This window comes from Tiliqua scincoides, chromosome 2, assembly GCF_035046505.1.
Source record: "Tiliqua scincoides isolate rTilSci1 chromosome 2, rTilSci1.hap2, whole genome shotgun sequence".
Classification (NCBI taxonomy): Eukaryota; Metazoa; Chordata; class Lepidosauria; order Squamata; family Scincidae; genus Tiliqua; species Tiliqua scincoides.
Window position 1 is genome coordinate 31682148 of NC_089822.1, and position 143310 is coordinate 31825457.

At 43.7% G+C, this 143310-nt stretch overlaps 5 protein-coding genes and 2 pseudogenes across 5 annotated transcripts in view; 5 read left to right on the plus strand and 2 right to left on the minus strand.

Moving 5' to 3' along the window:
- Positions 1-14825: 14825 nt before the first annotated feature.
- FAM169A (family with sequence similarity 169 member A) lies at positions 14826-27294 on the plus strand. The gene is made up of 12 exons (XM_066615775.1): positions 14826-14960; positions 15925-16024; positions 16326-16411; positions 17082-17253; positions 19383-19562; positions 20721-20849; positions 20954-21066; positions 22994-23048; positions 23779-23911; positions 25128-25281; positions 25654-25869; positions 26794-27294. The coding sequence occupies exons 1-12, from the start codon at positions 14826-14828 to the stop codon at positions 27292-27294; spliced, it is 1974 nt and encodes a 657-aa protein (XP_066471872.1).
- Positions 16689-16804, plus strand: LOC136642883 (5S ribosomal RNA; annotated as a pseudogene).
- A 4536-nt stretch (positions 27295-31830) lies between the features above and the next one.
- NSA2 (NSA2 ribosome biogenesis factor) lies at positions 31831-40069 on the minus strand. Its single transcript, XM_066615776.1, has 6 exons — positions 39949-40069; positions 39156-39343; positions 38050-38200; positions 35168-35347; positions 34438-34630; positions 31831-32098 (listed from the first exon to the last, which is right to left on the minus strand). The coding sequence occupies exons 1-6, from the start codon at positions 39949-39951 to the stop codon at positions 32031-32033; spliced, it is 783 nt and encodes a 260-aa protein (XP_066471873.1). The 5' UTR covers positions 39952-40069; the 3' UTR covers positions 31831-32030.
- A 146-nt stretch (positions 40070-40215) lies between these two features.
- On the plus strand, positions 40216-66491 carry GFM2 (GTP dependent ribosome recycling factor mitochondrial 2). Its single transcript, XM_066613900.1, has 20 exons — positions 40216-40291; positions 41914-42001; positions 43020-43065; positions 47123-47220; positions 48537-48662; positions 49178-49266; positions 49910-49998; positions 51118-51178; positions 51315-51500; positions 53041-53121; positions 54355-54503; positions 54907-55047; positions 55141-55240; positions 56226-56415; positions 57284-57360; positions 59172-59310; positions 62427-62612; positions 63721-63836; positions 64178-64360; positions 65372-66491. Exons 1-20 carry the CDS (start codon positions 40247-40249, stop codon positions 65498-65500), a joined length of 2319 nt encoding a protein of 772 aa, XP_066469997.1. The 5' UTR covers positions 40216-40246; the 3' UTR covers positions 65501-66491.
- HEXB (hexosaminidase subunit beta) lies at positions 66143-84521 on the minus strand. Its single transcript, XM_066613901.1, has 10 exons — positions 84438-84521; positions 82444-82545; positions 78636-78765; positions 77372-77552; positions 75338-75424; positions 72394-72466; positions 71166-71340; positions 69450-69540; positions 67649-67753; positions 66143-66367 (listed from the first exon to the last, which is right to left on the minus strand). The coding sequence occupies exons 2-10, from the start codon at positions 82537-82539 to the stop codon at positions 66304-66306; spliced, it is 1002 nt and encodes a 333-aa protein (XP_066469998.1). The 5' UTR covers positions 82540-82545; positions 84438-84521; the 3' UTR covers positions 66143-66303.
- A 17800-nt stretch (positions 84522-102321) lies between these two features.
- On the plus strand, positions 102322-102441 carry LOC136642937 (5S ribosomal RNA; annotated as a pseudogene).
- Positions 102442-127581: 25140 nt separating this feature from the next.
- Positions 127582-143310, plus strand: part of ENC1 (ectodermal-neural cortex 1) — a 17097-nt gene continuing 1368 nt past the window's right edge. Inside the window, exons 1-3 of the mRNA XM_066614619.1 lie at positions 127582-127680; positions 134596-136398; positions 141140-143310. The exon at positions 141140-143310 is cut by the window's right edge and continues 1368 nt beyond it. Coding sequence (XP_066470716.1) covers positions 134608-136377 — 1770 coding nt within the window. The 5' untranslated portion in view covers positions 127582-127680; positions 134596-134607 and the 3' untranslated portion in view covers positions 136378-136398; positions 141140-143310. The remainder of the gene's footprint in view (positions 127681-134595; positions 136399-141139) is intronic.

Below are 143310 nucleotides of genomic sequence, written 5' to 3' on the forward strand. Positions count from 1 at the left end.
ATGGTACCCATTGTGTGAAACAGGACACTGGACTAGATAGGCCTTTGGTGTGATGCAGAGGGACTGCCTTTATGTTCTTATGATAAAAAAGTACTACTTTACACACCGCATAATTATTCTGTGAAGTTTGTTGCCATAATACCTGGCTTTTGTGCCATAGCTTGAAAAGATTAATTTATGTAGGATATACTTATCCATGATTACTTCCCTTGATGGCTATATGCTTCTCCATATTCATCACCCCTAAATATCTGGTGCAGAGAGGGTCCAGGGGTACTGTCTTCATCTTCTGCTTGTAGACTTCCACAAAGCATTTGGTTGGTCACTGTAGGAAACAGGTTGCTTGTCTAGATGGGTCTTTGACCGGCTTCCTGTTCTTGCACTAAAAGATTCTGGGATATTACCCAGTATGAAATTAATCTGTGGAACTCCTTGCCACATGATGTGGTGATGTGCCCTGATCCATCAGGGCTGTTCTTATGGTTCATTTTCAGTTTGCCTGAGTATGCAGGAAAGGCCTGCTAGAGGTGCAGATTGGGAGTGTACTCCAGAAAGCTCTTGTACCCCCTGCTGGTTTTGCATTGTAAGGGAAGATCAGTATTGGTGGACAAGCTGGTTGCTAGTCTTGTCCTGACCAGCTTTTGGGAATCCTGAAGTTCTTCAGAACTCTGAGAAGCATTTATCGGTGATCTTAACAGGTCTGTCAGAATAATGCTGTCAGAGTTGTATAATACCTCCATTAACCTTGGTAAATGCTAACATTAGAAGTGAGTTTAAAAACTACACCTTTTACACATAAATTGTTTGGCTATATCAAACCGCCAGGCGCTGTGATTATTTGCTGCACCATGTACTCCCTTTTGTGTTCTGAGATCTGTCTATATCCAACTCCATTGTGTGGAGAACAAAAACTGCTTAAAAAGGGTTGTGTAGCAGGGGTAACCTAGTGTTGCCAGGCATGGCTGCCAGGATAGCAAGAATTCCATAAGCCAGTGTTTTTCAAACTGTGGGTTGGGACTCACTAGATGACTAGGGTCGTGAGCCAATTTCAGATGGGTCCTGATTCATTTCAGTGTGTACTTTATATTTAATAGACTCGATGCTACCATGGTATATGACTGCACTGGGGGAAATGTTACAGATCTGTACTTTAAACAGGCTACTTTGTATATGCTTTTAACACTGAAAGTCAATGGGGCTTACTCCTGGGTAAACGTGGATAGGATTTCAGCCTTAGAGATGTTTGGGGAATTTTTCTTAAACAGATCAGCAACTGCTTGGGAGGGTTGGAAGGGTTCTTTTTTATTAAATTAATTTTTTAACTTATAGTCATTGTTAACTATTAATTTACTTGATTGAGTTGATTTTGTCACATAGGGGTGTTAAAACGTTTTCCTGCTTGATGATGTCACTTTCAGCCATGACATTACGTCTGGATTAATGACATCACTTCTGGTGGGTCCCAACAGATTGTCCTTCTAAAAAGTGAGTCCTGGTGCTAAAAAGTTTGAGAACCACTGTAAACTGTTGATCATTTGTTTGCACCTTGTAACAACTGGATGGTAATTAGTGCTTTGTGCAAAATTTGCATAGATTGTATGAAGGTGGATGGTTGGTTTGCTTGCAAAAGTGAGTCCTAAATTTGCTTACTGTTAGAGTGGTCACCAGGTTACTTTCTATTACGACAGAATGGTTTGCAAAAGGAAAAAAACTGAGGCTGAGGTAAAAAAGATTGAATATTTTACTTTCAATTCTCAGATTTTTATTTTATAGCATCTGGTTGAGGACCAGAAGTTCTAACAGCTTTGAACATATAAACATAACCTAATTCATGTCTCTTGGTTTGAGATAACTAACTGCTGAAACAGCTCAAGAAAGCCATTCCATCTCTCTAGAAGTTCAGGTAAAGATAGTTAAACTGTCACTGATGATTGACAGGTAGTTACTGTTGCATCATAGAACAATCCTGCCCATGGATTGTTGTGTCAGTCTATGCAGCCAATGTTGCCCTTATTCCAAACACTTGGAAGTTAATCCACCCTGAGCCATTGGGACTTCCTTCCTTGTGGGCTGAAGATTGCGACTCCTGATTAACTGTATTTTCATATCTGCTTCATTTTGGGTAACTGTTTGGGTCCCATATTTTTACTCTAGTAACTACAGTATATAGCCAACTGACTTTCTTCTTGATAGACCTTTTGAGTACTGTTGGTAGTCCCCTTGTTAGTAGTGTGGACAGGGGGCTGCTTCAGGTGAAGATGGACAAAACGGAGTCCTGTTTTTCAGAGCAGTGAGATAGATTTGGAAGTGTTACACTAGTGTTACGGCCAGGCACCTACTGGATGGTGCCCATAGACAGCAAAAGGTCTTTCTCTCCATACTCTCATGGACTGGGGAGCTGCATTTACCCTTACTCCAGATGACCTTAATCCAGGCCACAAAGTCTGTTTGGATGCTCTGCTTCTCCATGTGGGAGAGAGGTGGGCCTATTTAATCACTCCTTGTACTATATGTGGCAGTCTTGGGCAAGGTTTCCTACTGAAGGCAAAGGTTTTTCTCCTGGGCAGTACATATCTTTATTTCCTGCATCACCAAGGTTACTTTCCTGCCCTTGGCTGACTGAGAGGCCATAACAAAGAGTGGGGGACTAGCCCAGACCTGGAGATGTTTAAGATCATGTTGGTTCTGGTCAAGAGAAGCATTTGTAAGTTTGGGCAAAAGGTATCTCTGTGTGGCAGCCCAAACTTGTCACTTGTGGCTCTTCCTGCTGCTGGTAGTGATAAGCATGTCCTGTAGGGAAGGTATGGTATGTTGGTAATTGTTGGCCTCTTGCTCCAGTTTCGGTCTCCAGTTCTCTCCGTGCCACTTAACATATTGGCTTGTTTAGTTTTGAGGTAAACTTGGTGATCAAAGCCAAAGCTTGGTGATCTTGGAGCTCATCTGAGAAGACAGGAAGATGTCTGGAGGTCCAGGGGAGAAGTCTGTTGTCATTAGGTTTGAAACTCTGAAGTCTGTCTTCTTATATGACCTGACCTTTTTAATTGAGAAAGGGGTTCAGAACTTGGAATCATAAAGTGATTGTTCCAATGGAGAGTTTTTCCAAAGCCAAGTAACTATTCTAAAGAGCTGTGTGCATTTGTGATATCTGATCTATCTCACAGGCTCAGTCCCTCAAATGGAGCACAATGTGAATAAAATTTAATTCCCATGAAAATCATGCTTGACTTTTTTTGTGGAGGGGGGGCTGGATGGGCAGACGGTGCCCATTAGAGAATATGTTTGAACTACTTGGAATCCAAATATCTTTCATCAGTTTGAAAATTGATATAAATATTCTCAAGCAAGGAATTATGAACTTTGGGGGGGATATCATCTTTCCATTAATAATTTTTAAAAAAAATTGGTTACAGAGCTGAAAACACGTACACTAGCATGCCTAAAATTAGCTAACTGTAATTGTATTAATGTCTAGCAGAATACTTAATTGAAACATGGGGCAACGTGAGCTAGTGATCTTTATAAGGGCTCATGCCATTTTTCATTATCTTGACAAATGTGGTGAGTATTGTCCAGAGCAATCCCAGTGGGCTAGTTGCCTTGGCTTAGACTTTGACTTGACAGAAGATTGCTGTTCTGCTTGCACAGCAAGACATGTTGATCTTTGTTCTGACCTTTTGTGTTTTCTGCTTTATTGTATTCCAAGGGTGGGCTACCTGGAGTTGAACAGCTGCCTGACTTTTGCTGGGACAGTTTTGTGTGGTCTGCCAAAGCTTACTCAAGTCTCAGGGAGTTGTTGCTCTTGGTAACAAATTGCCAGCTCCCATAGTGGCAGGCAGAAGTTGGTCAAAATGCTACAGTTGGTGCTAACAGATCAGAAATGATGACGCTTGTAAAATGCTCTCATGATTCTTTGGTTTTTACGCTGAGATTTTTGACTGTGCATAGGGCACATATCTGAATGCTTTTCAGGGCTAGTTTAGTGGGCTTGTTTTCAATTTTGGGCACTGATATAAGGATATGCATGTACCCCAGCTCTCATTTTGGCATTGGTGACCTGTGAATTGCAACAGAAGGCCAAACTAGATGAGAGATCAGGGGAAATGCATTGTTTGTTTTGCTTTTTGTTTTTTAAATAAGTTAAAAGCAGCTGCGTGGGTTGGCATCCTTCAGTCTCGGAAGACCACGGTGTCACGCTCTGAATGGTGGCTCTGGAACAGAGCGTCCTCTCCAGTGTGCAAAGCCTGGGTAAAGTAGGTATGGAGAAGCCCTGAAATTATATCAGGGCCACGTGCTGGGGGGGGAGGGGGAAGGAGAGTTAATCCTCTTTCTCTTTGCCTTTTTCCTGATTTAAATTCTATTCTCTCCCCCCCCCCCCCCAAAGGCTGGTACTTCCCCTGCAGGGAAAAACACACTGGTACATACCCATATAATTTTCTCTTCAGGGCAACAGCAGTATGGGAGGGTATTTGGCTGCTTTTAACTTAAACCCCCACCTGCAGGAAGTCCAGCTGTAGATCTCCTGAAATGTGATCTAGTTTGGCCCTGTATTATTCCACTGCTTTGATTCATGGTCTGTTTCCTTTGTGGTAGTTGCCCCTTAAACTGTATGTTTTTGTTTGTTTTCTTTCAGAGAGACAATTATTTTGATTTTGTTTCATATTTGTAGCACTTGTAGCAGTTTGGAGACTTTTTTTTCCCCAGGTAAACATTAAGTAGAATACGTTTAGCTCTTAAACGTGAAATCTTCATGAGTGCTATGAGCATGTCAAGACTATGCTGTTTTTCATGTATGTAGAAATGACCTTACAACTGTTCTTTGAAGAAGTAATTCCTTATTATTTGTAACTTTTGACTGTTGATGACAAAGTGGAGAAGAAATGGGTATTTGTTAATTTTACTTGTATTCAAATTGAAAGTGATGATTTGTGTCTCTTACTAATCCAGACCAGTTTAAGCTGCTTTAGAGAGCTTACGATTAATGAGGTGGGTACATTAATCTGAGTTGCTTGGTGGATACTGACAACCTATTTTTAAGTTGGACAAATAAGACTTTAGTCACAGTGTAGTGCTGGATGTAGTAAGGACTAGGGGAGATCTTATTTTATTTCTGTGCTTTTTTAACACCTGCATGAACTGTGGAGAGGCTCTTTTGGAGTACTATAACGTGAACAAAACATGCTGAAAACACAGGCCAACACACATTTTGCTTCCTTGAACGTTACACCAATTCCTGGGCATATTTGGGGTGCCGATTCCAAAAATGGTATCCGTTTTGCCCTATCACGTCTAGTTTTGAAGATATAGTACAGCCTTATTAGTGAATGGTTCAAGCAGCTTCCTCATGAGGAAGCCATGGTGTAGCTTCCTCATGAGGAAGCTGCTTGAACCATTCACTAATGAGGCTATACTATATCTTCAAAACTAGTTGTGATAGGGTAAAACGGATGCCATTTTTGGAATTGGCTCCCCAAATTCTTATCAAACCACCATAAAGTTTGGGAAAAACTTTTCTGACCTCAGTTTTGTAGGCCTGTATAATCCAGATCTATTGGTTTCTCTTTTCAATCTGATGCAGTATCATCCTTGAAGTCAGTAACAGGCAGGGTGAGGATAAATTAACCAAAATTTGGAGGTGCATGGTGGTGACTCATTGATGGAGTTGTGTGGATTATTTTAAAAATATTTGTATTTTTATTAAAAGTGTGTTTAATGTTTATATACTGCTTTTCCCACAAAAAGGAGTTCATAAAGTAGTTTACATAGCAAAATAAATCAGTAAATGGCTCCTTGTCGCCAAAGGGCTCGCAGTCTAAAAAGAGATGCAGAAGAGACACCAGGAGTAGCCACTGGAAAAGATGCCATGCTGGGGTGAAGAGGGACAGTTGCTCTTCCCTTGCTAAATATAAGAGGACACCACTTTGAAAGGTGCCTCTTTGCTCAGATGGTTTGCTCATTTTGTGAGTTTGGAATTCCAGACCTGTGCTGGGAGGGTCCACAGAGGATCTCCCGGACCCAATCGGATGTCACATCTGGCAGGCATTCTGGGTACAGGGAGGTAGCACGTGTCCTCCCCTCCACCTCAGAACACAGGTCGGACCACGGATTTCATTATCTGGTTTTTGACATCTGCAGGGGGTTCTGGAAATGGAACCCTCACGGATGCTGAGGGATGACCTGTGTGCCGGAGGAGGTGGGTTTCTACCTGGATGGGCTCATAAATGGAAATGTGTGGTAAACATAACACATTGGCCATGAGTTCCAGTTTCCGTTTTGGAAAAGACAAAACTCCATGTGGGAAAGTAAATAATATTGGCCTGTTTATATTTTATAGACAACAAAAACCTGACTTTCTTCCCTGCCCCCACGTGCCATCCTCTTTCTAGTCCCTGTTGAATGTTGTGAATTGCCCTGGGGAGTTTTTCAAGTTCCTGGTCAGTGTAGTGTATTCTATAATTTACTGGAATCTCCCATTCAAATGCTAAGTAAGTTTGTTGTTAAGGCAAAACTATGTAGTTATCCAGCCTGCTCCCAATTAGTGTGAAGAATGCAAAGCTCTTATTGGCATCAGATGCTCCGGTTTTTACAAGCCCATCCATTTGTACAGTATTAACTGTGCTTTGCCAGCAAGGGGTTGAACAGTCTTAATCAGAGCTGGCAGCTTTTCATTGTTAAAGGATGCAGCTGTAGTGTCTGAGGAATCCTATTTTAGATCCTGTTTGGAACTTTCTGCTGGAGTTGGATGCACCAAGGTGAACCTCATGCATTGTAGGTTGTTTGCCTCCTAGGTGTCACAACCCAACTGTGAAGAAAAAGCTTCCTGCTCCTGGAATCCTGTAACTATGTGAGTGAGAAGGTTCAATGTATAGCTCCAGGATTTTTTACAATCTCTTTGCAGCTTGTGGGGAGGGTGGGTTTCTCCTTCTAGGTGCTCTTGGATGCTCCAGTGGTGGCCCATGGGGCTTTTTGTTGCTTCGCCAGCTGCATCTCTTTCTGGGAAACAAGGGCTTTCACACTGTTGTGCATGCTCTGCTTTGAACTTGACTACTGTTGCTTTATGTGGCACTGCCACTGAATACAACTATATGTGGTCTGCGACATAATTGCACATAGCATTTTGCACCAATATTACAAGAGCCAAGCTAGTTGCCATTTTAATTTTCAGAGTGGAATCAAGACAAGCTTTAATCTCTAAAGTCTTACATAGCCTGGGTCAGGAATATGAAGAGGCATAATTAGGTCTGACACCCAGGATCCATAAATTTTTGACACCCCCCCCAGTAAATGACAAAATTATTATTATACTTTATTTTTACCCCGCCTTTCTCCCCAAAGGGACTCAAGGCGGCTTACAAAACAAGAAAATTATCTTCAGTAATAGTCATGACATGAAATGAATAATAGTAATAGTCAGAAAATGAACATTTCCTCACAAGCAGGGGATGAAAGTCAGTGCCACCCTCTGCATGTAGTGCTTGGTGACATACTGCCCCTGCACCTGGAGGTTTGATGTAGCCATCATGGTTAATAATCATGTAGTAATTACTTACTTAATTAATTAACTAATAATAATATTAATTAATTATTAATAATATTATTAATAATTAATAATAATTAGTAACTACATAATTAGTAATCATGTAATAATCATGTATAATTATAATAAAAGTACCTGAGAACTGATGACACACTGATATACTGATGAGCTGACCCTCAGTGGCAGGGAGCAGTTGCCCTCAAGTGGAGTGTGGGAGGTGAAGGGCCAGAGAGAGACCAGGAATCCAGAGGGAAAGAATCCAGGGAAGGAATCCAGAGGGAGGAGTTCTATGAAAGACTAGAACTATTCAATTGTAAAAATCTCTACAGGGGTTTAGAACAGCCTGTCTATGTAAACCGCCTTGGATTAAAGTCTGAGGAGAAATCTGACGACCAAAGAAAGGCGGTATATAAAGACCGGTATAAATAAATAAATAAATAATCAATGATAGACCTGTAGTTCACCACGAATGTTTAGAATCTACTTTTAAAGTCATCCAAGCCAGTGAGCAACACCACCCAACATTCTTACCAGTGGCATCACTAGGGTTGGTGTCAAACCCCCCCCCCGCCAACTATTTATTTAACTATATAACAGTACAGGTCATCCAACAAATCAGTAACCAACAAAAGACTTGCAGCCAACTTGATGACATTTCACACAACTGAATAGGAATTCTAGTATTAGCTCTGATACATGGAAATGAGAGCTGACTCATACCTTCTTGCAGCAGTTCCCAGACTGTGAGTCGTGGCTCCCTGGGCAGCCACAGAATCCTCACCATCCTATACAATATATAGGAATGTAGCTCTAGTGGGGAATCACAGGCAATGGCCCAGTAGGTCAAGGGAGCTGCCAGCTGAAAAAGTTGTGGTTGCTTGTTAGTTCCTTATGGTTTTTGGTGCCTATTGGTTCCATGCCGTGTCATAACACCTCATTTTTTCTTGGAACGATCAGTCTCGTTGGTCAGTTTAAAGTAGAGTTAAGAAAATTCACTTTTTGTAACATAAGGCAGTTGTGTTTTCTTTTTTCTGGTTATTTGGTATAACGTTTGATAGATAATTCAACATTGTTTCATCACATTCTGCATTAAATTATCTATCAAATGATATATAACATGATGGCATTTGTTTTGCCAAATCCCAATCCACTGGGCCTTGTAAGCCAGTCCAATCAATCAGAGTTGCCAATAAGCCAAGTTACAGTCCAAAGTCAGGTTCCAGGTAGGTCAGTCCAATCTGTCAGGGTATCCAAATCAAAGTCCAAAGCCAAAGTCCAGTCACAATCCACAGTCTGATTCCCAATTCAATAAGCCAAGTTAGTCTCTCCAACCTGCACTCCTTCTATTACCCACCAAACCCTTTCTGCCTCAGGTGCTCCCTATATACCTGAGGGATCTCCTTATTTGGTCTGTCATCTTCCCTCTTCATGTGCTTTGGAAAGGGATGGGATAAGCAAGTACCAGTGTGGAGCAAGAGCATCTTGACATTCCCCCTTCCTGGAAACAGTCCTCTGCACCTGCTCTTTGTCCAGAAAAAATGATTGTTTGCATCTTGGCTGCTAATGATTTTCTCTTCCCCACCCCCAGTAGTTGCTCTGGCTATGTTCACTGTCAAGGGAAGATGAGCTGCTGCTTGCTCTTTTGCCTGGCTAGGGAGATGGTGCACAAAGCATAGCCACATCCAGTCAGTGTACTGCAAAAGCAAATCAAAGTGGTTACGGCCACACTGAGTGGGCAGAAGCTTCCCTCCCTGTAGAATTTTAAGTTGGATCAAAAGAGGAGCAAGTGACGTTGTGCAAAATAGATAATCTACAAGGAGCATTGTTGAAAATGTACCTGGAATGTAGTACAGGTCTGTAGTTGGTTATCCAGCAATAAATGCGATAGTAATGGAAAGTCTGAAGTACCATACAATGTAGTAACGATGTGCTTCAGTTTGGATTTGCACATTAAGCATGATGTGTAGTTTGGGCTTTCAGTACCAGAACTGAGTGTTACCTTATGCTTAATTCTGGGTGTCTTTTTTTAAGTCACAAAGGCTATGGGATATCTCTTGCTCACTAAAAAATCTTATTCAGGCACCTCCCTGGCGTATGAGACTTCAGCAGGTATTGCCCACACATTTTTTTAGTATAATTTGACAGCCACATGGGCTGGAAACCTGTCTCTTAACAAAAACGGAAAGTGTCAGGAAGCTGAATTGTGCCCATGATCACTATCTGCATTCTTTCTGAGCTCCTGCAGAATTGTGGCACGTATCTTTTTTCCCCCTAACCAAATTTGTATAGCTTTTTGTTTTATAAATGGGAGATAGTTGACCATACCACAAAAATATTGACAGCGTTCAGAAAATGTCTTTCATATATTTTGACCTGCATTTCAGTTCTATGGGAGAAGCCACGACAATGCAGCATTCTGTTAGTGAAGGACGTGCGATTTATAGCATAGTCACTTTGCACGGTCACGGGGAGGATGAAGTGTCTGTGGCTGTTATGGAGGAGAGCAGACACAACCTCTGGATCTTGGGATGAAGGGGTTTTCAATGCTATTAGGCAAGCATCTTTTCCTGTAGTACAAGAGAATGACAGTACATGCTCATTGCAGGCACAGAAAGCAGTGGAGTGCTTCTCCTCATTAAAAACAGTTACTTGGAATTCTTCTTCACCCGTCCCCTTTCCCTTTTAATTTCCGTTTTGCATGAATGCTCATGTCAGCTGGGGTTGCTTAAGGCTACATTGAATTTGCTCAGTCAGCCAGAATATTCACTGCCCAATCGGGTGGTATCTTGTCAGCAGAGCAGAATCCTGGACTACATGACAAGGATTTGGCCTGACAGTTCTACTGTCATGCAATGCTCTGCCTTAAAGTGCTAGGAAGGGGGGGAAGAAAGCCATGATAGAAGATGCAAGGGGCTTGCCAGTATAAGCAACTGTCTCTGTCTTGCTCAGCTACCTATGTCTATCTGCCCATATTATTGTAGAGAATATGCTAATCCATTTAAACATAAGCCAATTTGTAAAGGTTTATTTCGTATCTTAAGTAAGATCGACTTGAAGCCAGACTCATATCTGTTCAGAATTTCCCAGGTGGCTACTCCTGAGACATTAGTTCTTGCCAAAAGGGGACACAAACTACTTTTGAGTCATTAAATGTTTTTATGGTTTTGCTTTCTGAAGCCTTCAGTAAGTTTACGTGGTATAAAAGGTTTATTGGTATAAAAGGTGAAAAGGATTACTTATTGTAGTTTAATAGATTTTCTTGCATTTGCTTAGAGGAGGAGGATCAGAACCAGAAATATTCTTGATTATATTTGGAATGGACCAGTTCTGGAGGAGGAGGAAGATGGAACCCCGTTTCTAGAAAGGCATTTGGGGGGGGAAGGGGTTGCCGTCTTTGTTATGGCTTTTTTGGGGGGTGAAAACTGTTGGTCCAACAGGATCCTGTAAGGAAAATTGGATGTACTTTATTTGAGAGTTGCAAAGGCCTGAAATGGAAGAATTTACATTTTTGAAATTCTTGCTGGCTGTGTTAAAATGAAACCTAAAGAAAGAAATAGTAGAGATGCAAGACTTGGTTATTCTAGACTTTCTGGATCTGTGGAAGAAACAGCAACTGAGGAACAACAACTGAAAGTCTTGTTCCTGAAGTGCAAGCTCATTACTTCTGGTTCATTATGTACGCACAAACAAAGGTGGTTACCGCCCGTTCCTCCCCTTCTTCCTGAGTGTTTTAGTAATTGGCATGTAATTGGCAATAAAGCCGGAGTGCAGTTAAGCAGCTGTTTCTGGATATTTTCTGCTTTGATTCTGCTCTGTTTGAAAAATGCCAGGAATGATGACCTAGAGGCTTTTGGTTGTGGCTAGTGGCATGTGCATCTCATTGTTGTAAGCTTGATGGAAACTTGCATTGTGATAAGCTGTTTAACTTTTTTAAAAAATCAGGTTGTTTCTTGTGTGGCTCATTTGCATTAGCAAATGGTTCAGTTCTATTTACTCCCCCTTCCTCAGCTGCACTACTGCCTTAGTGATTGTGACACCTGTTGTGTCCTGGAGTGCTGTGCAGGTTTAGATCCTGAAAATGGCCCCAAGATATCTGATGCAGTTAATACTGCTTCAGATGAGCAGGCCTGGAACTGCCGGTTGTATGGATGGAGTCCCTCTTGGAAACTAGATGGAAGCCTCCCTAACCTTCTTAACCATTGGAGGAACAAAGGGACTAAGGGCACAATCCATAGCACCTGCTCGGGACTTGCACCAGCCGATGAGTGTCGTGAAAGTGCTGTAAAGCACTTTTGTGCCACTCTCGTTGGAGATAAGCTGATGCTCAGATGTGTGCTGGCCTCCCTGTGCCAATGCAGGGCCTGGCCAGCTGGTGTCGGGGTCTGGGGGAGAGGCAGGAGAGAGGCGTTTTGGGGTGAGGGAGGGTAGGTGGCGGGTGAGGCAGTGGGCGGGCAGGGAACAGGAGGCTGGGCCAGGATCTGGCACTTATGCTGGATCCTAGCCCCATTCCCAGGCAGCCTGGGCCTTGGATTTGCACCACCAATTTAGGAGGTGTGGATCTAAGTAGCCCCATTGGGCTGCTGCAGTGTTACCTGGGGTAAGGGGAATTCTTTCCCCTTGCCCCGGCCTGGCCTGTAGTCGGCCCCAAACTTGTACTGAATACAGTGCAGGCCCGCCAGTCTGCCTGTTCCAGCACAAGTTAGGATTGCGCTGCCCATGTGATCAATAAATAGCAGGAAACCGAATCTGCCTCTGAAGCCTTTTATAATCAGTAGCTCCCAATAATACAGGGATGGCCAGCCTTTCAGCTTTAGGGCTCTTGGACCTTTAACGATTGTGTAGAAGAGGAAATGTCAGCAGATGCAGCTTGTCACATGACAATACTTAGTAAGTAATAAGTAAGTAATACAAATGATTTGCTCCTATGTTTCTGTTTTAATTGTCTATAAGGAAATAGTCTTGTATTTACATTTTTGGCTACTTTATTTGTTGCTTTCATTGGTGCAAAGGCTGTGGTTGCATCTTCTACCCGAGGGGATAGCAAGCTCAATGTGCATTGCTTGCTTCAATAGGCAGTGCACAGTGAGAGCCTACTGATGTTGTCTGTTGTTCAAAATGCAGTGCTGATTTGTAAGGTAGAGCTACACTTTGATAGCACATGGAATCTGTGTAGGTACAGCATGGTGACAGTTGTCAGTTGGAAGAACTAACTTCCCTGATTCAGTTTGCCAGGTGAGGGAGACAGGTGTCTAGTAAATCATCGTTGCTCAATGTGCATTGCTTGCTTCAATAGGCAGTGCACAGTGAGAGCCTACTGATGTTGTCTGTTGTTCAAAATGCAGTGCTGATTTGTAAGGTAGAGCTACACTTTGATAGCACATGGAATCTGTGTAGGTACAGCATGGTGACAGTTGTCAGTTGGAAGAACTAACTTCCCTGATTCAGTTTGCCAGGTGAGGGAGACAGGTGTCTAGTAAATCATCGTTGTTGTCTGTCACTCCTGGCAAACAGAGTGAGCTTTGTGGAGCTGCTTCTTGTTCATAATATGGGCAGCTGCACACATGCAATGATGGCCATTTGTGAGAACTGCAGAGCTGTTTCTTTGCAAAAATAAATAATAAAGTTAATTTGTTCCAAGCAGTTTAAGGACTGCAAGATTTGAGCTACAGCAGGGGTGGCTCCAGATCAAATTTAGTTTTAAGACTGTGTTAGAACTGGTAATGTTGCTAGTACTGACTGTTGTTAGTACTGACCGCTTTTTGGTGAAACTTGAGTCCAGATGTGTGTAAGGCAGTAGACATCGTGAGGCTTGTATGAATGCCTGTGGAATTGGGACAGAAACCAAACTGTATCTAATTGCTGGCATTAGTGCTGATTTGTGAAATATCTACCTGGATCTAATTATGCAACTGTCAACTGAAACTGAATAGTGTGCTGGCAGTGCAAAAAACCAAACCAGGTGATATAGCAGTAAGCTGATAGGTAGAGGTGTGTGAAAATGTTTTGTTTTGTTTTTAAACTTGGAAGGAAACCCATTTTCAGTAAGGCAGTGATCCTATCTTGCTCACTGGAAACAAACACCTCTATTGATTTTTCTAATCTGACATGCACAACATTTTTTAATTCTGCAGTTTTTTGGTTATTAATCATGTACCACTGTTTTCTTTATAGCCCTGATGTTTAGCACTTTGGGATAGGAAGTGCCTTTCTTTCCTTCCTTTGCCAGCAGAACTCAGCACATTCTGACTGAACAAGCTTCTCCTTGGCATGCACGGAACCTTAAAAAAATGCCCTACCCATTAGAGGTGGCCCAATATCTTTTGGTACCTGAGGTAGGGTGCCAAATGCTGCCCCTCTCGGTCACTGTCTTCTCCCTTGCCCTGTGGACACCTCTCTTTTTCACGGTTTAGCTTGACGGCAGCATTCAAAGAGTTTACTGTAGCCTCCACCTTGGGGCATTGTATTCAAAAATAACACAAACAGAGTGGGCAGAAGAGTGGGAGATGCCCAAGGCTCCCTTCACCTCTGTTTTTCTCTTTTTTCAAATCCAGAAAGTGTGGGGGCCTGTGGACTAGGGCAGGGCCTAGGAGAGGGGGTAAAGATGGTAATTTGTACTCAGGCCCAGGGTCCAAAAGGGGGCCCTCGGGGCAAAGGAGGGGTCCCAGAAATTTCCTGGGATCTTATGTTTTCCTTATCTACTCAGACTACTCAGCCTGCACGGGATGCTGGGGACACTACTGATGCCACATGGGTTGGTAGACTTGGGCTCCAAAGACTTTTCCAGCTGTCTCTACCCTCTCCCTACCCTGTTTCGCCCCTCCTTGCCCCATTCTGCTTGTCCGTCACCACCCTCCCCCGCTCTTTTTCACCCCTCCCTCTTTGCAAAGGGGCCCAAAAGAAACTTTGTACCCCCTGATAAAATTCCTCTCAGAGACCCTGGACTAGGGCATCCCTGCCCTCCTCCAAGCCATCACTTGAGGGAACTGCCCCAGTCTGCCTTGTGCCTCAGTCTGCCTTGTGGAGTGGACTGGCCCTGCCAACCATGTGATAAGACATTGCTCTCATTCTGTAAGAGGGACTTTTCAGAGCTGGAGTCTCCAGGGGTAGTAAGTGTAGGGGTACAGGCATATATGTGCAGTGTATGAGCGCATGTAAGGAGTGACAATTGGAAACTGCTCCTGCTATTCTGCCATGTTTGATAGTACCTGAAACCCATGGACTTTTAAAACAATGCTGATTATTTAGTGTGCCTACATGCAGTAATTTTGTGTGTGTGATATGTTTGAAGGGGATGGCATTCCCTGTGGACCTGCTGGATAACTACAGTCATGAAGATCTGGAGAGTTCTGCCGAAGATTATCTGTCTGACCTTCGGTGTGGTGATCCAGAAAACCCAGAGTTCCTGTCTCTCGTTAATAATGTCAAAGTAAGAGTCAAGCTCATTCAGTGACCTTGTATTATCTTTCTGTTAACAGTGGACCATTATAAAATTAGATGGCACTTAGAAGTCCATTTTCCCAAACCTTGCCCTCCTCTCCCATATATGACTTGCCAGATGATGGTGAGGATATGTGGTCTGGGATTGTGTGTACTGTGTTCCTGAGGACATTGAAGGCTCCGTTGTCTCCTCTTTACCAAGAGACCACATCACAGGCAAATAAAATGGACACTACCACCCACCGACCCACCCCAAAAGTCCCTGGTTTCTTGATACCATTGCTTTTAATGTCCAACTTTTTGCTGTTTGTCTTTCACCACAGATGGCCTGTAGATCACTTTTTAAACCTTTGGCTAACTTTTCAAAATGTTTCAAATGCTACTCAATAAATGACAGAAAAGGCAAGTGATGAACAATGGCTTTTATCCTAAACATCTGTAAATCACTGCTTTGTCATTGGAAGCGCCCTCTGCTTTTGCAAGTACCCCTTCTACTCTTGCAATGCACCTGCAACAACAGAGCTGTGCTTTGCAAAAGTTTAGGATACAAGCCAATCATGGTGGTGGTATAACAACATTGGGTAAGTGTAAATACTGGTACCACTGCAGAATAAATTAAATGGGCTTGTAGGAGCAAAACCAAATTGTATGCAGCTGCCTAATGCAGTTGATTAATTGTATGCAGTTCGACTCTTAGCAATAAGCACTCATTAAATTACAGGGCTAAAACTTCTCACTGCTTGATTCTGACTGTGAGTCCTTGGTAAATGGATACATAGCACAAACCACGAAAGGGCCAGGGGTTGGCTGCTTTTCTGTTTTGACTGTTTAGTGCTGAGAAGGGAACAACTGAAATGATTGTTTCCTCTGCAGCATATTTGAATGCAAAACATAACCAAAAAAAACAACAAAACTCAATTGAAACATGACTACCTTTTTTCCTTCCCTTCCAGATCCCAATCCGTTTATCAACAGTCGGCTTTGTTCCCCTTTATGGTGGTGAAGAGAGACACAAAGTTCTTGCTTTATTTGCACCAGAGGATTCACTCACAGGTCTTGCTTCAAAACTCTGCTTTCCTTACTGTAGTTTTCTGCTCTTGCTGTGCCTAATGTTTATTTGGCCTTTGTCCGGAGATCTAAAGCACCCAGCTTCAGTTGTCTCTCTAGCTATCCTAGCTCTCAAGCCAACTCTAGGAGGAAGGTTGGCAAGAAGGCCCCCCCCCCCATTTCTCTGTCAGTGTTTACACAGAAAATACATGTAAAAATGTGCACTCATATAACCAAGTATGCTTGACATAATTAAGGTTAACAACATTAATACACACTAACGTTATACTCTCCTTTTTCATTCAAGCTGTTGCCCTCTTCCTTGCTGATCAGTGGTGGACTATTGATGATATTTTGAGAACATCTGTTCCTTCAAGAGAAGGACTTTGGCGCGTAAGTTATATTATTTGAATTAAGCTCTCTGACTCAACAGGTTATTTAATTCAGGTAGAGTATTCCATGTATTCAGAATGTAGAATTTATACTTATTTGAATGTGTTGTCTAGACACATGTAGTGCTTTGACAACTCTGATTATGGTGTGCTGTAAATTTCTTGCATTTGAGTGCCTCATGGTGTTGGCTCTGACTGTAAACTTGTTTAAACTGCAAATTTCATTTGGCTTAATTGACCTGGCTTTATCACAGGGAGCCTTGGGATTGAGTTTTATGGGAAATGGCAGCACCCTGCACATGCCCGATCTCATCTGATCTTGGAAGTTAAGCAGGGTCAGTCCTGGTTAGTACTTGGATGGGAGACCGCCTGAGAATACCGGGTGCTGTAGGCTTATACCATAGTCTTTCGAGACTGAAGGTGGCCAACCATTCATCTCTCCCAAAACTACAACATGATTTCTTGCAAGAACTTAATAATAGTTAAACCACTTCATATTAGAACCACCTGTTCTAAGTGTAGGTATGTCCAATGGAGTTTTCATCCAGTGCTTGATTTTATGGTACTCAAGCTACATTTTCTCAAAAATATCCTCTAAGTACTTGGCCATTTTGGAATGAAGTGTTTTCCCTATTACCAGCATCTGTCATACTCTTCTTTGTATTACATAGGTGAAGACGACTGGGGAGAGAGTGGCTCTCTATGTGCTAAATAGAATAATTTATCGCAAACAAGAAATTGAGAAGAATGAGTTCCCGTTCCTTTGTCATGGTAGCCATGATCATGCTAAGATTCTGTGGAAGAAAGGAGAGGCAATTGGCTTTTATTCTGTTAAGCTTCCAGGTAAGGCTGTCCTTTCAAAACACTTACAAAAGACATTTAATGTGAGATGGGGAGCAAAATGAGTCTTTTCACTACTAGAACTCCTTTCTCTGTAATTCTTCTGCATATTTAAGGGGGCAAGAGTGGCAGCAGGTGAATGCTTTTCTAGGACACAGTGGTGAAACAGTAACATGTCGGACATTTCTCATTGGTCATCAATGAGAATTTCTCATTCTCATTGATGTATAGAATACATCAGTGATGGCCAGACTTGCTTTATGTAACAGCCACATATGATAAACTTTAGATGTGTTAGAGCCACATTATGTAAGAAGCATTTAAATTCTTAAATGTATTTACTCACCATGAACTTTAAACTTGTGTTTTAATCCAATGGACTCTCAGTTTATACCTGGTAAATAATTATGAAGCTTGAATATATATTTACCATTCATATTGTGATGCAAAAAGGAGCTCACCTAACGTATTTCAGTGAGCCACAAATTATATGTCAAAGAGCTGCATGAGGCTTGGGTTGAGACATCCCTGCAGTATACTTTGCCTCTTTAGGTTCCCTAGTTACAGCCACTATCTTTGCCTTTCGCTCAGATAGTTTCTTGCCTGCCCTTTCAGGCCACTAGAGACGAATTAGTAGTTCAGTTCAGGTGGGGTATGTCTGTCTGTGATGATTGTTTCTTCAGGCATATCATGAACCTCTTTTCAGTCTTCACCTCCTCCTGGGTGATACACTTAATTAGGGGTCTTCTACCTGAAAAGTCTGTACCTAAGCTAAAGAGGTATCCATTTTCCTCCAGTATTGCTGATACACTTGGAGAGGAACTCAGTCCTTGGCAAGTATGTTGTAGTGCAGGTAGATGTGCCAGCTGCCATCTCGGTTGCTTCCCTGCCACTACTGTTCACATTTATACTGCAAAAGAACAAAGGGAAGGATAAATAAAAATTCAATTAATGGGTAACCAAGAGGTCTGGTGCAGACCTATGATTCAGCTTCCTTTCTCTTTTCCATTGTAAACCAATGGTGCAGTTTTCTATTGTTTTAAAAATGAAATATCTCTTTAAAGATTTATTCTAACACACTGGCCAAACAAGTGTGTAAAGAATGCTTGCAGGAACATCGTAGAGTCATGGTAGTTGTTTTCATTGAACTGAATGGATTAATTTCTAGGGAAACTGGTTGCCAAGTGCAACACATTGTATGGTGTTGACGACTGTTGGAAACTTGATATTTGGCCAGATGGGCGTCTGACTTGCCAGGTCCTGAGGGAAGCAACAAGCAGATGGCACTAGTTGCAGTGGTGTGGTTTTTTATTTTCTATACATTTTTAATAAATATTTTGGACCTGTGAATTGCAAACCAGAGTTTCTATTTTGTATGCCGTTTTAGGAAATTGTGTCCATTTTTGGGTTGTGATGCTCCTTCATGGCTAGAGGAGATTCTTAGAAAATTACCTGCCTCCCTCGCCCCATATATACAAGAGCCTGGAAATTAAGATGCAGGAGGAGGACATTTTGGACAAAATGCACTTCTGGTTTACCTTTCCTAACAGCAACCCAAACTTGTCATCTGAGATTCTGCTTTCACCCCTCTCTTTTCTGTAGTAGGAAAAAGCTAACCGTAGGCACTGTCAAGGCTGGATTAAAGAAATATTTTAAATACAATTTGAATCTGAAAGACAGAAGTAAAGCAATGAAGAAGGTTCATGTTGGGGTTGGCCACTTGCTGAGGTCCCATGACTATCAGAGGGTCCACCTAACCAGGTTGACTCCTTGGTGCTGAGGGTTCAGTCAAGGAAATGATGCTCATTGCACTCAATGGGGAGGGGGTGCCATCAGAGGTCCAGGGCAGGACATTGCCTTGGAATCCCCAACAACATGGCACAAGCAGTGATTCAAAGCGAAGTCTGTCTCTAAGCCGGTTTGAAAAGACAGTTTAAAAATAAAAGTATTTCTTCATAATACTTAAAGTATTATAAAGTATGCATAAGAGACGGGAAATTGATGGGAAATGTGAAGGGTGGAGTGAAAAGATTGCATGTTTCTTTATTTGATTTTTGACAACTGTTTTGGGTGCATCAAGAGGAAGGAGGAGATCCTAGAGCTACTAATCAGTCCCGATGTTATGATTTCAGGGAGCATGTGTAGTGCCTTTCTGACACAGAGCTACCAACTTCCAGTCCTGGACACCATGTTTGTGAGAAAGAAACACCGGGGGAAGGATTTTGGGCTGCTGATGTTAGAAGACTTTGTGGACTCTTTTACAGAAGACACACTTGGCCTGCGGTTCCCACTGACTTCTTTTATGCATGCTGGTAAGCCCTTCAGTTTAATGGCTTCATTGAAAATTACCTTTTTAAATTTTAGAACATCTTTTTGTTTATTAATGGTAAGCTCTGCATGGTGTGGTAGGGAAAGCCCTTCTCTGAAACCCTGGAGAGCCACTGCTGGTCACTGTAGGCATCACTGAGCTGACTGGATCAATGGTCAGACTCTGGTATAAAGCAGCTTCCTAGGTAACCCTCTAAGTAGTGTGCAGCTGTCAACTCCACACCTCCCCCACCCTCTCTTGTCTTCTGCAGTTACTTCTGTGATTTCCACTCTTTGGAGCCTTGGTAGCAAGATGGCTTTCTGAGGAGTTGGAATGTTTGGTGTATATAATCATAGTTTTTGTCTTTTGTACAACTTTTCTGCTTACGTCTGAATTTTCAAAATGGGGTAAGAATGAGATGTGTTAAGGTTAACTATACACACTTATGGGGTAGCATGATGGGGTACATAGATGGTTCTCCCCATAGCCATCAGTAAAACATTCCTTTTGCTTTACTTATTTTAGCTTTGATTGTATCACTATGTGTACATGTAGCCAGCCACAAGGAATTTGGATATTCAGTTCACTACAAAGCAGCTATATATGGAGAAAAATGGACACATCCTGCTGCTTTTTGGATTGTGACTCCTGTATGTGTCTGTCTTTTTTTGAACAGGCTAAATGACTGCTTTTCTCAGACTTGTCATATTCTAATTGCTTTTCTGTCACGCTGGTTTTATTTACAAGGTGACATATAAATTTTAATAATTATTAAATAATAGTATAAATAAATAAATTTCATTGCTAATCTCTTCTTGCTGAAAAGTTGTGTTTAATGGTACTGCTACATACTGCTTGGCTCTTTACATGAGCAAACCCTAGGTTGGTTGTGTCTGTGTTTAGCCAAGGCTGCTTTTAAGTGCACATGATATAACTAACCATGATGATTTACTATGGGAAAATGTTTTGCATACTATGAAAAGCTCCCAAGTTCTCTCATGCAGCAGGTAATTATGTAATTCATGTCTCTGCAGCTGCCCCTCAGCATAAGCACTACCTTAGGAAGTGGCTTTTCAGATGGGTACCATTTTCTAGCTGAAAATAAATATCCTAAAAATGTGTTGGGCATGTACAGATCCTATTCTGTTTGTATTTTTACCAGCTTGCCGGAAGTACTTTGCTAGGTACCCAGGGGATCATGATCTTCTGTGGGAAGTTGAAGGAGTGGGCCATTGGCACCAGAGAACACCAGTTGCCCGCATACTTCAGAGGGAAAATATCGTATCGCTAGGTATGGTGGCTTTGGAAAAACTGCTGGAAAACCTGCTGTTGTTACTATTACTTATTTGAAAGAGAAAGTATTTAAATGGGTGTGCATTTTTCTGAGAACAGAAGGTCCACAAAGAGGAAGCAGCGGTCCCCAGACTGAGGAGAGTTTTTTGAAGAGCACCATGGACCACAGCACATCAAAAGATCAAACACCTGAGCCCAGTGAAACACAGCTGAGTGTAGGTACACACAGTGCCTTCTCTGTATTGTTCAGAATTTTGTCTGCAATTTTAAAAAGCCTATTACACCTGTATCCCACTTTCTTCCATTATGAAACCCAAGTGGCATAAATGGGGCAGTTATCTGTCCAGATGCTGACCTGCTCTAGAGATGCTTTGATTTAGCATCTCAGACCATGCCACACCACCACTTTTTAAAGTGCTACCTGGCTCTAATTTTATTTCATTTCTGAGAATTTTTACCAAAATGGAAAAATAGGGAACTATAAAGTGATTTTGTTGAGTTTCTTCCCTGCCCCAAACTCCTTCTGGTGATTATTTGTTAATGATGTATAGTGTTGAAAACTGGTTCTCAAAGAATATGCTGCCACTGTTTGAGATGTGCACATGTGTCTTGGATGGCACAGGTCCAATCTAATTCACTCAGAGGTGCTTGCGAGAGAAGCAGAGTACCATGGGTACTGAAGTCTTTCCCTCAGACAGCAGATTGAGAGTGTTGTATATATGAGAGACAGTGCAAATTATCTCCATTGATTGCTCATAAATGAAGCAATTGGCTGTTGCAGCTTGTACTCTTGCAGTGGAGTTTTGACCTGTCTGTGGTATGTAGCAAATGCAGGGGAGGGTAGCAATATTGATCATTTCAAGTCATGCAGCGCTCCACAGATGGTAGGGAAAAGCACGGCTTCCTCCTTCCCATAGCCTAAAGTGAGAGGATTGTTCCTACAGGGCTTTTATGTTATTGTGTACCCAGCTTTGCTCGTGAGTATCATATGCTGTTACCACAAATAATGTAGCCACTGTACTATTTAAGTTCATCCTGATGACTTTACCCTTAACGCGACTCCCTGACCTATAAGCAAATGTCCTCTTCAGAAGAGGGGAGCTTTCATACAGGAAATTCTTTAAGGGTAGCAAGAGTCTGTATAGAAGAAAAGGACACTTGCTCCTTCTCTTTCCAGTTGCTGTAGGCATCTTCTACTTTCTAATTTGTCCCTTTCCTTCAGTTTGCAACAGTGGCGTAGCTAAGGGGGTGCAGGGGGTAGCAGTTGCACCAGGTATCAAACTTTAAGGGGGCAACAAGTTGAGCATGGCACTAGTGACCAAAACTGGGAAAATCTTGGTATATATGATTAATACCATCATGTTATATATCATTGGAAAGGTAATTTAATGTAGAATGCAATGAAACAAACCCCGCTGGAATATCTGCATTCCATCAAAAGTGATGGCTAGTTAACCAGACAATGAAAACACAATTGCCTTGTAGAACAAAAAGTGGATTTTCTTAACTCAAAACCGACCTATGAGACTGATTGTTGTTCAAGAGGTGCCCCTGTTATATTTAGCAAGAGAAGAATAACCATCCCTGTTCACCCCAATACAGTGTCCTGAATCTATCAGGGGCACACTTTTTATTTATTTACTTAATTTGATTTTGTCGGGGGCTACAAATTTTCTTTGACCTCAGATAGCAGGCAGATGCCTTTTCACTTTGAAAAAGCCCAGATGTGACGTCACTTCCAGGGCAACATTTTGAACTTGGCACCGGGCTACACAATCATTAGCTACATCACTAATTTGCACCTCCACCTTCCAGCCTTGGCATCTCTCATTTTGCACTCCTTTATATGGAGGGTCCATTATAACCTACAGCTGTGGGGCACTTCTTAGGCATTCTATGAAGAAGGGTGAGACAGTAGCTCTGGTGTATTCTGAGTTTTAATTGAGATCCAAGATGTTTCACATAAGCAGTGAAGGACGTTTAACTTTACAGCAGCAAATTCACATGGATGACTGAGTAATAATTACAAAGGGAAAACATTCCCAGTGAGAGTAATGAACTAGAACAGAGATATAGCTCCAAAGCTCTAATCTTCAGTTACGTATGTTTTGCTTGTCAACCCTTGGTGTTCTCTTCTTCTAGGTTGAGTCTCGTAGAAACAAAGATGGCTTAGATGTATGTGAAGGGACTTCTGAAGGTAAACAGTCCAACCCCTCTCATTTTCCAACAACCTACTTTATCACCTTTTAACCTTTTTGTGCTTCACTTCAATTATGAGTGCCTCTGCACAGAGATGATACAATGCCAAACTAAGAATTTTCAAGACTGTGGACTACGGGCAAGAAGGGGTTCTCTCAAACCTATTTTCTTCAGGCGAGCAATAAGAAACTTGGTATGCTGCCTGCTATTCTGATCTCTGTATTCTTAGTTTTGAGGAATACAGAATGCCCAAGTGATAGCTTTATCGTAGGACCATCTGCCTCTTGCTTTCTCTTCTGGCTTTTTTAGCTCTTGTTGCATTTGTTTCAGAGAATTCACACATGCTTTTTAACACTGGAGCCTGCACATTTTCATGATGTCTTCTCTATGAACACACTTGTTGTTGTTAACAATATTTATATATTGTCTTTGAACAAAAAAGTTCACAAAGCGGTTTACAGAAAAAATAAAAATGACCGAACAGTCTAAAGAAGTTCGATTCAACAAAACCGAACAGGATACTATGATTTCTTGATGCCAGCACCAAATTTTTAGATGCTCACACAAACTTTTAAAAATATTTATTACAAAATAATTACAAAAATAATTTGTAGGCACTGATGATGCAGTTTTGGGGGCAGTCAGGTAAGCAGACTTTGTTTCAAGCTCTGATACTATTTGAATACAAATATTTTGCTTATGTTCCCGCTCCCCCCCCCATCCTTTAGAACTTAATGCTACACTGGTTCCTACAAGAACACGAAGCAATCATCTGAAACGTCCCAAATTGGGGAAAAGGATCCAAGAACCTGAAATTCCGGAAGGTGAAGATGTCAGCATTTCTCAAACATCCGAAAACCGGTATGCTGCTGATGTATTTCAGTACTATCAGAAATGTGGAGAACTTGAAAATGTGCTAGGTTTCATGCTGGTCCTTGACTTGAGGACTCATTTGTACAAGGGAATGGCTTATGCACTTGCACAGTTGTCAACTGTGCATCAAAATCATCATCATACATTATGGAACTGGGCTTTCAACCTCAGTGACATCCGGTAAAAAATTAATGCAGGGCTGTCAATAAACCTCTTTCTTGTTTTCATTTTTGTGTTTTTAAACTTCTTAAATAATTTTTTGTGGATTAGTTTATTCAGGCAACTGACTGTACAAATATATTTAATTAACCAAAATGAAATATATGCCATTTTGCAGACATTGCAGTGGCTGTGAACGTAATAAATGCTCCTGCTGAGTGGTAGAAGAAAAAGTCTAAGACCTCCTCTTTCAGTAATGTCACAGCTAGCTGTGATGGATATTGGTGATTTAGAAATATATAAAATAGACTGCGAGGGGAACCGAGTCCAATTGGGTCTATTAGACTGGGGAAAGGGGGTCAACCCTTCTCTCTCCACTCCCTGTTTTCCCAATGCCAGTGGCCTTCCCCAATTGGCTACTTGCCCCTTTGAGGATAAGTTATGGCTACATGCACGTTTTTTCTAATGGTGCAGGGGTGGGATTTACAGTGGTGAAAAATGGAGCAGGGGAAAAGAGAGGGAAAAATTTCCCTCTCTTCCAACAGTGTGGTCCTGATAGTATTTTGTGTGTGTATGTCCCCAAAGTGGCATATGTGAAGGGATGGGAAATTTGATTATAGATCTCGTTAGTTATCCTCTTTGGCCCTCACAGTCTACATGTACTGATTAAAGTTTGCAGTCCTAATTTTCACTTTAAGAATTTTCATTCTTAGCTTACTCTTGGTAAGCGTAGTTAATTTTGTTAGAAAGTAGTAGAGTAGTTGAGATACATAGAATTCACACCATTTTCTGTCATGGGCCTTCATGGGATGGGAGCTAGACATTTAAGGGCATAAATGCCAAAATAAAAAATTCAAGATAGAGGACTTTCTGGGTCTCACGGTTTGGGCTTGTCTCTACATTACACTAATTGATTACTTATTGTCAGGTTATAGTACTTTTTCTTCTTTCCTTTTAGTTAATATACACTAATAGTATGTGTTTCTGTATTGCATAGATCTTGGTCAATATTTTACATTGACTTCTTTTTCTTTCTGCTGCACAGACTAGAACCTGTTCTGCGTGTATCAGAAAGTTCAGAAGAACCACCAGATGAGATGGAAGGGAGCGAAGAAGAGATATTTGTTGAAAATCAAAAACCACCAGTGCAGGAGACACCACTGCTGTGTCCTCTGTCTGAGAAGCAAGATGAAAAAGAGGTGGTGATTGATTATTCTGTTTAGATGAAACCCTGTTTTGGCAACACTTTTCATATAAGTCATGGATGCAGTTGCTTTGAATAGACAGAAGCAGAGCAAAAGCAATGTATGAGCTGTGAAAAGGGTTCAGAGAACTTTCTTATACGGATGGATCCATTATTATAGTTCCAGTTCATAAATTTCTGTCCTGAGGAGGACTGAAATATGCCTGTTGCTGGATCATATACTTGCATCCCTCCCTGTCATACTGAGTAGAAAAGTAAAGAAATGGCCTTCTGTGTGCCCTGTGTCACTGTTGAGTCGAATTTAGTTGTTACTAAGACATAAGTAGCCATAACTATGAACTATTTTATTGTATCCATATCATTTTAGGAAGCTGATGTAGAGCCTCTCAATGGAGAACTAACTGAAGATGCTATCAAGGTGTCCATAGTGACAGAAGGGGAAACGACAAGTGAAGTTATGGACGGCGACTCAAAGTTGCAGTCAGACAATCTGGAGGAAACAACATTAACCTTACTTGTTCCACTAATCCTTGATTCTTCAGTAAAATCAACAGAAGACAGTGATGACAATGTGTCCGATAAGGTGAGGAACATGCAAGGGCAAAAAAAAAAAAAAATCTTTTCCATGCTGACACATGAGGGAAAGATATGTTAGAATTTCATTGATAAAACTGTACCTAATTATGTACAGGAAGCTCTACTCAATACTACCACAGATCTTGGTGTCTGTATTTCAGTTTCCACAGCATTCTATAACTGGGGTGATCTCCCCATGGTAATTTCTGAAGAGGAGGGGAGTGTTCATGATAATGTCAACAGATCTATTGCTTCATTGCCCAAGTGTGCAAAGACCAAGAGTAAATGGACTGACTGTGCCTTGTTGTGAACGAGATATTGTGGTATTCAGTTCACTTGGTTTCACTAAGTGGTGCATTGAGCAATTTTCCCTTAGTTTCCCTTCTGTAGAATGGCAGTAAGGATCTATGTTACTATTGTACATAAGACTATTATGAGGGTGAACAACACCATGGGTATCTGCAGGGGATCTGTTCCCAGGCCTCCCTATGGAAACTAAACCCATGGATATTAATAAGCTCCATGGGGGAGATCAGAGGACCTCTGGATCTGACTGGAAGTGCCTTCCAGTTATGTCCAGTGGTGTTCTGAGGTGTAGGGAGGCTCCGCACACCTCTGAAAGTCTCCCAGAGAATTCTGAGAGGCACATCTGGTTGTTTTTTTTACAAACTGGAAGTGCTTCTCAAAAGCCTCCAGAAGGCCTTCTGAGTGGACCTGAGGCCTCAGCTCAGAACACCTCCCAGACGTGACTTGAAGAGTCTTCCAGTTACATCCGGGGAGGTTCAGTGTGGCCCTTCAGACATGGGTTGTGACCTGTGGTGTCAAATCTGCAGGTCCTGAACCTGTGGATAAGGAGGGCCAACGTGTATAAAAACACTCTGCAAATGAAAAGAATAATTGCAGGATAATTGTGTTTGGGTTTTTTCCTCAGGTTGAGAACATGGCAGATTCAGAAATGCCTCCAGAAGAGGACCAAGTAGCAGCACAAAAGAAAAGAGCACTAGTTCAAAATGCATCTCTTCTTGCATCAGCAGACAAGGAAGAACCCCCCAATAATGGCCTTTCTAACTCTGTTGCAACTGAGGCTCCAGAAGACACCATCTCTGAGAATGTGTCACCCAATACTACCTCTTCCCTGGAAGAGCAAAGTGAGGAGGGAGGATCTGACTCACCCGAGGCCCCTGTTGTTCTGGGCCAGGGCTCTTTGGTGATGGTTGAACTGGAGGACATCTCATACCAGCAGCACACAGAGGGGCAGAAGAACCAACTGGATGAACAGTCTGAAGAGTCAGCTGAGCCAGCGTCGGAGAGAGCTCCAGATAGCAGCTCAGAGGAGGCAGAAATAGAGGTACCCATAGTGGACAGGCGGACCTTGCGAAGAAAGGCCAAAGGATACAAAGGACCACCCAAGAAGAAAGGGAAGCTAATTTAAAAAGTGAACTGCTGCCATCCAGTTGGAACAATTACTGTGTTGTTTTTTTAATAGGCTATTTAAAAACTACATGGAACATGACGAACACACATATGTTCAGACACTGGAATTGCCCCTTTTTTCCCTGTTCTGTTATACATTTCATGTTCTTAACCACTATATAAGGAGACGCAAATTGGGTAATGGAAGTAAATGTCCAGTCTTGCTAAATAATAAAGTAGAAGAACCTACTTAGTGCAGTGTGTTAGATGTAATATCTTTGTGTCAGCCACATTTTGATGTTTAGAGAGGCCAAATGCTTCACCTGGCAACGTAATTGCTTAAATCATCTGATCTCTATTTGCAAGCCATGATTTATAATACTTGTTCCAATAGAAGTAGCTTGAATGGTTTCCATTGTTTGCTATCGTGTCAGGTATTTCTGTGGTTTCCAGAATGGTTTCTCTCATCTGACATGTCATTAGTCTGCTGCATGTTGTGAATGAGTTAAACATGCATCTTATGTGTATGAAAACTTCACAGGGTTTTAGAAGGAACAGAGGCTATGACTTCAGTTTTTTACCTTCGATCCAAATATAATTTTGCAATAAATTCAAATCCATTTTTTTGTTAGCAGAAATGCAAAATAGCTAACGGTATTTGTGTTGTGCTTGTCCTTACATCTTCAGTTCTTCATAGATAACTAGATTCAAACATTCATTAAATTGTACATGCTCCCAACTGTGGATCAGCTCTTAGTTTATATTGGAGGCCTCTGATCTCTTGGCTGTGAGTAAAGTGGCTTGTTTGCACAGATGACTCTCCTAGTATAGTGGCTAGAAAACTGGGCATAATTTTAAAAGAACTATCGTAGCAAACAAAGTCTCAGATTTATACAGTTACATCTTTTATAAGTAGCAGCAATTAGTCAGGTTCATAAAGAATGTTAAAATTGAAGTAACTTTTTTAGTATATATTAATAAAAGGTTCACTTGAATAGCTTCCAAAGATTTGTTTTTAACCTGCTAAGATTGGTCTACTATGGCTTTCAGGTTGTACAGACTTTCTGGGTATTTTCTATTAGCTAAGTTGATCCGACTGCTTTTTAAAAACTCTTTGGTTGACTTGCAAAATAAGTACTGTTGATTTAAAAAAGCATGTTGTAAGGAGCCTTGGATTTGAAGTGTATGAACTTGCTGAGATTTCTGGATTTTCAGGATATGGCATTTTTTGGAGTGTATGTGCAGAATTCTTTGTTTATAAGAAAATATATTCAAGTGAACCTTCAGCATTTCTAACATTGATTAAATACTTTTTATGAAGCACAGAAAAACCAGTTATGAATACCTACGGCTTGTCACTTGTAGTACTGTTTCTTTTTCCTTTTGTAAAACAAGAAACACCTTGACAACTTAAGAATGGTCTACCATTTGCTATGTTAGGATTGAAATTTTTGAGGGTGATGGCTTTAGATTAAAAATGTTATACATGGTGTTAAACATATATAGAATATGAATGTTTAGGTGTATTTGGGCTCGGTTTTAATAAAGAGTAAACATTTCATAGGACATTTAAGATTCTTGCAATGAATTAAAACTATGTGAAACTTCTGGATTCTGGATTGATGATAGTATTACACTGACATAGCACACGTAATGTGTTTCTCAAACAAGTGTTTGTCTTGCTGCATATAACACCACAGAACTGAGTGGAATTAACTCACTTCTTTATTATATAACTTAAATTGATTTCTACTGGCATCCATTTTCAAGCATTTTGTTCCAAGAGAGCTCATAGTCTCAACACCTTTCAGGGGCTTGCTACTATACCAGTCTTACTATCAGTGGCTTCTGTGCATATGAACTGGAATAATTCATAAGTGTGCTGTCAATTCAGAAAAAGGTTTACATGTCTGCAAAATCCTCGTGAGTTTATATGCATTTGATCAAGATAGGAGTGTGCTACAAATTAAACTTGGTCCATAGAGTTACCTCTGAATTGAGCCCAAGTGATGCCTGAGTTACATTCAATGCTGACCTGTTTGGAAGGGCTGTGTGTTGGTAATATGTACAGTTTATAAAGTGCAAGATCCACTGCTCAATTACATTACTCCACAACACTCCAAGTTCCTATCCACTAGATCCTTGTGATAACTTAAAATGCTCTCACTGTGGCACTAGTATAACATCAAATTGTTAAGAGTAAAGAATCATGTGTCAACACTGTTCTGAAGATCAGTTAACACAGGATGCCATTGATGGGTTTTGGAGAGGGCATTTTTTTGGTTGTTTTACTTAGCATTGATGATTAACGTAAAAGGTGTATTGTGCCAGCAAAAAAAGACACACCAGTTCTGCACTAAGATACATAACAAATCTGACTAAAATATACTGCGGAACATTGTATATTATTAAAGGCAGTATTATCATTGACTTTTGCTTAGCTGAAGGGCAGGACCTTAAGAATGTTAACTTGTAAACTTGACCTTTTTAGCTGTGTAGCTCTATTGAATTTCACTACTTGTTCAAATGTCTTACTGCGTACCTGCTTCTTCAATGATGTCAAGGTGTGTTCTACATCCCACACTCATCTTACCTTTTTTCAAAGGTTCTATTTCATGCTAAACTGTTTCACTGAATCTCACATGGAATATGTAAGCACTCACCTTGTTTTAGGAATAAAAACATTTTAGCTTGTGCTCAGATGCTGTTGCAGTTCTTCTTTTCTTTATGCTACCACAGATACATTCGCAGGACCCTTCTCACTAGACCTATCATTGCAACGCTAACACAAGCAATAAGTAGTTCAAGGTTTCAGTTCCATAATCCCATTTTCAGTATTGCTGTAGCATTCAGTCTTCAACAATTGTCATTAATATGGCATTAAGTGTTTTGTGGCTGTGGTACTGTTCATGAATCTCAATGTGATACTGTCCTAGTTTTACTGTCTTTCTGTTTGTCCCTTTTTAGTATATTTTTGTTTGATGTCCTTAAATAGTAATTAAAGTTATTTTATAATTTTCTTCCTGGTTTCAGTGGTCTGAAATCTTCTCTTCTAAACATTTAATCTTGCAGGATAGTCCATATTGCTTTTTCAAAACTCAGGTACCTAAGACTAGGACACAGTTGGTCCTGTAGGCTAACAGAATGGCCTGTGCTCCTGCTTGGTGAACTACCACTGGCTGGACTAATGTGGGGGACCAAAGGGGACTGTAAGTCCAGCTTGTGAAACTGGCACCTAGATTTCCCTTCTGGGAACTATATGATTAAAGGTTTTGCTCTAATGAACCTGAATGGTGGGATGACTACCCTTGGTCTAAGATCAGTCAATGGAATTTCCCCCTGTATCTAAATGAACCATGCTTGTAAAGGGTTATACTAACACCAAGAATTTGATGTGGTAGCTTCAAAGTAGAATTAAAGCTGAATGCCTTGGGGCGCAATCCTAACCCCTTATGTCAGTGCTTTCCAGCACTGACATAACTGCTGGAACTTTCCAGCACTGACATAAGGGTAATGCAGCTGTAAGGTCAGGGAACAAACATTCCCTTACTTTGAGGAGGCCTCCCTGAGTGACACCTAACTGCAGGATGCAGCTCACATCCCGTTGGCACCACTATGCCAGTGCTGGAAAGCACTAACATAAGGGGTTAGGATTGTACCCTAAATTGGATTAATGCTAGCTTGTATCATTTATGTTACGTTCAGACTAGTGTCAAGGTCCTTGCTCTATACCAAGTTTTAATGCATTTTGACCGCTTGAGTCAGCTCACAGTTTCACTATGTATACTTTTTTAAAAAGGCAGTTGACTAGCAGCAACAGATATGCTGAGTGGGGACAAGCTGCTTTGGGCAATAGTGCCACTAACCACAAATTTAAAATATAATAGTACTTAGTATTTGCTGTACTTAACCTTGTAAGGTAAGTGAGTCCCCCTCTTGCAGCTGGGGAGCTGAGGCAGAGTGCGAAGGACTTGCTTAAGACCACCTGTTGAGAATTCTTGGCAGAAATAAGAGACCAAACATCTTTAGTTTGAATCTTAACTGTCATGCTACACCAGCTAGAATACTATACTTACTCTTCACGTCAGACCAAAAATGTTCTAGACACCTTGTAAAGTTATCCTACACAAACTTCCTTCTCAGTCTGTTTTAACACTACCTTTGTAGCTAAACATCACACCCAGAACTGTTATTTAGCTTTAGTCCACATAATCTCTTGTAACTCCAAGAAGAAGAGAAATGCTTCCTACTGTTTGATATTTGATATTAAAGCCCTTTAGGACTGAGGGCACAAGTAGTACCTGAATGGGCATTTGGAACTTTTCTCTGCCATAAGAACAGCCCCACTGGATCAGGCCATAGGCCCATCCAGTCCAGCCTCCTGCATCCCACAGCAGCCCACCAAATGCCCAGGAGCATACCAGATAACGAGACCTCATCCTGGCCTCATCCCATAATTTTCCTTTTGGGTCACAACTAAGTATACAATACTAAATGCTCAGTGAAGTTTTCATATGTCTACCAGATTTTTTGTACTTCAGCAAATGAGAAATGCTAAAAGTGATCATGATTTAATAAGCTCTGACTGCAAGCTGGTTCCCTTTATTACTAGTAATGTTGAATGAAAAACAGTTCTTGGATGTCATTAGCAGGTGTTGAGTGATGTTTTGACAAAAGTTCTTCAGCTGCAAGTAGCTTTGAGGCATTCATCTCTGATTGGAAGTGTCACTGCAAAATAGGAGTCCAATATGCCACCTATACAAGTAGCACTGCATTAATGCACCCATCATTTTCTGGATTGTTGGTTACTTGGGCATACTTTCCTGAAAAGGAAACAATGTGTATGAGAACTTCAGTGAAAGTGAAAATTTATCTGCACTAGCAGCACACTCCAATACATAGCTGTTCAGAAGCGAGTCAGAGAATTTACTTCCAGTTAAGTGGGGATTGGATTGTAACCTAGTCTGTGGAAACTGGCACAAGCTGATTAATTGTATGCTAGTAGCTGTAGAAGCAATATCTTCTGATAAAGTTCTTCTCCACTCAAACCTGGCACCAGAGCATGGACTATTCAAGCTTAACCTACAGCAAAAAAGCTTATGTGCAGTAATCATAGAGAAGAGACTAAAAATTCCTCCACTGCTATCACCCCTTCCAACTAGGCAACTTTCTAAGATCATAGTGTATTTGGTTGTTATATTTCAGGGGTACTGAAGTTGAAATAAGTATGTCACCTGGTACTGTAATTGTTCCTAATGTACTGAAGTTGGAAACGAGCAGTAAAGTGGCTCTTTGTGCAGAGCCAGGGTGGTGTAGTGGTTTGGGAGGTGGACTTAGACCCAGACGATCCAGGTTCAAATTCCCCCTCAGCCACAAAACTTCCTGAATGACCTTGGGCCAGTCACTTTCTCTCAGCCTCATCTACCTCACAGGGTTGGTGTGAGTTCAAGAAGGAGGGAAGCAGCTGTGTACACTGCCCTGAGCTCTTTGGAGGAAAATGTGAAAAATAAATCAAATTCTCTTATTGAAGCTCAGGATGAATGGATGACAACAGGCCAAGTGAGCCTTTTAAGTGTAAAGCAATACGTGTTGGGGTAAAAAAAATCCTAAACCTGCATAAAAATTGGTGGGATTCAACTAAGAATGACTAGGGAAAAGTGAAAGCAGTAGTTCAATACTATGTGCTACAGCTATAGGAGACACATTCCATGCTAGGGATTATTAGGAAAGATGTTGCACTGCCACTATCGGATTTGTACAAAGATACTGGGTACACATGAAAGTCTGTATACGTACAAGCATAGAGCTGAAGGGAGCAACCAAAATGGTCAAAGGGTTGGAACACATTTCCTATGTAAAAAGCTACAGCATTTGGGGTTGCTCCTCCCCCCGAACTACACAGTAGAGCAGTGGTTCGCAAACTGTGACAGAAGGGAGCCATGGAAACAGCAGAATCCTCTGGAAAATAGGTGCTTTCACACAGCCTTTTATTCACAGAAGAGGTCAAATTGAGGAAGAAAGCTTCAACAGGTGAATTTCTGCTTATCACTTAATACAATGGGGAGCCAAAGGTAGCAAATGGTCAAGGCAGTCACAGGTTGAAAAAGTCTGGGAAATAGCAATAGGGAAAGTTTTTTAAACTGGATTAGAGAAAGTGGATAAGCAAGACCTCCGTCTCCTGCCACAATGCTAGAACATGATCATCCAGTCAAACTGAAGCTGTGAAGCTATTCCCTCCAAAACAGTATTTCTCTCCACAAGGTCTATTTTGTGGAATTTGATGCCATAAAATGTAGCAATTGGTCACTAGCCAAAATGGCTTTAAAAGGAGATTAGATTAATTCATAGAATAAGTTTATCATTAGTCATTAATCCTGATGGTTATAAGGAATCTCCCATGTTCAGGGGCTGTGTCACCAAATATCACTTCTTGAAAATCTACAGCTGAAGACTGATCTATGGAAAGCAGGATGCTCGACTAGATAGGCCTTGGTCTAATCCAGAAGGGTTTTTGATTTCTCTACAACTGTCTGATGTACCAGAAGTAAAGCAAAACCTAGACTGAATATGACAGGTACTACAACACATTAAATACCTACTGGTTTTGGCTGTGATTCAGAGAACTGTATAGGATTAATCACATAGGTAACTGAGGGCCCAATCCTATCCAATTTTCTAGTGCTGGTGCTGCTGTGTGCCAGTGGGGTGTGCACTGTGTTGGAGAGGCAGTCACAAAGGCCTCTTCAAGGTAAGGGAACATTGTTCCCTTACCTCAGGGCTGCATTGCGACTGCACTGGTGCTGGAAAATTGGATAGGATTGGGCCCTGAGGCATCTCTTATCCCCTCCCACAAAATTCCCTAGCCTGATCCTATAGAGAATTGGTTGTGCATGTCTATGACTATTGAAGGCAACAAGCTTTGGGACTAGACTCTTAAACCCCCCCAAGAGAGAGAATGGAAGGCACTGTTTGGAACAAAAGGGGTTGCTTTATTGTGCCATTTTCTAGGATGCAGAGTTGAAAGAGTGGCAGAATTATGGTAATCCTGAAAACATGCAGTTACAAATGTGTGTCTAAAGGTTGTAAAGAAATCTCTATAGACAAGTTATTTGAATGTTAGTATTCAAAACTTATAGCTTGTAAATGGCTTTTGGATACTTACCCCAGACTACTTTGCCTCCTTGTGTCACAAGGCCAAGCTCACTCACATTCACCTCGATGACGGTACCTTTCGTAATTACTCCCAAAGATGTATATAGAGGAGAAGAGGGATTCTTTTTAACACCAAGGATAGGTAGGCAAAAAGTGGCTTTCAGTTCAGGATGCGTTACATGGGCCTTCTTGAATCGCAACCCCTGTTGTGCAAAAAACATTAGATTTCTTGTGACTAGTTCAAGTGAAGAATAATATTTTTACTAGTCATCCATATTTTTGCATTCCATCTATATGCAAATCAGATTAAGACATGAAGCGTTTAATATTTGGTACAGTGAACCCTTGATTTAATGGACTAATGTGGGGGAAAGCGTCCACTAATGCAGAAAGTCCATTGAAGTCCAGAGAAGCATGTCAATGTGTGTGCACATGCAAGATGTATAACTAGTTTAATGATGCAGAAGATGTCTTATTTCCAAAGTCTTAATTGGAGGGTTCGCTGTTCTATACTGTTGCTTCTTATATTATGCTATTGATTACTTTAATAACCAATGTCTACTGATTAGCAACACTCTTTATAGTCCTACCTCTGACCTCCTTAAATACTTTAAAAGATCTATTGTAGTAGTGCAAAGACAAAAGACTTATACTACTGTTGGAACTACTACTAATGTTTTACTGGTTACTGGTTAATCATGAAAATTATATAACGATTAAACAAAAACAAGAGTATTTACCATTGGTCGAATGAATCGCTCATATTTTGGAGGTTTTCGAGTGAAGCCATCTCCAACAAAACACACTTTAGTAACCATTCTCTTCCATGCCTTCTTCTTCCTCTTTCCTGTACGGATCACTTTAAGTACTTCGGTCTCTCCCTGTGCACGGACTTTGGGTATAGGAACTTCCCATTTACCCTACAACAAAGTGGCAAGAGTAACAGAGGGCTAAAGCTGGAGGAGGAAAATATTTTTTAATTGTATTGTACAGGCGTGCCCCAGATCTGCAGAGCATTCCATTTCAGAACTCCCCACAGACAGTTGAATCCACAGATATGAGCCCCCCCACCCTCTGGAGAAGAGGGCTTCCCTGGCCCTCATAATGCCTTTTAAAGGCAGGAAAATGTCACTTCCTGTTTTGACAAAAAACTGTAAGTGACTTTTTTCACTCTAACAGTCATTCTGAGGCCTGCAGGTGGATGTGCATGGCCTCTGTGGGGCTCAAAAGTCCCCTGCCAGGAGGAGAGAGAAATGCAGCGGAGAAGCCCACCCGCATTCACGGTTAAACTGTGTGCCAGTAATGGGAGAAAAGGCAGGATATAAATATTTTATTGAAAGCAAAAAAACTTTAAACAATAACTATATATTGGTTACGTATTCTTCATAAGACCAGCTATATTTGTTTGTAAAGTTACCCACAGTTAAATATTGCTTTAGCTCAGTAGCCAGTCATCAGTTGCCAGCTCACCCCCAACCCTGATCTCCTGTCAAATTCTTTCTGAATGGCAGATACTGGAGACACATTCAATAAAGGAGAGAGATGTCTCTACCATATGAGAGGGGAAAATGGTGTGTGTCGTGTATATGAATGTGGGATTTTAGAAAAAGCTGAAGAAACACTCTGTATTTATTTGTTCTAAAACCCAGCATGTGGCATGAGACACTTCTGGCACTTCTGAGAATGCCAGAAATAAGGTATTTAGTAGAGCTGGGATTTGCAGCAGGCAGTGGCACCTCTCACTGCTCCAAAGTTCATTGTTTCGTGCAGTCATGGACAGGGGCTTGGAGGCAGGCTGTGCAGCATGGCCTCTCCCAGTTTGAAGAGACACTTGCCCTTGCACTTGCACAGACTGAGGCAAAGAAGGAAGGCCCACAGCCAGGGAGACGCACCAGGGACAGACTGCACTTGCTCCCAGTATGGAAGGGATTGTCACTCCTGAATTGGCCTTTTCAGCCACACTAGAGGCTGTTCCAAAACCACTTTTCAGAGCGCGATACCATAGTCTTTCGAGACTGAAGGATGCCAATGAAGGACAGGGGCTGATTCCCTGTTGGACTGACCTCTAGAGCAGGAAGAAGTATCTATATATTCCCAAGTTCAACAAGAGACTCGTTCCAAGTTCTTTGCATTTCCAGAAAATGTAAAGGGAAAGAAACTGCATACTGCCAGGCATGCTGCTGCGACAGAGAATCAGGGGCATCCGTCCTTGGTGAGTAGGTATCTCAAGACCTGTAGTCATTGTTCCCTCCAACAGGTCCATACCACTGTGCAGCAACATCTATGAAAACTTGGCAGTTCATACATCACTGCTAGACTTCTGGGAAAGCCAAGCTCTGAACTGTACAGAACTCAATTTCTAGCTTAGAGGGAACACTGCCTGTAGTAATTGCCATCACAACTTTGTCAATTTTTGTTGACAAACTCATTTTCCTCATCCTGTTCTCTTGATCATTAACAAACAAGCAAGAAATACCATATATACTCGCCTATAGGTCAAAAACTTTATGCCTAAAAATGGAGCCTGAGATCCTGGGTTGACTTATTCCCAGCTCAATGCAGTGAATGGGGCAGGATCCTCTGGGAGCTTCTGGAAGCTCAGCAGCTGTCTGGTGAAGTTGGGGGGGGGGGTCTGGAAATGGGCTGAGAAGCAGGTGGAGAAAAAGAAGAATTTTCACCAGTAATTACAGTATTCAGAGGCAGCCATTTTAGTCTCTTCTCCAGACAGGAAGAGAAGTGAAGGCGCTTCTGGGAATTGTAGTCTGTATGGGCTGCTGCTATGGAATGCAGCACATGCTCCCACAAAGCCTCCCCACAATTCCCAGAAGCCCCTTTGTCTCCCTTCCAGTTTGGAAAAGAAGGGAAATGCCTCCTTTTGCTGCTGCCTCTGAACATTCCTGGCAAGTCATTTGCAAAAGAATTTCAAACCCCCCCCCCCCCAAGTTTAGGGGTCAGGTTTTTAAGACCCCTGAAACAAGGTCCATCTGAAACAAGGTCCCCAGGCTGCAATGCACCATTACTTAAGAATAACACCCATGGAAAGCAGTGGGTCTGCTTCTGAGTAAAGAGGATTGCAACTGTGCGCAGCTCAGTCTTTGTTGCTTGTCTCCCTGCTGTGAACTGAAATGCACACTCCCAATTGCATGTTTTATGTTGCATGTTATATGCAGAGCCTCTGGCTTAACACACCAGGCACCTTAAAGAAGGATTTGATTAATGGTTCTGCTGGTATGTTGTTTACAGGCACTTACTCCGACAGTGTTTACACAAATGTTGTGAAGACCAGAATTTTAGAAGTTAATGTCAAAAATGCATCTTATGATCTTTTATTGTATTTTTAATAAATTAGAAACTGTACAGTTTTTAGGTAACAATTACTGGAAGGTTATTTTTCAGGATCCGGCCTCAGGTAAAATCAGACAAAATTATAGTCAGACCCTCCTAAGTTTAACCCCCGACTTATCCGAGGGTCATAGAAAATTCCATGATTTGGGGCTCAAAACCTGCCCTCGACTTATCTGTGAGATCGGCTTGTGCGCAGGTGTCTGCTATATTTTATGTTTTGGGACATTTAAGAAACTTAGCAAGCAGCAATAACGTGAACATCTAGATTGTTACTTACAGCTTTCTCTTTTCGCTTCTGTTTGATCATATTGGAGAGAACTTTAGCTCGGGACTGGCCCTCTCTGTCCAGCAGATACGCTGGCACTGCTCCTTTTGGCGTTTTCTCTTCATTCTTCTGCTTGGTATTTCTCTTTTCATGCATCTTAATACTGAAAGCATATATTGCAGGCATGTTCTAAGTAATTTCTCATTTTAAGGTTTTTTTGGGGTCAGTTGACAATATCATCAAAACACATATTACACCAGTCAAAACAGTTTCTCAAATTGAAAGAGTGCCTGAGTCACTAGTAGAACAGTGACATCAATCACAGAAAAAAAAACTGGTTGAGATTTTTTTTTTAGATAGCAACACAGCCAAAATAAATTCTATTTATAACCCAATCCTATGTATGACTACTTAAAAATAAGTTATATTATAGTCAATAGGGCTTACTCTCAGGTAAGTGTGGATGGGATTGCACCTTTACAGCCTGATCCAATACTGTCCTACTGCCAGCACTTCAACCACAGCACTAGCAGTGGGTGTTGCAAACATGCCAAGAGCATATCGTGAAATCCAACAAGTGGTGTTGGCAGGGAGGCTTGTGCTGCTCTGTCAATGCTGCTGCAGGAGCACCAGCCACTAGCAGAGAGCAGATGAGTGCAGAGTGGGGAGGGAGGCGTTTCTGGGTGGGGGTGGGCTTTTACGGAGTAGGGACCAGCCTGGGAAGGGGGTAGGACAGCAGGGGCCTCTTCCGCTGGATCCTATCCCCTGTGTTGGATAGGGGTTTCTTGAGTCTGGAATTTCTTGACATGGGGTTTCTTGAGTCTGCACCAGCAATTGAACAGGCTGAGGCTTTACTCAGGGTAAGGGGATGAATGTACCCTTCCTCAGAGGAGACCTCCTGCCTGCTCAGATCCAGTAGTAGCCATATGGAGCTGCTGCTCCTGTGTTGGACAGGATTGTTTCCCCAAGTCTGATTTTTCTCCATTGCTGGAACCTTCTTAAGTAATATCAGTTTCAAGGTTCAATACAGTTCAACTTCAGTATATCAGGTCTGAATTATACCAATGATACAGCATACCAAAATTGTTCAAACGTGCAAACAAAAAACTGACACTCACGTCTTTTTCATCTGTATCTTCTCTGCATGGCGCTGTTTATGATAGAGCTTGGCTTTCAATCCAATCATTTTCTTGGCTTTCTTTGAGCGTTCATGAGCCTCTCGGCCCTCTTTCTTTCTCTTCTTCTCATGGTAATCCAAGCGATAACCATAGCGCTTTCGGTGCAACTCTATATACTCGTTCTGTGGCTGTTAAGAGAAAAAAACGTTTTTGAGATGCCTAGTAATGCCAGAAGTAGATGTTTGCTGAGTTTTTTAATCAGGTCATGACAGTAATAAGCAAACAATCTCATCTACAGTCTCCTTTAAAGGGCATCCTGGCCAGATGCCATCCCCACACCCTGTCGCAAGGAGTTCCACAGACTAACCACACGCTGGGTGAAGAAATACTCTCTTGTCTTCCCTATCGCTCCCAACACTCACCCTTAGTGGCTGTCCCCTGCCTCTGTGCCGGGGGGGGGGCGGTGGCAGGAGGACTACCTGAGCTCTGGAAACCAGGTCAGCCAAGCGGGTAGACCTGGGCTCCTGGCTGAACTGGCCTCTGTGCTTGGGGTGGGGTGGGCAGGTCCTGCCTGGACTGGGGCTCCCAGCTGGGCTTAGGCTGCCCCCCACCATGGTGGGCGCCCCCCCTCCTTCAGGATGCTCCCAGGCCTCCCCCTCACTGCTGGCATGGCTGCAGCAGCTGTGAAGAGAAGAACAGGACTGAGCCCTAAGGGGGGGGGAGGAAGACCTTGGCCATGGCCCACGCCCGCCACCCTCCCTGGGAGAAGCCCCGCTCGGGTCTGCGACCTCACCATGGCTAAGCAGCTCCACAGGCGCCCTCAGGCCCTCCGCTCTCTAAAGGAAAGGGCGGTGTCACCCCGAAAAGCCTCCGACCTCCCGCTTCCCGTCCTCTAGCGCGCGGCCGTCTGTGCACGTCCACGTGCCGCCTTCCGGAACGAAACCGTCAGGGACGCGGAGCGGGGGGAAACCATACAGGGGGACACCCCGTCGGGCGGAAGTCGCGTGTTTCCAATGAGGCCGGCGGACCGGAAGTTGGACAGGCGCCCCCCCCCGCCTGCGATCTCGCCTCTGGAGCTGTCAGGGGCCAGCATGCTCTCCCTGGGACCTCTCAGAGCGGCCTCCCTCATCAGCGAGGTGAGTTTCTGCTTGACAGAGTGAGGGCCTCGACGACCTCCTTGCCTGCTTGGCAGCAGCCGCTCTCCTCGCTCCCAGAGGCTGCTTTCTGAACACACCGAAGGCTGGAGAAAAGGCGCCTCAGGACGTGACTGAGACACACAGGAGCATGCAGGGGGTGACAGAGGGATGCTCTGTTCCCCCTGAAATTGAGTGTCTGTGGAACTCCTTGCCACAGGATATGGCGATAGAGTGGATAGTTGGGATGCTCTTTTCCCTCTCACACAACACCAGAACCAGGGGACATCCGTTCAAATTGTCTGTGGAACTCCTTGCCACAGGATATGGTGATGGAGTGGATAGGGGGATGCTCTTTTCCCTCTCACACAAACCAGAGAACATCTGTTCAAAGTGAGCGTCTGTGGAACACATTGCCACGGGATGTGGTGATCGATAGAGTAGATAGTGGGGTGCTATATTCTGTCTCACAGAACACCAGAACCAGGGAATATCCGCTAAAATTGAGTGTTGGGAGAGTGAGGACAGACAAACTAAAATACCTCTTTACCCAGCGTGTAATTAGTCTGTGGAACTCCTTGCCACAGGATGTGGTGATGCATCTGGCCTGGGTGTCTTTTAAAGGGGATTGGACAGATTTCTGGAGGAAAAGTCCATCACAAGTTACAAGCCATGATGGGTATGTGCAGCCTTCTGGTTTTGGAAGGAGACTACCTCAGAATGCCAGATGCAAGTGAAGGCACCCTTGGGGATGTAGGGATGTAGGTCTCTTGTTGTCTTGTGTGCCCCCTGAGGCATCTTGTGGGCCACTGTGATATATAGTGGCCCACAAGATGCCTCAGGGGGCACACAGATATATAATATAATAATATTATATTATTATAAATACTGTATATTATTATAGGAGGTTGGACTGCGTGGGCTTTTGGCCTGATCCAGCCAGGCTTTTCTTATGTTCTTAATATCATTACAATATTAGATTTGGTTTATCCAGGCTCACAGCACAATCCAATACATGTCTACTCAGAAGTAAGTTCCATTGTGTTCTACTAGGGTTACTCCCAGGAAAGTGTGCATAGGATTGCAGCCTGAGCTTGTAGCTTTTGTTTAGGACTGTGTTTCTCAACCAGTGGTATATGTACTATCAGTGGTACTTGAGGTGGTGCCTGGTGCTACTCACAGGACCCCTGGATACCTGTCACCTGGCAGCAATACCAGGAAAGCGACACAAAAAACAGCGGTAGGAGGGTTGGCTCAGTGGATAGAGCTTCAAAGCATGCTTTTCTGTGCTCAAGAAAGCCCTACCATCTACCCTGAGCCTCTTACTCGTGTTTGTTATGTTGCATCTTAATTCCCAACCCAGAAGTAACAGGCAATGGTGTCATCTCCAGTTACTTTTGGTGATACTTCAAATAGGTGGACCATGCAAAATGGTAGAACAGAGGACAAACATTGAGAAACACTGGTTTAGGACTTCTGAAAGCAGCCAGTACTCCATAGTCTCAGAAAATCTGCATCGTTCTCATATCTGACAATTTAATATGTATAATTGGTATTGAAGGTTGCAAAAAAAAAATTTTTTTTATGTAATCTGAGTTCTCACTCTCGTACTTTTCTCTTCAAAGTGTATGTATTGCAGGAAAGCAAGAGTTCTAGCTGTAAACCCATTAAAAGGCCATTTTTGTCTTCAAAAGAATTACAGTACCCTACCAGGTAACAAATTGATAGAACACCAAGTTTCTAAGAGATTTTCTGGATAGTTGGAGTAAATCTTTCTTGTGTAGCCTGTTTGCATCTTTGCGTGCTTTTAAAATGCATTTGTTTATTCTGATAAGAGCAATTGTTCGCTGAAACACATTTCCATGTACATATTGCTTTCTTTTATACTTCTACGTGTGTGCTACTGGTAAGGAAAAATCTTTGAGTTTTGCCCCCCATATTGTTGGCATCCTTCAGTCTCGGAAGACTATGGTATTGCGCTCTGAATGGTGGTTCTGGAACAGAGTGTCCTCCAGAGCACAAAGCCTGGGTAGAGTAGATATGGAGGATAGACTGTTACCCATGCAGCAAATCCCCCCTCTCCACGTCGCTGAAATGGTCCAATGGAAAGGCAGAGGCCAATACGGTTGGTTCCAGCGGCGTTGCAGGAGTTGCCAGAACATGACTGTGTTCAGCCATGAACTGCCTCAGGGACTCCGGCTCTGGATTTTGCCTTGAGGTTGACTCCTGAAGCCTTTTCCATAACTGGATGTAGCCACAAGGCAGTGGAGGTTTGGGATCAGAGTTTTCCTTCTCTCAAATGAGCTGCCTTCCCAGGCTGACGAGTCCCATCTACCCGGTGGCTGTTTAGTCGCCTCTTATGACAAGTACAGCCAAACTGAGGGCCTATTCTTATCCCCCAGCCCCCTGGGGTCACGTATATTGGGCCTCTGCCATGAACACATTGTTAAACAGATAATTAGTGCTGTCAACTTTGACTGACACTTTTGTGAAGCAGGGAAAGAGTGTAGGCATTCCCTTTCTTCTCTCCCTAACAAGCAATTAGAGCTCTTAAAGTTGACAGTGCTAGTCAGTGGTGCTTTAGTAGAAACAAAAAGGGAATTCTTTTCACTAACAGGCTACTGTGCAAGAAGAGCTGTGGTTGGGATCTATATTTGTTGTAAAAATAACCATGGTTCACTCATTTAAATTATATATGTAAATTCTGTTTATTTATTTTTTTCTTTAACAGATGATGTCAAATCTTTGCGCACTATTATCACTCCAGTGGTGTCTAAGTAAGACCTTTTTATATGTATAATAATACTTATTTGGTTGTACAACTGAAAACACTGCATGTTTATTTGTGTAGAACAGGGGTTTTCAGACTGGGGCGTCGTGACGCCCCAGCCTGAAGGCCCTGGCCTTTGCCACCTTAAGGGGCAGGAAGAATCGCTCTATTTTCACTTCTTAAGCTTCAAGGAGCCCTGCAGTCTGTTGCGCAGGGCTCCCCAAACCCTCAGGAGGCTGCAGGAGGCTCTGGTAAGATCCTGGGGATCATGTTGCTGCCTCCCCCCCCCGCCCCCGCAGTGATTTAGAGCAGCTCAAACTGTCCCTGAGAGTTTGAAAACCACTGGTGTAGAAGGATATATACAAGTGGAGAAGAAGCACTCTCAACTCTGGAAGTTGGGTTGTGAAATAGAAATATTTCCTTCAATAACAATAAATGTAGTGTTTTGCTCTGTTTATCTGTAATGAGGTCCTGCTTTGATAGATGTAGTTGTTTGTGCACCCAAGACTGTACCTTGAACATTTATGTGTGTTCATGGAGTTAATGTCTCATGTTTATGTGTGGGGTGGATTGATTTAAATAAATTAATTTCCCATATTGTAATCAAGACATTTCATAAACAGGTATGTATATTAATCATTTGTTATAACAACAAACACAAATACAGGTCCAACCTTGTTATATACGGATTTTTTATACATGGATTTGACTCAACACGAATGGCCACTGCAAATGAGAAGGAATGTGCTGATCCCTGGAGATGGGGAAAAATGCATCCCTTTAAAATCACAGTTTTAAAAAATTGCTTTTCTTGCTGTTGTAGAGAGAGAAAGTCATTGATTACAGGTATAACTTAATTATCCACAGATTTTTCTCAATCAATGCAATGAGAAGGGTACTTTAAATTAAAGGAAAACAGTAGTTTAACAAAGAGAGAGAGGGCAGCTGGCTGACAATCCATCAATCATTCTCTTTCTAGGCAGCTTCATCTTCAGTTCAAGACCCCTCCCTTCTCCCTGAGCACTTGAAAGAAAGATACTTTGCATTGGTGATGGGAGGGGTCAGAATAAAACCTTTCTAAGCACCTTGAGAAAGACTGATTGAAGGATTGCCTGCTGTTTCTTACACCACAAAGGTCAGCAAGGCTGTTTTTCAATCAATGTTGTTCCAAAAAAAGGAACTTTTTAAAAATTGATTTGCTTTAGTGCATTTTTTGCCATCCACATGAGTTCTGAGAATAATGAGACTGAACCTGTATAGGGTTACAGTTAAGAATTAGTCATCCAAATGCAGACTCTAATCATGCCTTCCCCCCACTTTCCTTTTGCCTTCCAAGATTACATCTACTTAGGGAAATCAGTTTATTTTAATTCAGCGCTCTCAAACACAGGCAGGGACACTAAGCAATATCCAAGGGGTTCCATTTCCCACCTGCACTATTATGAGTATTCACCCACTGCTGTCTGGTCAAGGAGGTGAGAAGCCATCCAGCCAATCTGTTCAGCTGTTGTGAAATGGTATATATAAATAGGGAAAGTTCAACCTCTCCAGACTGAGAGCAAAGTCCAGCTGAAATGTTTGCGTGACTTCCTCTTTGCCGACGATGCAGCTGTCACCACCCACTCTGCCAAAAATCTCCAGCAGCTCATGAACTGTTTTAGCAAGGCCTGCCAAGACTTTGGACTGACAATCAGCCTGAAGAAAACACAGGTCGTGGTTCAGGATGTGGACTCACCTCCCCGCATTGCAATCTCTGTGCATGAACTGGAGGTTGTCCATGACTTTGTGTACCTTGGCTCAACGATCTCCGACACTCTTTCTCTCGATACCGAGCTAAACAAACACATTGGTAAAGCAGCTACCACATTTTCCAGACTCACAAAGAGAGTCTGGTCCAACAAGAAGCTGACGGAACATACCAAGATCCAGGTCTACAGAGCTTGCGTCTTGAGTACACTTCTGTACTACAGCGAGTCATGGACTCTTCGCTCACAACAGGGGAAGAAGCTGAACGCTTTCCACATGCGCTGCCTCCGACACATCCTCGGTATCACCCGGCAGGACAAAGTTCCAAACAACACAGTCCGGGAACGAGCTGGAATCCCCAGCGTGTATACAGTGCTGAAACAGAGACACCTGCGTTGGCTTGGTCATGTCGTGAGAATGGGCAATGGTCGGATCCCAGAAGATCTCCTCTATGGAGAACTTGTGCAGGGAAAGCGCCCTACAGGTAGACCACAGCTGCGCTACAAGGATATCTGCAAGAGGGATCTGAAAGCCTTAGGAATGAACCTCAACAGGTGGGAAACCTTGGCCTCTGAGCAGCCTGCTTGGAGGCAGGCTGTGCAGCATGGCCTTTCCCAGTTTGAAGAGACACTTTACCAACAGACTGAGGAAAAGAGGCAAAGAAGGAAGGCCCATAGCCAGGGAGACAGACTAGGCACACACTATACTTGCTCCCTGTGTGGAAGGGATTGTCACTCCTGAATCGGCCTTTTCAGCCACACTAGACGCTGTGCCAGAACCACCATTCAGAGCGCGATACCATAGTCTTTCGATACTGAAGGTTGCCAACAAACAACAGAATGCTGTTAATAATAATAATAATAATCCTGGCAGTTGAACTGACCTTTGGTTGGGACAGCACAACTATAGAGAGATAGTTCCTGTCCTCTTCAGCTCTAGTCTGGAGTGGGGATTGGCCATTTCTGACACTGGGGAACTGAGACTTTCTGAGCACTTCCAATGTGAATAGAAGCCCCAGCTTTTCTTCCCCAGCTCCAAGGTTGGAGCCCCTGAGGTCCACTGCAATCTGGCACAAATGCAGAAATTGTTTCCCATACCCCTAATCAAGAGTAAGGGACTACAGCTGTAATTATTTGCATGCTTATGTGGAAGCAAGCCCCATTGAATTAAGAAAGACTTACTTCTGCATAAACATGCATAGGGCTGTGTTGAAGAGGAGAAGTGGAAACTTAGTAATAAAGGCCAGCCAAAATTTGTGCTTACTTAATTTGTGCTTACAAATATCACTTACTTGAAGACTGTGCGGAAAGGGCTGTTATTGGGCAGAGGATTTCAGAAGCAAATATACTGCATTTTCAGGACCACATTGAAAAATTGTGGTACTGCTGACAATTACATGGTGTTGACCTAGTGCCCATGCTGTTAGCAGTGCTAAAGGTTTAAAGCAGTCCCACATTCAGCAGAACTATTTATTTGTTAAAAGCTTTACTGGAACAAAGAAGTAACTACAGCCAATATTGCAAAGGCAGAAACAAAAAGACAAGAGGAGAAGCAGCTACAGAGAAGTACAGCCAGAGAGTAACCTGCAAGGCCTTGAACTCGAGACCAACTCCCCCTACTGGTGGAGGCCAACATGTACATGCTTGCTGAATGTATGCACTGGGTGGCACAACTCACCTCTCCAACACAAACATGCTTTGGCAGTACATGAATGAGCCTGGAAATTAGTCTCTGCTTATGCACTCAATCAGTTAGTTATGCCCTGGTCTGTGGAAAGCCACATCCAAACCAGCAAACTGTGAACATGGTTTACAGGACCAAGCAAGAACCATTAATTTGCCAGTTGAATGTAGTTGCAAGTGATGGTTTGCTGCAAGTGCTAGGAAATAACTAATCAACTCAAGTTGCACAGGCGAAAGAGGAAATGGGAGAGCAGGGAGTCCATAAGCCCAAGGTTCATTTCAGGTTTGCTCATGTAGTCCCAAACCATCATTTGGTGTTGGGCGTGAACTGAGACAGTATGTGATTTGATGATGTTGCAAATTATAGCACTATGAGCCACAATAGTGTGGTCCGGGCTAAAAATCCATAGACATTTCTCTGTCTTGTTCTTAGATTTCCTCATGATAATTGTGTGTAGCAAGTTGCTTGTGTCTTGGTTCCAAGGTTGTTCTTGCACTTGTTCAGAACAGTGGGGTTGAGCATATAGTTTGTGCAGAAATGAGCAGAGTTGCTTTCCGTATCTGCCACGTCAAGTCATAATAATTTCAATAAAATAAAAATGTGCTAATTGAAAATCCTTTGCATTTCTCACACAGAATCCGTAACATTGGTATCATGGCTCATATAGATGCAGGGAAAACTACCACGACAGAGAGGATGTTGTATTATTCTGGGTACACAAGAACCCTTGGAGGTGAGAAAGAGAGTGTACTTTGTGAAGCTTAACTGGAACAATTTATAACATTTGAGATAATTAAGCTTGAGTTTGTTTTCTTAGTTTATAGCAGGGGTGCTCAAACCTCAGCCCTGGGGCCATTTGTGGCCCTCGGGGACCCCCAGTCTGGCCCCCAAGGAGCCCCAGTCTCCAATGAGCCTCTGGCCCTCCAGAGATTTGCTGGAGCCCATGCTGGCCTGACACAACTGCTCTCAGCGTGAGGGCGATGGTTCGACCTCTCACATGAGCTGCGGACCGAGGGCTCCCTCCACTGCTTGCTGCTTGCGGCAGCAAAGGAAAGGCTGGCCTTGCTTTGTGCAAGACCTTTTGTAGGTCTTGAGCTATTGTGAGACCTTCATTCATTTGTATAAGTTCCAGCTCTAATATATTCATTTATGAAAATTTATGTACATTTATTCAAATTTTAAATGTAAATTAACTCTTTTTTTCCTGGCCTCTGACACAGTGTCAAAGAGGTGATGTTGCCCTCCTGCCAAAAAGTTAGACACCCCTAGTTTATAGGAAATTTGTAAAGTATTTTACAACCCCCATTCTATGTTAAGATTCCTACTTCTGCACTTGTTTTCACTGGTGCAAGCAAGACAGCCTCCTGTTCTTCAGAATGTCTTCGTTTTGTCCTATCCTTCATTTGGTGTGGTCCATTTGCTGCACTGCTAGGCTAGTTTTCTGTTGTTCCCCTACTTTTTCCCCAATGAGGTCTGTTTGCTTCCATGTCTCATATTTAGCACATGGAGAATTTGTGGGACAGAAGAGGATGATGTGCTAGGGTTCTGTTTTAGGGGCTTTTAGGTGGGTATTCTTTGTGGGTATTCTTTGTGTTTCCACTCCTTTGTTTTTGAAGGAGAATTGGTATACAGTTTGCCCTACTGGGCTCTGCACTCATGAAAGTGTTTATGCTTTGAGTTATCTGTGTTTTGTGCATACAAGGTGATTTTCAGTCCTAGAATGGAGGATATGATACTGATTTAACATTGTCCTTGTTGCAACCCATCTTTTTTCTGCCCACTTGAGGTTTATTCAGTGGCTTACATGTTACTTGCAAGGCAGTGGTTGTATTTGTGCACCTCAACTGTCTAAGTTTTTTTTTCAATAGTCAAATACCAATTCAAGGCCAGTTTGTTAACATCCTATCCAGTTTTCAGAGTCTTTGATGTTGGGTAGGATGGAGCATTGGGCCTTTTTTTTCTATCATGTTTTTCCATGAGACTTTGGATTTTATTCTGACTGAAGAATTAAAGTTCTCAGTAAGCTGGAAGAATTCTCTCTATTGGCAGATGTGGATGATGGGGACACTGTAACAGACTTCATGGCCCAGGAGCGAGAACGTGGCATCACCATTCAGTCTGCTGCTGTGACTTTTGATTGGAAGGGCTATCGAATCAACCTGATAGACACACCAGGTATGTTATTTTGAGAATGCTTTATAATTTTCTATCCTATTAAACAAACTTGACAAAGTAAGGGAAATTGTAACAAAGTGTCTTCAGGTGGTGTTGAAAAAGCATACACTATGTTAAATATGAAGTATTGAAAAATATATGCTTTCAATTTATCAGTGTATTGGACATAATCCTTTGGGAACTGTATCTTTGTTAGCTTCTACTCATTTTAATGGATCTGTACAAGAATGCAAATGTTTCTTATGCAAGATAACTTCCTGTTAGATTCTCCCAGTAGTGATAAACTATCGAAGTAAACCTCCCATAATTGCAGTGTCTGAAATTCATAATCTAACCAAACCCTCCCAGGATTTGGTACAATATTTGATTCACTTGTTACTGTGGTTTTTAAGCTGAGTTGCTTTCCGTGACTTTCATGACAAACTAGTTAAAAGTTTTTAGCTAAAGAAATGTTTATCGTTTTCATATTGTTGAAATATTACAAAATTCTGTTTTCTGTGCAAACTGGACTTTAGGTCACGTGGACTTTACAGTGGAGGTGGAACGTTCCCTGAGAGTGCTGGATGGTGCAGTGGCTGTATTTGATGCCTCAGCTGGTGTGGAGGTAAAAATAATTTTGCAGTGTTTTTCAGAGATACTAGATGGATTTGTTTAGTCCTGTTTATGCACCTGTGGTCTTAATTGATGAGCGCTTGGGGCATCAGAGATACTCATGTCCATCAATAATTATCTGCATCACTTTTTGAGGAGTGTTTATGTATCTAGTCTTGGATCTAATGAAGCTAAAAACCATCATTGAAGGAGCAAATTACACAACAGAAACCATTATGTGATTGTGACTGATATGCAGTGGTGCATATCAGTGTGGCTCCCATTTCTGTAAAGTGCTATGCTGCATAGCAACAGCAAGAATGTTTACACAGAGGATCCAAAAATGCATCTTCCATATCATAGTGTAAGAATTGCCTTGGAGTTCCAACTCCTTGATCATGCTCTGATAGTCTTTGAAAGGTACTCATTCACTGCCGTTTGTCTCTTAATATTCCTTATTCATGCTATTTGTTCCAGTCCCTGACTTTTGCCCATTTTGGGTCACCTGTTGGTTGTAGATTTTAAGCTTTCTGATGAGGAATTTAAGTGTTTTAAATGGTTCTTCTAATGTATCTTGGTTGGTAATACATAGTAGTGATAGGTGACAACAGTTGCTCCATAAGCCAAAAAATTTGATGTTTCTTCTTTTTGCTTAGGCACAGTCTCTGACAGTATGGAGACAAGCAGACAAACACCATATCCCACGAATTTGTTTCCTAAACAAGATGGACAAAAATGGAGCAAGGTACTAAGATAGGCATTCTTCTATCAGTGAAGGAACAGCTTGCTTTGTTGTAGAGTGTGATGTCTATTTCTGATTTTCAGAGAACCATATAATTTCCTGGCAGATGAAAGCTAAAGTGTAAGCACTGTCAACATTTTTCAAATTGGGTTTGCTCCTGCAAAGAAGCACCTGCTGAGCTTGGCTGAAGCAGCAGTGGCTGCTGTTGCTGTGGCCTTAGGGTCTACTTCAACCGTTAATGCAACTGTACATGTTATAATAGAAATAGATCCTCTGTGTTCAATGGGCCTTGCTGCTGTTCTGTTGAGCCACAAGCTATGTCATTAGTATGTATTTAATTCTAAGGGAGCAATCCTAACCTGTGCTGGAACTGGGAAGCCAGCTAGGTTTGGTGCAGGCTGGGACACAGCTTGGAGTAAGGTGAATCATTTCCCTTATCTCAAGCAACTCCACAAGCAGCCCTATGGGGCTATTCAGATCTGTGCCATCTAAACTGGTGGTACAGATTTGAACAGGCCATGTAACGCAGGGCTCTTTGGAGCAGGTTTAGGATCTGGTCCAAGTGCTTGATCTTGATCCCATGCCCATGGGCCCACCCACTGTTTGCCCTCCCCCACCCCGGAACACCCTTCTCATGCTCTCCCAAACCTCTGCCTGGTGGTATGCCACTAGTGCTAACTTACCCTGGGGTGGCTCTGGCACAGCCAGTCTGGTGCATGTCTGTGCGCTGGCTTTGGCTCCTCCTGAGTTGGCGCAATCATGCTTTATGGCTGGATCCAGCACAAGGGACTTGTGCCAGCTCGGGGGGGGGTAGGTAAGGATTGTGCTGCCTGTTAATAATTACTGTGCTGACCACTGTCAACTTTATAGGTTAATTTTTTGTGTGTTGATGTAGCTGAAGAATCACATAGTTTAGTGGGTGGGGAGTATTGAATGTGAGAATTCAGTGATATTTGCACAAATGTTTATTTCCTTGGATGTCTTAGCCAATTTGCTGTGTCTTATTTTTTGCTTATCTGTGACAGTCTAGTGCTTTGGAGAAGGAATTTATTTTGAGAGGAAAGGGTATATCAAAGATAGGTGAGCAACTTTCGCACACTAAGAATGATATTTTGTCCTTAGTTTTACCCATGCTGTTGAGAGCATAAAGGAGAAACTGAAGACTAAGCCTCTGCTATTACAGGTAATTCAAGATGCTGTTCACATTGTAGTAATTAATGTAATTTCACTCATTCTATAATGCTTCATTTGTAAGCCGGATGTTACCTTCAGGTGTGAACCATTTAATTGACTTTTAAAATATTTTATCTTTCATACAGTTGCCAATTGGGGAGGCAAAGTCCTTTAGGGGAATTGTTGATGTGATTACCAAGGAGCAAGTTATTTGGAAGGCAGCAGCTGCCCTGGATGACGGGAAGATTTTTGAACGGAAACCCTTGAAAGAAACGGATGATCTTGTCTTGCTACGGGATGCTAGTGATGCAAGAAATACCTTAATAGAACAAGTAAAGTTCTAAAGTAAATATAGAAAACACTTGAAACCTTAATGGAAAAAAACCTCTGGTTTGTTTTTGAACTGAATGTGGCACTCTAGTGAATAATTCATAGGGTTCAGTCATGTTGCCTTTTCAACAGTTTAAAATGTAGTTTGTTTTCTTAGCTGTAATTCTCTTTGGTTCACATAGCCAAAGCAAACAGGGTGAGCCCAATCCTGAGCTGCCTGTTGCTTACACAACAGGGCAGCTGCTGGCGGCTCCTCCAGGGAAGGGCACTTTTGTTCCCTTCCCCCAGTTCAGGCAAGCAGCCCTGCAATGTGGCTACTCGATTCTGTGGCAACCCTTGGGCTGCCGTAGCATCAAGAGCCTGACATGAAGGCTCTGGTGGTAGCGGAGCTCAGCTCCGCTGGTTCCGCCTCCCTATTGTTCTGCTTCCTCCCCCCAGCACACCTCCTCCCTGCCTCGGAATGCCTCCTCCCTGCACACTCCGACCTGCTTCTCCACTGCCTGGAGGTTCGGGCGACCAAGGAGCAGTGGCAGTCTACCAGCGCTGAGCTACCACTGGTGCTGGACAGGTGCTGAGGGCTGCAGATATGCCTTACGGCACGTTTGCAACAGTATGGGCCAGTGGTAAGCCGGCATACACTGTTTGGGATTAGGCCCTTATAACCCAATCCTGAGCTCAGCGCACTGGCTTATTGCCGGCATGCACTGTTGCATATGTGCCATAAGGCGTGTTTGCAAGCTCTAATGCCGGGCAAGAACCTGTGCTAGCCCGCCACTTGGCTAGTGCTGGGCGCCTGGCCTCCACCACTCAGCAGTCGCACAAACCGCCAAGCAGCAGAGAGGAAAGTGGGGCGGGAGGAGGTGGGGAGGAGACGTGCTGGGGAGGGAGTGGGGAGGGAGGGAGGCGGGACCTGTGGAGCGACACTCCACTGGATCCAGAGCCTTTGCATCAGGCTTGGCACCTGACATGAAGGCTCCTGCTTCACCACCGACCATTTGGTCGGTGGTGAATCAAGTAGCCCCATTGAAGGGCTACTCCCTTTACCCAGGGGAAGGGGATGAAAGTCCCCTTCTCCTGAGGTGCTCAGGATGCGGCGGCAGCCATTTTCAGTGCTGCTACAGCCGCACACCATGGGAGCTCAGGATTGGGCTCTCAGTCAGCAATTGTGGGATTGCCAAAGCATCACTTCACAGGCCATCTCTCAGCTGCTGAGCTGCAAAGGATGCTGCTGAAAGGTAGCCAGCATGATAATTGGGCTCTCCCATATCTTGAAAATATGATCAAGATTTGCACATTTCTCTTCTGTCATTTGCAGCTAATAAGTTTCTGTGTGAGAACAAAGTTCCTATTTTTGGCCATCCTCTGATTAATGACATCACTCCCTTCTTAATGATGTCACTCCTGGCCCTCAGCAGGCACCATGAATGCTGTTCAGTGTACTATATGAAATGAGTTTGGATACCCCTGAGCTAAAGAGGCATTTTGGAGGTAACTGTTGAATAGTATGTAATGTGGTAATGCTGGCTTGTTTTCGTTTACAAGGTTGCTGATCTGGATGATGAATTCGCTGAATTGGTCCTTGGGGAGTTCAGTGAGAGTTTTGATTCATTGCCAGCTGAAAAGGTCTGTGGATTAAGTTGTTCGTTGTATGAACTGGCTGTCACACAATTATATCTTGCTTGTCTTTAACAGGGTAAAATATTTTCTGCTGCTTTTGTAATAGTACAGCCAAATGTATTCTTCATAGTTAGCAATAAATTATTTTTCATCTTTGAGGTTATTATAACACATAGGATTTAAGAATGTATTTTGGAAAAAGGAGAGATGGGGTGCTGGCAGGCAGGAAAAAAATGGGTGTTTTTTTGGATAACATTTAACCTTTGCAAGCTGCCTTGACTTCTTGAATGAGGAAGAAAAACAAGAATTTAAAAATGAATTTTAAAAATAGCAGGTGTCTGGTATGCTGTCTGTAGTTGAAAATGGTTATAAAGAAGTTATAGCAAAAAGCAGCAGGGAGTTGTTTAACTGGATAGCTTTTTTTGCTCTATTATTAGTGCTTTTAGGGGCTTTCTGAATGTGTGCAGGGTGAATACTTCCAAAAAGGGCTTTTAGTCCAGATAAAATAGTGGTATAATTTAGGATCCAAGAACCCACACAGTTAGTTCCATGTATCCAAGCGAGCTTTGGATTGGTGTTTCTCAAACAGCTCCTTCCCCTCCCCCCCATGGCTTTTGAAACAGATTAGACTTTCACAATCAGTTTATGATATGATGGGAGGGGTGGTGATGGTCTTGCTGGGTGCACAAAGTCTTTGGTCTAGAGTTCAGAGTGCTATGCTAGGCATGTCCAGACAGTTAAAATAAACAGGCAACATTGGGTTAGTTACTGTAAAACTGCATCTCATATTGATATTCAGGATGATTCCTAAGCATATTAAAACATAGTCAGGAGGATTTTCAGGTGCTTTCTGAATGTGTGCAGGGTGAATACTTCCAAATAGGGCCCATACCCCATTCCATTGCACTGCTCAGTTGCTTTCTTATTACCATAGTTTGATAATAGAATCTGAAGTTGTTAAGGTCTATTGTATGTATCACATAATGAATATCAGGCGAAGCCCAGGAGTGGATTAGGTGTTGTTGATATAATGAACAAATGATTTGTGTATATATCTGTGATTCTTGCCTTTTAAAGAGCTAGAATTTTGGGATTATGCAACTTTGGCCAGAATGAACAGAAACCAATTCACAAAGAATGTATGATCTGTAAACTTACAGCAAACCTAGTTCTCTACATATTAAACTGAATTGTAAGTAGGTTTCTGCCATAATTTTGAATCTTCTTGGTATTGTTCAGCTACATTCTGCTGTACGAAGAGTAACCCTGGCTCGGAAAGCAGTACCTGTGTTCTGTGGAAGTGCCTTGAAAAATAAAGGTGTTCAGCCATTATTGGATGCAATCTCCATGTATTTGCCTGCACCAGATGAATGCCACTATGACTTCATGTAAGTAACAGAAGATGATATCCCTTAATTTATCTAAGTATAAATTAAAGAAAGCTATGAAATGGAAATAATTCATTATAATTCAGTAATGACTGACAGTGTTGGTACCTGGTTGAGAACTAGGTTGTGGGAGAGGAAAAGAGATCTGTTAAAATTATGTGCCAATCCCTGCTTGTCTGGGAGAAATGGATTGTACCCCACTAGTGTGTTTGCTATTCACTTATATTCTTTTAGCCTGACTGTATTGATTCAAATGGTATACACATTCAAATAGCCAGTAAAGCATCCTATTCAGTTTAGTATTTAAATGATCAATGATTGTGGTGTTCTGAATCAGTGGACATATGGCTAAACGTCATACCCTTTCCTTGCATGCAGTCACTCTTATGGCTTTGTTTTTCAGGAAGTGGTATAAAGATGACTTGTGTGCTCTGGCATTTAAAGTGCTCCATGACAAACAGCGTGGGCCACTGGTTTTCTTAAGAATTTACTCTGGCATCATGAAACCTCAGTCAGCTGTCTATAACATTAACAAAAACTGTGTGTAAGTAAAAAAGGATGAAGGGGTGCACTCAAGTGTCACAGGACATGGTTGCCTTTCATGGAAGTTGTGCCTAACCCAAGTCCTCCATTGCAGAGAGAGAATGAGTCGCCTGCTGCTCCCTTTTGCCGATCAGCAGATAGAAATCTCCTCGCTAACGGCTGGCAACATTGCCCTGACTGTTGGGTTGAAACAGGTAGAGACACAGTATGATTTTGTAGAATTGCACAAAAAATATTATTTTGTAGAATTGCACCAATGTTAAAATGGGGAATTATTGTATTGATCAGTGGTTCTCAAACTGGGGCCTCGTGGCACCCCAGCCAGAGAGCCCTGGCCTCCACCCCCTTAAGGGGAGGGGAGGGGGGAATGCAACGAAGCGATCCCTAGGATTCTGTTGCTTTCTGCACTCACCAGAGGTTGCAGCAGGTTCCCAGGAGTGTGAAAAGCCCTATGCTAACCTTTGCAGGGCTTCCCAATATGTGGAGACATTCAAAATTCTGATTGTGACCCACTTCTGGTTTCACAACTGAAAACTGGAAGTGGGTCACAATCATTATTTTGAGCGTCTGTGCGCTTTGGGGGACGCTGCGGAGGCTGGCGCGGGGCCCCCTGCACTTCCCGGAGCCTGTTGCAGCCTCTGGTGAGTGCAGGAGAGCCTGTGTGCCCCTTGAAAGTGACACAATCCTGGGGATTGCTTCGCTGCATCTCCCCTTCACCCAACAACTTACTGCAGCTCTCAAACTCCCGGAGAGTTTGAAAACCACTGGTATTGATAGTATTTGTTCAGCTTCAGTTCTCCAGTGTTAAATGGACTTTTTCTGGTGGTTTCTTTGTTTCAGTGACATTTTTTTTCATTAGTTTATTTAGGAAATCTCTCTTTGTGTCAGTCTGCTTATGGCTACAGAGGCTATAACTTAGCTTTGTAGTGAAAAGTAGTATGTGGAAATAAAACATCCTTTTTTGTTACAATTGGAGTGTGGTTCTTTATACTGGCATAGAAGAACTATTAGAGAAGTTGGTTTGAAACAAAAGAAAGAACTGGCTGTAACTGAGGTCTCTCCAGGGTGATTTGCCTTGTAAGCAACCTTCTGTAATTGGTTACTTTTCAGAGCTTTTCAATGATGAAAACCCAATTACACATTGGCAGAATATGTCACTTGCTCTTTCACATTCATTAGAGTGCCACTGGAGACACCATTGTTTCATCCAAGGCTTCTGCAATGGCTGCAGCCCGACAAGCTGGAAGAGATGTAGGGTCAAAGCGTGGTCGAAGCAGTGGAGTGGAGAATTTTCTCTTGGCAGGCATTGAGGTCCCAGAGCCAGTTTTCTTTTGTACAATAGAGCCATCGTCCATGGCCAGGCAACCAGGTACGATGCTGCAGATTCAATATATAGGATAATAGTATGTTCTACTCATGGATCATTTCCTTCCTTCTTTAATCCAGAGGTCCCCAAAGTGTGTGTCATAGTGCAGTCAGAGGATGACCACGCAGCCTCTTTTACCAGCTCTCTGGGCCTACATCATTCAAGATTTTGTGAAATGTTGATCCAGTGAGCCTGGAAGAAGAGGCAGTGTGGCACCCTTGGGAGTGCAAAGGGCACCACAGCCCTGGTGAGTTTGGGAACTACTGCTTTAGGGCCCAATCCTATTGAGCACGCTCCTGTTCACTGCTGGCACACACTATCGCAAATGTGCCAACAACATTACTACTGACCCAGTGCGAGCCTGGGCTGGGACAGCACCGGTCGGAGGCTAGCAATGCGCCACCAGGTGCTCTGTGCAAAGTGTTTGGTGGCAAACAGGTAAATTGGGAAGAGAGATGGGGAGGAGGCATTCTGGGGCAGGTGGAGGGCAGGAAGAAAGGCATGGCGGGGGAAGGTGGTGGGACCAGTGGAGCTGAGCAGAGCCCTATGTCGGACCTCACTGCCCGAAATGAGGCCTCCAGATTCTGCGCTGGCTAAAGAGTTGCTGCAGAGTTGGGTAGCCCCTTTGCGGAGCTACTTCCCTTACTCGGTGTAAGGGGACGAATGTCCCCTTCACCCGAGGAGCCGGCAGTGGCTGCCTGGTGCATGCAGGATACTGCAGCAGCCATTTTTGACACTGCAGCAGCCCTGCACTCCAGGCAGCTCAGAATTGGGCTACCAATCCCTTCAGAATATTTATGTTTACAGTTGCCTACATAAAACCAATTGTATTTTTTATACTTACCATAGTTGTTGGTCTGTTTTGCTCCAGATCTGGATCGTGCCTTGACTTGCTTACAACGTGAAGATCCAAGTCTGAAAGTCAAGATAGATGCTGATACTGGGCAAGTAAGGTTTTGAATGTTAATTGCTAAAATTCTCTCCATGTTAATTGTGCATGCTTCATTGAGGTTTTTTTTAATTAAAAAAATTAAAAGAAAGGCTGTTCCAACAGTCACTTCACATTCCTAGATATATCCTAAATTACAAAGCTTGAACTGATTTAATTACCATAGGAATTGTATTTTTGTAAGGACTAAAAGATTATTTAACAGCACTTATGGCACATTGGCAAAATTGTAATACCGTTGGTTCTGTGGGACAAAACCATAATAATTAGAATATTTTAAAACCATTTGCATTTGTACCATGTTACTTTGGTAGAACTAGTTTGAGAGATGCAAAAAAATTTTTTAAAGGCTTTGTACATGGGATTGTCAGAAATAACCATATCAGTAATGCATTCATTTTCATAGTTGCATTAAAAGCTGAGACTCTTTCACCTGCAAGTAATACATGATTTGACCTTGCACCAATTCACTTTTGTTGGGAAGGAGTTTGAGATGTTTAGATATCAATGTTTTTATAAGTATTGTTGGATGGTGAGAAATAAAGCCATCTGAATGTTACCTTTGTAGATCAGAGTATTTCCACCTTACTTGGACAGTGTAAATAACATCCCGATTTCTCCACCAAATAATAATATTAATGGTATGTTGCATTCTGTTTTGGATTATGAAATACCTCTCATTCATTTGCTGGGTTTATTGTAATCCACACCACACGCAGTCTCTTTGTACTGGACCTTTTTCTGGCATACGTTTGTGCATCTATATAGACTTCTTGAAATGTAATTCTCCAGGTCTCCCTTACGGCTGTCTCACTACTGACCTGCAAACATAAATGATTTGCTTTGCTTTGCTTTGTCATGTACTTTGGAACCTATAGCAGCAAGATAGCTTGTGCTAATTTGTCAATAATATTTTTTATTAGTATAATAATACCTGCTGTTTGCATAGTGCTTTTTGATCATTCAGAATGCTTGCCATTATTCTGTTAGCCTTACTCACTTAACTTTGTGTTGTTGTATTGTTATCCCTCTATTACAGCTGGGGGGCTTCCTAGAAATTCATGGCAGAGACAAAATTTGAACTGGAGAAATCTTGATTTATAGCTCAGTTTCTTAACCACTATGTAACACCAACTGCAATGTGTTCTAGCATCATTCTCTGGTGAATTAAATGGTCGATGCTGGCCGACCATGGACTTGGTCCCTGGCAAATGCAGCCTGCTTGCTACCCTATTGCAATTCCCCTTGACTCAGATCTACCCTTGATCAGTGATGCCATTTCAAAAAACAAGCTGCCCTAGTGCTTTTGTTGTAGCTTGTAGGGGCCCACCCCTGGAGGGACCTGGAGCAGGCTTGTTCCACCCCCAGGGAGGCCTCAGATTGGCTGAAGGGGGAGGGGGTTCCAGCACCCTTGTCCTCCTCCCTAGCAGAGCTGCCAAACCTGGCCTAGGAGCAGGAGCTGTTTACCTCACAGCTCCTTGCTTCACACTGACTGCCTCTCATCCCTGGCCTCCCTGTTTTATGGAGCAAGCCTGCCCCCTTTGGCCCCTCCCCTTCCTCTAGGTAGGGCAGAAAAGGCCTTTCCTGTTCCTGCCTTGTTTCCTGCAATGTTCCTTGTTTGCCCTGCCAGCCCCCTCTGGCTGGTTAGGGTGAGCCAACCTGCTTTGCCCCTTTCAAGGGCAGGGAAGCCTCCCCACCCTGGGCATGGGTTGCCTGCTCCAGGGTAAGTCAGGGGTCAGGGCATCTGGGAGGGGCCCGACACAGCTGTTAAGAATACTTTCCCATTGCATTCATATTTTTTTTTTGTCAGACTATCCTCTGTGGCATGGGGGAGCTGCATATTGAGATCATTCATGATCGAATCAAACGTGAATATGGACTGGACACCTATCTTGGACCTCTTCAGATAGCTTATCGAGAAACCATCCAAAACTCAGTACAAGCTCAAGGTGAGGTGACTCTCATCTTGAACTGACAACTGAAGTACTTATTATTTGCTGTTAGTTAACATCTTTCATGTTAACTTTCTTAAGCAGGGTACCTGGCATCAGTGGTGTCAACTAGGGAAGTACAGGGGGTATGGCCAGTAGCATCACTAGGATTCGTGTCACCCGGTGCGGGAGGCCTGCGCATCACCCCATGCAGTGGGCGGTGCAACGCCCCGTGTGGTGATGTACCATTGCCCCGCCCCCACTGGTCTTTTCGCTGTACCTTTTGAACACAGATATTTCAATGTGGTTTGTTTCATTGCATTCTGCATGAAATTACGCATTGATTGATATATAACATGATGATCTTATTCCTCCAAGTTCTGATTTTGGTGATTTTGAAAACTTGTAGAGTCTCTCACACACACACCCTGTGTCAACTTACTAACAGCTTATTGCAGCAGTTCTCATACTTTTAGCACTGGGACCCACTTTTTAGAATGACAATCTGTCCAGGACCCATTGGAAGTGATGTCATGGCCAGAAGTGACATTATCAAGCAAATTAAAATAAATAATTATAAATAATTAAATTAAAATAAAAGAAATAATTAAATAAGGGGGAGCCTGTCCTGTTCCACCAAGTGAATCTGCTTTGAAGTAAGTCCTATTGTGGTCAATGGGGCTTACTCTCAGGAAAGTGTGGGTAGAATTGTAGCCTGTGAGCGCAAGCCTATGCATGTCTACTCAGAAGTAAGTCCCATAGTGGTCAATGGAGCTTACTCTGTAGTCTGCCTGCAATAACAACCCCCCAAAAAGAATCAGTGAGATTTCCAGCCCTCCTGAGTACCTGAGTTTAAAGTTCTTCTATTTCAGGCATATCAGGATAAAGACCCACCTGGCTTTACAAGTGCAAAATAGAAAACGTTCCCCTTACCAGTTCAAGCCTCTTTTTAGTCCTTTTCAGTGGGGGGGGGGAGGCTTCCTTCTGGAGCATTTGTTGCACTCCAGCTCCATTGGATCGGGACCATTCTGGTGTCTTCACATTCCCCTTTGCCTGGCTTGACCACAAGGCAAGGCACGTCTGCCTACTCGCAAGTAAATGCGACAGTGAGGCTGCTTCGCTTTCCATAGGGCTCAATAGACTGCACTTGGGTGGGACCTCCTCCCTTTTGTGTTTTTGGGGGGCTGCATTCATTGGATCTGGTCACAGGTGGATCTGGGACACATTCAGGTATCCGTGGATTCCTCTCAGCCTGCCCTTTCCGATGGACTGTGGCAAGTACGCCTACGCGCGATACGGCTCACTTTCACTTTCCATAGGGCTCCATGCATTTTTTTCTTTCTGGTATTTTGTCCATAACCTTTGAAGGAAAGGAGCGATTTATTTTCTGTTTTTTGCATTGCATTCCGCTGGACATTCCACATGGAACGGTGTAAGGCATGACAGGGTAGCTCCTAATGCCGCGATTTTAGCGCATCACCCCCCAGGGCACGTCACCCCTCCCGGCGTGTCACCTGGTGTGGCCCACACCCCCTGCACCCTCCCAGCGATGCCACTGGGTATGGCCTACATGGGGTGACATGCACTTGGGATTGATGAGCACTGCCGGGGTCATGTGCTAAAATCACGGTTTGTAGGAATAATACCATCATGTTATATACCATTTGATGTGTACTTTACAGCAGACTGCTATTAAAAAAACTGGAGTGAAATATCTCCATTCTGTCAAAAGTTATGATAAAAAAACCAGAAAACAAAAATGCAATTGTCTTACATAACTAAAAAGTACATTTCTTTAATTCAAAACGGACCAATGAGACTGGTTGTTCTAAGAGCCAATGAGATGTTATTATGACGCAGCATGGATCCAATAAGTTGTTAGTAAGGTGATACCGGGTGTGTGTGTGTGTGTGTGTGACCCCACTAGTGATCAAAATTGCTAAAATTGCAGTTTGTAGGAATAATACCATAAGAACATAAGAACAGCCCCACTGGATCAGGCCATAGGCCCATCTAGTCTAGCTTCCTGTATCTCACAGCAGTCCACCAAATGCCCCAAGGAGCACACCAGATAACAAGAGACCTGCATCCTGGTGCCCTCCCTTGCATCTGGCATTCTGACATAACCCATTTCTAAAATCAGGAGGTTGCGCATACACATCATGGCTTGTACCCTGTAATGGATTTTTCCTCCAGAAACTTGTCCAATCCCCTTTTAAAGGCCATCACCACATCCTGTGGCAAGGAGTTCCACAGACCAACCACACGCTGAGTAAAGAAATATTTTCTTTTGTCTGTTCTAACTCTCCCAACACTCAATTTTAGTGGATGTCCCCTGGTTCTGGTGTTATGTGAGAGTGTAAAGAGCATCTCCCTATCCACTCTGTCCATCCCCTGCATAATTTTGTATGTCTCAATCATGTCCCCCCTCAGGCGTCTCTTTTCTAGGCTGAAGAGGCCCAAACGCTGTAGCCTTTCCTTGTAAGGAAGGTGCCCTAGCCCCGTAATCATCTTAGTCGCTCTCTTTTGCACCTTTTCCATTTCCACTATGTCTTTTTTGAGATGCGGCGACCAGAACTGGACACAATACTCCAGGTGTGGCCTTACCATAGATTTGTACAACGGCATTACAATATTAGCCATTTTGTTCTCAATACCTTTTCTAATGATCCCAAGCATAGAATTGGCCTTCTTCACTGCCGCCGCACATTGGGTCGACACTTTCGTCGACCTGTTCACCACCACCCGAAGTTCTCTCTCCTGATCTGTCACAGACAGCTCAGAACCCATCAGCCTATATCTAAAGTTTTGATTTTTTGCCGCAATGTGCATGACTTTACACTTACTGACATTGAAGCGCATCTGCCATTTTGTTGCCCATTTATACCCTCCTGTTATATACCACTTGATGCGTAATTTACAGTAGAATGCAAAGAAAGAAACCACTGTGAAATATCTCTATCTGTCAAAGGGAATGGCCAAGAAACCAGTGGGGTGGGGAGATGGTATATCACCACGCCCACCGTCCAGGTTTTTGCCCTGCCCACTGAAAGGGAGGATGTCCATCATGGGGGTGACACAAACCCTAATGACACCACTGCCTGGCATGAGTCCTTGTATTCATCTTACCACAGATACACTGGACAGATCTATCGGAGAGAAACGGCACCAGGTGACTGCACAAATAGGAGTGAGACCATGGGAAGGAGACACATCAGCAACAGTACCAGTCATTGAGTATGCTGAAAATATCTGTGATTCCATTCAGCCTGACCTTCGAGAAGCCATAGAAAATGGAGTTCACACTTCATACCTTCAAGGTAAAAAAGAGCCTTATTTTTGATTAAATTGAATCCAAATGTGAAATCCAAAGCAAAAGTATTAGACATATTTGATTCCATAGTCCAGTGGTTTTCACACATTTAGCACCTGGACCCACTTTTTAGAATGAGAATCTGTTGGGACCCAACAGAAGTGATGTTATGACCAGAAGCGACATCATCAAGCAGGAAAATTTTTCACAATCCTAGGCTGAAATCAAACCCACAGTTACCCAGGAGTAAGTCCCATTTACTATCTTTGTTAAAAGAATATACATAGTAGCTTGCTAAAAGTACAGGTCTGTCACATTTCCCCAAATGCAGTCACATACCATGGTAGCATCAAGTCTAATATATTAAAAATAAAATATTGAAATGAATGGAGACCCACTTGAAATTGGCTCATGACCCACATAGTGGGTCCCAACCCACAGTTTGAGAAACACTGCGTAGATTTAAAAACAAGTCATGTTGTAATTGAACATTATGAAGGAGGTTTTCAATCAGTGTCTTCCATTGAACTCTGCAGCTCTTAAACTTGCCTTTCGTATTTTCATAGCATTGTGATGGAACTTGCTGATTTTGTTGGGAAGACACTGGATGCATATGTTAAGAATCTCTGCTCTAGCCCTTTACATTCCCATTTATATAGGTTTTGTGTATGTTCCCAAATGACTGAAATATCACAGCTTAGAGCTTTTCCCAGTAAGTAGCGCAATATTGCCTTTTGAAAATTAATGCTCAGAACTGGCCGTTCCTGTGCAGGAACAGGGAGCTAGCAGGGGAGGGGCTAGCCCCTCCCCGCTCCCAGGGCCTGTTTTGTAACACTAACAAAAAAGATACTGACATGGTCTTTTGTATGAACCTCAGACAGAGCCTCACTATGATACAGGAATTTTAACCTGACAAACCATATGATGCTGTATTTGTCACATCTTGCATTTACAGTCATCAGATGCTCCTAGAACAGCATCGTGTCACTAGTGCTAAGTACCATTCAACTGATGGTCAGGTACTAAGGTGGGAATTCGTAAATGTTGTCTTCAGGACTTTACCTTGAAAAGTTCATTATATGCTGTTCATGCATTGATTTTATTTTCCATTTTAGGGCCCTGTCTGGGCTTCCCCCTTCAAGATGTAGTAGTGACAGTGAATGCGGTGGCCACAAATTCTGATACGTCTCTGACAATGGTTTCTGCTTGTGTTTCTCGTTGCATGCAAAAGGTATGAGGGGAACCAATTAGTTTTGGCCAGGGCATTTATGCCAGGAAGTTTGTTTATTGCTGTGTAGATGGTGTTTAGTTGAAAACTCTGCCTTGATGGTAGCCTGTTAGTGAAATCTTTTGGGTGCTACCAAATGTATTCTGACATTTCTGTTCATTCATTCTTTTCTTTGTGCTAATATTGTACCTCTGGTTTGTTTACTTACCTTTGTTTTATTTTCCATAGTGCATGATTTTTTTTCTTGCCTTTACAAGCTGCCCTTGTATTGTATACTATGTTAACTTCTTGATGTTTGCACTGAAGATAATTTTGGTTTTAAGAATGTTGAAAAAAATTTTTAGGCTTTGAAGAGAGCTGATAAACAAGTGTTGGAGCCTGTGATGAACCTTGAAATCACAGTAAGCGACCATCACCTTGGTGCAGTACTTGGTGATCTTGCACAGAGGAGAGGAAGCATTCGGGAAATTCAGAGTCGCCCTGACGACAAAGTTGTGCTTGCATCAGTTCCACTAGCAGAAATGATGGTATGTGTGCAAGTTTGTGGAAACCAAAAGTATGTTAAACGTGTAGGTTCAAGTACCTCTGGACTCTGGGACATTATGTAATTCACCTACACAAAAAAGACATGCCTTTATTAGAAGTATGAAATAATTAACTGCTATAGCTGCCCCTGGTGAAATGTGGGACACAACTTTTTTGAGTGGGCTGAGACTGCTTTGGTAGAGAAGCTCCATTATAATGAAGTGAAATTCCCCTTACATTCCTCACAGCCAATCAAGAAGCTTTTCCCAAGGGAAGGGAGGTCTCTTAGGTTGAGTCTGTTGTGAACAGGACAGGATTGGTTTACGCCTCATTTTTATGCAGGACCACCTGCAACAGCAGCATGGCTCCTATCCTTACCTAACATATGAAGTTGCCTTATACAGTTGTGCATTGCTTAACAAGCTTCTTAACAGCAGACTGCATTTACAACAGGTCGGTCCTCTGCATCTTCCCCCATCAGCAGAGAGCAAGGCAGCCACGTTCCTGGGGTGTCGTGCGGGTCTCTGTGTTTGCCTGGAGTGGCCTTGCAAAGTGTGATCCTTTGAGCTGAACTTGCCCTAAACCCACCTCTTGCCTGCAGAAGTGAACAACAGCAAGAGGTCGTGTGCTGTTGTGAACACACCTCACTTCTGCCATCAGAGATCAAAGAACACACACAGCAGGACTCTCAGCAGCCAATTGGTGGTTCATTATGAATTCAGTGGTTCTGCTTCAGTGACGTTCAAAGGATCACGCTTTGCAAGGATGCTCCAGGCAAGCACAAGTTCAGTGGTTGTAAACAGAAAGACTCAAGCAGCTCCAGGAAAGTAGCAGCTGTGCTGCTGTGGTGGTAATGATTTTATCTTAGTGATAAAAACTACCTCACTGGTCCAGGCACATCCCCCCCCTTGCTTTGTATTGTGGCTCTGTAGTCTTCTTCCCAAGTAAGTCAAACTGTATAAGTTGGTCTTTTGATATGTTACTAAATATATATATCTTGGTTTTTGGCCTAGGGCTACTCAACAGTTCTGCGCTCTTTGACATCTGGCTCGGCCACATTTACTCTGGAGTTCGCAAGCTACCAAGTGATGAGCCCTCATGAACAAACTGCTCTGCTTCAGAAGAAGAGTGGTCTGGCATAGCATCAGCGATAAATGCAGATTTGCTTCTGAGATGGGACTAATAGTACAAAATAATTGGCAAGTTACACTTTGAAGATATCTGCTACTCAAGAAGTAAAACTGGAGACAGAACCACAGACTTGCTGCAAATACCTGAAAACAGAAAATGTATTTCATTCTTAAACAATTCATAATGGCATCTTTCATGCAGTGTAAAAACAGGCACCAGTGCCATGCCTGCTAACATGAGAATCCCTTCTAAAATGTCAGGTGTAACTCTCAATTTGTAGGGCACAGTCCTTGCCTTGCCATAGACTACCCAAGCCATATTGTGCTTTCACCCAGCCCTTTTTCCTTTTCACTCATGTAGACCTAGTCCTCTGCTTGGAATATGCACACCCTTTAATCACACAGTTCTGGCTTTGCCCTGCATGACCCTTTCTCCTTTCCTGTCTGCTATTCTCTTCCATGCTATGGTATATAGGTTAGCATCCTCCTGGTTAGCTTAAGTAGCAGGATGTATATGAGGGATCTGATAGACCGTGAATGCTTTCTCTTTCCACTGCTGTGCTGAGAGCTGTAGTAATTGAATAGTTTATTTTGTAGTGAAATATTTAATTATACACCAGTCAGATTTTAAAAATCAATTTCCATTTACACAAATCATTAAAAGAAGTTTATTTTGTCTAATTTGTGCAAAATTGAGTTCTAATTACTGCATTTCAAAATGAAAAATACACTCCTGTGAAAATATTGAATGTTAAACATGTAGGTTTTCTTTCCCAAAAGGCACTACTGGTCTTGTCTTCCTCCAGGTGTGAGGATCAAGTGTCTCTCATTTCATATCTGCAGAATCCAACAAACAAAGGCTCAGCTGCTATTCCGCGCCTGTGGTAGAGAGAGAACTATGATTTATACCTTTCACATAACAAGTATCCTACAAACCAGCACTTAACTAGGTTTACTGAACCACTTTGTTAAATAAGAGAGAGGTGCTTTTTGGATCCTGTTTCTAGATAAGAGTGAACACTTTGCACAACGGATGTGAAGAAGTCAAGTTGTACTTAAAAATCAAGTCTGAATTAAGACAACACCAAGAATAATGCTCTGTGGAAGTTAGAGGAGCTGTAATAGGCTCTAGTCCTTATGAGGCTATTGTGAAGTCGTGTGAATCACTATAGTTGAAACTGCTACTATGGAGCTATTACCACATGTGTAGATGGCTTATAAATCATTTGGATTTGTAGAGGTAACTGAACAGGAATTGCCTCAAGCCAAAAATGAATCGAACCCCTCCTGTGTTTCAGTCTCAACCATGAAATACTGGAGTGGCAGTGGTGGAGTTGCAAATAACAAATACTAAAGGGAACTCAATTCTCTGCTCTCACACATATAAAGAGTGGAAGCATAGAAGTTTATTTTACCCTTTTGCATACAGAAGTGAACTCCCTAGAACAGTGGTTTTCAAACTCTTCTGGAGCGTTTGAGCCACTGTAAGTGCTTGGGGGGGGGGAAGGCAGCAGGAGCAGGGGGAAGGCAGCAGCACTATCCCCAGGATCACACTGCTCAGGGGGCTGCAGGGGCTTGGGTGCACTTACCCAAGTCTCCTGCAGCCTCCCCAGGGTGCGGGAAGCCTGGTGCAAACCTTTGGCAGGGCTCCCCACAGCAGTGAATGTAAAAGCGGAGCGATCGCGCCCCACCTCTGCTAAAGCGGAAGTGGCGCTCGATCGCTCCACTTTCACTGCTGTGGGGAGCCCTGCCAAAGGTTCGCACCAGGCTCCCCGCACCCTGGGGAGGCTGCAGGAGGCTTGGGTAAGTGCACCCAAGCTCCTGCAGCCCCCTGAGCAGTGCGATCCTGGGGATCGCACCGCTGCCTCCAGGCTGCCCCACGCCTTAAGGGGGCAGAGGCCAGGACCCACAGGCTGGGGGCGTCACGATGCCCCAGTTTGACAAGCCCTGCCTTAGAATTAAGTGTGCTTGGGATCACTGTGATATCAAAACATATATAAAACAAAGTTAGTTACTGCACCAAAAATGTTGATGGAAGACAATAGTACTGCAGCAAGACTAAAGAATGTTTAGTGACTGTTAGCACAATCCTATGCATGTCAACTCAGAAGTAAGCCCCACTGTTTCAATGAGGTTTATTGCATTACCTCTATTTCTTACCTAAGCATGCGACAACGATGTTGAGTAAGCCTGGCATAAGCATCATCAACGTCTGTCACATTTTCGCTGCTCCAGAGTCTTTCACCAACAGCACTTGCCCGAGGCCTGTTTAATATACAAATTTTAAAAAAATGAATTTACTGTTTCCATTGCAATTAAACTACATTTTGAAGTGCCAAACAAATTAAAAAATTAGATTAAGTCTACACCCTCTCTCCTAAAACTGAATCCACTACCCTCTAAACATAGACAAGCCAGTTGGAAGAATGTGATATCCAGCATTAAGACATGTCACATTATTTCAATTATGTATTACATAGAAAATGCATATTTGATGTCCATATCACAGAGAAACATTGTTCTGCCCAGAAAATACAAACCTTTGCCCTCTGAAAAGTTCTGGGCATTTAGAGCTTGAGTAATCTTGCTTCATGTTCTTACATATGCACACAAAGGGGCAAAGAGAATCCATAATTTTACAATTGTCCCTTAATGTAGATATACAGGCGCAACCTATTTATCAATGGATTCTTTATCTTTGGATTTGTCTCAACTCAAATGGGGTGGGGGGGACTGAAAGTCGGACACACCTTTGCCTCCTTTGCCCTTTGCTGGTGTCAGGCAGCCCAAAACACTGCAAAAAGGCTCCGCCTTAAACAGGCAGGGAAATAGCCATGGAAGAGGTTCCCCTTGCGAAGGAACAGTAAGACTCCTGGAGTCCCTGAGCCAACCAAGGCAGAAGAGGGGAAGGGGGGGAACCTCTGTAGCCAGAGCACATGCAACAAGGTGGAGCGCACTCGCACTCTCTCTCTCCTTTTCTCACACACATACAGGGGCAGGTGCCTGGGTAGCAACAGAGGGGATTGCTTTAAAAGACCCAGGGAGTGTTTCCAAATTCCCCCCCCCTTCAGACTGAGATGGTGCAGGTTCTGTAGGTTCTGTAGGTTCTCTGTGCTCCAGCCTACAGAAACAAAACAGCCCAGCAAGCAAGTCTTCCCAGCAAGCCAAAGCATGAGATTTAGGCTACAATCCAATCCACACTTTCCTGGGAGTAAGCCCAACTGACTACAATGGGGCTTACTTCTGAGTTGAAATGCATAGGACTGGACTTGTGAAAGCAGTGGTGACAGTTGGCAATGGGGAGGCTGAGTACGGAGGGGAGGGAATTGATAACAGCTGCCTTAGTTTCCTTCCAGCCCCAAGTGTCAGGCTGCAGGGTATTTGCGTAACTCTATGGAATTTAGCACAACTCGTTTTTTCTTAATCGAGATGGGTCACAGCACGGAAGTCACACACATAAACAGGTTCCGCTTGTTTGTTCTGTAGCAGATAATGATGTAGGTTGCATGATCGGAGGTCTTGGAGTATTTTCCACCCTCTGAAGGGTCTATTTAGTTGCATACCTCTGCTTTGTTACAGAAACTATTAAATGATTATGGTTGTCAGGAAATTACCAGCCTTTTCCTGAGTCACAGAAGGTGACTGAAATGCTGGTAGAAGCACATGTACTCTTGTGCTCCCCATGTCCTCCCCATGTCTTATTCCTTATTCCCTTATTCCTCCCCATGTCTTCTGACTTTGCTTTAACCTGTATACAATGCAGTCTCCACAAGGGATGAGGAAATGTACCAATCCAGGTTGTATTTGCAACTACCAAAGCTCTGTTTTGGGGTATTAGGACACACTAGAAAATTATTTTCAAACCTGGAGAAAGGTTTTGTTGGTATTGAGACCAGACATCAGTTCTGATAAGATTATATCAGGACCATTAGCATTTGTGATGAAGAAGTAACAGCCATACCAGAGTCTTGGTGTCAGGTTTGTTGCATCCACATATTCTCCCCAGAGACAGGCCTCTCCACCAAGTACCCGCTCTTTTTGTGATTTATATCCTGCATTTAAGGACAAGAAAAAAGTTTTGTTCACCTAATACTTCAAAACACAGGTCTGATATAAGAACAGTTTTACAGTTTCAGCTAGGTAAAACTGTTAGGATTGAGTTGTGCAGAACAAAATTAGTATTACAGGTGAAGCCTGTTTATCTGTGGATTTTTCATCTGTGGATCTGGCTTAACGTGGGTCCCCAGATCCACACTGAGCCAGACTCAGCTCCACCTGAGCCTTCCAAAAGGAAACCAGAGCTGCACTTTGGTCCCCTCTGGAGGGTTTTCTGAAGCCTGTAGAGGTAGTGCGCATCTGTCCACAGCCTCTGCGGGCTTCCGAACAGCCCAGAGAGGTGAAAAAACACAACTTCCAGTTTCCAGAGGGCCTCAGAATGCCTTATATGGCAAAGTCACTTCCAGTTCCCCTCAGGAAACGAAGTGGTGTTTTTTCACCTCTTCAGTCAGATGTGTGCTGCCGCTGCAGGTTTCAGAAACTCCTCCAGACGGGACTGGAACAAGAAAGGGGCTGATAATCACATATTTGATTATCCACGATGTTTGGTATCAGCGAGGAGTCTAAGAACAGAGCCCTGTGGATACCCAAGTCCCACTTGTACTACTTTGCAACTCTGCTGAATTTTTAACTAACTGCAGATCTTATCAAAAAAAGTTGAGTGTTTTATCTCACTGTAAACAGATTCCCCTGGGGGCTGGGGATAAGAATAGGCCCTCAGTTTGGCTGTACTTGTCGTAAGAGGCGACTAAACAGCCACTGGGTAGATGGGACTCATTAGCCTGGGAAGGCAGCTCATCTGAGAGAAGGAAAACTCTGATCGCAAACCTCCACTGCCTTGTGGCTACATCCAGTTAAGGAAAAGGCTTCAGGAGTCAACCTCGAGGCAAAATCTGGAGCCAGAGTCCCCGAGGCAGTTCATGGCTGAACACAGTCACGTTCTGGCAACTCCTGCAACGCCGCTGGAACCAACCGTATTGGCCTCTGCCTTTCCATTGGACCATTTCAGCGACGTGGAGAGGGGGGATTTGCTGCATGGGTAACAGCCTATCCTCCATACCTACTTTACCCAGGCTTTGCGCACTGGAGAGGACACTGTTCCAGAACCACCATTCAGAGCGCGATACCAGAGTCTTCCGAGACTGAAGGATGCCAACAACAAACAGATTAGGCCAGCATCTTCCTTCGCTATTAACCAGAGAAGTAATTTGGGTGACAGGAGTTTGTAGCTGGGTGAACAGGAATACAAGCTATCCAATCAATTTTATTTTGGCAGGTCACACTAGCAAAGCCAAGTAACTATCCACTGGAACTGATGGGGCTTAAATATGATAACTATGGTAGAGGTGTTTGTTTCCAGTGAGTAAGATTCAGCCTAAGCCCTATAGCTTTAGGTTGCAATCCTAACCCCTTATGTCAGAGCTTTCCAGTACTGGCATAGCGGTGCCAATGGGCCATGTGCTGCATCCTGCAGTTCGGTGTCACTCACAGAGGCCTCCTCAAAGTAAGAGAATATATGTTCCCTCACCTCTGAGATGCATTGCCCTTAATAACACTGTTTTCAAATACCTCTAACTGGGTTACACCCGTATAATATAGCAAGTATAAAACTTCAACAAACCAGAGAAGCTTAGTGGTTCAACTGAGTAGTATTTCCTCCAGTCTTGGCCATAACTAATGTAGTCAAGGTACCAAGGTGCTGCTAGGATTGCCTGATGTCCTTCTTTTGTGATTTTACTTAGTTCTTCATTATAGTCCCCTCCTATCCACACTTCAACTGTTGTATCTGGCTGTAGCTGAAAAAAAAAATGGAAACAGAGTTTTAGATTGAATGTGGATGATTCTTCTTGAGCAGCCACAAGCATTCTCACAGAGCTCAAGAGTGTCTCATTTATCTCCCCAACAGCATATGCACTGTGTGATGCAGGTTCCTCAAGCTTCACAATTCAAGTAATTTGCATTGTGCAGAGGTGAGGTTGAGAAGGATAAGAAAAGGGTGTACAGACTTCTCATTACCTAGGCAAGCAAGTGGAAAGACGTGACTGGGTATGATTGCCTTACTTCATGTTTGGTACCTCTGAAATTCATAAGATGAACACACTACAGTGGGCCCTCCGAATACGCTGGTCCCACAGTTATGGATTTAATCAACTGTGAATAGCTCAAGCTATCCGATGTAATGCGACACACAGCGCATGGACTGGCAGGAGGGAGACTGAGAAGATGCCACGTGCCTGCCCTCCAACTGGGCAAGCACCCAACTGCTCCTGAATCCATTTCAATGGGGGTGCAAGAAGAAGCTGAAAACAGTCTTGCCACCCCCACCATCTTACTGAAATCCCTTCCTGAGGAAGCCATGTTGGTGGCCAAACTGCAGACAGATCTGCCTAGCTCCATACACTTGCTGTTGGAAAAGGCATCCAGAGCAAGGGGCTGCTTTCCCAAGCACCATAATAGCCCAAGGATCCCATCTCTCTGCTGCAGCAAAGCGCTTTGTCAGTGTTCCCCATTCCCCACTCTGCAACTCCAGGCATATTCTGGCATAACAGAGAGGCAATTGTGCTGGAATTTGCAAGGCAGTGAAGCACTCTCAGCTGGCAAAATCTTGATCCCTTCTTCCAACAGATTCTCAGCACATGGCATAGTAAGTGTTTCTATAAATAGCATGCTGGTTCTTGATTTTATATAAGGGATTTGAGCTTCCATGGATTTTGGTATCTGTGTGGGGTCCCGGAACCAATCCCCCGCGGATACGGAGGGCCAACTGTATAGGTGAAAGACCCATGGAAGCTGTATAAAACTGCTCCTTGGTTGTTGCAGGGAAGAGAGAGCAATCTCTCAGACCTTACCTTCACTCCATTATCAAAGACTTCCTGCCAGACTATGGATTTCTTTTTAAGAGAAGTCACCAGGTCCAGCACTCTAGTACAAAGATATAATTGTGACAAATACATCATATGCTTCCATCACCTGTAAAGGACAATGAATGCAGAAAACCACTATAGGTCGAGCCTTGGTATCAGCAGGGGATCCATTCTCTGAGCCCCCACGGATACCAAAAACCACAGTTTCAGCCCCTTTAAGCAGAACTCCAATAGTCTCCAGAGGGCTTTCTGAAGCCCACAGAGGCCATGCGCATCTGCCTGCGGCCTGTGCAGACTTAAGAACGGCCATTTCGGCAAAAATACCCTATAACTTCTGGTTTCCCTTAGAAGGCATAAAAATATCACTTCCAGTTTCCTGAGGGAAACTGGGTTGCCTTTTTTTTTTTTACTGAAACGGCCATTCTGAAGCCCATAGAGGTCATGGGCAGATGCGCACAGCCTCTGCAGGCTTCAGAACACTGCCCTACAGAGATGACCAGAGCATAGCTCTGGTTGCCTCCGGAGGGCTCAGGCTGCACCAAGTCTGGCTCAATGTGGGTCCAAGAGACTCGTGTTGAGCCAATTCATGGATATGGAATCTGCAGATATGGAGGTCCCCATTTGTATTTTTTTAAGCAGCATTTTTAAAGATGGTTATGCAAGTAATGGAACCACTTGCTGAGCAGCTTCAGAATTCAGTGTTCATGCAGAAGAAGCAGGAGATTGAGCCAAGGGAATAATTTCAGGACCTGCTTCTCATCTCATTTCACATACATCTTATGTGTCTGTGAGATACAGAAGTCTTGGATGCCACACTACTTCAGAAAACAAATGACCAACTATTGCCTTGAGCCAAAAATGCACCATTTCTGTAAATCAGCTTGATTCTTTTAATAGACATGCACACGGGCCTCGTTTGGATGAGTGAGGATAGAAGGACAACAGTTCTGAAAGGCAGGGCAGCCTCATCATTGTGGTGATCGAAAAAGAAATGACCCAGTCAGACAGTCGACTGAATTAAACAACCTAGTGGGAAGCTGAGAAAATTCAACTTCCAAAGCAACTAATACATTCTCCTTCCTGCACAACTTCTCCCTTGCTTCTCCCTTACTCAGATCTGCCTTCCAAACGCCATGCTGCTTGGTGCCAAGTTCAAAATATTGTATTAAGACTAAAGCACGCAAATTTTAACACTATTTTAAAAAACACCTTTTTTTAGGGGAGTGGAATATATTTGCTAATTCAGCTTGTCTACTATTCAGTTTACTCTTCTTGAAGAATGTAGCCACAAACGAGCAAACTTAACAATTTGAGTCAGTTGAAAATGTACCTATTTCGGTAACAGATTGTGACATTCCGTTTTAGTCTGAACTCTGAACGCCGAGTTCAGTGCTCAGCTCCGAAGTCTGAGTCTGAACGCTGAACTCTGGCATAGTACTGCAAAGATGTGAGTAACAAGCTTGTAAAATGTCATGTTACAAGGTATGTTCTCAGTTCTCTCTAGAACAGTGGTTCTCACACATTTAGCACCAGGACACACTTTTTAGAATGAGAATCTGTCAGGACCCAACGGAAGTGATGTTATGACCAGAAGTGACATAATTGAGCAGGAAAATTTGTAACAATCCTAGGCTGCAATCCTCCCCACACTTACCCAGGAGTAAGTCCCATTGACTATCATTGTTAAAAGAATATACATACTAGCTTGCTAAAAGTACAGGTCTGTAACTTTTCCCCAAATGCAGTCACATATTATTGTAGCCTCAAGTCTAATATATTAAAAATAAAATATTGAAATGAATGGGAACCCACCTGAAACTGGTTCACGACCCACCTAGTGGGTCCCAACCCACAGTTTGAGAGACACTGCTTGAGAAGCATATACTGCTGACAACTGAATAGGGGCAACCTGTAGGGTGTGGCAAGTAAGGAGTCGCCTTGGGCATCCACAAACATAGAGGAAAGGCAGGTAAAAATCAATTAACACAGCAATCCTATCTCACCCCCAAGCCAGCTCCAGTCCCTTGCACTGGCTCCCAAGTGTTGCAAATATGCCATAAAAGACATTCACAGATACTTGGGAGCAGGTTGAACCTGTTCATGGATGTGCCCTGACTAGCTAGACCTGAAACCAGCTCCGGAGAAGGTGAGTTTGTGCCTTGAAGTTTGTGCTTGAAGCCGCTCTGTTCTCCCCGGGGACGGGGGTTAGGATCCAGCATAACTGCCGGGTCCCAGCCCCGCCCCTGGCTCCCCACGTGCCTGCCCCCGGGGCCACCCATCTGCTGCCCTCCCCTGCCCAGAAACACCTCCCTCACGCCTCTTCCACACACCCCACGCCTACCTTCGCTGCTTGTGTCAGCGCAGGTGCACTGACACAAGTGGCAGCTTCCTCCCACGGAGGTGCAAACATGCTTTATGGCACGTTTGTGACCCTCCTGGGGCACTTAAGCCAGCCTAAGTGACGGTTAGGATTGCGCCCTTAGTTGCACTCCAGCCCGTACATACCCTGCGTTGGATGCAGTACAGGCAACTCATCCTGCCTGTTCTAGCCCAAGTTAAGATTCAACGTGTAGTTGGTCTGTGGAACTCCTTGCCACAGCATGTGGTGATGGCATCTGGCCTAGATGCCTTTAAAAGGGGATTGGACAAGTTTCTGGAGGAAAAATCCATTATGGGTTACAAGCCATAATGGGTACGTGCAACCTCCTGATTTTAGAAATGGGCTATGTCAGATGCAAGGGAGGGCACCAGGATGCAGGTATCTTGTTGTCTTGTGTGCTCCCTGGGGCATTTGGTGGGCCGCTGTGAGATACAGGAAGCTGGACTACATGGGCCTATGGCCTGATCCAGCGGGGCTCTTCTTTTGTTCTTATGCACTCTAAATAATTAGAACATAGTAAGGCAGCTCACTTGAAAGATAAAGACTCACTTCTGAATATAGTAACCCTCCAGTTTAGCGTAAGTGAACAGGAGCCCTTGTTTCTTCATGAACTCTGTCACATCAGGGTTGGACCGCCTATACAAGAAAAAGAAGCATAACTATGTTTCTTTCCAAACTGTACAGCATGCCAGAAATCAACTCATGCCATGGTACCAAGTAGTTCCTCATGTTCTCTATATAGACCAATGCACTATACTGGGCCAGCTGGGATCCCAGAATCCTCCCAGGTACCCTTTTGCTCAACCCTGGGAACCAGCACCACAGAAGGCTCAGGCTGGAATATGGTCCCAAAGCTGCAACAACCAGACTTTCTACACCAAGATGATGAAGGTTTAGGAGGGGAACTCTTCTAAAGAATGGCTCACCCATTTGCTATCAGAAAGGACTAAACAGTCCATCAGTGGAGTGCTGAGTCCCTTGCGATCTGTTCTGAAACCTCCCATGGAAACTGAAATCCATGGATACCGGAGTCTACCGCAGATACTGGGGTCCACTTTGAAAGCATTGTGATGCATTCTGGGGCTACCCTAGAAGGAGTCAGGAACTTCAGTGCAATCCAGAAGTAGGTTTTTCAAGTCTAAAAATAGTGCTGGAAGCTGGAAACCGCACAGTTTGACCACACAAAGGTAGAAAAAGGCACTTAGACTTTTTTTTTTTTTAAAAAAAAAAGCTTTTAAAGTGGACTCCGGTATCCGCAGGCATCCATGGGCATCTGCGGTGAGTTAAACCCATGGATCCTGAAGTTGCACTGTATTCCCAAGAATGCTCAGGGTACCATTCAGTCAAAGTGGAGAAAGTACAATGGACAGGCTACACAGGACTATAAACATGTTGTGTTGAGCCCAGCATGTCTACAGAACCGTTTTTGTTTTGTAACAAAGAAGCTGCAGGGGATCAAGATCTGCAATCAGGATCAAGGCTGTGGCAAGGGAAATGCGTTAATGCCTTCCACGTCATGGATTCAATCTATATCAGGCTCCTCAAGCTCCTGTTTACCAATTCACTGTGAACAGGGAGGGTCAAACAGCATGTTTCAGAAGGCACATCTCATTTGGCTTCAAGTCCCACTTAGTTGCCTTATTCTTTAAATGTCTATTTGCATACTGGCAAAGATTCTTCCTGGAGACCTCAGCCCCAATCTAGTTAAGGAAATCTATAGTTAAGATGGAAAAAACATACTCAAGCAGGGTTTCTAAGCCCCTCTCTTCCAAAAGAAACCTCCCACCTTGTCCAACAAACCACCAAGTCAGGGCCAAACTAGACAACATGTAGATTCCTTCAAAATAGTACCTGGAGGACAACTGTAATGGAACCACCTTTAAAAAAAACCCTTGACCCTCCCCCCACAGGGAGGACATATACCATGAACCTGATACAAATCAGGGCTCTGTGAAGGTTCTCTTTGGACAGACATCTCTGTATTATCTGGTTTGGCCCTCAAGCCAACAAAGCCTCTGATGTAGTGCAAACTGCTACCCAGTCAGTCCAACAAAATACCACCACATCAGAAACTGTACTGATGTTGACCTATGTTACAATTTGCTTCATCACACTGTACAAGCTGAAATAGGGGTGTACCTAGAGGTTATATTGGGATCTCAGTATTTAATCTTTATGCATGTTAGTTTAACAGAAATAATTAAAAGATTAAAATTTAATTTTTTAATTAATTGATCAATTTTAACCAAGAGGGATGTGTCAATGGTAACATTTTCTATTAAAGTGGAGTACAGTAAGTTCCAGAAAATCTCAGTAGTTTTTTTAACACACTGTTGTTTGTTATGGATTGGTTCTAGCTCTGGGTGTGCAATATTGACTGACGGTGCTTGGATAGTTAAGTTGATAATATTAATTTTCATATCAAGCAGTTTTATGGGGAATTCTCATACATGCACATTTTAGATCAATCCCTTCTCATAGCTTCAAATGGTTCAAAATGTCTATTTTATTTCTTTTCATTCACCCCTGACCAGATGGATTTCAAATTACTAGGTGATTGAATTTGAAAATGTCATACTGTACCAACAACTGAAGTCCACCTCATCACCCCCTAAGTGGATGTAGTCATCAGGAAACACTGTGCCAATCTCCTTGAATAATTTAGCCATGAAATCGTAAGTTGTATTCAATATGGGGTTTATAGGTCCATAAGAACCATTCGGACGATCTTTGTCATAGCACGGTGTGAGAATATCTTTTTGTCCTTAAATGAAAACAACAAAACACACACACAAGATATCCTCAGAAGATGCCGGTCATTTCACACAAGACAAATTGCATTCCCTATGTCTTAAACACAATTCCCAGACTACATTACAAACCTTTTTCCAAGGTGGTCAAGGGTACAAACCATGTTTTTCAAGCCCTTTTAAACACGTAGAAAGCAAGGTGAATCAAACTGCTACAGATTTCAGATCTGCAAACTGTGACTCACAAGAGGCTTCAACATGCTTGACGCAATGAGTCATTTTATGGTACTGACCAACGTCCTTAGTTCACTATTCAAGGCTACCGAAGCGCAGTTTCCATCTCTCTGTGTTTCTGGGATCTGAAATTTTAATCACTGGCAGAAACACTGGCTATGCTGCTTCACACTGGTAACCTTTCAGTACCTCAGTAGCATGAAATGTGATACGGAGCCAACAAGGCAAGAGTGTTAAAGGATAAGGGTGGCAATCTATGCAGCCCCACTGTGTGAGTGAGCCCCACTGAAATCAAGGGAACTTCTCAGTAAATATGCATAGGACTGTGAAGAGTTATTAACAACATGAAGCCAAAAAAAAAAAAAAAAAACATAAAAAGGGGATCAATAACTGAGTTCTAGAGCAGATTCACTGCAAACATTAAACATGTTTCAAGGCTACATTCCTCTCCTTTTCAGGAGAAATATAATCCTAAATCAAACAAACCAGAAACAGTTCAGTTGTTCCACATAACCACAAACGCTACTTCGAACTACAGTATGTATACTTGAACTGCTGTGGATTTAAATAACACTTCTTAATAAATGAGAATTTGCACTCAATCACTTTCGCTGGCTTCATATTTGGTGCAACTTTTTCACTGGCTAGTTCATTATTACTAGCTACAGAGTGTCATCCTTCTGCAGGGCACTTTGCAAAAGAGGGGGAACAGGTCCCTGCCTCAAGGAGTTCACAATCTAGACACAGGCAGAAGAAGGGAAATGGAGGTGGGGCAATTATTTCGAGTACTTGGGTTTCACTATATAAGGATGTAGGGATTAAAGGACCATTTCTTACAGCCAAAAGAACAATACATGACTTACCTTTCCCCCAAGATTGCGTATGCCCTGGAGTATCAAACTCAGGGATGACTCTAATCCCTCGTAACCGAGCATATTCTATCACCAGACGGACATCACTGGGGGTGTAAACATGATTGTATGAATAGGCTCCCTATAAAAAAAAAAAAAGGTCAACATTTGACACTCGTATGACAGGAAAATGTCAACAAGTGCGAACTGTGGATGGAGTCTGAATGCAGATTTATATCACACCCATTATGGACTGCTATATTATTTGTTAAGCTTATTTCAAAAGCCTCCCTGCAGGCTTGGAAATTCAGCACAAGCTAACAGTGCTCATCTCGAAACTCTCAGGTGCCAACAAACATGACTGACAGCCTGTGTTTGGCTTCCTGGTTTCCAAGTTCTGCAGGCCTGGAGGAGGGAAACCAGGTACCCTTAATCAGCTTGCAGGCTTGCAGACACTACTGGAAATAAAGTTGCAAGTGATATAACTCAAGTGTTACTGTTCCAAGTCATGAAAATATGGTTGCACAGCAGCCTTATGCCTGGAAATCCCAAAGCATGTGAGCACTGTTCCTTCAAAGCTGCCTGGCTGCACAGCTCAAACTCCACTGAAGTTGAACTCACGCATGTTAGAGACTGGCATTCCCAGAAATCCAGTGGTGACATTTGCGGTCATTGCCATGTATCACGAAATGCTGAGGAGCTGCCGCACAGCAAGTGAAGGCATTAACACAGCAGCAGCAGGGACCCCTTAGTGAGACTATTGTTTGTGAAGCCCCTCTCTCAATCCCTTCAAATACCTCCTCAAAACAAATCTTTGCCATAACCTTTCACATAACCTTTCACTTTGCCATAACCTCTGCAGAAGGGCGAGGGGCCTCTGGGGAACCAAGTGCCTCGGGAACAAAGTGCCAGGTGAGGCACAGCGAGTTTAGCTTCTGTGCAAGGAGAAGGCAAGTGGACCTCTGAGATTTGGAGAAGGAACGGGAAGACTCCCTGAGTTGTGAAGAGTAGAGGAGGAAGAGAAGGAGAAGGTAAGTGTACTCTTTCTAACTCTTTGTCTTCTAACCTTAAATCAACCTTAAATCTACATTGAAATTTAGCTTTACCTTTAGTTTAGCTTTACCTAAACTTTACCTAAGTTAGCACCTAATCTAACCAGAGGGAGAGAGTCTAAAATCCAGCAAGTTGGGGCACAGGAGCTAGGTGAGGGCAATAAAAATAAATATGTGTGTACTCTGAGCAGGAGCAGAGTCTTACTCGTGAGTAAGGGTCCAAGGTACAGTCACTTTTATTTACGGGAAAACTAAATAAAACATAGGATCTAGGTGAGAGAAATAAATAAATAAATAGATAAATAAATAAATAAAGGCGCACACTTAATAAAAGCAGGAGCTATAATTTAGATAGGGAGCTAGAGCCCAAACTAAACAAAGAAGATTGTAATAGGGGAGAAAGCACATTTGGTGTCTATTTTATAAACAGGGCAAAACAGGATTTAAACCTTAGTGTGTAAGTTCTGCCAAGCCCCCAAACTCTTAAACCAGTGCAGTTTAAACTCAAATAAAAAGCAGCTTGAGGTTAAAAACAGTCCAGCCTAAGAAAACTGAATTAGGAGGGTAAGCACCTAGGAAGGGCCCGTCCCCAGCCAGCCAGGGCAACTTAGCATAGGCATTGTCCTTTGGGAGTTGATAAGAGCCCCATTCGGCAAATCCAAGTACCCCATTCAGGAGCCTGCAGAGTAGATTAAGCCCATCAGCAGGCTTTTGTCTTCCCGATCTTTTGTAATCTCACCTGGGAAGACCAGCCCCCTTTCAATCAGCAACAGGGAAGAGGGAGGAGGAGCCAGCTAGGGGTATAAAGCTAGTGCCTGCCACTGCGTGAGCCTCTCTGCATAAGGGCGCATGGCCTCTGGGGAACCCAGTGCCTCGGGAACAAAGTGCCAGGTGAGGCACAGCAAGTTTAGCCTCTGTGCGAGTTCAGCAGCAGGGTGAGGAGGCCAGGGCCCCAGACACTGCCCTTTCTCTTCCCTTGTAAAGAGGGCTGCTAACCAGTGTAGGGTTTTAAGTACCCCTAAACAAACAAAAAAAACCCATGCAGTCAGATAGCCAGCAGCAGGGTGGGGGCTATCCAGTGTTTTGCATTGAGTGCCACATGTATGACTGTATGCCTCTGGGACATAAGTCATGGGTGTGTCCTCGGTGCAAGGAGCTCCAGGGACTCAGGGAACGCGTCCGCTCCCTTGAAGCCTTAGTGGCCGACCTGGAGAAGCAGAGGCAGGCAGAGAAGGACCATGGGGAGACTTCCGGGAACAATCAGGCTTCGTCCCAACCTCAGGCGTGCAACTCCTCAGCTGCCTGGGTGGGAAGTCTCCGGGCTGGAGGACGTCATCCTGGAGAGGAGGGAAACAATCCCCTAGGGGGGACCCCTTCTCCAGGGGACGGGTCTGTATCCGAACGCATACAGGGTACTCCTCGGCGGGAGGAGGGTCGGCGGCTTCTTGTAGTGGGGGACTTGGATGCCTTTAAAAGGGGATTGGACAAGTTTCTGGAGGAAAAATCCATTATGGGTTACAAGCCATGATGTGTATGTGCAACCTCGTCATTTTAGAAATGGGCTATGTCAGAATGCCAGATGCAAGGGAGGGCACCAGCATGCAGGTCTCTTGTTATCTGGTGTGCTCCCTGGGGCATTTGGTGGGCCGCTGTGAGATACAGGAAGCTGGACTAGATGGGCCTATGGCCTGACCCAGTGGGGCTATTCTTATGTTCTTATTACCCCTTCATCCCTTCAGCATTACCCCTCATCCCTTTGCCCTACCACAACTAACTACGTGCACATGAAATAATCACAGATTCTACTCTTCTTCTGTCATCTCCCTTATATCACTCTATAGTTTGCAAGACCCTCAGGGCAGGGACTTAGTAAAACACTAGACACTCTGATGGCAATGTAACAATAATTCCAACCTTAGCCTACATCTGCCTATCTTACAAAGTTGATGGGGAAAAACAAAGGAACACTGGCGAAAAGCCTGGATAATTTAAACTAGTTTGCCACTGTAGAAAACAGGATACTGGACAAGACAGACCTTTGGTCAGAGCCAGCAGGTCTCTTCTTATGAACTTAAATAAAAAGGGTTTTACTGAAGAAAATGTAGAGGCTTCAGAAAAATCAGGTACACCCTAGAGCAGTGGTTCCTAAAGTCCTACTCAGACCTTGGGAATCCTGTTAGTACTTACAGGGGAGGGAGCAGGGAGAGGGAAGGGGGCAGCAACACAATCAGGACAATCAAGCTGCTGCTGGGGACAGAAGAGTTGTATAAACTGACCTGAAGGTCTCTAAGGCTCTCTAGAGGGTCTGGGGAGCCTGCACTCCCTCTGCAGTCTTCCCAGCAGCTCCAATCTGCTGATAAAAAGAAAGAAAACTATTTCTCCCCAGACCCTCCAGGCAGCCTTAGTGACCCTTAGTGAGAAAACTCTTCTCTCCCTGGTGGCAGCACTACGACTGTCCCTATCACATTGCTGCTGATTTCTGGACCATTCCCCTTAAAGGCCTGAGACAGGGCCGCAATCATGACCGCATTTCTGTGGTTGTAGGAGTTCCCTCACCACTATGGGGAGGGATCTTACAGATCATCTTCTAAGTTATAAAAGGTGTGCCTAGGGTGGTGCTGCAACAGTCTGATCTACTCGGGAGGAGGAGGAGGAAGAGGTATCACGATAGTGCCTTGCACTTGCTCCTTCCCTGCAGCTGTTCATCAAATGTTGCAACAGTGAAAAGGCTGGTAATCACCACAAGCTCCCACACCATTTTGACTCACCTTGGCACTCAGTTCAGGAAAAGCGACACTCTGGTAAGGAAAGGAGGGATCGTCGACAATGTGCCAGTGAAAGACATTGAATTTGTTGAAAGCCATGGCGTCCTACAACAGGGAAGGCAAGATGCCAGCTTGTTGAGACCTTCCAAATCACAAGGACGTTTTTCAAGAGGGATATTTGTCTACTGAACAAGGTCCAAGTTTAGTTGGAATGTTCTGCATTGCTCAGGGTCAAAATGTACAGTGACTTCTGTTTCACTAGCTGTTCCTGGTTCATTTACATTGACAGCCCAATCCTAACTAAATTCCCCTGGGCCGATGTAGCAGTGCCAGCGGGTCTTGCGCTGTGTCCCATGGGGGGATTTTGCAGTCTGGAGGTCTCCTTGAAGTAAGGGCACATTCATCCACTTGCTCTGGGGAAAGCACCAGCCAGCACAATGGGCTTACTTGGATCAGTGACCGCAAAATCACTGGCACTAGTCCAAGTTGATCTATTTTGGCAGAACAGGTCCAGGAATGGGATAAGATATGGTGTGCGCCGGTGCCACAATCCTGCACCCTTCCCAGATCTGATCAGGGTGTTCTACTGAATACTATCCCATAAAATTCAGAATCTGGAAAAGACACTGGAAGAAGGTTTCTGAGTACTTTGCCTCATGATTGGTTTAAGCTGCAAAGTCTGGAAAAAAGCTTCTCGTTAAGCCATTTCTGCCCCAAATCGCATATATGCAACAGGAATCAAATAGGTACACCTGTGGAATGGGCAGAAATGGGTTAAAAAGCCCATCATGGTGCCAGAACCAGAAAGACAAAGTGTGCATGCTCTCTCTCTCTCTCTCTCTCTCTCTCTCTGATAGTACACAAAGAGCTGTCCAAGTGCTCATGATCAACCAGCAAAGAAGAGTTCCCAGCTCCACACAGGAAAAGCCACATCTTCCAAAACTAGAAGGGCTCATTTTCTGTCTCTTACAGGAATTCCTATATTGCTGCTTCTGCAAGTTGAATGTTCCCTTCAACACTCTGCCTGTAGTAATACATTACGCTAGAACAGGGGTGTCAAACTTGTTTCATACAGCGGGCCAAAATGCATTTATGATGCCTACTGAGTGCCGGAAGCGATGTCATTAGGCAGGAAGAGATGTCATTAAACAGGTCATAACAGAAATGAGCACTTTTTTCTCACTTAGGAACATATTAGCTGTAAATGACAGTAGAGAAAATACATAAAACTTGATCATATTTCAAGATATAGCAGAGCCCAGTTATCATGCAAGGTGCCCTTTCAGCACAACACCTCAGCACTGCTCAGCAGTGGAGAGCCCAAGGGCCAGATAAAAAGCCTCCAAGGGCCAAATCTGGCCCCTGGGCCTTATGATTGACATCCCTGAGCTAGAATGTTTGCTGCTCTTTCTGGGGGTGGGGTGGGGGTGGAGAGAGAAACCAACACCAAACTTATATTTTTATCAGAACATTTCAGTTTTTACATCCTGATTCTGAAGGAAACATAACATACAAAATGAGCTTTTGCTGAGTCAGGCTATTGGTCCATCTAGGTCAGCATTGACTACATGAACTGGCAGTGGTTCTCCAGGGCTCCAGAAAGGGGCCTTTCCAGACCCACCTGGAGATGCTAGAGAATGAGCCTCAGACTTTATGCAAGCCCTAAAACCAGCCTATTGTACAATATATAAACCAGGTATCATTTCCTGCTCAACTACAGGTTAGCCACAGAAAGGAAATAGCTCAGTGTGCTTATGAAACTACTTCTGGCATAACCACCAATGGAAACTAAATCACACTCTAGTTGACAACCAGAGTTTTACATATCATATAAATAGCAGCTTTTAGGTCACTGACAATATCTGCTAAGTAGCTCAAGTGTTTTTAACACTAATTTGTCCTCACTAAGGAAGTGAGCAACTGCAATGACACTGACTACAACAATAACTACAGAAAGTGTGTGTGTGGGGGGGCACCTAACTTGACTGCCAACTTACCAAATTGGTTAGGATAGTCTTCAAAGACAAAAAATGCCTTGATGTATCAAGTAGGATCCCTCGATGGGCAAATCTTGGAAAGTCAGTGATGTCTGAATTATTGATAAAGAACTATTTAAAACAAAAAAGAGGAAGATTACGCCTCACAAGTGGTCAAAACAACTTCAGTGAGATGATGATAAACAACGCACAGGAAAAATAAGTGCATCCAAATACAGGTATGCCCCCATATCTGCGGGGGTTCTGTTCCAAAACCCCCTGTGGTTAAGTGAAATCACAGATATGAACAAACACCTCCCCCCCACCCTCTGGAGCTGAAGGCAGCTCTGCTCCCCTCACAATCAAAGGGTCCTCTGAGCCCAGACTGAGCCTGACAGTGAAAAAAGTCCCTTCTGGTTTCCTCTGTGAAACTGGAAGTGATGTCTTTAATACCTTATAAGGCTTCCCTGGGCCTCCCAATGCCTTATAAGGCATTAAAAACTTCATTTCCGGTTTCATGGAGGAAACTGGAAGTGACTTTTTTCACTGTTAAGCTCTGAGGATCCTCTGGAGGCAAGGCCTCCCTGTACAACAACACCTGTATTAAATTCAGGTTGTAGAAATATTTACAGATACTTTCAAGATGAGGCATCACTTATAGTAAATTAGCCTGTCGTAATTCATTCTTCCAATATTTGGCATGTGTCCATCCCATGCCACATGGCCAAGGTGAGAAACATGTTTGTTCAAAAGTAATTGAACTCATCTTAACCCAAATGTTAAAAACAGAAGTTGACAAAAACTAGGAGACCAAGTTTTGTGGTCTGCAGTGCACCTGCAGCCACTTGAGCAGCACGTGTACTTGGCCAGAAAATGCATCCAGAATTGCATCAGGAAGAGCATAAGAAGCCCATGCAAATTCTGCAGTATTATTTAGGTGGCAGCCTGCAAATAGTTCTTTGAAGCAACCTCACAACACAGGACAGCCGAATCTAAACTTGAAGAAGACCTTAACAGCAGCTGGTAGTGGCAGCCAACTTCACTATGGAGAAGAATACTCACAGTTCCATAGTCATCTTCATACACTAACTGGCTAAATGTTTCCAAACCTGGAAGTCAAGCAGATGGAACCATAATCCGTAACTGGCAAAGGAAGAACTTTTGTCGTGTCATGCAAGAACATTAATGTCTTGAGTTTCCTCTCCCTAAGATCCTGTACCTTACCCAAAACAGGGAGAAGCATGTGCCCCATGTAGGGCCTAGGAGAGGGGGGTAAAGGGGGTAATAAGTACCCAGGCCCAGGGTCAAAAGGGGGGCCCAGAAGCCAAAGGAAATTTCCTGGGATCTGACATTTTCCTGTCTACTCCAACTTGTTACCCGTACGGGATGTTGGGGACACTACTATGACTGGGGATGCTGGGGACACTACTGATGCCACATGGGTGGGTAGACCTGGGCTCTAAAGACTTTTCCAGCTGTCTCTGCCCTCCCCTCACCCTGCTTCATCTCTCCCTGCCCTATTTTGCTCACAGAATCACCACCCTCCCCTGCTGTTTTACCCCTCCTTTGGAAAGGGGCCCCAAAAGAAACTTTGTACCCCTTGATAAAATTCCTCTCAGAGGCCTGCCCCATGTAAGGAGATGTATGGCTGGTCCCAACATAAGGAAGTACACATAAGCACAAAGTATATGTGTATCTCTTTGCTTGGATAAGACTTAGGAGAACAGGATGAGGCAGTGCAAGTCAGTCATGCTTCCTTGAAACATAGGAAGTAGGCAAAAAAAAATCCACCATGAATCTGAGAAAGAATGGCCTTAATTACACACAAAAACCAGCTCAGTTAACAAGGCACTTAAAGATGTATATGAACAAAAGAAAGAGCCAACCAACAGGTATTTCAGTTTACAAAAAAAAAAAAAAGTTATTGTTTTTCTATATATAGCAACATTAATTTACATGGTGTAGTACACTGACAGGACAGGACAAGGAATTTATAGTATTATGAATGGTGCAGGAAGTGAGATTGTTTACAACGGGAGTCATCTTATGAAATGAATTCACATTAGATTCAGGACCATATATCGCTCAAGAAATTCACTGACCCAATCTGTAGTGATAACCACTGCCAAGATGGCTTTAACAATGGGTCAGAAAATGGGGAAATTGGTCTGCCAGTGGCTATTTTCCATGAGAGCAAAATGGGATGTTCCTCCTGAGAGAATGTGTGCCTCCAAATAGCAGGTGCTGAAGAACAATGAGAACAAAAGGTTCTTGCCTTCAAAGCCAGCTCATCAAGGTTCCCAGAAACAAACAGTGAAAGTAGCAGGGAACCTTGGAGGGCTGGGGGGAACAGGGAACTGCTAAATAGATGTGTTTCTCAAGTGCCACAACAATGAGGTACTCTTCGTTGCCAAGAAGAAGGAACGAAGGCTGAGAGCTTGAACGGGGGAGTCTCTTGAAACAGCAATTTCAGAGATTTTTTCCCTGTTTGCTCTGTGCTGAATCACATCGTATCCCAGATGCCATCTTTGGAGACCATTCAGACAACTGAGGACTCCCCCCCCCCCATGGCCTAGATACAACAACATGACAGCGAAAAAAGCTTTAAACTGTGAGTAACCAGCTCATTAAGGGTTATAAAAAGAACTGCAATCAAGAGGTTGGAAGGAGGAAGAGATAACTTTAAGATTATTTACGTTGGCTGGTAGCCACCCAGAGGGGAAATGAGCAAATCTGGATTTAAAGAAACCCTTGCTGGAGTATTTTTCTCTGTTTCGTAATAAGGGTGACTGCAAGAAAAGGACAGAGATAAGAAGATAAAGATCACCCTGCTGTAATGGTATGCATGGAAAAGAAATAAATAACTAATCTTCAAAGGCTGAAATTTCTACTTTCGCTTTACTAGCAAGAAGGCTCGTTTCAGGCCTGGTCATTTAAAGGCATACTAACTTAATTTGAGAGTGTTATTGACCTGGATTACTGATCCACCCCTTTTGGAAGAAGGGATGCAAGATAATAAGACTTGGATGACTCTTTAATTGTTTGACTGATTTGACATTGTTATTGACTGGAAGTGGAATATTGGCTTACCCTTTTTGGATATAAAAATTGGAAATTAGCCTTACAAGAAGGTGAAACAAGATAATGAGAGTTGGTTGATTTTTTTACTTGTTGGACCATTTTATCTTTGTTTTTAACAGCCAGAGGTATTTTGGCTTGATTTGATATTGATAAGAATGACATTCAAAAATTTAAAGGATGTTAGTAAAAGCCAGTCCTTATTAATGGATTTGTTGTGGGATTTCAGAAGTGAAATGAAGCAACAGGTCAGAAAATTATGTGAACAAATGAAGCAAATAAACTCCTCCCTGACAAGCATGCAGGAACAGATTACAAATAACGGACAAGAAAAAAGAATGGATCAAATGTCGGATGAAACTAAAGAAGTGGAGATTTTTGAAATGAGACAGGAGATGGAAAAAGCAACTGTTATTATCAGAATTAAGAATTTCAAGGAAGAAAAAAGAGGGAACTTTCAGAGAGCACGTTGTTTCAAGAAGAGGAAGAATTTTGGGATTAAATCCAAAAAGAACAGAAGGAAGAAAAAGAAAGAGAGGGATTAAGAAATTGAAGAGAGTTAAGAAGAAAAAGAAAAAGCGGAAGGAGCAGTGGGAGGAACAAGAAGGAAAACACCAATAAGACAGAGAACAGAGAAAGTACTAAGACAGAAAGTGAAAATGGCTGAACAAGTAGAATTTTTTTTTCCTTTTGTAGATATCAATGGACCGAATTCTTTTTAGAAATGAGGAGTATTCCATTAATTATATTAATTCAAAGTAGATGTAAATGAAAACTCGGAACACAAATATTGCAAAAATTAAAGTGGTATTAAGATAACTAAAAGGGTTATTCTTTAAAAAAGAAATTATATAAAATATTTTATAGATGGTATTTAATTCCAGAGAAAATAGTAAAAATGTACCCTGGGTCATCAAACGAATGTTGGATAAGAATTGAGGGAATTTTTTATTATATGTGGTGGATATGCGAAAAAGCAAAGAAATATTGGAAAATTATATATAAACTGTTACAAGAGATATTGAAGTATGTACTACCATTTAAACTGGAAACATTCCTCTTAAATGCGACATCAGAAATTAAGAATCAGATAAGAATTATTTTATTCTAAATATTAGTTTAGTGGCAAGAAGAGCGTATAAGTAAAAATTTGAAGCCTTTTTATGATTGGATAGATCATTATTTTAGATAAAAATATTGATTGTTTAGTTAAATTATTAATCAGGAGATTAACAAATATGATAATTTTTGTATTGCTGAATAATTTTGTTTTTAGACATTATCAAATTTTTTTTGGACTAATGTATGTTGTAATCGATGGCCAATACCCTCATGTGTAACCTGTGTAGTCCCAGCCCTAAGTCTAACTGATTTTCCTTACCTGTATCTGTAATAAATAAATAAACTCTGTTAAAAAAAAAAAAGATAAATCCCTTATGCCAGTGGTTCCTAAAAGTACCCCAGTCACAGCGCCCTTCTTTCACATTGGCCTTTTCTTCCCAGCTCTCCTGGGTGCCGCCACCTTGAATCACGTGAGATCTTGAATGATTCTTGTGAGATTTTATGAAAATTGTATGAGATCTCATGCAATCCAAGATGGAAAGCATGGGAAAGCTGGAAGAAGAGGCCACCAGGGACGTCCCATGGTGCTCCTGTGAGTTTGCATGATGCTCTCAGGCGCCGTGGTGCTCGGTTTGGGAACCACTGCCTTATAAGAGCCAACAAGACTCTTCTTAACTTCTTATTACTCACCTCTTAACGCTCCCCAGACGTTGCCTGCTCTCAGCACAGCAGTAGGTTCTGCAACATGGAGCTGGTCTGGGGGGGGGGGATGGCAAACAGTAATTATGAGGGAACAATTAACTTTAAGAAGAAGAATGTTAAGAACGTTGACTGCCATTCTGTGCACAGGCTAATTAAAGTTAGTGGGCCTTTCCCCCCTTTCTCCTTTATTAGTAAAGAAAAGACAAAGAAAAGAAAAAAGGGAAAATAATATATTTATATAAAATATAATATAAATAAAATGCATACTGATTGCATACTGAAACAGAGACGCCTGCGTTGGCTCGGCCATGTCGTGAGAATGGTTGATGGCCGGATCCCAAAGGATCTCCTCTATGGAGAACTCGTGCAAGGAAAGCGCCCTACAGGTAGACCACAGCTGCGATACAAGGACATCTGCAAGAGGGATCTGAAGGCCTTAGGAGTGGACCTCAACAGGTGGGAAACCCTGGCCTCTGAGCGGCCCGCTTGGAGGCAGGCTGTGCAGCATGGCCTTTCCCAGTTTGAAGAGACACTTGGCCAACCGTCTGAGGCAAAGAGGCAAAGAAGGAAGGCCCATAGCCAGGAAGACAGGCCAGGGACAGACTGCACTTGCTCCCAGTGTGGAAGGGATTGTCACTCCCGAATCGGCCTTTTCAGCCACACTAGACGCTGTTCCAGAACCACCTTTCAGAGCGCGATACCATAGTCTTTTGAGACTGAAGGTTGCCAACTAACTAACTGATTGCAAAACATATTAAGATAATATACTGTATAGGAATATTAGTAAGTAATTCTGGCCAATGAAGCCAGGTAGGTGCATGTTGAAGCAACCTCAATACCTGGAGGTACTGGCAGGAACTGTAATGGCAAGATCTCACAAGAGGGAGAGGGAGCGAGCCACGAGGGGCAATGGGGCTGAGGACATTTGGGGAGCTGTGGTCAAGATGCAGGAGGGGGATTTAAACAGGGAAAAGATGCAAAATGGAGAGAAGAAGGAAGGGAAGAAGAAGTGAGTCAGAGGTAAGAAACAGAAGACAGAGGGAAGGAACAGAGGCTGGGGGAGTGAATGGAGAGGGGAGGAAGGCCTTACGACAATTATTGAATGGAGAGTGGCAAGGGTCAATCATTACACACTTTAGCCCAATTACCCAGAATGCAAATCTCTACCATCACATTTTAACACTCCAACCCATCCTGCTCTTGCTAGATAAAAATGCATCAGACTCATAAATACAGCTACTAAAATCAGTAAGTCATATTCAAGGCCTTTTTAAAGCCAAGCCAAGCCACTTTCTTTCCCTAAGAATTCTGTTGGGTCACCTTGACTGGCTATCTTCTTGACTATGTGTGCTGAAAATATCAGTGCCCTTTATAAAATTCAGGCATGCATAAGGAAAGAGTGATCTACTACACAGGATGCTGTGATTAATCAACAGTTGGGAAGAGGGAAGTCTCAAGTTTAAGAATTAGTCACTACTTGGCAATATTGTGTGAACTCCCTGTAAAGTGTGACCAAACAAGGTGCGACAACCTGAAAGGGCCCTTAACATTCCATACTCAGCAAAGTATCAGGTACTTACAGGTTTCATCTGATGTGATGCCAGGGTATTTATCACATTCAGAATCTTCTGAAGTGATAATGACCTGGAGGCTGGATAACTCAGGTTCACTGTGATGTTGTACATCACTGTTCTGCCATTTGGAATATCCAAATAAGTATTCATAATATCTGAAAGTGAATCAAAAGGCACAGAAAGCTTTAGCAAATATGACTTCGACCCACACCATAAGTAGTGGATTCAGCATCATAGGGTAATGATTCTATATGGTGGATGTTCCTACTCACACCCACTTTCACTGCATCATTTACTAAACACTAGTCACAATTTAATACAGAGCTAGGCAGGTTTGATCAGCGGGCATAAAAATACCGAACAGTGTTGGGCAGGAGGTCTGGTCTAGAGGGTTGAGCCTCCATTTGCCAGAAGATAACATCCAAAGGTCGCCAGTTCGAGGCCACCGGCACCATGCGACCTTGAAGCAGCTGACAAGCTGAGCCGAGCTATTCCATCTGCTCTGAGCGTGGAAGGATGGAGGCCAGAATGTGTGACCAGATCAAGAAAGAAACATCTGAATGTTGTGGTTTCTTGAAAGATAGAAACCTTCTTTCAAATTGTAAAAATCCCTACAGGGATTTAAATTGCCTGCCTATGTAAACCGCCTTGAATAAAGTCTAAGGAGAAATCTGAGGACCAAGAAAGGCGGTATAGAAATCCCTGTATTATTATTATTATTATTATTATTATTATTGTGACCACTGAAATTCACCAGCCAAACCTGTTATTATTTATATGATCATCTACTTTGAAAAAGGCTACATTAGGCTACACAAAGAGGTGAAAGAGGCTACATTAAAACACACACACACACACACACACACACACACACACACACACACACACACAAACAACCTTGATCTTGCCAGGGGAAGGTACTTCTCTGATCGGGTACTTCTCCGATCGCTTCAATCTACGATCCAGGCTATCCCAGATTAATACATTACTGCATAATTAGCAAGTATGCCACTCAGTGGGGTTAAAGAACAAGTCACCTGGCTGGTGAATATTGAATTGTCAAAAGAGTTCTCCAATGAAAACATATTTTTTACTTGTTGATGGAAATGATGCAACCTTCAGTGTATTCTATATTATACTGTAGCTGAAAATACAGCTACAGTATTTACTAGTATTTACTCTATCTATCCATACTAAACTTAGCATACAGAATGAGTAGATAAAAGACAGGCAAGGATCTTGTACTTTTCAAAATTATGTGGAAAAAGCAACTTGGGGCATGGGAAAGCTGTCATGGTGAGGTGCAACAGCACAAAGAACAGCTGGTTCTGCCAAAATCCCCTTTACGCAACTCCTCAAGAGTTCCACCTCCACCCGCATTGGGTTACTCAGTACCCTCCACAATGCTACCTCTGATTCAGGTTCTCACACTTTTCACAACTGCACAAGGGACAGAAGTTTAACAGGTGAAGGTTCTCCCCATCACTGCATCACATCACCAGAGCAGGCTGTTATTCTGCCACAAGACCTGGTGAATGGGCAATAACCTGAACAGATTTGACAGAAGGATTGATCAGATTCATGGGAGCCACATTTTATATTTATTTATACAGGTATTTATATACCGCCTTTCTTTGGTCGTCAGATTTCTCCTCAGACTTTAATCCAAGGCGGTTTACATAGGCAGGCTGTTCTATCACATCTATCAAGGCTAACTTGCCATAGCCTAAAGATAGTTCCATGTATATGGGCAGAATATGCCTCTGAAGATCACAGGCAGCCTTCATAGTCTGCTTGGGAGCACTCCATCTGCTTGGAAAAAGGATGCCACACTACATGATCTTTGATCTGGTCTGCAAACACTTCACCTGCCCCATTCCAAGTCTGCATACACGTCATATATGAACGTGCGACATGTGAATCTGCGAGTCTGATCGTTGATCCATCTGGTTCAGCATGCCATCCTCACTGGCAACAGCTAGCCAGAATTTCTGGAGAGGGGGAGGCTTTGCCAGTGCTCCCTGGAGACTGAGAGCCCAACCCAATGCATATCTACTCAGAAGTAAGTTTCATTATAGTCAATGGGGCTTACTCCCAGGAAAGTGTGGCTAGGTCTGCAGCCTGAGACGCAATGCGATGCCCCCTCCCCTCCCCACAAGGGCTTCGGTGCTTTTAGCAAAACGGCCTTTGCTAAAGGCGCAGGAGCCCTTCCAGAAACGCGCAGCTGGCAACCCTCATGTGGCACTGTGCAAGCAGCAAGAGGGGGCAATGCCCTGCCCTGCCCAGGCGAGGCTCACCTGCGGAAGGCGTCCTGCAGCAGCGAGCAGCGCGGCCCCGCCGACGAGCCCGGGCCGTGCACGATCTGGAAGCGCTTCGGGGCGAGCTGCAGCCGGGCGGCGGAGAGGCTGAGCGAGCGGGGCAGCGGCCAGAGCGAGAGGGCGGCGGGCGCGTCCCGGGGAGCTTCGCTCGCCTGGGCGCGGCACACGGACGAGGCGGCCAGCGCGGCGCACAGCCACAGCATCCCCCCGAGCGCCCGCATCGCCCGGCCGCCGGCAGTCAGCTGAGCGGCAGGAGCCCGCAGTGTGCCGCCGCTCCGCCCTTCCTGCGACTTGCGGGCACTCCGGAGCCTGCCCAAGGCAGCCAGAGGCGGAGGTAGCGCTCTGTGCGCGGTGCCCCGACGACGCCTAGCGGTGGGAGCGCAGCAGGGCCTCGGAGGGGAGTTGGATCAGGGGGTACAAAGTTTCTTTGGGTCCCAAGTGGGGAGGGGGAGAAATCAGGGACTTGAAGTGGGTGGGGAGGCAGGTGAGGCAGAGCCTCCGCCGTGGGAGGTGCCCAAGCACCTGCAGCCCACCCTGTAAAAGGCTGCCCTGCTTGGCGATGGGGAAATGCAGGGCCTCTGACATGAATTTTATCAGGAGGTAAGGAGCTTCTTTGGGGCTCCTTTATGGTACCAAGTTTCTTTTGGGCCACTTCCCTTCTCCACTGAACCATAACTTGGTATAATTATTGGACCAGAATTCCTATGAATTACAATATATAAAACTACATAGGTTTACACAAAATGTGAATGATGGTCATCACACAAAATAGACACACATGTTATGAGATCCCATAAAATTTCTAGTTTCCCTCTTTGAATCCCGGGCCCCCTTTTTGACCCCAGGCCCAGGCACAATGTACCCCCTGCAGCCGCTTCTCATGGGCCCTGGTGAGATCGTAAAATGTAAGATCTGAAGACATTTTCAGGCCCCTTCCTTTGGCGCATGGGCCCCCGACTTGACTCTGGTCCTGGGTACAATTTACCCCCTGCACCCCCCTCTCATGTGCCCTGGCGCCAACGGTGGCTTGGGCTGTCAGTGGCAAGGCGGGTATCATGGACCCAGGTAGCAGGAAAATTCCTCAAAAGTGATGCTTATCCCCCTTTGGCCACTGTTTAGTCAGGCTTGCATGGAGGGTCTCTGCGGTGGTGCGAGGGTCACCACCAGCTCTATAGGACAGGAGCACCCAGGAATCAGCATCACTCTCCAGGGGACACCTGGGAGCCACTGAGATTTCAACAGGGCCTCCAGAAATTGCTCACATTGTGTAATGGGACAATTACACAATGTAATTATTATGTAATTACACAATGTAATTATTATGCCCCAGGAATAACTTCGGTCAGAGTTGGCAACCCTGTGTGGTGCCCTGAGACAGCCCACCCCATTAAGGCCCCACCAGCAGAAAATCCAAATGGTACCTTCTGTAAAGTCATTTTAAAAAGTCATATAAACACTTATTATTAAGAATATTTATATATACCTCTTTCATTAAAAAAAAATCAGAAAAAGATTTACATAGCAGAATAGATCAAATGATTGGTCACAGGATTTACTTCTAGGTAAACATGCATAGGGCTTCTGGTATAATAAATCAGTGGAACCCCATAAATAAGTAGATAAAATGCCACTCCAAAATTTGCTTCATGCAGTGATTTCCTCTGGCTAATGGCAGGGCCAGGCCTGGGTTTGCAATCATTTTCTCTTTCTTGTGAATAATGGATGTGTTATTGACATGGGTGCTGTCTTCCGCCTCACCCACATTCCTGGATTCCTATGGTAACTTGAAGGACAAGGACTCATTCCCTCCACATAAGTGCACTGTGCCCATCTATCCAATGTTGTTGGTTTTTTTTTTTTTTTCTGGTGCCGCCATTTGATATTGAAAAATAGCTCAAACAGTGGAAAAAAATGATCATCATTTGACAGATTTATCATATGCCGCAAAATAGGGATGGACAGACATCAGGCTTCTGGAATTGCTGTCCTTGCACAAGAAGAGCAACTGGGAAGAGGGTTGTTGTTGGTGCCACCTCTCCTCTCCACTTCTCTTCCTCTCCTCTCCACTTCTGCTCAACAGGTCAGGTGGGGAGAATCCTGCAAGCAACAGGAGTCCCAAGAGGCTTCTCCCCACTTGGCCAGTTTTGCAAAGTAAAGGAGAGGCAGTGGAGATAGGTGTCAGCTTGAGTTCTGAGTGATGCAGAACCAAAGCTTACATGTTGGTTCAGGGAGCAGGTGCAGAGCAATGATTCAGCAGAATCAGCAAGCACCTGGGACAGGCACACACTGGGTGTGACCAAGCCAAATACTGATTGGCTGAGCTGACTATATGAGGGTAGTCAGGAGGAGCCTCAAGTGCAGCAGTAGGGGAGTTGATGGAGTAACTGTGAGACTGCTGCCAGTGACTGAAGAGGCTGGATACTGTATGTATGTGATATTACTGACTTATGGACTGAACCTTTGACTGTATATTATTGGAACTGACTTGGATTTGTTATACTGGAACTGACTGCTCTCCGTGCTGACTCTTGGACTGTTAAATGACTACTCTATATGTGATATCCCTTGACCAATACAACTGCTGAAAGTACTCTGCTGTAGTTGAAGTGGTGTTCTTGCAACCTGCTCATATTGGGACAAGACTGGGAACCTACACCAATCCTCTTATAATTTTATACAAGCCCCCCTTAAACCTTATCAGGGTACATGTCCAGACATCACCAAACCTGCTGCTGTGAGTGCACATCACTGAAGCCACAGCTGAGACTGTGCACATGCTCCACCTGCTGTTCTGACTCAGGAGAACCTGGAAGCGATGCCACAATGTCACTGTCCCAGGCACTGGGGCAACTGGCATTGCCACTCCTGTGAACAACTAGCACTGCATTCTGTTGATAATGAAATAATCAAGGAGAAATGCATAGATTGTGAAACATTTTAACCGTTTAGATGAGAAACCAGGAAGTTATTTTTTTCTCCTTTAAACTGCTTTCAATTTTTTTTTAAAAAAAGAGGTAAATAAAGATTCTTAGTAACACTGTACATAAATGATAGGGGTCCAAATAGCTGCCTCCCTAATGGTTTTATTTATTACTGTTAATGATTATAATATTTATGTCTCATATTTTGTATATTTTGGTTTGCATTGTATAAACCACCTTGGGCATTTCTCTTGGGGTAGGAAAGGTGGGATATTAAACAAAGAAACAAACAAATTAAAGGTCAAGGTTTCCAAAGAGCTCTGAAGCTGAAGCCTGCCATATGTTGTATGTGCGAAGAGAATCCTGCCTGCTTGAGAGCCAGCTCTCACCTCTGCCACTGGGGTTTCTGCCACACTGGTGCAGATCCAAGAAGACTCGTCCAAGTGGAGGCTTGCTGCAGGGTAAGGGTTGTTTTTTGCAGGTCTGCTGCTGGAACCAGGGGCTGGTTCGTGGAAGTCACAATCCAGATGGTGCTTCAAAAAGTAAGTTATAAATTATTAGTATCCCACAAGTGAATAAAGAAGTAAATAAAATAGCACTCCAGCCCTAGCCTTGTGGACCCTCCCCCCCATTTCTGGTCTTATTTTCACATAGGAAGAAGTGGAGGTACAGTCCTGTTGTACCCCTGCTGTCATTCCTGGTTTCCTGTGGTAACTTGAAGGAACAGCACTTTTAATATAGAAGCCCTCAGAACACTTTTTAACTCAGAAGCCCTATTCAGAGATACGGGATGCATGGTTGGGGAGGCACAGAAGTGTAGTGGCAAGCCTCACCCCTGAGCTAACCAGAGTTGCCAACTCTGACTAAAAGTATTCTTAGATTTTTTTATTTATTTATCATGTTGCAATGTTTGACACTCGTGGAGGACCTGAATCTCCAGAATTCTTTTTAGTCATCAGTTGAGGATTGATGCAGATTCCTGGAAACTCCAGGCCAATCCTAGAGGACTATCAACCCTGGCGCAAATGTGCAATGTAGTCCTGCCGCCACTCCCTGGCACAGGCAACCACTGTTCATAGGGAGAGTCTTTACAGCAGTGACTGTGGCATACCTGGAGGGGGCAAGGGGGACAAATGTCCTGGGTGCCAGGCCAGTGTGGGGGTGGCAGTTTGCAGTCGGGGCCCCAGGCAGTACCAGAGCCAGGTTTGCCACTAAGCGGAGGTTCTCAAACAACCTGGTTACTACACCCTTAACATCATAGTAGTTATTCTGCAGTGTACCTACAGTCCCTAGGTTTCAGAATGCCTTAAAAGGCCCCAAAATGTCACATCTAGTTTCTTGAAAGAAACCGGTAGTAGTGTTTTTTAGCACTATGGGGCCATTCTGAAGCCAGCAGAGACTGTGGGCAGACACATGCAGCCTCTGCGGGCTTCAGAAAGCCCTCCAGCTTTTGGTCCCTTTAAACTGTACTCCAATCGCCTTCGGAGGGTTTAAAGGGTCTGAAACCACAGATTTCCTTATCTGCGATTTTCAGTATCTGAGGGGAAAGGGTCTGAGATTGGATCTCCTGTGGATAACGAGAACCCACATGTATAGGGGTTACAACTGTCTTCTGGTATGCCCTGCATAAGGAAATGGATGTAAGAGCAACTCCCAAAACTATGGCTCCCATATGTCTGTGTGGCTCTGCCACTATGAATCCTGCTCCCTTCACAGAACCTGTGGTGTCTTTGGAAGAAACATACCTGCACCCTGGCAGCTGTTAACATGGAAGAGGGTGCACGAGCATGTGGGACTCAGTAACTGGTCTTCTTCATGTCCGTGTGTACGTGAAACAGTTCAAACCACAGCTATCTCTAGCTTTTGCAGAGCTAATGGTTTGAAAGATGATTTGAAAGAATGAAAGAATATGTCAATCATTGATGAAGTTGCAAAGTATAGCGTTGTACTAATTCTCCTGTAGTTCATGTCATGGCTGATTAAAAAGCTGGTCATTTCCCCCAGTGCACCATTACAGATCTCCCTTTAACAACCATTTAATTCATGCTCTGGCACCTTGTGACGACTAGGTGGTGCTATTTTCATATTTTGCCCCCCCTCCTTTAGTATCATTCTGTCTTTATCATATATATGGGTGGGTAGAAACATAGCTAGCTACAGATGCACCTAGCTAGCAATGCACACCTTGTCTTGATCAGAGACTGTTCCCTTGTGTGCTTCATCCTGGACTCAGGCTTGGAAAAACTCTGTGGGAGCTCATCATTGTGGACATTGACCCCCTACTTTCACAGCAGCCACAGAAACGTTAATGGCCCTTTGAGGGGGAGGGGGAGAGATGTTTTTGTCATCATTTTGGAGTTGATTTGCCCTCTTTTCAATCTCCTGTGTGTGCTCCTTGGGGACAGGACCACCACTGCTACCACACAGAGAAAAATACTGTATGCCACCTTGGGGTCCTCCCAATAGGGACGGGAAAGCATGAACAATCAATGCTTTCAATAACGAATACACAAATCATAATAGTGCTTGCTTATATGGGAAATGTGTAGGCAGCTTGCTTTTTAGGACAGACTTATGAATCAGAAGTACAAGGAAGATCAGAATGTGCATTAGTCCTCCCCGCTCCCTCCCACAGTTTCTTTTGTAACCAATCTTCCAGGATGCCACCCGAATGGTCTCTTCTACACACAGACACCCTTTCAACACACTTTTCCAGGTTGCCTGAGGCTTCTGGATTTCTCTCCAAGCCTGAAAGGATACTTTATCTCACAAATTTCTGAGCAAGTCCCAACTGTATAAAACTCTATAATATAAAACTGATTTAAATTTATCTTTTGTGCTCCCCCCCTTTGGGGAATTAAAAATCCAAAAATAAGGAAAACCTAGGCAAAAAAAAAAAAAAAAAAAAAAAGGATGAAAAATCAGGGCATTCATTACAGGTGACTACCCAATGTTGTACCTAATATTGGTTTGAATGGATTTGTCCTTGCAGCTTTCAGGGGTTTTCTTACAGCTATGTCAATTTCTCTGCATGCTACATGCTTTTAACACTTTTAAACTTCCTGTATATGTAACTGATCATACATTTAGAGCCCAGTCCTATCTGCTCCCCCCCCAAAAAAGACATGCTGTATGTAGCAATGGGGCTAGTTCTGGAGGCTTGAGAGGCAAAAGGGGATTTAAATCCTCTTACATCTCTGAAAGCCTCCTGCTTCGCAAAGGGTCTCCTTGGACCTGTACTAGCAAAATCTGTTGTCTCAGTTTGAGGAGAGAAAGAGGGCAGGGAGACTGCAGAAAAGGGCGATAGCATCCAGTGTGCGCCATTAGCCCCACATCCACCTCCTCCCTGCCCTATTCCTCACCCTCCCCATCCCACTTTACCCCCTCCCCACCTTTGCTGCTGCCTTATTTGCTCTGGTGCTTGGCTGTCAATCTGCTGGCAGACTGGGAGCACTGCTGCCTCATTCGGCAGTGCTCCAAAAATGGTCACTGGCATAGCGCTGCACGCTGTGTTGACAGCCACAGATGGTTGGCAACCTTCAGTCTCGAAAGACTATGGTATAAGCCTACAGCACCCAGTATTCCCAGGCGGTCTCCCATCCAAGTACTAACCAGGTCTGACCCTGCTTAGCTTCCAAGATCAGATGAGATTGGGTAACACTTGCTGCAGCAAAACTTGTTTCTGTTGTCCCCAAAAGTTGCACACTATAGCCCAGTCCTCAATAGGATTGGACTGTTACACATTCATACCTGATTAGGGCAAGGGCTTACCTCAGGAGGGCAAGAAACCTCACCCTCTCCATGGGCAACCTCCACAGCCAAGCTGACCTGGAAGAGCTGACTGGAAGTCAAAGGTGTACAAGGCCTGTTGGGGTACCGCCATGCTTGCTCACTGGCAGATGCTGGTGCAGGTGCTGAAGTCTGGCGGGCCAAGGGCACCATCGGCAGTGCAGGGCGCATACACCCTTCTGGCTCTCAAGCTACAAGTGAGGCATGCTTGGTGACATGCCCCTTCAGATGGGCACAGGGAGTGGGCAGGATAAAGAGGTGGCAGGCAGGAAGAGACAGGGCTTCTTTTTGGAACCATAGTGGCAGTTGGGTGGGGGTGGACCAACAGGGCTGACTCAGCATTTATACAGGTACCAGAAGTTGATGAGGTGGTTGCCTGCTCTCCGGGCTGGCGTCTAGAGGCTCCAGCTGCACCACAGATGCCCTGGGACAGAGAGGCTGACTTGGAAGGAGGGACCAGGATGCAGCAACCCCCTCCCTGGAGGATGATCTGAAGCCTCATATCCCGGCATATCCCAACCTCACAGAATTTGCCCTCACTGGTACAGCCTGGACCCTCCTACCCCAAAGAGCAATATCTGACTCCCCTGAGCTCAGGAGCCTTGGCCCCCTCGGGTCCTGTGAGGCCGCACCAAAGAATAGGGTGGACAATTGGTATTGTAGCTGCTATGAGGTGCATTTTCCCATGATTGTGGTGAGGGGAAGTTGGAAAACGTTGATGGACCCCTGCACTGATGACTGGCATGCCTTCTGGAGACTGCTTCAAGGAGTGTTTTTTCATCTGAATATTTTGAACGAAGGCTGCCTTTCTTGTTTTCATCTTGCAGCAATAAGTCATGACAGAGACTTTCATCTTTCATGTGCCTGTCTGCTGTCAGGGGTCACAAATCAGAAGGTTATAGAGCCGCATCCTATAACCTTGCCAGTCCTTCCAATAAAAGGCTCCCATGCATAAAATGTAGCACAAGAAAAAAGGGGGAAGCACCCAGACCAGCAGAAAAGTCAGCATGTAAGTCAGCCTCCAAAGGTGTGAGGATAGCTGCCTTGCTTCATACCCTTTCACTTCTGCACGAGTATATTGTCCTATCCCAATTTTCCCTGTCCTGCCAACTATGCCAGTTTGTCCCATCCAAATATCCCAACTCCCTTCTAATGCCCACTTTTGACTAATTAACACCCTCCTTTTCCAAGAACAACAGCTGTGGTGTGCAAAGAAATGAACAGAACTCCTTATCAGTTGAGCAATTAACCAGAATTTATTGCTACAAACACATACACTCCCTGCATTTCCTCTTGTCCAGAGGCTTACCCTCCCCAAAACTCCACGTAACTCAGTAGGTAAAGCTCTGAAGCCTCCATGGTCTAATTTCCAAAGCACAGTCCAGTCTTCCCAATTCAGTCTTGTGCAGCAGAGTCCCTCCTCTCTAGCAGTGTCCTCTCCAGCAGAGTGTCTCCTCCAGCAGGGTCCTGGCAGTTCCCTTCTTCTAGGTCTGGGTCAGGTAGCTCTTGGTCAGGTTCCACCTGGGTCAGGTAGGTTGTGCCTTCTGAAGCTGCCTTTTAATCTGCAGCCCCTTGTTAAGTCCAAATGCAGCTCAGCTGTGAGCTACCTCGTTAACTCATTCAAAGTCCCATCAAGGTCAAATGAAGCTCAGGTCTCCATTGGCCTTGATTGATTACAGCTGTGGAGCCAGTCCTGCCCTTCCCAGCACTGTCAAACAGCTGTCAAAACATGGAATCGCTGTCAACACCACATCATCCACTGATGATCTTCTGATCTTCCATTACAGGTATCACGCTCAAAATGTTGTCCTGTGTTGCTAATAGATACTGCTGTTTTGCATGATACTGAGCCCAAAAATATCTGTTACGTCCTGTTCCAAATCGGTTTAGGCTTGGAAAGAGTTAATAAACATGTGCCACTGAAACTGTTTCAGCCTAAAATATTATTCTCAAGTGTATCTTACACATTTTGCTGCTTTTGTTTGTTTGATTTGCATCTGCATTATTTATTAATGGCCAATTCCATTCTAGGTCTTACACGGTCCATATTCAATAACCACATTTTCTCAGTTTATGCATTTTTCTTTTTATTTATCTTTCCTTTTGCATTATTTCTCTTTATTTACTACCCTTTTGGTTTGTTTACTAAACCTTTATGGGTTTTGTTTTCTGTGAAGCATGACTTTTTTTATTGAAACATTAATTTGTACATATAGGTATATAAATCTAACCATCTCCTTGTTCCTTTCTCTTTGAAGGCTCATGCTCCAAAGAGAAAGGAACAGGGCAGTGGGAGATCACTAATGCACCCTACTGCCACCTGCTTTGGCCAGTTGTGATCTCCCCACTGAGCCTCCAAAGAGAAAAGAACAGGAAAGCAGCAAGATTGCCTCCCTGTTCTTTTCTCTTTGAAGGCTTAGCAGCGAGATCACAAGTGGCCAAAACAGGAGATGGCGATGGTGGTGGCAGCAACTGTTACCCTGCACATGCCTGATCTTGTCTGATCTTGGAAGCTAAGCAGGGTCAGGCCTGGTTAGTACTTGGATGGGAGACCACCTGGGAATATCAGGTGCTGTAGGCTTATACCATAGTCTTTCGAGACTGAAGGTTGCCAACCATTTGGGGCACATTTATCCGCCTCAAAAGAGAAAGGACTGCTCATGTTCACTACTGAAATTTGGGTTTAAACAGGACTGCTAGTTTCTGCTTTGTCCTGGTAGTGCAGGTCTTTCTCAGATAGTCCCCAACCTGGTTGCCCCAGTCATAAGAAGAGCCCTGCTGGATCAGGCTAAAGGCCCACCCATCTAGTCCAGCTTCCTGTATTTCACAGTGGCCCACCAAATGCTTCAGGGAGTACACAAGACAGCAAGACAACTTGCATCCTGGTGCCCTCCCCTGCATCTGGCATTCTGAGGTAGCCTACTTCTAAAATCAGGAACTTGTACATACCTATCATGGCTTGTAACCCATGATGGACTTTTTCTCCAGAAATTTGTCCAATCCTCTCTTAGAGACATCTAGGCCAGATGCCATCGCCACTTCCTGAAGCAAGGAGTTCCACAGATTAATTACACGCTGGCTAAAAACATATTTTCTTTTGTCTGTCCTAACTCCACAACACTCAATTTTCAGCAGATGTCCCCTGGTTCTGGTATTATGTGAGAGGGAAAAGAGTGTCTTTCTGTCCACCCTATCCATCCCCTGCATAATTTTGTATGTCTCAATCATGTTTCCCCTCAGGCACCACTTTCCTAGACTGAAGAGCCCCAAATGCTATAGTCTTTCCTGATAAGGTGTCCAGTCCAGTAATCATTTTGGTCACTCTCTTCTGTACCTTTTTCATTCCCACAATATCCTTTTTGAGATGTGGTAACCAGAACTGGATGCAACACTCCAGGTGCGGCCTTACCATCGATTTGTACAATGGTATTATAATATTAGCTGTCTTTGGGTGCAGTCCAACCCTGCACTGGAACAGGCAAGCCCAGAGGCTTTTGCTGTATCCAGCGCAGGATAGGAGTCCAAAGCGACTCAGCCAGAGGCAAGGGGAAACTTTTCCCCTTACCTCTGGGATGCCAATCTGTCGGGACCCACCAAAAGTGATGCCATTAACCTGGAACTGATGTCATAGCAGGAGGTGGAATGATTTTCTAGAGCAGTGGTTCTCAAACTTTTTAGAACTGGAACACACTTTTCAGAAAGACAGTCTGTCAGGTCCCACTGGAAGTGATGTCATGGCCGGAATTGACATCATTGAGCAGAAAAATTTTATAGCACTCCCCTAGTATGGCAATGTTAAATTAAGGGAGCAATCCTACACTGCCCTGGAACAGGCAAGCCAGGAGGCTTGCGCTGTATCCAGCGCAGGATAGGGGCCAAGATCGGCTCAGCCAGAGGCAAGGGGCAACTTTTCCCCTTACCTCTGGGAAAGGACACACTTTCCCCTATGGGTCTCCTCGGACTTGCGCCACCTCTTGAGGTGGTGCAAATCTGAGGAGAGCGAAGCGGCTTGAAGCCACTCCGTTCTCCCTGGAAACAGGATTTGGGATCCAGCATAACTGCTGGATTCCAGCCCCACCTCCCACTCCCCGCCTGTCCACCTCTTGGGCCATCCACTGCCTGCCCTCCCCCTGCCCGCCCTCTCCCTGCCCAGGAATGTTTCTCTCCCGCCTCCTCCCTACCTCCTTCCCTCCCACCCCATTCAGCCGCTGGCTCAGTAAATCAATGAAGTGCATTGCAGAAAGGGGTGTGCTGAGTGCTAACCACTAGGTTCTGCTTGGTTAGCTTCCAGCTTCTCTATGAAGCATATTCTTAATTCTATTTTCTATGAACATTCTGAAATCTCCTGAAAAGTCTCTGAAAGTTACACAGGTTCCAGAAAGTGAAAAGGCTGTTTTGGGACTTAAGAAAGCCCCAAAATGTTCAGTTGGCAAGCTTAGATGTTTTGCATACCTAGGCAATCCCCCAGGTATGTAAAAACAACTCTTATTTTTGTACAAACCGGTATTAGTGTGATGATGTTCATTCATTGTTTTTTCGAAGAGGACCTTGACATCTGGGATGTCAAGACTTGCATGTGAATTGGATTAAAGTGAGGGAGAAGTGCGCATAGTCAGCCTCACTCTCTCTTCCCAGATTCCATCTTGTTCCAATGGCAGGACAAAAGTCGAGACGGTTGGAGATGGACTGGGCACAGAGGTTGACCAGGGCGTCTTTTGTGTCTTGCCATGCTCTTAGCATACCACGTCACTTGCAGAAACTGCCTTTATGACCGTTGATCCTATTCTAGTAGGTCTCATCCACTCAATCCATTGGAGTCTGTCTTCACATCCTCGGGATAGACAAGTCCCAGTCTCGCCAAAGTTCAATGACCCAATGGCTATCCTCAACCTGGTTTGGCCAACCTGTCGAAGCTGTTGCCCAGGGTGTGGCTGCTGCGCATGCTACAGCTACTGGGAGCCACAGGTGAGAGCTAAGTAATAGGTGGGGACCAAAGGTGAACAAGCTGCCCTAAAAGGACACGGCATGCCCCTACACCAGAGGTACTACCCTTCCCTGAACACCCATACACCAGTATTAATGTACATGCAAGTACACACACATGCTCCTTTTATTATATAGCATTATAGGGATATTCAGACATTGCTAAAGAAAAATATGCCACTGTGTGCATTTAAGATAAACCTTTTATTTGAAATGCAGTCTGAACATTTTACCTGCAGAGCTGGCTAAAAGCAACTTTTAATGTCATAAAATCATGAGTATATTAAATGAGGCTCCCCGTCAGACAGCTGTTTCATGAGACATACAATTAACTGTTTCCTGTAGTTTAACTTTAACCTTCAAGTCTTCAAATAAATGGACTTCAATCAACTGTTCGACAACACTTGTGTCTACAAGCAGTAAAACATCTGGAAAATTAGGTGAAATGGAGAAAACAGCACTATGTTAGGAGTGTCTGGCATCCATACAATCTCTCTATAATGCACATTTTTATGGACCAGATGTGGTATTTATGTGTTATGAAGAAAAGAGGCATGTTCACTCAAACACTTTATTGCATTTAAAATATGGTCTATTTAAATAACTCGCAATGGGAATTGTATCACAGTGATTAGAGTCTGTCAATATGTCAGGAATAAATCTTGAAAATGTGAGTGTATCTGTTACAATAGGCATAATTTGAACTGAAGCTTTATTGCACACTTATGGCAAGCTGGTAAAGCCAGGAGAAGGCAGGTTATAAATTTCCACTGACTCGTCCAATGATCTCTGAATCCTTTTGATCTTAGAGTTGTTTATGCCCTGTGCAGGCCTGCGTTCTGTTACGTTTACGGCACTATGAAATAATTACTTCTTTACGTTTATTCTTCAGCCTTCCCCATTTTCTCATTAAGATAATAACTTTGCACAAAAGCCACCTGCAAAATCTTTGTTTTTATAGACCTCCATAGGGGTTTCTGCAGGGTGAATTTAACATATGTGTCTTAAAGTGCTGGTCTAAATCCACTTAGCCCACCTTAGCTTTTAACTGCACTTTTTCCAACTCGTCTTAAAAGTCAGTACCAAAGCTCGGCCTCTTCAAACTTGTCCACTCCTTTGATCTGGTTTTCTGCTCTATTCTGCATTCCACCAACCTTAGGGGACTAGCAGGTTGCCTGCTTTTGGGGGGATTCATGCTACCCAGTGCCTAGTTTAATTTAAGAGTTTCTGTTTAAACCAGATCACTGTCAGAATCCACCTGGCTTTGCAAGTCTCAAAAAAGTTCACCTTATCAGCTAAAGCCTGTTTTGATCCTTTCTAGTGGCGGGGAGGCTGCTTTCTGGAGCATTTGTTGTGCTCCAGTTCCACCAGATTAGGACCATTCTGGTGGCTTCACATTCCCCTTTGCCTGGCCTAACCACCAGCCAAGGCATGTTTGCTTACTTATGAGTAAAAGCGACCGTGAGGCTTAGTTTCACTTTCCATAGGGCTCAATACATTCATCTTCTTGGAAGGAGGGACTTCCTTCTCAGGTGTTTTTGGGGGCTGCATTCATTGGATCAGGACCATTCTGGTGTCATTGGATTCCTCTCAGCCTGCCCTTTCTGACGGACTAAGGCAAGTTCGCCTGCTCGTCAGTAAACGCATGAGATGGCTCACTTTCACTTTCCATAGGGCTCCATGCATTTTTGGTTCTCCGGTTTTTTTGGCCATAACTTTTGATAGAAAGATTTCACTCTGGATTTTTGCATTGCATTCTGCTGGAAGTTCCGCATCCAACGGTATATAACATGACTGTATTATTACTAACCACTGCAATTTTAGCATGTCACCCTCCCAAGTGTGCTTCACCCTATTTGTAAATCACTTTAGAGTTTGAAAAATCTAGAATTACCACAGAACTGTAGATTTTCTCAATGCCCTGCAAGAAGTTGTGTTGTTGAAGCCCCATTAAATTTCATTCTTTCTTTGCACTACTGCTTCTTGAACCTTTGATTTGTTTTTAAATATTCCAACAAGCAATAGGAGAAGATCTCTGTCTATTATGTTGCTGCTGTTGCCATTTCTGTTGTTACTGGTTGGGAATTTTCCTTCATAGTTGTTCTGTTGAATCTCACACTGGAAACATTAGAGGGCGCTCTTGTTTCATCCAAAACATTAGGATACCAGAGCACTTGCATGTTTAGTAGCATTGCTGCAAGGTGGAGAGAGAAGGTCAAGAAATACAGACACCCTCTTCCCTGCCTGCCTAGGCTTGGAACTTGTCACTGTTAAAAGAAGCATATAAAAAGGAAAGTACATCCACCCAGAAGATAATGAATACTTTAAAAACTAAATTGTTTTTATTGCTGTTTTAACCACTGTTTTGATGGTTTTCAAATTTGCTGTTGTCTTTACTCTGTAATTTGATGTTTTTATTACTTTATCATTTTATTATACACTGCTTTGTGTATTTTTCAAATGGAAAAGCAGCCTAAAAACTTGCTAAATAGTGCAGGCAATGGACATTATTAAATAACAAATCTGGTTTTCCCCCTTCCCTCCACCTCCAAAGATAATTCTGTTCTGGTTTTGGAATCCCTTAAACATTACTACCTATACCTTGTGTGCCAGGGGAAAAAACAGTACTGATTTTGCTTCACACTTGTGCGTTGGGGAGGGGGTTGTTCCTTTGCATTTGATAAGTTTTGTTGTTGTTGTTGTTGTTATTGTTATTATTATTATTATTATTATTATTATTATTATTATTATTATTATTATTATTATTATTATTGCATGTTGTGTAAGTGGTAAGGGCACAACTATTTAGATATCATGCTCTCTAAACAGGAAGTCTTATACTGAAACTCAGGTATATGGAGAATAGTTTCAACTTCGGATTAGACAAAATTGACTAATGATGGAAAGAGAGAGAATCTGCACATGTTCAAAAGCTCTCTTTTCTCTATTATTGTCACATATTTTAGGGCTGAAAGCTAACATTCAAAACAGATTCCAGGAATGAGCTGTGACTCTTAGAGCCCAATCCTATGCATGTCTACTCAAAAGTAAGTCCCATTATAGTCAATGGGACTTACTCCCAGGACAGTGTGGATAGGATTGTAGCCTAACAGCGCAATCCTACCCTGCGCTGGAACAGGCAAGCCAAGAGGCTTGTGCTGTATCCAGCACAGTATAGGGGCCAAAAGCGGCTCAGCCAGAAGCAAGGGCACACCCTTTCCCCTATGGGTCTTCTTGGACTTGCGCCACTGCAATTCTTGAGGTGGCAAAAGTCTGAGGAGAGCAGAGCGACTTGAAGCGGTTCGGTTCTCCACAGGAACGGGGGTTGCATAAGCGCTGGATCCCAGCATAAGCACTGGATCCCAGCCCTGCCTCCCGCTTCCCACCTGCTCACCCTCAGGGCTGCCCTCTCCTGCCCAGGAACGCCTCCCTCCCGCTCCTCCCTCTCCACCCCAGAGGCTTGCATCGCCTCAGCAAGGATGCCCAAGCGGAGCCTTATGTCAGCTTCTGCAGGCTCCTCTGAGCGCCGGCCTGGCTTCCTCCTGAAGAGGTGCAAACATGCCTTACAGGATGCCAAGGGATCGGCGCCGGCCCATGGGCGCCACTGGATTGTGCTCTAAGACTCTTAGATAAATTCTCATTAATGTTACTAGAACAATGTTAGAGCACAACTATACTACAAAGAAACAAAAAAATCAAAACTTCACACATAGGCTAATGGGTTCTGAGCTGTCTGTGACAGATCAGGAGAGAGATCTTGGGGTGGTGGTGGACAGGTCGATGAAAGTGTTGACCCAATGTGCGGCGGCAGTGAAGAAGGCCAATTCTATGCTTGGGATCATTAGAAAAGGTATTGAAAACAAAACAGCTAATATTATAATGCCATTATATAAATCTATGGTAAGGCCACACCTGGAGTATTGTGTCCAGTTCTGGTCGCCGCATCTCAAAAAGGATATAGTGGAAATGGAAAAGGTGCAAAAGAGAGCAACTAAGATGATTACTGGGCTGAGGCACCTTCCTTATGAGGAAAGGCTACGGAGTTTGGGCCTCTTCAGCCTAGAAAAGAGACGCCTGAGGGGGGACATGATTGAGACATACAAAATTATGCATGGGAAGGATAAAGTGGATAGAGAGATGCTCTTTCCTCTCTCACATAATACCAGAATCAGGGGACATCCACTAAAATTGAGTGTTGGGAGAGTTAGGACAGACAAAAGAAAATATTTCTTTACTCAGCCTGTGGTTGGTCTGTGGAACTCCTTGCCACAGGATATGGTGACGGCATCTGGCCTGGATGCCTTTAAAGGGGATTGGACAAGTTTCTGGAGGAAAAATCCATTATGGGTTACAAGCCATGATGTGTATGTGCAACCTCCTGATTTTAGAAATGGGCTATGGCAGATGCAAGGGAGGGCACCAGGATGCAGGTCTCTTGTTAACAGGTGTGCTCCCTGGGGCATTTGGTGGGCGGCTGTGAGATACAGGAAGCTGGACTAGATGGGCCTATGGCCTGATCCAGTGGGGCTGTTCTTATGTTCTTAAACACCTGACTGCAGTGTTACTACAAGTCTGGCAACAGGGTCATGGGATTATTATTAGTAATTTTGTAGTACTTTTACTATGCAAAATGTTTTCCAAAACATTCCCTTCATTCTCCCAACAACCCTGTAATATAGATAACTAATACCCCATTTTACAACTAGTGATTTAACATGGAAATTTTTTTGTTCTTGAAAGCTACTCAGGGCCCAATCCTATCCAACTTTTCAGCACCAGTGCAGCTACAATGCAGCCCTGAGGTAAGGGAACAAATCTTCCCATACCTTGAGGAGCCCTGTGACTTCCACAGGATGCAGTGCATGCCCCATTGGCACAGCTGCACCAGCACTGGAAAATTGGATAGGATTGGGCCCTTAGGCTGCAATCCTATCCATGCTTACCTGAGAGTAAGTCCCATTTAACAAAATGGAACTTAATTCTGAGTAGATGTGCACAGGATTATATTGACAGTAAGCTAAGCAAAAATTTGAGCCTGACAGTATGTTCAACACGCCAAGTTCTTCCCAGGCAGCTACGTATTTTTCAGCAAAAATTGCTTCTTTCCAACTGCCTCTGCCCCTTCCAACTGAAAGAGAACATATAGGTAAAAGAAGCTAGTAAGGACTCATTTTGAGAATAGCATTGGTGAGCAAGGAAAGGATGAAACAATCCCTCCCCACCTGCCATTCTTCCACTCCTTATTGTAGTCTCCTGAAGTTCCTTTCATTGTAAAGAAAAACTGATCAATGGATTGTTACCAGAACATGTATAGTTTGGCTCTTAAAGAGAAAGTCTGGCAACAGGATTTGAATACATGCAAATCCCATATTTCAATGCTTAGCTTATGGCCAGCTCTAGACAGTGGTTTCTATGTTCATACACTACTGTGAGTCTGACATTTATGTGATGGAAGGCAATAATAGGAATGCTATCTAAACACCAATTTTCACACGCTCTTATGTAATCGTTGCTTTTCTGTGTGTGTTTAAGCATCACCTCCACAGTGATCAAATACCTGCCTCATTATAAAGAGCAGGCTGTACTGTATTTATTTCCAAATACTTTGAATTGAGCCCTTTAATTAGATGGATATATGCACATACATTTTGCTCCCCACAGATCCTTTCTTTCAGGTGCAGACATGCCTGGACATGCCCAGAAGGTCTGCACATTGCCAAACTGTATACAGACTCAAAATATCAACACTTTCCCAGTTGTAAGAGCGATCAGATGTGTAATTTAATTAAAAGTCAATCATCTAGGTTCCAAAATGAAAGAGAACTCTCCAGTCTATGAAGGTCATGCAGTTTTATGGAAGTAAATCAATAGTCAGTACAGATGCATTTTATTGATCATGTTTCAAAGCCATTCAGTGCAATGCCAACAAACTACGTGAAGTGGTTAGAGGCTTAAACTTGCCATATCTAATCAATATTTAGAATACAATGATGATGATCACAATTCTGAAACCACTTATTCCAGTTACTGCCACTAATGGCCTTTCTTATGAGTCTAATGCATGAAAATGCAGTGTTGGAAATGGATGTATAACCTACCAACTTTACATCCTTTTCCTTGGATGGAAAGAAGTATGCCAATCTATTTTAATTTACACTTGTGCTTAACTTCTTTGGGTGTACATTAATTTTCATTAGTTATAGTTTAGTTATAAATAGAAAGACTGTCTATTATATTTAGTTATAAATATAAAAGACAGTTTAGTTATAAATAGAAAGACAGATTGGAGCAGCATTTATAGTAACATGGAGTTCCTGACTGAAGAGGCTATTGGGAGTTCTTGTCCGTAGCCCGTGTGCACCAGCAATGCTGTGTGCATCAACTCCAGGTTGCCTTTTTGCTCTGGAATGTAATGTTTGTGAAAATGGTTAATGTTAGATTTGCCTCAAGGACTGCCTTCCCCCATATATTTCTGCATGTCCCCTGCGGTCATCAGAGAGGGCCCTTCTTAGGGTACCTCCACCATCTGAAGTCAGGGGGGTGGCAGTGAGGTGTAGGGCCTTCTCGGTACTGGCACCACACCTCTGGAATCTGCTGCCAGAAGAGCTGAGGGCAGCTGCTTCAGTATATGGTTTCCAGTGGGGTTTGAAGACCCATCTGTTTTGCTTGGCCTTTAGGAAGGGAGGCACCCCTTAGGTACCCCTTCTTAACTTTTATGCTGCTGACATTTTAATCTGCTCTTTTATTGTTGTCTTTAAATTGTTTTAATGGTTTTTATGGTTTTGATTTTTATAGTTGAATTTAATGTTTTATCTTTCTGTATTTGTTGTACACCGCTTTGAGTTTTTAGAAAAGCAGCATATCAATCTAATAATAAATGATGGTTGGCAACCTTCAGTCTCGAAAGACTATGGTATAAGCCTACAGCGCCCTGGTATTCCCAGGCGGTCTCCCATCCAAGTACTAACCAGGCCTGAGCCTGCTTAGCTTCTGAGATCAGGCACATGCAGGGTAACAGTAGCAATAAATAAATAAATAAAAAGTGGGTAGAGAGCCATTTTAAATATGAATATATAATAAAATGTAATAGTTAGAATTTTGACTCGGATGTGAAAAATCCAGTGGTACTTAGCTATGAAGTACATTGAACAGCCTTGGGTATCACCATCTTTCAGATTCACTTACTCCAAGAATTGTTGTGAGGATAAAACACAACTGCGGATTTTGGAGGAAGGTAAGGCAACCAGGTTACACTCTGGAGATTCACACTTTAGCTTTAAAATTAGTTCCACTGCACCCCCCACCCACCCAGGAGAAATACAATTTTCTAAGTCACTCTGCTCTTGCCCTCTACAGGACCCCACCACTGATACAAGATGTTGTGCCAGTCAGGGTGATCTTTGCACATTTCCTGATGTGGTTGGATGGTTAGTGAACAGCTTTGTATAGTGCCCAATGTGGGTTCTAGACCCACCTCCGTCTTTTCTTTTGTACTAGCCATGGGTTTTTCTGGCCAATCATGCAAAAGTTGAGTGCCTTACTGGTGAGGGTGAAGTGCTTCACTGCACTCAAACCATATTGCCTGGCTCCAAGCCTGTGCCTTTGTGCAGTGAGCCGAAGAACCCTGCTTGGTTTGAATGCTGTTGGTGCTCCCCTTGTGACTCATTGCAGTTCCTCCCCTGCTAAAAGGGACTCAAAACCTTGCCATGGAGGGGTGTGGGTGTTTGTTTTCACATACAGCTGTTTTTCTACCTGTGCTCTGCTCTGCTTAAAAGGTATTCCTTGGAAGTATGTATTTATATGGGTAGGGTGATGAGATTTGAACCCTGGGTACAAAGCAGTTCTTTGCTTTTGTCCATTTTCTGCTGCTGCTGTGACTACTGTAAGATGTAGGGATGCTGTAGCATCCTTGTGTCATGTGGTGTATTTGTGGGCTTGTGCGTGGTGTCCTTGGCTCCCCATAGTTGAGGTGGTGACTGTGGCTGTGTTATTCATTCCTAGTGGCTGGCAGCAGAGTGTCTCCCGAGTATTTTGTGACATGCTGTTCAAATAGGATTGAGGTTTTTACCCTTTTACATACAAGTAAGGCAACTTGAAATCAATGTTATCCAATGGTAATCAATAATAAAATCAGTAATAAGATCAGGAATAGTAATAATAAAATAATAAAATCAATAATAAGATCAGTAAATGAGGACTGGAGTCCAACTGTGGAGTTTGCACTGTGTGTGTGTGTGTGTGTGTGTGTGTGTGTGTGTGTGTGTTAAGTGCATGCTTTTTTAAATTGGGCATTATAAACTATGAAATCATCATCTGGAAAAATATTATAAAAAGAACGGTTTTTTTTCCATTAATACAAATGGCAAAAACAGTCAAATGATTTCTTGCTTTTGCCGACTAAGGGCCAAATCCTATCCAATTTTCCAGTGCTGGTGCAGCTGTGCCAATTGGGCATGCACTGCATCCTATGGTGGGCAGGTAGTCACAGAGTCCTCCTCAAGGTATGGGAACATTTATTCCCTTACCTTTGGGGCTGCATTGCAGCTGCACCAGTGCTGGAAATTTGGATAGGATTGGACCATAGGAGCCCAATCCTGAGCTTACACCACCAGTGGTGAGTGTTGCAAATGTGCCATAAAGTATGTTTGCGACCCTCAGCACCGGTGCCAGCTTGGCACTGGCCAACATTGGGCTAGCACCAGTGAATCACCGCTGCTCTGTGGTTGCCTGAACTGCTGGGCGGCGGAGAGGAAGGTGGGGGTGCTGGGGGAAGTGGAGAGGAGTCATTCCGGTAGGGGTGAGGTGCGGAGAGGGTGGGGGGGAGGCATGCTGGGGGAGGGAGCAGGGCGTGATGGAGATGGGACCTGAGAAGCTCTGCTCCTTCACATCCAGATCCGTCATGTCAGGCTGCAGGCCCGGCATGGACACTCTCAATATTACGGTAGCCCAAGAGTTGCCACAGAATTGGGGAGCCCCATTGTGGAGCTACCTGCTTTACCTGGGGGAAGGGGATGAAAGTTCCCTTTTCCTGAGGTGCTGCCAGTGCTGCCCGGTTAGTGTTCAGGATGCTGCGGCAGCCATTTTCAGCACCGTGGCAGCCCCGTATTCCAGGCAGCATAGGATTGGGCTGTGAGTGCTTACAGTTGTGATTGTCACTAGATTCTAGTCACATTTTTCCTAAAGAAACACTGATAACTCTTACAGTCCAAGGGCCTAATTGCATCCAACTTTCCATTGCTGACGCAGCCACAAGTTGGATAGAATTGGGCCCATATCCTATCCTATCCCTCTCCAATAGCGCCAAAGCAGCTGCACCGAAACAGCCGCATGGAGAGTGGATGACAGTGTGGCAGTGCCCCCCAAGCCTATTGCCTGGGGCATTTGTCCCCCTTGCCCCTCCAAGATACGCCACTGCCCCAACTTACTGGCACTGGCAGATAGTGTTCTCTCCATTGCACTCGCTGGTGTCATTACACTGCCACCAGCATAACGCTAATACCTCCAGCAGTGTTGGTGTCCAGGATTGGGCCGATGGTTTCTCCTCCTCCAAATATGCAAATTAAGATATTTTTAATACTAAGATGTAGTATTCATATAGTGCTCTCTATATATTATCTCAGTAATCCCTGCAACAATGCTCTAAAGTAGGTCACTATGATTGCCCACTTCTTGCAAATGTGGGGGGGGGGGGACTGAAGGTGTCTTGCAATCCTGCCTTGTCAAATAGGTTTGAATCCTTCTGTCTACGCCAATTTGTCCTGTCCAAAAAATATTCCATCTCCCAATGCCCACTTTTTGGCTAATTAACACCCCCTTTTATGTCTAGAAACAACAGCTGTGGTATGCAAAGAAATGAACAGAACTCCTTATCAGTTTGTGCAATTAACAAAAACTTATTGCTACAAATAGAGACACTCCCTGCAATTCCTCTTGTCCAGAGGTTTTCCCTCTCCAAAACTCCACTTAACTTAGTGGGTAAACGTCTGAAAGTCTCCAGTCCAAGTTCACAGTCTCCAAAGCACAGTCCAGTCTTTCCAGTCCAGTGCAATGCAGCAGAGTCTCAGCAGTCCATTCCTCTGTCTTCTCCAGCAGGGTCCTAGCAGTCCTTTCTTCTGTGTCCTCCAGCAGAGTCCTAGCAGTCCCCTTCTCCCAGTGTGGGTGTCAGTCTGTCTGTGTTCCATAGGTCTGGCAGTCTGGATCCCATACTTCTGGGGGTAGGTCTGGGGTGTCCCGTAGGTCTGGGTTCTTGCTCTTTCTGAAGCTGCCTTTTATCCTTGTAGCCCCTTGTTAAGTCTAAGATGCAGCTCAGCTGTGAACTACCTCCTTAGTCCATGTCTATGCAAAGTCCCATCAAGGTCAAATGAAACTGAGGTGTCCATCAGAGCCTCCATTGGCCTTGATTGATTACAGCTGTGGAGCCAGCCCTGCCCTTCCCAGAGCTGTCAACCAGCAGTCAGAACATGGAATCCACCTGATGATCTTCTGATCTTCCATTACAGAAGGTGAGAGATAATGGTTTACCTCTTGCTATCAAGCTACATCAGTGTTTCCAAAACTGTGGGTCACAACTCACCGGTAGCCCATGACCTGATTGTTGGTGGGTAGTGAAACTGAAACTGACAAGCTGAGAACTAACTAGGAAAATGTATTGAGCCCTATGGAAAGAGAACCTGAGCCACACACGTACATATACTCATGAGTAGGCAAATGTACTTCAGCCCACTTTGAAGGGCAAGCCAAGAGGAATGCAATGGTACCAATCTGATGAATGTAGGCCCCTCCCCAGTCCTGCCCCCAAACTGACAAGAAAAATATATTGAAAGGAAGACGTGTCCGCAGTGCAAGCACTGAGTCATTACTGACCCCTGGAGTGTTGCCAATTCCACAAAGTTTCATGGCAGACTATAAGCGGGGTGGTTTGCCTTTGCCTTCCCCACTCATGTTACCTTTCCCTCAGCAAGCTGGGTACTCATTTTACTGACCTCGAAAGGTTGGAAGGCAACCTCAAGCCGGCTACCTGAGATCTAAGCTTACTCTGGGATCAAACTCAGGACATGGGGAAAATTCTTGGTTGTGTACTACTGTGACCTACCACTCTGCGCCACACAAGGCCCAAAATGTATTGAGCCCTATGGAAATTGAAATGGAGCAGCGCATGCATATTTACTCATGAGTAGGCAACTGTGCCTCAGCTCCTACTCAGCGTGTGGTTGGTCTGTGGAACTTCTTGCCACATGATGTGGTGATGGCGTCTGGCGTGGACGCCTTTAAAAGGGGATTGGACAAGTTTCTGGAGGAAAAATCCATTACGGGTTACAAGCCATGATGTGCATGTGCAACCTCCTGATTTTAGAAATGGGCTATGTCAGAATGCCAGATGCAAGGGAGGGCACCAGGATGAGGTCTCTTGTTATCTGGTGTGCTCCCTGGGGCATTTGGTGGGCCGCTGTGAGAATGCAGGAAGCTGGACTAGATGGGCCTATGGCCTGATCCAGTGGGGCTGTTCTTATGTTCTTATGAAGGTCAGGCAAAGAGGAAAGAACGACCACCAGAATGGTCCTGATCTAATAAACATGGAGCTCAACGAACACTCCAGAAGGTGGTTCCCCCCCCCCCAATAGTCAAAAGAATAAAAACAGAGGTTTGAGAAGCTGGTAAAGTGAAACTTTTTTTTAAAGTCTTGTAAAGCTAGGTGGATCCTGACAGAGTGGCATTTGAAAAAGTGGGTCCGGATGCTAGAATGTTTGGGAACCACTGAGCTAGATTAAAAGGATTTGAACCAGAAACTTCCCAGTTCACACTCTTCTTCATTACAGTTCACACTAGACTGATCTTTTCAGTCAAGGAACAGGACTTTCACCACCTTACACTTTACACTGGTCAAACAAATTTGACTGCATCTACCACTCCCCATGCACCCCCTGCCCAGGGAATGCTCAATCTTGGTTCAGAAACATGTTTTTCACTCCACTAACTAATGCAATTCTAGTAACTTGTCATTGTCGGTGCAGCCCAGCTCTTTGTGTGGCTGAAGGTGCCATAAAACACGGGCAGCTGATGGGCATTTTAATTGCTGAAAAGCCTTTTGGAAATACCATTTCTATATTTATTATTTCTTTATCGTATGGCACATTCACATCACATTTCAATAAAAACATATAGATTAAAATACAAAATATTAATAAGAATCTTACAAACTTATATCTAACTTACAAAAATAATTTTTTACTTCTTTTGTCACAGCCAGAAATTCAGTGAAATCTCCATGATAAGCTTTATTTTGGCACTCTGTCTCTATATGTTGGATAGTTTGTTTTTCAGCCCCAGTCACAATTTGGAGAAGATACCATTCTATATGCTTCCCGGTCAGGGGCATAAATAGTTTTGGGAAGACATAACATATTTTGAAGCAACAATCCCAGGTTTGCCTGTGAGTGTATACTTGACAGGGAAAAACCAATTCTCGCTCTCTGTGAGTTAATGCCTATGACTACCCCTATATGATATATATATTCAATCCCATCATGGTACAGAAGCAGCCTAAAGAAACACGTAAGAGTAAACAGAAATGAAAGACAGGTGTTGGCCATTGGGGGTGTGCGGGGAGCTACCTTCCCTCGGGATGTCTGACACTAGTAGGGCTGTTGTCTAGCATTAATGAGATCATTCTAATTAATTCAAAGGGACAATTAGGAAGCCATAAACCTAAATTATATTTGAAGGTTACTAATACATTTAACCCTATATTGTTGACTTTGAGGTTTAACAAAATAACGTTGTTAAAATGATTGAACAAAGGGAAAAAGCTCAGGATGTAGCTGCTGAATTGCATTTAAACCATGAGCTGCCTATGTAATTTGGTAAGGCACTTTGTACATTGAGCGTGTGGTGTAAATAAGTCATAATGCAATCCAGAGATGTAGGCTCAGAATGTAAACTGTGTTCCCTGGTGCCTGGTGTATTGGCTATAGAGAATCTGTACTATAGAGCAGTGTTTTACAAACTGTGTGTCAGGACCCACTAGGTGGGTCTTGAGCCAATTTCAGGTGGGTCCCCATTCATTTCAATATTTTATTTTTAATATATTAGATTTGATGCTACCATGGTATGTGAACTGCATTGAGGGGAATGTTACAGATTGGTACTTTGAACGGACTACTCTGAATATACCTTTAACAATGATAGTAAATGGGACTTAGTCCTTGGTAAGCGTGGGTAGGATTACAGCCTAGGATTGTTAAAAATTTTCCTGTTTGATGATGTCACTTTGGTCATGACATCACTTCCGGTGGGTGCTGACAGATTCTTATTCTAAAAAGTGGGTCTGGGTGTTAAAAGTTTGAGAACCACTGCATAGAGAATCTGTACTGATGACTGGCAAAGAGAGAAAGACATGTGCAAACAAAATTGGAGTTTAGCAACTTTAGATTGTATCTAAGGCAGAGTTTCCAGGTTCATGATGAGCCTCCATAAGAGAAAAATAGAGTATCTTGTGGCCTCCCCACAGAAAAGTGATCTGATAGAATGTCTTGGCTATCACTATCGCGTATGCAGGAAAGGAGGCAGGCAAAACCATTCTCAACTATGCTTGAGTACTTGTGAGAAAAGAAGAGGTTAGGAGTGCGTGGCAAAGTGGACAGGCTTGCAGTTGGTCCCAAATTATTCAGGATATTGAAAACTCAAGTGAATTGTGAAGAGTTCCAAAAGGGCCTTGCTTTACTGTGTGCAACTGGACTGTGGGCATATTGGCCCACTCAGGTCAATCCAATGGGAAGGGCTCTACATTGTATGGAGCGAGAAATGACATGCTGAGGAGAGGAAGGGGCTCAAAAAGAACTGGAGGCACATATTGGAGGGATGATATACAGGCAGGGTGAGGGAGATGATTCTGCAGGGGAAACCAAAAGGGAGGTCTCCCTGCAGTGAGACCACAGAATTTGGGGTTCAACTGATCCCAATCATTGGCTTGAGATCCACCCTTTAAAGGTGCTATTCTTAGGGGCCACTCACCCCTGTGGACTAGAATCCAGGTTGGGGGGGGCTGGTTTGAGGGATGGGGTAGCTGTACCCAGGGATCTATCAGGAGTGGCTTGGAAGCTCCTGGTTCCTACTGGCTGCACTGTTTCTTGGCTCTTTCCCCCTCTCGTAGTCCTCCCTCTCCAGAATTCTCCACCTGCCTTCCTTTCCTTTCCCACAACGTCCTCTTATTTACTTCCATCCTTATCTTCCTGTCACTACCAGGCTCTCTTCTCCCCCACCCTTAGCTGCACCACTCTGTTTTCCATCCTCCAGTGCCCCCCCCCCCACACATTTAGATCACTCTCTATCTTGTTCCTTCCACTTCTGTTTCAACCCCCTCCTGCCTCCCTGGCCCTGGGAGTCTTCTTTCCTTCTTGAACTTTCCACTTCTCCACCATAGCCCCAGTTAGTGAGATTATGGCTGGGCTGTGTTGCTGGCCAGTTCTCAGGGAGATCTTGCTGCCTGGCAATGATGTCAATGCCGGGCTAAACATGTGGAAGACCCTTCCTGCTGATGTGTTATGCGGCTTCACTGGGCACTGTGGTCACAGAAACACAATAGTAAATGATGTTAAATATTGGCAAGTGTAGAGTGATGCACATGGGGGCAAAAGTCCACATAAATGCTGATGAGGATCTGACCTGGCGCAGGGATCAGGAAGTAACTCTTTAGCTTGTGGTCATTCTAATTGTAGTGCAGGAGCATAATGCACTTTCAGCTACCAGCTGGATATTTCAGGTGGAGGTCGTGTGCATATGGAAGTTTGCAAATCATCTACTTATACTTTTCATTTTTCTTGGTGACAGCAACCTGAGCAAAACTAGCCTGAAAAGCAACTTCTTTATGGAAAGGAATGCTACATAGAATTAGTAAGGTGGTTGGATTTCAAATTTAAGAAAGTACACAGTGCCGTTATAAAATAACTTGGTCATATATCTTTTAATGGCAGCCAGTGTAGTAATTTTATCGTCACTGTACAACAGAGGCCTCAAGATTAATGGGCAGATGTTGCTTTGTACATTTAGTAATGGAATAACATGCAGAGTTACACTAGTAGAGGTTAAATTGGCTGCAGCTTACCTAGCAGACTTCTTACATAGCTTCTTGACCCATTTGGGGGGCTCATAAACATTTTGGATTACATCTATTTTAGACCTAGCGAATATTCTTCCATAAATGTATACTAAGCATGTCTGTCATGTCTTAGAGCCCAGTCCTATGCATGTGTACTCAGAAGTATGCCAGATGCAAGGGAGGGCACCAGGATGAGGTTTCTTGTTATCTGGTGTGCTCCCTGGGGCATTTGGTGGGCCACTGTGAGATACAGGAAGCTGGACTAGATGGGCCTATGGCCTGATCCAGTGGGGCTGTTCTTATGTTCTTAAGTAAGTCCCATTAAAATCAATGAAGCTTACTCCCCTGGGGGCTGGGGATAAGAATAGGCCCTCAGTTTGGCTGTACTTGTCGTAAGAGGCGACTAAACAGCCACCGGGTAGATGGGGCTCGTCAGCCTGGGAAGACAGCTCATCTGAGAGAAGGAAAACTCTGATCCCAAACCTCCACTGCCTTGTGGCTACATCCAGTTAAGGAAAAGGCTTAAGGAGTCAACCTCGAGGCAAAATCCAGAGCCGGAGTCCCTGAGGCAGTTCGTGGCTGAACACAGTCACGTTCTGGCAACTCCTGCGACGCCGCTGGAACCAACCGTATTGGCTTCTGCCTTTCCATTGGACCATTTCAGTGACGTGGAGAGGGGGGATTTGCTGCATGGGTAACAGCCTATCCTCCATACCTACTTTACCCAGGCTTCGCGTACTGGAGAGGACATTGTTCCAGAGCCACCATTCAGAGTGATACCATAGTCTTCCGAGACTAAAGGATGCCAACATGTCTGTCTGACTCCCAGGTACATGTGGATAGGATTGCAGACTGACAGCCCAATCGTGAGCTGCCTGGGGCGTGCGGCTGCAGCGGCGCCAAAAACGGCTGCCGCTGCATCCTACGTCCCTCATCCTGCTGTAGGCAGTGCCTCTGGAGAAGAGGACTTTCATCACCTTCCCCTGGGTAAGGGAAGCAGCCCCGCAATTGTGCTACTCACTTTACTGCCAACCAAAAAGTCGGTGGTAAAGGCGTTCATGAAGGACGCCTCCTGCCTCCCCGCTCCCTCCCTCCGGCACGCTTCTGCCCGCCCTCTCTCTGCCCCATGCCCCCGTCACGCCTCCTACCCGCTCTCTTTTCGCCCTCCCCACGCCTCCCCCCTCCCCACCCCTGCTTACTGTGCCGCAGATTGGCGGTCCATGAGACCGCCAAGGGGCAGAGGCTGGATGTCTGTCCTGGTGCTAGCCCAGCGTGTTACGGCAGGTTTGTGACAATGCGCAGAGGCACAAAGCTGATGCGCCGAGCTCAGGTTTGGGCTCTGAGGCTGTCATGTCTGTCATGTCTTAGAGCCCAAGCCTATGTATGTCTACTCAGGAGTAAGTCCCATTAGAGTCAATGAAGCTTACTCCCAAGTAAGTGTGGATAGAACTGCAGTCCTACACCTTTTCTGGGACTATGGAGTCAATGAGACTTATTTGTGAGTAGGCATGCATAGGATTTTGCTGTTAGACACTCACATTCTATATTCCTTCATAGGTTTTTTCATATGAGTTGATCTCAAGTGGAGAAGGGAGATGAGAAGGTTTGATACACTGTTCTGTGGGTTTTCTCACTGAATTGCATTTTGCTAAGGGGAAGGTCCTTTTTAACAAATTATATTGAGTATACTTACCTGAAATACAGCTTGTCTTTGGGTCTTCTTGTTCTTTTTCTTTATATCTGAAAATAAAAACAGGGTGTTGTGTTGTTGTTTTTAATTTATAAGTTCAAACGGCAGTGCCATTATTTTCCCTGTCCATGTTTTATGATCTAATATGCTTTCCCTGTCTTTGTGAGAGAAGAAAGAACTTGCCAAATGGCCATGAGAAATTATGAACTTCCTCTTGGGGAAGTTAAAATGGTTTCTTTTCCTGTAGAGCTATTTTTAAACTCTAGGGGTGATTTGCCACCTCTCAGCTGGTCCCCATCTCCGATACCCAGGCTTGGAAATGAAAAGTCTGACTCTTATGGGAGGCAGAAAAGCATCAGCACTCAAACTCTCTGAGTATTAAATGTTAAGTGTTTTAGCAGCATTGTGTCAATTGTCTGTTAGAAGGCAGCAAACTTCCTGAACATTATTTAGTATGAGTTCATTTGGCCTCAACTGTGGGTTGTCATCCAGCTCTTCTCCCACCGGCACTAAAGGGTCTCAGCCCTTTTTCCTATGTGAACAGCTCAGGGATGCAGCATTAATGTCCTCGCTTGAGAGAGAGAGAGAGAGAGATGCTCCCATGTGTGAATCCAGTAAGGGATGGGGAGATTTAATTCAACCACATTTTGAGCTAATTTTATGGTGCAATGAGCATTTGCTGCTTTTTGCAAAGCTCCAGGTCCCGTGTAAACAAATGACAGTTTGATCTCCTTTGTCCAATGTCTCATTTACAAAAGATGCTTGTGTGGCATATGTGTTATAATAAAGACAGATGCACAAGTATGCAAATATGCCCCCGTCTCCTCATCCTCTAATGTATTCTTTTCTATGAGTTCCGCAGCCACCAGGAAAAGTAATTGAATAATCCTGCTGCAGAAGTTTGCTTTCCATATCAGTTTTCTTTTCCCCTAGCTCACTGGGCCTAAATGCATTAGGATTACACATTACAGCCTGTGCATTAAAGTACGTTAAAACTCAAAGGTAGTCAAAGTAAGAGGAGCAGCGTATATTTATCTCTGCAGAATAGCCCATCTAGCATGCAACATATGAGAGCCATTTGCTTTGATTCAAGTTCTGCCAACTACTGGCAGAGGAACACATGGGGGGAGAGCTGGGGGAAATTGGTTTGGTTGTAGCAAAACTAGCTGAGGGAAAGGAGAGTGTGTGGTGGTGTCCCTGTTTTTGCAGCCCTGGATGCTTCCCAGCATCTCAAAATCTCCAAAGCACCAGGTCCACAGCAAGCTGCAGACAGAAGGAACTGTAAACCGCTGCTTTGTTTTTGATTAAAATTTTAAATAACAACATGCATACACAGGCACAGAAATAATATTCTGCAAATTAAACAGGATGTTACTTTTTAACTCCACCCAACTTTCCCCTTCTCTAGCAAAGCCCAACTTTCCCCTTGCAGCTGTGTGAAAACTGAGACAGCACTGCATTAGATCGGTGTTTCTCAAACTGTGGGTTGGGACCCACTAGGTGGGCCGTGAGCCAATTTCAGGTGGGTCCCCAGTCATTTCAACGTTTTATTTTTAATATATTAGACTTGAGGCTACTATGGTATGTGACTGCATTCGGGGAAATGTTACAGACCTGTACTTTTAACAAGCTACTATGTACATTCTTTTAACAATGGGACTCCTTGGTAAGTGTGGGGAGGATTGCAGCCTAGGATTGTTAAAAATTTTCCTGTTTGATGATGTCACTTCTGGTCATGACATCACTTCCAGTGGGTCCTGACAGATTCTCATTCTAAAAAGTGGATCCCGGTGTTAAATGTGTGAGAACCACTGCATTAGATGAAGCAATAGCGCACTGCAATCTGGTTCTGCACAGCGCTAAGATAATTTCCCTACATTTGATGCCTCTTCCTGTCCCAAATGGACATGCAGTTGATATTTCTCTCCTAAACCTGTCCCAGTCCCCTACTTTCAGGAAGAAGTAGGCATGTATCATTTCACATTTCAAATAAGATATACCCCAACATTAATAATAAAAAAGAAACTACTGCTTGTCAGAGTGCATCATGCTCCTATCAGTGTCATATGGCATCTGGTCTAATAGCATGTGGCTTTAAATATGTGGTTACAGGCCACTCACTGACCCTGGGGCAGTGTTTCTCAAACTGTGGGTCACGACCCACTAGTTGGTTCATTGAACCAATTTCAGGTGGGTCCCCATTCATTTCAATGTGTATTTTATTTTTAATAGACTTGATGCTACCATGGTAGGTGACTGCATTTGGGGAAATGTTACAGATCTGTACTTTTAATAGGCTACTATGCATATGCTTTTAACAAGGATAATAAATGGGGCTTATTCCTGAGGAAGTGTGGATAGGATATGTGTGCCTTTGGGATGTTTGGGGAATTTTTTTTAAAGAGATCAGCAACTGCATGGGGGGTTAGGAAGGTTCTTTATTTTAAATAAATTTTTAAACTTATTGTAAACTTTTGTTTACTTGATTGATTTGATTTTCTTTTGTTGTATGGGGAGTGTTAAAATTTTCCTGCTTGATGATGTTGCTTCCAGCCATGACATCACTTCCAGCGGGTCCCAACAGATTGTCATTCTAAAAAGTGGGTCCTGGTGCTAAAAAGTTTGAGAATTACTGCTCTAGGGATGCTCTAGCCTCACAGTGCAATCCTATGCCTGTTAATTCACCATTAAATTCCATTGTATTCAATGAAGCTTATTCCCAGGAATGCATGTATAGGATTATCATCTCAATCTCGTAATATAATAAAGGAACAAGGTTCAAACAACAGGAACTGTAAAGAACATGTTTGGCCTTGACATGCTTAGGGTTTTTTTTTACTCAAAAGTAGCCATGAGGGGGGCTGATGTGGATTACAACAACGGATTCACTCCTCTTGGCACCCATGGAAGCTTTCCTCCTTGGATCAATAGCAACCAGGAGAAGAATGAAACTGGACTTGGACCACAATGTAACCATGGTCTGGACTGGGCCCTCTAACTGCTATCAAAAAACAACTATGTTTTTTGCTATCAAAAAACAACTATGTGCTATGAAAAAACAACATCATGGTCAAGCACGTTAGTTACATGTGTCGCTCCAAAGAGTGGCATTGCTTAAATTGTGAAGCAAGTCAACTCATCCTCTGACATGTCACTCTGGGGTCATCCGGCTGTCCCCATGCACACCTGCTGCTTGTGGTGAATGTGGTCACCTCAGCTCTGCTGACTCTCGATCAGTTTACACAAGTAGTACAATGAGGTTGAGGAATCCCGAGGTCACCGTATGGGTTGTCCTACTTCAGATATGTGGCAGCTGTTAACAGAGCTGTTATGTTTTGTGGTGAAGGATGCCACTTTTGAATACACACCCATGCAAAATAAAAACCCTGGAATAATTTGTACTTTTTTAACCAGCGAATCCTATCACAGTAGGGAAAAAGGCTCGAAACCAGTCCCCTCCTAACTGCTGTTTTTCTAGTCTCAGAGAGCTTTAAAAAAGAAAACAAACACAGAGAACCATTCAAACACCTGTAGTCTGAACTGGTATGGGTTAATAGTCTGTGCTATTAACTCCGCCACCTGCCACATGGTGGTTCAGAACAAAGATTTTTGATACTGTGCATGTGTGCATAGATGTGCAAATATGTAAGGAAAAACAGAACTCAAGAGTGGGGCACAGGTCACCACAAGAGCAGTAGAGGCAAGTGTGAGGGCAATGTGATGGAAGGGGAAGAAGTACAATCCCAATTGAGAGGCTGGATAGGAGGAAAGGAGTGGGAGAGGTGCAGTGGATGCAATGTGGCTAGTAGTCCACATGTTGAGAAACAGAGCCATAGAATACATGCTGTGCTCCACCTGTTGCGGTGCACTGAATTTGTACATGCTACATCTCCCTAGCCATGGTCAGTGCACTCTCTGAATGGTGCTGTAGCATGCAATTGGAAGCACAGGAAGGGTCACAGGAGAAGACTAGAGACTTTAGTTACTATGAACATGGGAAGCCTGCCATGTAGATTGTACAACCTGTCCTGCAATGATCCTCACCAGTGGTGCGAATGGGGAAAGGACCAGAGTTGGGTGAGCTCACTGTTCATATGACCTTCAGGAGTCCGAGATGCTGTATGGGTACAACAGATCTTAACAATAAGCAAAGTGCTGATATGCCTGCACTATTAGAGCTTACTTGCCAACACTTACCTGGCAAACACAATCCATCTCATTTGGCAACTAGATCCTGCAACTTTGTCAGTGTATGTACTGATGTTTGAAATTCATAATCTTTTAATATCCCAGTGATGCATGCATTATAATTTACAATGCTGAAATGAGGAAAAATTTAAAACTTTTTAAAAAAATTTTTTAAAACTTTTTTTTAAAAAAAATTAAAACTTTTAAATTTGATCCCTGCGGCATATATGCAACATTGGGCAGAAATGGATTAATGGACCTTACTCTGTAGGGAAGAACGAAAAGGACAATATGGGGCGATGAGCTGATTGTGGAAGCCCTTTGCGGCAGGAGCAGCCACAGTTGTCACTGAGGAAAGAGGACAGCTTGTCCAGTACTGTGAGAAGTGATTGCTCATATTGTATTCACTTCATATTGTAATGGAAACTCAAACCAAACATGCACTTGTTCTGTGGGAAAATACATCCAGGAGTCACAACTCAATTTGGATTTGCGATCACACATTCACTGCAAACCAGGGCTTTTGTCAAGGCCCAAGCCTGGGATTCTGCAGGATCCCAGCAGCACGTGCCTGCTGAAAGGGGCAGGAGTTTCCTTCTGAGGCTTTAAAGCAGGCCAAGTGTGCTGCTGCCTCACCCCTACCTTCAAACTTTGGGGGCTAACAGAAACTCAGCATGTCCATGTTTGGGAGACCATGGCAAATTGAACAGAGAACAGGACCACCGTCAAACCTTGAAGTGGGTGGTGGGGTGAAATGGCACCCCTAATGCCAGAGTTTTAGGGGTTTTTTCATTAAAAATTTCCAAGGAAAACCTCTGTCCCGAGATGCTCCAGTTCAAGCATTTACACCAAGAAAATCCTTCAAAATCACCCACTGGACTAATTCCACACATTTGAAGGTGTTATGTTCTTCTTAGCAACTGGTGTGTGGGAGTATGGAAAATTTGGGGCATGGCCCAGCTCCACTTGCTTGCTGCCCAGGAGAACCAATCACCCTTGGGGCCAGTGTGCACCCCCTGGTATGGTGACTGCAGCAGTGCTTGTGAGTTTGCGAGATCCTGTGTGCCCAGTGTGTGCCTGATATTGTGACAGCAGCAGTGCTTGGGAGATTTCGAGATCCTGTGCGTGTGAGTCCAGGGTGCACCTCCTGCTATGGTGACTGCAGCAGTGCTTGTGAGTTTGCGAGATCTTGTGTGTGTAGGTCTTGTGTGTGTTTGTGTGTGCAGGTGGAGGCTTCAGACACAGCCTGTGAATTTGCAAGATCTTGTGTGTGTTTGTGTGTGCAGGTCTTGTGTGTGTTTGTGTGTGCAGGTGGAGGCTTCAGACACAGCCCTGCGCAGGGCAGCTCCATAAACCCACACACGGCTACCCTGGAGGTTTGCGGGCAGTGCTGACGGGCCCCGATCCCCGCCTCCTCGACGGAAGGGGACGCCTCTCCCAGGAGCTGCTGCCCGAAGCGCTTTCTCCCTCCCGCTTCCACGTGACGGGCTGGCTCCATCCCTCGGAGCTCCTGGGCGGCTCTACCTCCGCGCCCCCCCGCTCTTTGCATATGGGACCCTCCCCGCCGAGCAGCCCCATATACACGCCCTGCCCAGCGCCAGCCGCGGCCAGAGGAGGAGCGGGAGGCCAGGCGGCGGCAGCAGCAGCAGCTGAAGCAGGCGCGCTGCGGCCCCACCCCCTGCCTCAGGAGCCGCTCCAGCGCCGCCCCGCTTCCATCCAAACACGCCGAGGCGCTCGCGCGGGCAGGAGCTGCGGCTGCCTGGCGGAGGAAGCACAGCCGCGCCGAGGGACGCCGAGCGGAGCCGGGCTCCCATGCGTGAGCCGCGCCGCCCCAGGACGCGAGCGCCCCGCAGGAAGTGCCGGCTGTAAGTCGAAGCCTCTTCTGTCCCCTTCCCCGACCTGTTGCGGCGCTCGCGGCTCCCTGGAGGGCAGGCGCGGCGCGGGGCGCCCCCGGCGCGGAGGGAAGGTCGCCCTTGGCTGCCTGGGGACGGGCACTGCACTGCCAGCCCGAGCCCTGTCCGCATTACGCACCACTACGCGCCGATCTCCGTTCTCGGGCGGAGTGAGCCGGGCGCCTCTGAGCACGTGCAGAGTGCGGAACAAGACCCACAGCGCCCTGCCCGCAGAGCGGGGCTACCTATCCACACTTTCCTGGGAGCAGGCCCCATTGAATACCTTGGAGTAGACCCGAGGGGGAGTGCGGGTCAGAAAGGTGCAACTCCGGGGCAGGGGAGACTCTCCGCAGTTCTCCTGGGGAAGGTGGGCGTGAGGATGTTGCGCCTGGGTTGGATCGGGTCAGGAGGGACTGGCTGGGTCCCTGCAGGCAAGGCACGCTGCTTCCTCTCCCGGGCCACAGGAAGAGGGAGGGTGCGCTGCCTCCGCTTCCTTCCCTCTCTCTCTCTCTCTCTCTCTCTCTCCCTTCCCAGGGATGGCTCTGGGTCCGGTTTTTTTTACCCCTTCCCTTCAAAGCGAAGCGAAGCGCGAGGCAGCCGTTGCCACAGCTCCTTTCTGCTCCGTGGAGGCGCACATGCTCGCTGGGCTTTCTGGCAGCTGTGGAGCTGCAGATTGGCCAGGAGGTGGGGAAGGAGCCGAGGTGGGCATGTTTGAATTTCAGGCGCAATCGGTCCAGAAGTGGCTTTGATCAGTATCTCCCTAGAAGCCTGGACATCTTCAGTCCAGACGATGGCACGCTTGCCCTCCTTAGAAAGTTTGGAGGGTGTGTCTTTTAGGGTCACCATATGAACATGCCAAAAATAAATAGGATTCTGTGGACTTTGAGGGAGCCTGTATTTTATCCCTGATGCTGGGATGTTCTGAAATGGAGAGCACCACTTTTTAGCAGTGGGTGGTCAATGTAAACTGGACTTTTAAGCTTTGTGTGGGTGGGGGACTGCAATCCTATCCACGCTTTCCTGGGAGTAAGCCCCATTGACCATAATGGGACTTACTTCTGAGAAGACATGCCTAGGCTAGTAGGCATGCCTAGGCTCTCACTGTTTGTGTATTTACTGATAGCTCATCTGAATATCTAGAATGCCAAGCAGAGGAGTATCTGAATAATTTCCTGTGCTAGCTCAGGAAAGTGGACTCATCTGTATTTGTGCACTTTGGCTCTCATTGCAAACCTTGTAAGAAAATATAATAGTAAAGTTATTAGTAAAATATAATATTAGAAAATACAATAGTAAAGTAACTAGCATTGCTAATTGAACATTGAACTCTTCCTGAAATTATGTTTCTGTTCTGGCAGATAGAAGCCCAGTGATTTTTACATTGGCCAGTAAATTTTGGCTATGATCCAAAATTAGCAAACTGAGCACAAAGTGGAAGTTTTAGATCTGTCTGAACACAAGTACTGCACCTGTGAAAAGATATGAACTGTATCAATATTTGCGTAGCAGCCGCGTCTGCCCCTCCAGCAGCCCCTTTGAAGTGAGAGATGGTTGCGCACAGGAAGTAGAAGAGGAATTTTGCTTTAAGGTGTTTTCTTTCTAATTTGGTAGGGTTTTAATGATCCGTATGAAAAGCACAAAGTAAGGGGACGCCTTATTGAGTTGGCTGCTTGGAACAAGGTTTGTGCAAGACTTGAATTTTTCAGATTTCATCCTGAGTCTGAACACTCAGAAATCTATATACCTGTCAGTGTCTGCCCATATATAATTTTTTTTCCTGAGTGACTTTCAGAACAATGTGTTGAGTTATTGAATAGGCAGTGGAAAGACATTTCATGAATATGTTTGTTTATCTCTTGTTAGGCAAGTCAATTATTGCTCCTAATCATTTTTGTAACCTGTTACTCATTGACTTGGCAGAGACTCTCAGTTTCCTTGGAGACCAAGTAGAGTCATCAAGCTCACCAAACTGTGAGTTGGTGACAGAGATGGGGTTAGACATCTGCCATCCTGCCCTTCATATGAGTTTGCAAAACCATCTGATATGTTGATGTTGGAACCAGAATGCTGGTTTCATCCTTGCTCTGATCCAGTGAGGCATCTCTTTTGTTCGGAAAAGCTTAAAGTAGCAGCATGAGTATAAAGAGCATGAGCAATCAGTCGTATAATTGCTTTGGTCTGCCACCTACTGAATTTCTAATAATGTGGTGTTTCAGTTCAAGCTGCATTTTTTGGTGTGCATTTTTACTTGATCACTTTTTTTCTACATGTTGGTTTTTATGAGAAAAATTGCCTGAAGGGTGTTGCCTCATCTGTTTTTGCTCAGTGTCTTTGTGAATTACCTTTGCTAAATGTTTGAGGTTTACATAATTTGGAGCAGCAAATGAGGGAACAAAGAGTTTCAGTCTCGACTTGGAATGCAGTACAGCCTAGTTTATCCAGGTGGCATGTCTGGGACACTCCAAATGTCCAGATAATCAGAAGACTGTATCAGTGGGTGTGCTGTGTACATATAGCTTCATTTCATTGGAATCCCATGGGAGACTGTGGATGCAGTCAAAGACTTGATAACAGGGGTTCTATTGTGTTTTAATGTTGGGATGAAATGTATTAACACCAGTAACGGTGTCTTGTATGACAGTGTAGTTGGTGGTTCCTCTGAGAAGTATATGAGGGGTAAGGATGAGAAAATGGTTTAATTATCCTGAAATTGCAATTTTAGTGTGAAAGGTAAAATGCTTTGGTTAGGATTCGCAAAAACTTGATATGATGTGCACATATCCTCTTTCCCCATCCTGCATTGTTTGTTGACACTCTGCCTACAGGATGCTTTCATGTACAAATAGAGACCTAGATTAATTTTACAGTGATTCTGCCTCTTGGGATCCCATCACTTGGGATCCCATTGGGATGTTGAGCAGTCCACATCAGTGTGCTTCTTCTCTTGTCTATCCCTTCTCTTAAGAAGGTTATTTAAAGACCAGTTGTTAATTGCAGTTCAGAGGAACCTCATGGGACAGTCTGATGTTAAGCTTTATGCCTTTACATTTAAGGCATTTAGGCATGCATTTACATTTAAGGCATGTGTGTAATGTAAATGTAGATTTACCTCTTCATTATACACATGCCCTCCTGTGTGATGCTTAAGACCACACCCAGGACTGGCCCACGATCTCCAGAAGTGACATGCCAAATGTGCCAGTCTCATTTCTGACTCCTGAATTGGAAAAGTAAGACAGGGATGGAGCAGGAGAGGAAGCGTAGAAGTGAGAAGGGTGGTGAGCTATATTAGAACATCTGCATCTAGTTTTTGTACTTTTTAACTGATGGCAGTGTGTGTGTGTGTGTGTGTGTGTGTGTGTGTGTGTGTGTGTGTGTGTGTGTGTGTGTGTGTGTTTAAGGTTCTGAGTGCCTTCTTCCTGTCAGTGGCTCCTTCTGGTAAGGTCTGACCCTACAGTAAACTTTGGATGGACAGTCCTCTTTCTGCATAACACCATGCAGATGACGCACATTTTTCTGTAGTAAAGAAAAATGGATTTCCTTCTAGATGTATGATTCTCATTGATTTCAGTGAGTTCAGAGGTTGAGGAACATTAGTGACATTTGGAGGCATTAAATTTCTCCATGAGTCAGGCCAGTCAAGAAGAATACAGGGCTTTTATATTTAATGATGATATGCATGCTAACGCTTTGAAAAATAGCTTTATAGCCTGCTCCATTTTGCAGCTATAGCTCTGTACCTGATGAGTATTAACTGATATCATTAACTGATCATATCCTCTAACATCCATGTTTCTAGACTGTAGACCCCTTGGGGCAGGGACCTATCCTCTTAGCTGTTGTAAAGTATCATGTAAATGCCAATATGGGAGCGGAGTTCTTGAAGATAAACATTTGGCGGCAGGTAAACGTTAATCCAGGATTAGTTTCTGGGGCTCAGATTAACACGATTATTTGTGTGATAATTTGATTAGCTGGAATGGCGAAGAACAAGTATACTTGTTTATGTATAATCTCGTATTTGTGGTATCTCATCTATATTTTTTGTAGTAGCATTCTTGGCTACTTGCACTGTACCATGTTTTAGTTCATGGAGAAATGGGAAATATGATATACCCCAAATACATTGTTCAGATAATGTGACTGTTTTGCAAAATGCAAGGCAAAAAGGAAATCCATATTTACAGTGCTGGTCATTCCCTACAATGGTCACCAAGCAACCAGAAATTGCTGTTTGACTATCAAAGTATGCCTTACACCTAGTGCTGACTGAGGTGTGCTTCTTAAACTGTGGGTTATTGGTGTCAGTTTATGCACCTATCCTCAAGTTAAGCACTTACGCTCCAAGATCCCTGGGACTTCATTCTGAGTAACTAATGATTATGTTTGGGTTGAAAGACTTAAAAACACTTTGGTCTCATAGCAGTGTCAGTGTGTGCTTAATGGAGGGCAATGCCCCTCTTCCATGACGAGCTAGAATAATAGCTGACACTACCTCCACAAGGGCTACCAAACATGTGTGGAAAGTGAAACAGGATACTTTTCATATATTGGTGGAAAAACGTTTATAAGTAAATGCATACATAATGGAGTAGGAGTGTGAGTGGTCAGTTGTTCTGGCTGGGCCCTTGCTTCTTTTTTTACTACTTGTAGAAACTCCTCACTTGCCTTCTCTTTAGGGCATTGTGTCTATAATCAGGATGTGGACATCCTGCATGCTAATTGATACTTATTTCAAAACATTTTTAAATCACTTTTCCTAACCAAAGGGAAAACTCAAGGTGGTTTACAAAAAGCAGGACATTGGTACAATTGCCAGATTAAAACAAAGAGTCCAGACTAATCAATGTAACAACATTGAGCGGAAGGCAACATATCGAGCAGAAAACAAACCAGCAGTTAAAGGTCTGCTGAAATAGAGAAGTTTTAACACCCTTATGGAATACAGTACTGTACCAAAACAGAAGGGGGCAGTTCTGATCTCAGCTGGAAGGGAATTCCACAGTTCAGCACCAAGGCAGAGAAGCCTGCTCTCCTTGCTCTCTAAATTCTGTGTTTCTAAGGTCTGATCAAGTATTCTGTGAGTCAGTTTCCTCAGGTATTCTGTGAGTCAGTTTCCCCAGTCCATGGAAACAAGCTCACAGGCAAGGCACAGCCTAGCAGAGATAGCCAGATTGTGTGGTCGCAAAGAGACCCCTTGGGCCATGATCCCTGGGATCCTGAAGAGGCCCCAAGGGCCATGATCCCTGGGAGCAACCTTTCTGGAATGCAGTGGAAGGCCTGCAGAGACCAAGTCAACACCAAAGTATATGACTGAGGAGACCAGGGAAGAGGCCTCTTCACCAAGGCCCATAACCTCCATGTCCATAGGCAGGCAGGCAGGCTGGGCAGAGCCCACACATATCACCTGCTGCCAGACACTGCTGTGGCCACACAGCCACTCCCACAAGGCACCCTATGCATATGTCACATGCTGCAGGGTAGCCTGCCACCAGCTGTCCTTGGTGGTTTACCCAAAGGTTCAGCCAGTTTCATGGAGATTGTGACGAATGATATATCATTCTGTCCTTTGAACCTCCTTCACTCCTGCTGTGACCTAACCTTTGGAGACTCAGGCTTATGTGGGCTGCTGTGTTCCTCTGAAACCTGAATCAAAGCTGGTCTGACCTGTGTAGTAGGTGGACCCCACCCCATTGGTGTTGAAACTCAGTTCTGACTGAGGGAGTTCTCCACTGTGGTCAAAATGTGGCAGCTGCTCTTTGTCCTAGCTAACAGATGTTCTCTGCTCCCCCAAAGTCTCCCATCCCCACGTTCCTAAAGAAGGCAGAATACCTCAACTTGAACCCAGGACCTATAATTAGATTTGTTTGAAAACATTTATTTTATTCAGAAGTAAGCCCATGGAAACAAACCCCTCTGCCTATAATAAAGGCTTGTTAGGCTGCAAGTTTCTTTCCCCAGTCTGTCCAGCTTATAGAGTCACATTGTCACAACTTGTATCCCTATCTTGTCACCAAATCTCATAGCCTTTCAGTTGCACTGAAGTTTGGCTGTCCTTGGTGGTTTACCCAAAGGTTCCTTGAGAAAATATGAACCTGTGTGCTTTCTGAAAGAAGATGTGGAGGGGTTGTTTGGGGATCCTCTGGAGATTAGTGGCCTTTTTTATTTCCCCCTTAAAAATTTGGGGAAGACTGGGGAGCAACTTGTGTTTTAGCATGTAATTAAGTCACAGTGCTTGCAGTCTTGGAACATTAGCTGCTGAAGACAGAGATGTATAGCTCTGGGGTAGAATCAGCCCTTAACAGTAGGGCAATTGAACATAACATAAAAATATACCAGGATGAATTTTTCTCTGTCATACGTTTTCTTTTTTTTTAAATTGGACTTCCTTATTTATCTTAATGAGTTAATTTGTGGGTGTTCCGTGCACCATGCAATATTTCAAATTCCTGCAAGTAGTGTTTCATGCTGCTTTATGATTCAAAGCAAGTGACTGTTTAAGGTGTGCGTATTTTGTGAATCTGCTGCTCTTTGTAGTAGAAGTGTGAGGAAGAGCAGAGCTTTGTGTGTGTCTTTCCCCTTCTCATTCGGTTTCACATTGCCATCTTTTAGTGCCATGAGAGTGGGAGAGCTGGTTTGCCCAGATGAACCAGTTGTCTTGAGCAATATTTTTTAGAATGTGCCATTTAAGAAATTCATTTAAAAAAAAACTACAAATGGGCATTGAGTTCTTTGTCCTTGGCTTCCAATTCACATTGCTCAGAATACTGTTATGCTTTGCAGGCTGGGAAAAACCCTCACATAATTACTTGTTTAAAAGTTATCTTGCACTGTTCTCCTGAAACTTCTTAACTTGTGTCTGTGTGTGTCTTTTTCAATTTGTTTTAGGTGTGGAAGAAAATGTCTGTCAGCATGCATGAGAATCGCAAGTCCAGAGCCAGCACTGGCTCCATAAACATATATTTATTCCACAAATCGTCTTATGCTGATAGTGTCCTCACTCATCTAAACCTTTTGCGTCAACAACGCCTCTTTACAGATGTACTCCTCCATGCTGGGAAGAGGTCCTTCCCTTGCCACAGAGCTGTCCTAGCTGCTTGCAGTCGCTATTTCGAAGCAATGTTCAGTGGAGGACTCAAAGAGAGTCAAGCCAGTGAAGTCAACTTCCATAACTCTATCCATCCAGAGGTTCTAGAACTACTCTTGGACTATGCTTATTCCTCCAGGGTCATCATCAATGAGGAAAATGCAGAGTCTCTTCTCGAGGCTGGTGACATGCTGGAGTTCCAAGACATCAGAGATGCATGTGCTGAATTCTTGGAGAAAAACCTTCATCCCACTAACTGCCTTGGCATGCTGCTTCTATCGGATGCTCATCAGTGTACCAAACTTTATGAGCTCTCTTGGAGTATGTGCCTTAGCAACTTCCAGACCATTAGCAAAAGTGATGATTTTCTGCAGCTTCCAAAAGACATGGTTGTGCAGCTCTTGTCTAGTGAAGAATTGGAAACCGAAGATGAGCGGTTGGTGTACGAGTCTGCCATGAGCTGGGTTAACTATGACCTAAATAAACGGCACTGTTATCTCCCTGAACTGTTGCAGACTGTGAGACTGGCTCTTCTTCCAGCCATTTATCTGATGGAGAATGTTGCCGCTGAGGAGCTTATCACCAAACAGAGGAAGAGCAAAGAGGTTGTAGAAGAAGCAATAAGGTGCAAACTGAAGATTTTACAGAATGATGGTGTAGTCACTAGCCTGTGTGCAAGACCTCGAAAAACAGGTCATGCCCTATTTCTTTTGGGAGGACAAACTTTTATGTGTGACAAATTGTATCTGGTGGACCAAAAAGCAAAGGAGATCATTCCAAAAGCTGATATCCCTAGCCCAAGGAAGGAGTTCAGTGCGTGTGCCATTGGCTGTAAAGTCTATATCACTGGTGGTCGTGGATCGGAAAATGGAGTCTCTAAGGATGTTTGGGTTTATGATACCCTTCATGAAGAGTGGTCCAAGGCTGCTCCCATGCTAGTAGCTCGGTTCGGCCATGGTTCCGCTGAACTCAAACACTGCCTGTATGTTGTGGGCGGACACACAGCAGCCACGGGTTGTCTTCCAGCTTCTCCTTCAGTATCTTTGAAACAGGTAGAACAATACGACCCTGTGACCAACAAATGGACAATGGTCGCCCCGCTTCGAGAAGGCGTAAGCAACGCAGCTGTAGTCAGTGCAAAGTTGAAACTATTTGCTTTTGGTGGCACCAGCGTCAGTCATGATAAGCTCCCCAAAGTTCAGTGTTATGACCTGTGTGAAAACAGATGGACAGTACCAGCTACCTGCCCCCAGCCTTGGCGATACACAGCTGCAGCTGTTCTGGGGAACCAGATTTTTATCATGGGTGGGGATACTGAATTTTCTGCATGCTCAGCATATAAATTCAACAGTGAGACGTACCAGTGGACTAAGGTGGGCGATGTGACAGCCAAGAGAATGAGCTGCCATGCAGTAGCATCTGGAAACAAGCTGTACGTCGTTGGAGGATATTTTGGCATCCAGAGGTGCAAAACTTTAGATTGTTACGACCCCACACTGGATGTGTGGAACAGCATAACTACAGTACCCTACTCACTAATTCCCACTGCATTTGTGAGCACCTGGAAGCATCTTCCTTCCTAACTGCATGTGTGGCCTACACAGGTGAGAAACCACACCTGCAAGTATAAATGGTTGTTTTACCTTTGTGTAGTGCATCTTATCTGTAGGTGTCAAGAGAATAAGTGTTAATTGTAGTGCTTTCCCAGAGGGGGAATAGGAAACAGGAAAGGAGTATTCAGTGAGTGTTCTGTCAAGTTAAGACAGAAGCCCTACCTTGGGGGAATGCACAAGGGTTTTGCTCAACACTGAGCAGTCCCACTGTCCTTTGTTTTGCATTTGTATGGCCATTGTAATGGGTACTAGGCAATCACAGGTACAACCTCCAATAAAAACACTTCTTTCAGTTCCTGTGATCACAAGAATTGGTTTTGGATATAACCATTATTGCCTGTATGTGCCTGAGAACATTTTGTTCTAGAGGCTGCTTGACCAGGTGGTGTGGCTGGAGGGGGGGCCAAGCATCCAGCCTGGCAGGGAGCCTCAGCGAGGAGGGCAAGCAGCCCATACGGCTCCGTTCCCCCCCCCCGTGGGAACGGCTCCAAAAGGAGGGGCCGCTTGCCCACAGCGCTGAGGCTTCCTGGCAGGCTGGGTGATCCACCCCCCCCCTCCAGCCACGCCACTGGCTTGACCTAGAACAAAATGTCCATAGATAATTGTAACATATATTGCTATATATATGGCAGCTAGGGGAGAAGTACAATGAAATGACCTTTTAACAACCCAATTTAATGTCCTTTTTCCCCTTAAATGAAGATAATATGAACTGCATGAGATCAGCATGTTCATATATTATAAACCAGGCTCCTCCAATTATGGTTCATTGCTAACCATATGTACTTGGGAAATAATTGAAACAATAATTGAAATAATATGTTTCTGATTTTGGAGCAAGCAGTATAGTGAATGACATATAAGCAGTATAGTGAATGACGTATATAGTGAAGTATCAGCAGGCAGCCATTGACAGCTTGCACGGACTACCTTTAAACAAACCATGATCATTTGCATGTAACGGGACAAAGTGAAGTTGTAACATTTAAGCAGAAAGCATCTGCTGCTGGTGGGGGAGGAGTCTGATGGTGAATCATGTTGACCTTATGCTTATAAGAAGTCTTGCCATTTGGCTCAAGTAGTAACTTGGTCTGCAATTTACAGCGTTACAAAGCACATAAATTCAGCTTTATAGTTTAGTGCAGTGGCCCAAATTCACACCTGATAATGTGGGCAGGTGCAACACCAGTGACTTCAGTGGAATGGCATCTGCTTGCAAGCAAGTTGCTCACGCAGCTGGCTGTGCAGGCTTTTTTTTTTTTTTGTAAACTGTTCATGCAAACATTTTTCTCCTTCTGATGTCTTTGCATTTTGAAATGTCAAAGAAACCTTCCTTGCAATGTAATCTTTTCTTAGCAGCAGGCCAGACATTGCTCTACTCTAAACCTGATTTTTTCACTCTTCCAGAATTGCAAAGGTTGAACTGAAATTGCATTCTTAAGCACATTTACTTGGAGGTGCCATTGAACCTGCAAACTGATCCTAACGATATTTATACAGAAATGAGCTTCAAATATCCTAAAGTATGTAATAGCCCAGTCCTATGCATGTTTACTTGAAAGGAAATCCCACTAAGTTCAATGGGACTTCCTCCCAGGTAAGTGTGCACAAATGGCAGTGTTAATTTTACTCGGCAGTTCCCAAACTTACTGCTGCTGCAATGTCCTCAGAAGTAAGTGATGGTGACATGAAATGCGTTGTGCGATGACATCATCAACAGACACTCACCTTCAGGTTCAGAGGTAATCACAAGCCTTCAAACAGCAGTAAGAGGATCAGAGCTGGCAGGAGGCCTTTCCCCAACACACAGATTTTGTGTGCTGCAGCTCTACTTGCTGCACTGAACCTCCTGCTGTTTGCCAGGGCAGTGGGTGGCCCATGACACCTGGACAAGTGCCTCTTGACACACACTTTGGGAACTGCTGTTGTACCTAGTAAGCTGTCAATATTTTAATAAACTAAAAAAAACCCCTTCAAACTACATTAACTAGTAGGTTACTCCAGTGTAAGTGGTTCAACTATGACAGTTCGTGTTGCCTAAATAGACCCATTCCCTGTAATTTTGTTTGGCATTTGGAAGCTGCATTATGGAGTCATAAAACCAGTCTGATTGAAGGACTCCTTGGCATAATTCCTTCCTTTGGAAGGCTAATGTTGGTAGTCAGATTAAAAGAAACTGGCTCCTTCAATAAAAGTAGAACAATCTGTTCTCTTTGTTACAGAGTGAATAACCCACAAGGAGAGTCATTTAGAAAGAGTTGTAAAACCTTGTGTGAGCTGGTCTCTTGAAGTGCAAGTACATCAGGCAATGTGGTTGGAAACCTGCAAGCTGTGCTTGTCATCCAAATGATTGTCCTTCCCTTTTGTCCCAAAGAACTCAAGGTTGTGCACATGAGCCTTGTCCACTTTTACTCCCCAATACTACTACATGGGGTAGTCTGTCTAGTCCAAGTGGAGCACTTCCTCCTGTATTACAACTGTGACCACTTTCCTTCAGAAAGCTGAGTTGTTGGTATGATGCTCCCAGTGGTATTTCATCAAAGCACTGTTCCAGTCTTAACTTCTCTAGAACTATAGGATAGATGCTTCCAGACCATTCACTTGGATCATAGTGGATCCTGCTGGACCTTAATCTGTGTTTGGTTCCAGTGGAAGACTTGAATAAACAGGCCAGGCTGTAGGTTTCTGCACAGCAGCAATGCTCAGCTGATTTAGTAGGAAATAACTTGTGTGTTCTCAGGGTTATGTCTATAAAAACAGTTCTGCCCTCAAGTTGAGTGACTAAACATCTGTAACTTTTCCATCATTACTCTCTCCTATGTTCTTTGTGTTCTTTGCTTGCTCGTCTCTCTCACATCAATAATTTAGTTTTTCTATATGGAAGGGGTTTCACAAAATACTATCACAGTATCTCTTACAACAACCCTGTAATGGATGTTAGTTTTTATCATCTACATATTGCAGAAAGTGGGTAAGGATGGTAGAGCTGTAGTGTAAATTTCCCATAGCTCAGAAATTAAGCACATCGATCAACAAGCTTCTTATATTCCAGTAGGGAAAGAGCTAGGTCTGTCTCTTCAAATCACACTGTCTGTAATCTGTTTCAGTGGAGAGTAATGCAATCTTGGAAATAATGAATTCTTAGACTCAGAGCTGTGCCAAGACAAATACTAACATATACTTTCAAGATTGCCCTGAATTGTTTTAAGTAAGGAAAAAAATGAGAATGTATATTCTGTGTATATTTAAAGGGCTGCCTTTGCACGTTAATAAGGGCACAGAGCGAACTTGCTTGCTGTACTGTTTTTTCCAACCCCCCTCCCTCCAGCAATTCCTGAGCTTCTATAATGCGTTAAGATAACTGAATGGATGCAGCTCTAGACTGCAGTCTCTAGGGCTGCATACTCATCCAACTAGTAGATTTTTACTGGCTCCTGCTGCTTTGTCAGTGGGAGGGAGGGATAGAAAGGAAATTACTTCTGATTGTGCTCTGTTTTCATGGTGCTGTGTGGCCCAGCCTGACAGGAGCTAGGAAGATCTTAGTCTGCTTTCTTTTCTCAGACTTTCAGGCTCTTGAGTGGTATTCTCCACTCCTCCAACGGGGGGGGGGTTGACTCTGAGTGATCTGTAAGCTGTACATGATGACTGGAACCATTACACTGGTGAAGTGGAAGTTGCATGGGGCAAAAGTGACATAGAAGACTCGGAGTATTTCAAGGTGGGGGTCTGCCTTTAATCTGCAAACTAGGACCACAGCATTGTCTTGAATGCTGTGTCTGTTCCTTGAATGCTTGTCTTCTGTTCCTGGGGCACAACAGTGTTCTTTAAGATTGAATTTAGCTTTCAGGAACACTCATGTATGTTCAAATCAATCGCACCAAGTAAACTGGAGCAGTTTTGTAATTACCGCCAGTGGAAATCCCATCAAACTTTGCCTCATGCATTCTGGCAGCGCTATTAATTGCTACTTTAAAAATCAGCATGGTGCCTGGTTTGAAAACTTGCTCCAAGTATAATGGAGTGAGAAGGTGGACTGTGGATGCCAGACCACGACATCCCAAGCCAATATTTTGCACTGAATAATCAACTTGCAGAAAAGCTTTCAACAGGGATGCATTGAAGCATGCTATATTGTCACATGACAAAGCACAGTTCTGACATAATGAATAGCAGAAATGTTTTAAATAAGAGGATTAATATGTCTGCCATTCATATGCTGAATCCATTCTATTCAGGATTCTCCATGGTTAACAGAGGGCAATGGTTAGAGATTCTCTTCTCCAACAGGGCTGGCTTTTTTCCTTGGTGACAAAAAATTTGGCACATGGCCAAGTGGGTCTCCTGCAACCTGGGCCAGGCAACTTCCTTTAGTTGGAAAGAGATTGCATTAGATGGTTTTTGACTCTATCCCTGCCATGTTATTTGTTCATGTAGCTCAATTGAATCCTTGATACTGACTCTATTGTACTGAAACACTGCTGTTTTCTCAAGTAATTTTTATTAAGCAGAAACTTAAACTGTCAGAAGGAATTGCAGAATGGTGTCAGAATTAATTGAAGTGGCAGAATATGACTTTAAATAAGTGTCTTTTAAAATGTTAATAAAGTAATCAGCGAATTGCACAGATCCCTAAAAAGGCATCATTTTTTAATACAGAAAAAGACGTAGCCTTTATTTGAATGGTGGCAAAAAATAAAATAACATCTAATTCCTTTTTCCTTCTTGTTTTCAGTTGTTTGGTGAAGAAATGTTGGAACTTCAGCTGTGACAAAGTGGCTTTTATGAAGAAAAACTTTTTTTTTCCTGAGTTTGAAGAAAAATCTTCTGCACCTTCTAAATTCTTAAAGCTGGAAATGAAGGAATGGGAGGGGAAAACTGTCTTCAGTATATCAGCACATGGTTTAACTATGAATGAATGAACCTGTGATCTGGTCCCTATGTTAGTAATTGTGGATTAATGTCAAGTTTAATCAGCCCTTCAAAGCAGGGGGAGGCGGCAGGGGGAAGCTGGACTTTTCAGAGTGGCACAACACAGCACATCCCTCAATTTTCATGGACTTTGCTGTTTGTGTGTGAAATTTGAAATGGTTGTCACCTCTCTTTGTGACAGTTTGAAGTGTCAGCAGCAGCTGCAGTGAGTATGGGCCAGGTCTGGAGCAGTGAGATGTCTTTGTGAATGAAGATGCAGCTGAATCCCCTGCCTTGGGGACAGGCTTCTTTTCCTAGGCAGTGCCTGGAGGATCAGTTTAAATTGCCAAGCTGTATTGTTGTCACTGTGGCAAGTGATGTCCTTGTGAAGGAGCAGCACAACTTTAAAAAACAAAAACAAAACAAAAAGCTTTTGCAGCATTTATGGGTGAAGGGAAATATCTTTCCCCACCTTTTGATTTTTTTCTCTTGTATTTATTAATTCCCTTGACTGTCCTGCTCCTAATGGTTACTTGTTGTAGATATAGCTATTTATTGTTCAGTGCTTGCATGCTGAAACAATGCCTTCAGTTGTCTTCAAGTTATAAGGGCTTTTGTGAATCGTATGTTTTGCACATTCTGTGGTCTCTGACTTGCTCTGCTGCACAAGAAAAAGGCTGAGTAATATTTAAGGAGAGATTGGAAAATGAAGTGGGGGGGTCAGAAATTGAAGGATTACAAGGCAGGATCTTAAATTACACACATACTAAAAGGAAGAAGCCATGGAGGTCACTTTCTCAGACTACAGACTCCCCAGGTTACATGTGGTGTAGTTGCTGATAGTATCCCTGTTACACTTTATTTGCCTAGCCATGCCTTTTTGAATGAAGTCATCTGGAAAAGGCCGCTGTAAATTTACAGCTTTCTTCTTGTGCAGTTACATCACTGCTGGAAAGAGGGGTGGAAACCCTGCAGAATTTCTGTGCAGAGCCTTCTTCTTGGTGGTATTCCAATTTTTTTGTTTTATTTATTTATTTATTTTTTTAGAAGAAGTTGATCTGACCAAGGAATTTCTTTCTTTCTTTCTTTCTTTCTTTCTTTCTTTCTTTCTTTCTTTCTTTCTTTCTTTCTTTCTTTCTTTCTTTCTTTCTTTCACCTCAAAGATTGGAAGCAAGATGGACCAATGAGAAGACAACTTAATTTTTTTTTTAAAAAAAAATTTACACTAACTGGAGTAGTTCATCTCCTTGGACTGAAATCACATTAATGCACCCTGCTCCACCATATAAAATAGGACTCAACAGAATTGGTAGGATGATAAAGAAGAAAAGATTTCTGAAATGTCCCCATTGAGGTTTTTGATTTTTACTCTTGACTTCCAAACTAGATCACCCTTCTCATTTTTCACACACAGTTTATTTGCCAGACTTTTATGGCAGTAGGCACTATTGTGTTGTATCTCCATCTAGGTTGTGTGTGTGTGTGTTTTTTTTTTTCTCTCATAAGAATTGGTACGGCCCATACAACATGAAGCTGCCAGTCTCCATTGTGCTTGGTTGTCTTGTCTTAACGTTGTATAAGCAAAATTTACTTTTGAGATGCATGCATGCATGCTTAAAAAGTTATGATGATGATAATGCCTGCCTACATGATGATGCTGATGTAGCTCAACTCTTTGACAGATCTCACCATATGGAAAACATTACTCCGTTCAGTCTTAAGAATTTTCTCATCCTGCCATAGGCTAATATTCCTGACTTGCTATATATTCACTTCTTATGTAATGTCTTATATAAGAAATGAATGAGTGTGCAATTTTGCAAGTGAGCTGAGCTGTGGTTCTCCTCAACATGGTTAGCTGAAAGGTTTCTGAGGATTATTTCTGTAGTTCAGAGTACCTTAAACTTTGTCAAAACCACATAAATTAGAGCAGTGTCTTGCAGTACAAGTTCCTGCGTTTACTTAGGTTAGAGCTGTACAAGGGAGACTACTCAC

Excerpts from the sequence above, each read along its gene's own strand:
- FAM169A (XM_066615775.1), top strand. The coding sequence starts at position 14,826 with ATGGCATTCCCTGTGGACCTGCTGGATAACTACAGTCATGAAGATCTG. Across the intron at positions 20,850-20,953 it reads GGAAAATATCGTATCGCTAG|GTCCACAAAGAGGAAGCAGC; the intron begins GTATGGTGGCTT and ends TGAGAACAGAAG. Across the intron at positions 25,870-26,793 it reads ATGACAATGTGTCCGATAAG|GTTGAGAACATGGCAGATTC; the intron begins GTGAGGAACATG and ends TTTTTTCCTCAG.
- NSA2 (XM_066615776.1), bottom strand. Across the intron at positions 35,348-38,049 it reads AGAAGCGAAAAGAGAAAGCT|GGTAAATGGGAAGTTCCTAT; the intron begins GTAAGTAACAAT and ends ACTTTGTTGTAG. Across the intron at positions 32,099-34,437 it reads AGGAGGCAAAGTAGTCTGGG|GAAAGTATGCCCAAGTAACC; the intron begins GTAAGTATCCAA and ends TTTCCTTTTCAG.
- GFM2 (XM_066613900.1), top strand. The coding sequence starts at position 40,247 with ATGCTCTCCCTGGGACCTCTCAGAGCGGCCTCCCTCATCAGCGAG. Across the intron at positions 55,048-55,140 it reads AACATTAACAAAAACTGTGT|AGAGAGAATGAGTCGCCTGC; the intron begins GTAAGTAAAAAA and ends CCTCCATTGCAG. Across the intron at positions 57,361-59,171 it reads TAGATGCTGATACTGGGCAA|ACTATCCTCTGTGGCATGGG; the intron begins GTAAGGTTTTGA and ends TTTTTTTGTCAG.
- HEXB (XM_066613901.1), bottom strand. The coding sequence starts at position 82,539 with ATGGCTTTCAACAAATTCAATGTCTTTCACTGGCACATTGTCGACGAT. Across the intron at positions 69,541-71,165 it reads TGAACCACTAAGCTTCTCTG|GATATAAATCACAAAAAGAG; the intron begins GTTTGTTGAAGT and ends CCTTAAATGCAG. Across the intron at positions 67,754-69,449 it reads AACCTGACACCAAGACTCTG|GCCTCGGGCAAGTGCTGTTG; the intron begins GTATGGCTGTTA and ends TATATTAAACAG.